The 125,930-nt window shown below is 39.2% G+C and overlaps 3 protein-coding genes across 6 annotated transcripts in view; all 3 read right to left on the bottom strand.

The window, feature by feature from the left end:
• Window positions 1-6,350: 6,350 nt before the first annotated feature.
• Window positions 6,351-18,136, bottom strand: LOC132121475 (ras-related protein Rab-18-B-like). Its single transcript, XM_059530888.1, has 7 exons — window positions 17,939-18,136; window positions 17,649-17,704; window positions 15,183-15,244; window positions 14,765-14,837; window positions 14,416-14,534; window positions 8,294-8,360; window positions 6,351-7,308 (listed from the first exon to the last, which is right to left on the bottom strand). The coding sequence occupies exons 1-7, from the start codon at window positions 18,004-18,006 to the stop codon at window positions 7,136-7,138; spliced, it is 618 nt and encodes a 205-aa protein (XP_059386871.1). The 5' UTR covers window positions 18,007-18,136; the 3' UTR covers window positions 6,351-7,135.
• Window positions 18,137-19,530: 1,394 nt separating this feature from the next.
• On the bottom strand, window positions 19,531-76,911 carry LOC132121474 (actin filament-associated protein 1-like). Of its 4 annotated transcripts, none has more exons than XM_059530886.1 (18): window positions 76,778-76,911; window positions 46,815-46,943; window positions 46,610-46,692; window positions 38,677-38,785; window positions 38,312-38,523; window positions 37,697-37,876; window positions 29,056-29,148; window positions 28,259-28,334; window positions 26,134-26,283; window positions 23,505-23,716; window positions 23,156-23,301; window positions 22,830-22,947; window positions 22,459-22,695; window positions 21,990-22,110; window positions 21,354-21,518; window positions 21,026-21,216; window positions 20,741-20,905; window positions 19,531-20,618 (listed from the first exon to the last, which is right to left on the bottom strand). In XM_059530886.1, the coding sequence occupies exons 1-18, from the start codon at window positions 76,797-76,799 to the stop codon at window positions 20,592-20,594; spliced, it is 2,436 nt and encodes an 811-aa protein (XP_059386869.1). In that variant the 5' UTR covers window positions 76,800-76,911; the 3' UTR covers window positions 19,531-20,591. The 4 variants fall into 4 exon arrangements, with proteins under 4 accessions (XP_059386869.1, XP_059386868.1, XP_059386867.1 ...); XM_059530885.1 differs by lacking the exon at window positions 76,778-76,911 and adding an exon at window positions 53,199-53,557 and having other exon boundaries at window positions 28,259-28,331; XM_059530884.1 differs by lacking the exon at window positions 76,778-76,911 and adding an exon at window positions 53,199-53,556.
• A 2,617-nt stretch (window positions 76,912-79,528) lies between these two features.
• LOC132121473 (actin-binding LIM protein 2-like) overlaps window positions 79,529-125,930 on the bottom strand; it is a 72,877-nt gene continuing 26,475 nt past the window's right edge. The window contains exons 4-22 of the mRNA XM_059530883.1: window positions 111,768-111,874; window positions 111,471-111,597; window positions 111,135-111,228; window positions 107,629-107,716; window positions 106,064-106,122; window positions 105,643-105,720; window positions 105,365-105,508; window positions 104,980-105,012; window positions 104,152-104,269; window positions 102,283-102,516; window positions 99,207-99,308; window positions 96,380-96,433; window positions 91,078-91,121; window positions 90,161-90,266; window positions 87,657-87,715; window positions 85,778-85,835; window positions 85,649-85,656; window positions 83,709-83,789; window positions 79,529-81,860 (exon numbers count right to left, since the gene is read on the bottom strand). Coding sequence (XP_059386866.1) covers window positions 81,747-81,860; window positions 83,709-83,789; window positions 85,649-85,656; window positions 85,778-85,835; window positions 87,657-87,715; window positions 90,161-90,266; window positions 91,078-91,121; window positions 96,380-96,433; window positions 99,207-99,308; window positions 102,283-102,516; window positions 104,152-104,269; window positions 104,980-105,012; window positions 105,365-105,508; window positions 105,643-105,720; window positions 106,064-106,122; window positions 107,629-107,716; window positions 111,135-111,228; window positions 111,471-111,597; window positions 111,768-111,874 — 1,708 coding nt within the window. The 3' untranslated portion in view covers window positions 79,529-81,746. The remainder of the gene's footprint in view (window positions 81,861-83,708; window positions 83,790-85,648; window positions 85,657-85,777; window positions 85,836-87,656; window positions 87,716-90,160; window positions 90,267-91,077; window positions 91,122-96,379; window positions 96,434-99,206; window positions 99,309-102,282; window positions 102,517-104,151; window positions 104,270-104,979; window positions 105,013-105,364; window positions 105,509-105,642; window positions 105,721-106,063; window positions 106,123-107,628; window positions 107,717-111,134; window positions 111,229-111,470; window positions 111,598-111,767; window positions 111,875-125,930) is intronic.

Below are 125,930 nucleotides of genomic sequence, written 5' to 3'. Positions count from 1 at the left end.
GCTAGCATTGTCGGCGCCGGCGGCAACGGGTAGCTCCTCCATGCTAGCAGCAGTGCTAACAGTCGTGATGGTGTTAGCGTTGTTGTCATTGTCAGCGGGGCCGGTTATCACAAAAAAGTTTGTTACCTTCGGCAATTTTGCTAAAAACTTTTTGCTTTCCTCCCGTTTCTTCCTTTTTCCAGCACCGCTTGGGTAGCTTCGCTTCAATTTTACTGTCAACACTCTCTCTCTGTACACTCTGTCTATCACTGTCAATCACTTTTTCTTCGTCAGTTTTTTGGCGCATTACAGCCTTGTCACTTTCGCAGATGCGCAGTAAGTGAAATAATGGAATAGTCCAATGTAGTGAGGTGGGGGGGGGCCTCCTGTCTGCGACACTAATGATTTGATGCCATTTTTCGCAAATTGAGTTTTAAAAATATATATTTTGCACGAAGTAAAAAAAAAAAATCTTTAAGCAAGTTAATGGGGCATTTTGGGGGCCCCTAGGTAGCTCGGGGCCCAAGGCAATTGCCGACCTTTGCCTAATGGTAAAGTCCGCCCCTGCACACACACACACTTTGTACTAAAGGTAAATCCAAAATAGTGATGTCACTGTCTAAGCAGAGGGATTTGTGCAACCCTATGGAATATAGTCCACACATGACAAACGAGGTAATAATCAATATTTCAGAATAATTCAAACTCAGATATTGGTGTGTGATATCTGAGTTTTAATTATTTGACTACAAATCTCACCTCATTTTTCCTCCCAGTAATTATTTCCAGGATAAACTGAGATGCCCCCAAGCTGGCTTCTTAAAACTGACTAAATATTTAAAAAGAGCCGTTCCTTTCCTTTGAAAGGAACGGATCGCGAAGATCCGGATCCCCTCAAAGAGCCATAAATCCCATCACTAGCAGACGTAAACTCATCTTCCCATCCCCCAACAATACGCGATTGGCTAAACAGTACTAATAAGCTTATTGATTGGCTGTTGCAGTAAGGCAATTATATGAAAAGGTTTTCGCTCTACAGTAGTTATTTTTTTATGAAACTTCATGTACGTGTTTAAGTGTTTAGTATGTCACATATGCATGATTTTTTTCGGCTTTCCCACATTTTTTTTTTTTTTTTGTCTGTTCTGATTGGGTGGGCCAGCCGTCAGTTTGAGTGGGCCAGTGCCACCCTGGCCCTTATGTAGCCTCGCCCCTGATTTGCAGCACAAAAAAAATCGCTTTCAGTAGCTCTGCTACTAAATTTATTTCAAAATGGCAATCCATATACAGCTATGATCAGCAGTTCCTTCATCTTAGCTGAGCTTTCAACGTTGTTACAGGAAAGGATGAAGCTGAATGTTTAGTTCTTGTCACATGACCCGCGGTGCGCTTGCGGCATTCTGAAAGTTGAGATGTTTTTAACTCGATGCTGTTCGGACGCGCCTGGAAATAACGGGACCGCGTCGCACCGCGTGCGCATCGCGACCGCGTCGCTTCCATTATGAGCGCGCATACCGCGCACCTACATTGGAAATAACGAACTTGAGCGCGCAAAAGACGCGATATGTGAACGCCCCCTAAAAGAACTGCGGTCTTCTAGTACTTCAAATATGCCGTGGAGAATCACAGAAAGTGATACAAGAACATTGTTGCAGCATCTCTCAAGCAACGAATAAACACCGCTAACTTGGAGAATGCAGTGAAAACTCCTCTTCTCGCGTCTGCCCTAGACCCTCGGCACAAACATCTCAGGTTTCTCGATGAAAACATGAGAGAAGTAAGAAAAAAAAAACTTTTTTGAACATTATCAGAACATTTTCCTTGATGCGAGTGGTGCGGATGCAGTCGCCACGATGAAGAGGATGCAATGCCCACTCGTTGGAAAAGGCTGAGCCAGTTCTTCAGCGATGATTTACAGAGAGTCCAGCCGAGATGAGTGGGAACAGTTCTTGCTTGAGCCATGTATTTCACCAGATGAGGATCCCATTCAGTGGTGAAACTAAAACACGAAGCGCTTCACAAAACTTATTCTCTTAGCACAGCGTTATTTGTGAGTCCCGCCAATGTCTGTGCCGTCAGAGCGCGTTTTCTCCGCGGCCGGCCTTATTGTTAACAGACTAAGGAGCCGACTTTCCTCCGATCATGTTTACATGCCCGTATTTCTTAACAAGAACATGTAAAACAAAAGAAAAAAAGTTTAAAAAGATTTGCTGACAGTTTAAAAGTTAAGTGTAAGCTACATTCTGTACAATAGCCTAATTGCTGCAGGCTGCTTTACGTTTTTTCTTTGTTCACTTTTTTTTTTTTTTTGCTTTTAATCTGTACTTTTGTTTGTTTGCACGCATTGTTAAAGGTTTTCAGCTACAAAACACGATGTGTAATGTTTAAGCTTATTGTAAGCTTGTTCAAAATGACGACAACAAATGTTGCTGAAAAATAACGTCTGACTCATTAAACTTAATTTAAATAAACGAATATTTCGAATATTCGTTTTTTGTGAGCTCAAATATTCGAATGTGATATTTGTGGAAAACGCCCATCCCTAGAGAAAAGAGAAGAAAGCTAAATTGGGGATGGGATGTCAGAGCTCTGTCAAATCTAGAGATTGAAATCTGGATGGATTTGAGAGAGTGGACAGCCAAATCTAAATCATGTGCAACAGAATTTACAGCCAGGACCATCATCTGTCCAGAGCTGAGAACTGGAATTCAAAAGTCAGTTTCGAAGATTGAAGCCAGGGACCAGACAGTGAGCGCAGTTATTTTATCAAATTTCTGCTTAATTCTGTTAACTGTGTGTTAATGAAATTTAGCCTAAAATACCTGGCTTAAACAGCTGGTTGGTCAGCTCTCAGCTGCAGCCACACTGTAGGAAAAATAAATTGCAACAAGTGCACCTTTAACCCCTCACTGGGAAAGTTAGTCTCGCATAGCCAGACCTTCAGACTGATGGCTGAAGGTCTGGAATCTATGGAAGCTTTCATTGGCCAAGGCCCGCCCATAAGGCCGATGAACCAACATGTCAAACAACCAATCACAGTTTGATTTATTCAGAGTCGCGTTTCGGAGCGTTGAAATGTCATCAAAATAACAGAGCGGTGTGTAAAACTCTCGGATGTATTTTAAAGATTCTATGCCACAAACTTTAAATACTTGACATACTTTTGAATATCCAACATTTAGTTGATCCTGAAAAGTGCTTGTAGTCACAGTTGTAAACTCGACAGCTTTTTTCTTTCGTGGGGGGGTTTGGCGCCACAGCATTTTTGTTTTCCAGGCAGAACATTAAAGACTTTGACACTCCTGAAGTGTTTCCACTTTTGTGTCCCATATGCGACATGTGACGTCTGAGGCTGAGACTACTGGGACAGTATCCTCAAAAGGTAAACCTCTGTACTGTATCGACCCTAAATGGTGCCAAGTGTCCTAAATAAACTTTAAGGCAGTGGTTCCACTTTTACTTGACATTGGAAGGATCCCTATACTAAATAAGATAATAATTCCACTTGTATAGATACAAATTGCTTTGACATTTTGTTGGAGACCCCCAACTGAGAACCACTGTCTTAATATGTACTCTTTGGGGTAGAAATGGTGCAAAATTGCCTCTTTGAGGGTACTGCCCCAGTGAAAATGTGTTGTACCACTGAAAGTAAATTAGCTTTTTCCCCCAATATTGTGCAGTTTCAGCATAGTGATAGGAAAGTTATTACATCCAAACAACACTTTTTTTTTATTTTGTGAACAAGTGAGAGCTTCTAAAATGTCATCAAAAGGCCACACAAAGCTTATGAGCTTCCAAGGTACATAGCTTACTAGACGGAACTATTTATCTGGAGAGAATAAACTGTGGTTATTCTGACAGTTTATGTACTTTAAACATTTGGAGGCAAATGATGATGACAGTTGTAGAGGGTTATTGCAAAAAATATTATGCACATTATACAACATTTCTAATCTAAATGAAACTTAACATAATTAGTGTTTTCAGATTCAAATAGTCTTATTCTAGGTTAAGAAGGATTTGGAAATGGATGGCAGTCAAGCAAATTGCTTTTCCGACCAATGTCACGCTTAACTGAGGCTTCAAAACTGCCCAAACATGCCATCAGTAACTAGAGGATATGTGGTACAAAGAAACCCTGCATTTCACCCACCATTAAGATGCATTTACCATAGAACTCTGAAAATGAAAATTTTCCTTTGGGTTATACACAGCACGATGTGCTAAATGTGTCTCTAGAATTAAATACAGATTCCGAAAACACCACTAAACCCTGACCCTTTGTGCTCTTTCCGCAAGCAATTCTCTGAACCACAACTGTTTTGGCTCTGTTCCCCCAGTCAATACGGCAAATCAATCAGACTGATAACGAGAGCAGGGTGTGAGAAGACCAAATGCAGTGATGTTTGAGGAACTCGACACCTCATGAAACCACCATCGAAGTCTTATAATGATCTCATGGAGGACAGTGTGATGAGCCCACAGAGAAGCTACAGATATAAGCACTCGGTTGAGTTTAACAAGCAAACAGAGTCTGGAAAACAGAACCTAAAGATCTTTAACAGTCTATCATCACTGCTCCAAAAATTGCAACACAGATTCAAATTCCAGAAGTGTTCATCTCATCAACTAAATTGCTGATGAAAAAAAAAAACTATGATAAAAACACGACCTCAACGACTCCTTGTAGGGTTATTTTTGTATTATGTATTTAGATCAAATTAAGAGTGCAGTATTTCCAGCTCTTTCATTCTTTCCATGAAATTCCAATGCATTCCAATAAATGAACAAACAAACGCTAAAATTAAATTACCTAAACTGGCTGAACAGAAAGCAATACAGCATTAAAAACTCAATCCAAGGGCCTAAGAAAGTTTAATTATAACCTTAACCTGAAAAGACCAGAATGGCTGGTCACCCACACATGTTGAATTTTGGACAGTGATCGCCAGCTTACTGGTCCAAACCAGGCTTTTAACTATACCCTAACCAGCAGAGTAATCAGCCCTCAGTATTATATCATACAATTATAATATTGTGCTTGGAATATCCCTTCTTGATCCAAGAGAAAGGTGAAACTGGAAGGTGGAAGCATTTAGAGAAGACTTTGGGGGAAATATAATGTACTGAATTACAGGACTAACCAGTCATATAAGAACAATACAGTAGAGACACCACAAATCGCCGAAACACACTTTCTTCAAAACAGTTTGTACTTTATCCAAGAAGATCTTTTGGCTAGGCCTTCATTTGTCTACTTGGAATTACGCACCTCCTGGTCAAACGGCTCTGAAGACATATCTACAGTGGGAAACCTGCAATCACTATGGTTACCGGACTTGCCTCTCAGTCCAGATGCAATCATTTGGAATCACCCACATCGGACGGGTGCAGAAACCATATGAAGATGCCGTCTGAATGCAAACACTTCAGTAACTACAGTATTCACGCAGAAATGTAACGGGAAACGGTGAAATCACAGAGGCCTGGAGATACATTCCTGTGGTGGGTCATATTTGACAAAAACTCATTGCTGGAAAAAGCAGGAGAGAATGTGTGAGAGAGAGAAAAAGGTATTTAAAGTCAAAATATTGTCATTTTAAGTGTAGCATTATAGTGCAGAGACTCAAACATCAACATTACAATGTATTTATGACCATTATCAGCAAATATTTACATAGAGCAATTACTGTGCAATAACAGTGTGCAATATTGCACAAAAACAAATAGCAATAACCTGCATGCAAATATCAATAAAATAGAGAATTGGGATTATTTAGGGAATATTTAGGGAATTTAGGAGTCCTCAGAACAATAGTGATTAACTACCTCATATGGGAGGATTTTGATATGTAGTGAATAGTCAAAACATACACCATTACATATATAATTGCCATAAAAAGCACAGAAGATATCACTGCATGCTACTGGAAACTACATGACACATGTATAATTGTTCAATAATTCACATTTTCAAAACAAGTGAAAAGGAACACATAAATGCTCAAAATAACTGCTGTATCTGAGGTTTTTACCACACAGTTATTAAGCAATGAGAATCATCCCTTGGATGATTCTCTAAAACAAACATAACAGAATAAATAGTCCAGATTAAACCAGAAGAATGGAAATATTCATTTGGCATTGCTGATTAGTGTCTCTGTGTGTGAAAACCAGCCATCTATATAGTCACACCCTATTGACTCACTCTAAGGTTTTTTTTTTTTATTAAAAACATCCTTTCTCTAAGATAGACAGTCATGTCAAGACAGTAAGTTTTACTGTGTCCATGAGTCTGCAGGTGAAAAGTTCCCACCCAAAACCAAGAGATTAACCTTTTCTTGTTAATCTATTCCTTGTTATTACGGTTATTTTTTTACCTTCTTTTATATTTATAACAGAGACGCATTGTGCCAATCTGTTTGATTTATAAACCTTTCAAAACCATGTTTTTATGTGGGCGGCCCATGTCAATAAATATAGTAAAACAGATCCAAAATCTTGGTAAGTCTATTATTCTGTAGAGAGGGACAGAGCTGAATTGAAGACAGATACATGTAGTGAGAGAGAGGAAAGAGAGTTAACAAGTGACTGACAGTAGGAAAAAGTGGGATCCAAAGATGGACAGATAAAGAAAGAACGGAGTTCCGCACGTTGCAGACATCAAGCGAGGGCATGCTGATGGAAATCTGTGTTCTACTGAGGTCTCATTCCAGCAGTTTGAAAGGTCGAGTTAGACTGATGAGTGTTTACCTCTCCCTAAATAAGAAACACAGGCACTGGGACAAAACAAAATAAAACACTAAGAGAAATATACAAACTGAGAAGCGAACTGATCTGAGGTATAATGGAGTAATTCAGCTTTTTTATCCACCTACCAAACACAAATGATGAGCATGACTTCAATAGAGCTCTTTAAATTAATTTCATTTCTAAAAATGTGGAAAAGTTCCCCAACCTAAGGCTTATCTCTTTTTCAGCAATCATCGTAATATTGTATGTACTGGACCAGTTAAATGATTAATGCTTTAAGCATGAGTGTTCTTGAATTTTGCTTGTGTGCTTGCACAGATACATAGGCCAAAAAAAGTATATGTATCCTGGATACATTAGCACTAACTAATCTAACCTGAACTGTGTAAAATATTTTGTGTTAGAGAAGTGAGCAATACGCCCCACAGCCTCCTTGACCAGTCTCAGAGAGTTCAGACAGGGCAACTCCTCTTGTCTTGTGCACGCTCTCCCACAAGCCTGGAGTTTGCAGGATTTTCTCCACCAGCTCCTCAAATGCACACTGAACACCATCCCTTGTCTTTGCACTGGCCTCTGCATGAAAGAGAGAGAGAGACAAGTGTACACACACTACACACTACACACAAAGGAGGTCTGTAACACCTGGAGAAATCCATGGCATGACCAATCACTAGGGAGCTACAGCAATGTGTGTGTGTGTGTGTGTGTGTTTATGTATATATTTGAAAAAAAAAAAGTTCTCAAAACATTTCTTATTACTATCAATGTTGAAAACAGTTGTGTTGCTTACATTTTTTTAATTTTTGAAAGATAAACTTTTTCTTTCAAGATTCTATGCTGAAAAGCATTTATAAAAAATATATATTTTTTAACATTTTATAAGCCTTTACTATCAATTTAATGCATCCTTGCTGAATAATTTCTTTCAGAACAAAAAAAAAAGAAATGCGAGACTGGTGTGCTGCAAAAACATAAGAAACTCTTGACCTTTAATATTAAAAGTCTGGAGAGAGTAGAAGCGATTAGGAAACATTAAGCACATTGGCCTCAAGCACACCGGCCGCAGCCATGGTGTCCATCTGCAGATTTAATTTGGTCTGAGGGCTTCACAGCTAATTCAGACAGATTGCTGCTTACATATCCACTCATGAGGCATGTCACATGACTTATAAACCAAACCCACGGTGGAGAAGAATGCGGCACGTCACCCACAAATACATATACAGAACTGTTACGATTACACAAGCTCAAATAAATGAATGCTCCATTTATACAAATAATCCATCTCTCAATTAAATAATATTATCTTTGTTTTTAGCAAACTGGCCTAAGTGTTTAAAAATAGTAGCCTGTGAGTATTACTGCAGTTGAATAAACTATCTTACGTCAAAAGTCAGATTTTTCCATGTGTGAAGATGATGAATCTTGAAACATAATATTGGAAATGAAACCAAAGTGAAAGGTCACTGTATTCCTATTTTAAACTACTGTATTAGTGAATAAGGAGGGCTCAAGTAATTCATCAAAGGATGAAGGGAACATCTTAGTGACAACTCACCTATGAAAAGCATGGAATGTTTTCTAGCGAACTTCAGACCCTCTTCTCGCTCTAGCACACGGTCTTCCTACGCAAACAGAGAAAAAAAGCTTTGAATTAGACATCGTTTTTCAATAGTTACAAATACAGAACAATTTTTCCATGTCCACGTCAGCATTATGTATTTAACAATCTAGAATAGCTACTATTTTTTATAGATACATATGGAGAGATAAGGCTGAAAAAGCAAACAGAGAGCAGATCTGTCTATGTCAGGCTTTGGAAATTGGGTCCAGGCAGGTGTTTTAAAAGTCAAGGCAAAATATATGACAATGAGTGCAAAGACTCGGCTAGACTTATACAGCTTAAAAAAAAAAACACATTAAAGGGATACTCCACCCCAAAATGAACATTTTGTCACTTCCCCGTATGTCATTCCGAACCCGTAAAAGCTTCATTCGTCCTCGGAACACAATTTAAGATATTTTAGATAAAAATCGGGACCCCTCTGACTGCCCCATTGACTGCCAAGTAAATAACAGTGTCAAGGTCCATTAAAGGTATGAAAGCCATCAGACATGCAATCTGGGTTATATGAAACTTTTTATGTGAAAAAAATAAATAAAAAAATAATCAACTTTGTTCAACTTTTCCTTTGTCAACAGTCTCCTCTGTGTCTCTTCTGTTTCAGTCGTGCCACAAGGATGTGTATTTACCTTAATTTGAAAGAAAACAGCGCATCCTTGTAGCGCAGCTGACACAAAAGAGCATACGCAGCAGACACAGAGGAGACTGTTTACAAAGGAATTGTTGAACAAAGTCGTTATTTTTGTTTTCTTCACTTAAAAAAGTATTCTCGTCACTTCATAATGTTACGGTTGAATCACTGATGGTAGATGGACTATTCTGACAATGTCTTTTATACTTTTCTGGACCTTGACAGTGTAACTTGGCAGTCTATGGAACAGTCACAAGTTGGGCTGTGCGATATGGTGAAAATATCTAATTGCGATTTTTTTTTGACAGATATTGCGATTTGATTTGCGATTTTAAATTTGCAAAGTCAAGCTTCAGCTCAATATTGTCAATAATGTGCAGCACAGTATCATTACCCTGCTGAGAAATAAAAAAAAAACACAGAAATTCTTACAGTTTCCATTAAACCATTACAAAATTCCTTTTTGTTTTTAGCAGTATTGTTCTATTGGTTGCCATCTGCCAGATTACATCCCACCAAAAGAGTCCATCAAATAGACACCATTATAGTTTACATTAAAACCAATACAATTCCCATTATAAATCTGAAATCAATTCAATTTTCAATTGTAGTTTGGGAGGGGTTCTATATACTTTTATTTATTTATTAAATAATTTTTTTCAGCAGACAAGATTATAATGGTATAACTACTTTTACAGAATTAACTTAATTACTGAATTTCACCGGAAAGATTTGATTATTTTTATAAATAAAGAACTGTATTTCTTTAGTCAATTATTAAAGTATTACATATGTTACACTGTATTTGGGATTTTAAGATCAAGTGAAAAATGTGCTCAATGTTTTGTTTCATTTCATCCAAGTGAAATTAGCAAGCAGTTAGACTGAATTTACAATCGTTTTTAAACACGGAACCAGGCGTGAGCTGACGAAGGTTGCGCGCGTGTGTCGAGCCTCATCCATACTGCCAGATGCGCTCCTGGAAATTTGCGATGCAGTGCATGTGGAAATATAACCGAGTGTTACAAAACAGGCTGCGTGAGTGCGACAAGTGTGAACAGCTCGTCCGTGACGCGGGATTCGCCCACCCCACCGCCTGTTCCCCTCAACCCTACCAACGTCACCAGCCAGCATGAGCCCAGGATACCAACGACTGAGAGATATGCGGGTGAGCCAGAGCTGTGTCGAGCTTTCCTGACTAGATGCTAATTTTTTTTCACTTCAACCTGTTACATTTTCCACTGAGAGATCAAGAGTGGCATTGGTTTTAAACCTTCTGTTGGGGCGTGCAGCTCGTTAAGGGACAGCGGTGTGGGAGAATAATGATCCTTGCTGTTCCTCGTTCCAGGCACTCCAGGATGAGATGAGATGGGTGTTTGACCGCGCGGTGGCAGGCCGCAAACTCTCTGATCTCCACAAAAGGAAAGCATTCCGTTTCTACATGATACAATTTCGCACCCTGGCTGCCGAGTGCCACTGGAACGAGGAGGCGCAGTGGGACAGATTCCTGCATGGGCTGGCTGACCGTGTCCAACGTGAAATTTATACGTTGGATCTTCCCAAGAACTTAAACGGACTGATGGAGCTAGCTTTACGGGTTGACTCTAGGTTGGAATAGCGCTCCCGGGCCAGAAGGCAACTCTAGCCATTGGGCTTCCTCGCTGAGGACACGGTCAGCCCACCCAGCGATCCCGAGCCCATGCAGGTGGGTAGAGCTCGGCTTTCCCAGGAGGAGAGAGAGTGTCCACGAACTGAGGGACTGTGTCTTTACTGCGAAACGGCGGAACATTTCCTCAATCGCTGTCCACTAAAAGATAAAGCCCGGCAGTAGGGAGGAGGCTCCTGTCGGGTGGAGCAGCATTGGGGAAATCCTCATCCGCGACTCTCCTTCCGGGAAGATTGCAATGGGCAACCGACTCTTACAATTGCCAGGCCCTATGGGATTCCGGAGCGGAGGTAAACTTCACAGATTTTTCTTTGGCCAGTCACCTCCGCATCCCCATCACTTCCCTCCACTAACCCATTGCAGTTCACGCTCTCAATGGTCAGACATTACCCACCATCACGCACACCAAGGATCCTATCACGTTGACGGTAGCGGGTAACCACACTGAGACACCAGAATTTTTCATCACTGACACTCCCCTCAGCCCCATTGTTCTGGGGCACCCCTGGTTGATCAAGCACAACCCCAGGGTTGACTGGGCACAGGGCCCGTTTCCACCTGGAGTAATCAGTGCCATGCCTCTTGTCTGCTCATTCATCTGTGTCTAGTTCTGTGTTTCAGAAGGAGACTGTGGATTTGTCTAACATGCCCAAGGAATACCTCGACCTGAAGGAAGTGTTCAGTAAGTCCCGGGCTGCTTCTCTTCCTCCCCATCGACCCTATGACTGTTCTATAGACATAATGCCAGGTACGTCTCCACCTAAGGGCAAGTTATATTAACTTTCTAATCCTGAAAGGTAGGCCATGGAGAAATATTTTTCTGATTCGCTGGCTTCCGAGTTCATCCACCCTTCCACTTCTCCAGCGGAGACGGGGTTCTTTTTTGTGGGTAAGAAGGACGGATCTCTGTAACATTGCATTGATTACCAAGGGCTGATCAACATCATGGTGAAGAATACCTATCCTTTGCCGTTGATGTCTCCAGCCTTTGAGAGGTTGCAGGGAGCATCAATATTCACAAAACTGGACTTACGTAATGCTTATCATTTGGTCCGCATAAGGAAGGGGGATGAATAGAAGACAGCATTTAATACCCCCAGGGGCCATTTTGAATATTTGGTCATGCCTTTCGGGCTGTCCAACTCCCCTGCTGTCTTCCAAGCATTAGTCAATGACATGCTGAGAAATAGGGCTGCTCCGATCACGATCGGCCGATCGTTATGCACATCTCGTCAGTAAAGCCGGTTCTCTAATCAGAGGTAAATTCCATCAGGTGCGTGATTTCACATAGAGCAGCTGTTACTACACAGAGCCATTGTTAACTGAGAAGATGAGCAAATCCACGTTCATTTTCAGCGTTTATTTGCGCATCTTCTCAGTTAACAACGAGATGCGCATTAACGATCGGCCGATCGTGATCGGAGCAGCCCTACTGAGAAACATGGTAGATCAGTTCATTTATGTCTACCTGGATGACATACTGATATTTTCTTCTACTCTCCAGGAACATGTTCAGAACATCAGACTAGTGTTCCAGAGGTTGCGAGCGAAAGGGCTTTTTGTCAAGGCGGAGAAAAGCGCTTTTCACGCACAGTCATTTCCATTTTTTGGGTACATTGTGTCATCCGTGGGAGTGTGCATGGACCCCGACAAGGTTAAGGCTGTGGTGGATTGGCCAAGTCCAGATTCCGTAAGGCCCTGCTGAGGTTTCTGGGGTTCACCAATTTTTATAGACGTTTCATTCGTAATTTCAGCGAACTAGCCACGCCTCTGACAGCGTTGACCTCACCCAGAGCGACGTTCAGGTGGTCTGGTGTAGCTACATTTTCCAAACTAAAGAGCCGCTTCGTTTTGGCTCCCATTCTTGTTGCCCCAGATCCATCACGTTCCGAGTGTATTTTTCCCGAGAGACTCATCTCCACACTCATATGGGAGATCGAATCGAAGGTCAAGGCGGCCTTACGAGACGTTGTTTTGACCGTGGTGGACAGGTTCTCGAAAATGGTTCATTTTATTCCCTTGCCCAAATTACCTTCTGCCAAGGAGACAGCGGTGGCTGTCGTAGATCGCATCTTTCGTTTACATGGCCTTCCGATGGACATGGTCTCCGATAGGGGGCCCCAATTTGTATCCAAATTTTGGCAAGAATTTTGTAACTACTGGGGGCTACGGTTAGTCTGTCCCCAGGATTCCATCCCTAGAACAATGGCCATACCGAGCGGGCCAATCAATATCTTGAGAGAGTGTTGCGATATTTGGTCTCAACCCTTACTCCTGGAGTCAGCAAATTTCTTGGGTTGAGTACGCACTTAACTCGTTGCCAGTGTCGGCTACGGATCTCCGTTTAAGTGTAGTCTAGGTTACCAGCCACCAATTTTTCCCAGTCTGGAATCCGAGGTCGCGGTCCCCTCCGCTCACGCCTTTGTCCAGAAGTGTCATCACACATGGAGCAGAGCCCGCGAGACTGCTCCAGGTGGGAAGACGCACCAAAGCCCAAGCCAATTGCCACCAGTCTAAGCCTCCCGTATACGTCGTGGGTCAAAAGGTATGGCTTTCATCCAAGAACATTCCTCTGCGTTCCGTGAGTAATAAACTGGCTCCCAAATTTATTGGTCCGTTCACTGTCACCAAGATCATTAGTCCGGTGACGGTCTACCTCAAACTACCTCCCGCGTACAGGAGGATTCACCCCGCATTCCATATCTCCAAATTGAAATTTGTTTTTCACTCCCAAATTAATCTCATACCTGTCCCGGTCCCCCCCGCCACGTCTCGTAGATGGGGAGCCAACTTATACGGTCAATCGTATTCTGGATTCGAGACGAAGGGGACGCGGATTTCAGTACTTGGTGGTGAACTGGGAGGGTTACGGTCCAGAGGAGAGAAGTCACTGTCTCACCTTCTCTGTGTGTGTGGTTGTGTTGGAGGCGTGGTTACTGATTACCTATCACTCTGATCACTGCCACCTGCTGCACTCATCACCGGGGCTATTTAAACCTGTGTCTCACCCAGCCTTGTTGTCAAATTGTTGCAGTGTGTCTGGTGGTTTCGTCTGTTCTGGTCTTGGCTCTTCGTTCCGGATTCCTGGATCCCGCCGGTTTGGTTCGCCCATTGCATCCCTACATCGCTGTCCTGAGTGGTGGTCTCTTCAGCCTGCCTTGCCTGCTTCAGTCCTGCTTCACTCGCCTGTGCTTTGTTCAGCGAACTGTCTTTCACTACTATTGAGAACTTGAGTATAATAAAAATCAGTTGTTTAACTTGCTATTGGATTCTCTGCCTTTTTCCTGTCACTAGACGTAACAGGGCTATGCTCCGGGCCCGGACCCCTCCCCAAGGACAGCACGCCAAAATATGCTTACTATTCGCTATTGAACTCGTGAATTTGCCTAACTATTGAGCTGACCCCGTATTTTTTTTTTTTTTTTTTTAAATGGTGGGCATTTACAGAGTTGGCTAGAGCAGAGCTGATTGGGGAGAACAGAGGTGCCCTCACTGGTTAGTAAGACTGTTACTCAAGGCTGACATGCATATGCTCTGGAACAGAGTAATATCTTGTCCACATCGCAGGCTTTTTCAATTAGCAAATCGTGACATCTCAAATCGCGATTTCGAGTCAATTAATCACACATCCCTAGTCACAAGCCTCCCGGTTTTCATCCAAAATATCTTAAATTGTGTTCTGAAGACGAACAAAGCTTTTACAAGTTTGGAACGACATGGGGGTAAGTGATTAATGACAAAATTTTGTGTGTAACTTACCTTATCAATTTTGTTTCCCACCAGCATTTTGACCAGATCATTTCTTGTACAGTATGTATCCAGCTCATTCAACCAGTTATCCAGCTTCGCAAAGGTCTCTCGCCTAGTGACGTCATACACTAAAAAGACACAATCCGAGCGGACAATTTAGAAATGACATTTAGAGGCTTAAATCAGACAACTATAATTCACAACATTTTATGGTTCAGACACCATTCCTGTTTATAGTGTATAATTATCAGTATATTCATCACATTTAACTTGGAATTATTCTAACGTGGTACAATGTTTTCATTTTTTTTTTTTTATAGCTTATTAGTGAAAAACAGTTGTGTTTATGGTTGCTTACCCAGAATGACACCTTGAGCTCCTCTGTAGTAACTGGGTGTTAAAGTTCGAAAACGTTCCTGACCTGCTGTGTCCTGTAACCACAAAACAAAATCAAGGCAAACAGTGTTAAATAATAACGTAACAATGAATATTTTGACTTGTAAAGGCATTTTAAAAGAGAAGCCTGCCTTCAGAGAAAAAAAGAAAAGGAAAACACTGCCACCTTGTGTTACATTAGTAAAACACAATCAACAAGCATTATAAGGACTTATTACATCTGTCCCATTCAGTAGTGTCCAAACTAAGACATGATTGCCCTGAAGACTAAATATGTCTAAATAACTAACTAACAAAAAGTGGGCCAAAATAGTTAGCCTTCACAAAACATAAATCTGTGTGACTTTAAATCTCGGGATAAAACACAGTTGACTTCTCACCCAGATTGCAAGCTTTGCTCGGTTTCCATCCACAGCAAGGGTTTTCACCTTGAAATCTACACCTGAATGGAAATAAATGATGTGTTTAGTACACATATCAACTTTCATTGTTTTACATTTAATCATATAGCAGATTCAGAACCTGTAGCAAGTTTTTTTTTATGATAAATAAAAATAATAAGTAGATAGAATAGAAATAGAACAGAGAGTGCTTGTTTTAGAGGATCGAGTGTGGATGGAATATATATATATATATATATATATATATATATATATATATATATATATATATATATTAGTGCTGTCAATCGATTAAAAACTTTAACTAGATTAATCACACATTTTTTCTGTGATTAATCGCAATTAATCGCAATAAAAAAGAGAGGTTTTTGTACGTTTTTAATATATTTTTTAATGTAATAATTTCACAGTTAAATTTAAATACTTGTTTAAATGACATCTTTTTATGAATGAAGGCCAGTATTACTGATATTAATACAGCTACTGATTTTTTTTTTTTTTTTTTTTTTACATTTATTATTAGGCTTCAAAAATATAACAGTTTTTAATTTAAGTAAACTTAAAACAATGCTAACATAAACCCATAATAAATGTCATGTTTACTCCTGCCCTTCCTGTCTTAACAGTTAGGAAATGTACAGAAATTTAATAAAGTTATCAAAGTTATATGCAGTCTGCACTGCATAAACTATAAATTAAATAGTTAATCCTTATTAAAGCTACAAAAGTTATTTAGTCAAGAGCAGCGAGTCATTTTCTCTGTTCCCTTTGTTCTTTAACTTTACTGACGGGAAGCTTTATTGGCTGCTGTCCCTTTAAGAGCAGACAGACACGCGGATCTCACCGTTTATATACTGTCTATGGATCTCGCCTCATTCTCTCAAAACTCTTTTTGTTCATTTTAGACTTTATATAAAACATTTAGGATTGCTCTTATGAGGATAATCGACAAAACTGGCACTTTGGGATGTTTATTGTTAGTTCAAGCGCTTAAGAGAACTGGATTCTGGCGCCCTGTCTATGCATTGTGTGTGTGTGTACGTGTGTATGTGTCACATAAGGGCATTCACAGACAGCGCATTCTCTTTTGTCTTGCCGCGCTTGAAATGTTTAAAAGCATTTAAATGAATAAGAGCGAGATCATATAATGTAAAGCTAGCCAACGGATGGCAGAAAATACGGATGCTGCGTTAATTGCGTTAAATATTTTGACGCGTTAAACCAGACAAAAATTAATCGCATGCGTTAACGCGTTAACGTTGACAGCACTAATATATATATGTGTGTGTGTGTGTGTGTGTGTGTGTGTGTGTGTGTGTGTGTGTAAAAAAGATGCTATAAATATACTGTAACCAAACTCTAATCTTAACAGAAAAGTTTTGTCAGGTTTAACTCAATTCTGGGTACAAATTTATCACCAGAAGATGTTTACAAAATATTTGTCCCCCAAAAATTGGTTAAAACACACAAACACTAGCAAATGTAAACCATCAGGTGGAATAATCAAAAAGATTCACAATCATATATGAAAATACAGTCTAGATGTTTTATGAGGATTACGATAATACCATACATATATAACGAGACAGATTTAATTTTTAATGGCCCCAAATATTTGTCAGGCAACAAGCCCAGAGCAACTAAAGATAGAAAGAGCAGAATTTATAGCTGAAAGGGGAGTTGTGGGTTTATTACATGAAGATAAAAAGAAAATAGGACGACTCAACCACCTGTCTCATCATTCAGCAAAGCCACATCACTTACAAACATAAGTGATTTACATTCATAAAAGAAAAATGAAAGTATGAGTAAAGATGACAGGGGAATAAATCTCTCAGCGCTCGGTGAACGAAAGGTCTGGAGGCATGAAGTACTCCTGAATTTCAGCACAGCACTGACAGATTTACCAGAGGAAGCCAAAGGAGGAGATCTGGACTTGTTTGGTTTGGATTGGGGGGCTTTGAAAAGAAGTCGGCGGTCACATCAAAAAACGTCAACCTAAATGTGTCAAAGTGATGGCCACAGCTTTGAACAACCAATGGATCTCCACAACATATAATGGTAATAATGACCAGTGAATGATTCCTTGATCTCCAGTGTAAAGACAGTAGCTGTTAAACAAGATTTGACGTGGAAAAATATACTTTTCAATATTTAAAAATTATCGTTTAAGTCCAGCAATCAACAAAGCAAGTAAAGCTGTATTTCAAGTCAGACCAGCACTAGTAGTGAAGCTTATGTTATAGATGTCAATGAGAGCTGTGATTTGGTTAGGTTTCTGTTTATTACATTATAAAGACAAACAATTATTATTATTGTTGTTGTTTTACATGTCAGTTATAAGAAAATAAAAACACAATGGGAATGTCTGATTTAGCTACAAAGGATGAGAATACTGTCGTGTTTAGACCTGCTTTTATGGGTGTCGGACTGTTACATACTTACCAATTGTTGCACCAATTTCTGGATCAAATGTATCATCTGTAAATCTCAAAAGAAGACTGAGGAAGAGAAGAGGGGAAAGAAAGGCGAATCAGAGACTGAACATTCCTTCTTACTAGCAAATGATGCACACACATCTGGAATTTGAGAACAACTGAACTGACAAACATTCAGAGGTATCTATCTAAAGAGAGGTAAGGTTGTTTTAATATAACTAGCTCGCGCAATGTGTTGTTGTTGTTCCATCAGATGACATCCGGTAAACTTCAAGTATACGTTAAAGTTAACGTTACCTGGATTTGCCCACTCCACTTTCTCCGATGATCAGTATTTTCAGAGTGGTTAAAATATCCTCAGTCATATTTTCCAGAAGATGCCACTATGAGCAATAATACTGTCGATATAAATACAAATATATCAAATGGAAAAGCAAAACTATTATTTGAGGGCCAAACGTTTCTCTCTTCTTCGGTAAAATGTTTCAATGGAGATAAACAGCTGAAAAACACAGTTCTGCCATCTAGCGGTAGTTTTTAAATCATCGCAGTAGAGTATACGTTAATCTTTTTATTTATTAATTTCAAGACCTTCATAACACACGCACAAATGGAAGTCCTCCTATGTATTTCTATATAATATTTTTTTTAAAATCTATATTCAAAAACACCTTTGGTTAGCCCAGCGACATACCACGTGACAAATCTTAAACTTGAGAAATAAGAATAAAATGATTGTTTTATGTGCGTACACATGAGGTCGCCAGTGTTCTGTATGCTTCATTAATCTAAAAACCAATGCGATTTATAAACCAGACTGAAAGGTACAAAAAACTACCCTTTTTAAGACTGGCTAGATTTATGTGAAGCAAAATCTTTACAATAGTAAAATGGCAGAGTGAAACACATCTCTAAAGAGGGTCATTGTGATTTGAATATCATTAAAGTCTCACAAAATCTAAGAAATGTTGCTAGTTATGGTCTACGGAGGTATTGTAATACACTAATTGGAACACAGTCACACACAAGATTTTTTTTAAAGCGGTTTAATTATTTCTATGTACAGTCCTTTTGTTGCCAAGTTGACAACAGTCATCAGAAAAATAAAACAGATCAATAAGGTGCAAAACCAACAATGGTGTCTTTGCTCCCACCCTTAAAGTTAAAATGACATTTAAAGCAAAGATTTTTCACATTACACATTCCTTTACAAAGTGAGGCTGAAAGTTGACTCAATCTAAAGGTATACTTTTACTTTGTCGAATCAGTAAATCACTTTCAATAAAGAATAAGCAGCTGTGCAGAAAGAGTGAAGCATCTCATTATCTTAATGTTCTCCTTTACATTTATACTGATACCAGGTTTCATACAGTGCTGGCTTGTACAAAATGACTGGACAAAAAACAAACAAAAAAAGCTCTTAAGATTTATGGGCCCAAGCAGAGAAGAAGTATATTTACACAGGACCCTGCATATAATGTAGCTTGAAAATGTGCAGCAAACATCACTGCACATTAAACAAAGTTATAAATGTGCCTTGAACATTAATATAAAAGATGGTCGGAATTAAGCACCAAGACTCCATAATCTGGCTGAACGAGGAGTGAACAGTTTAAGCACTGCTTAAAAGCACCATTTATAGTTCATCAGGTTGGACTTTAAATGATTAAAAAACAAAGCAAGATTACAGCCTGAACTCTAAAGCCAAATATTCTCGTGTTTGACCAAACATTCGCAAACTGATTACTTACAAGCCCTTAAACCTGCACGTGCACAGCTAGAGACTGCAAACTATAATGAAACTTCACATATGCACACACTGTTATTTGTGTTTGAATGTAGTATATGTATAACTCTCAGTGTATGATGCATTGCAGTGTACTGGTGGAGGGGAAGTGTAGCGGTACTTTCAGGCCTAGTATCCAGAGCAGCCAGCCGACAGAGGACCACACCCTGGCCTGAGCTGCCCTGTTCCCCATGGGCTGCTCTTACCATAGCCCAAAGTTTGGCCAGACAAGTGGATTGAAAAAATGGGCCAGACATGCAGGAGGAGGAAGAAGAGGAGGAGGAGGAGCAGAGGCTGGTAAAATACTTTCATACAAATTACACTTTTTCTGCAAAGAACAAGCTTTGAGTGATCACATTCTGTAATTTACCTTAAGACTTATATCCTGAGCCAGCTTTCTACAACTAGTGTGAAGCCCTAGAAAGGCATTACTAAACATTAACATACAAACACAGAGTGGCTTATATTTATTTAAACATTTACAAATAAATACTTGAAGATTTGGTCTTCCATTAATGGCTTCTGAAGAAAGAAACAGACTTTTATAGACTTGACTGAGACCAGTGACCAGTGAGTTTTGAGCACATTATATTTAGATGGTAAGTTATGGACCATACTCTGTGTTCTGTCATGATAAATTATAAAATCATAATACAATTCTCTTTCTTTTAATGTTACACTACCTTTCAAAAGTTTGGGGGTCTCTTAACGCTCACCAAGGCAGCATTTATTTGATTAGAAATAGAGAAAAACCGTAATTGAGAAATATTACTACAATGTAAAATAACTGCTTTCGATTTTCTCTCACATTTCATGCATCTTTGCTGAATAAAATTATCAATAAAAGTATTAAAAAAAGTACTGACCCCAAAATATTGAACGGTAGTAAGTATACATTTGGTATTGTGGCATTACTGTTGGCCTTTATTTGGTGTCTATTTTGAGTTCTTCCTCATTTGTTACTCACTTTATAGTCAGATCATGATCTAAGGATAGTGCTATAGTGAATAATGATAAAACAGCATCAGGCACCAGACTCAGTCAAGGTCTTCCAGAATTTATTCTGGAAAATAGTGTCTATGATTCAGTCAATTCAATTTCAACATCACTCATATATGGACAAAATTAAATAAATAAATTCAATGAAAGTTGGTGGGAAAGAACTTATGTGCCAGACTTCATCTCCCATTCCTAGAAAAAAAAGGAGAACAGAGTTAGCACATAGGGGAAAATACATTATATGCAGCTGGAGGAACCAGAATATCTTACCTGCTATTAATACCTAGTGTGATGTAGAAAATAAGTGTACTGACCTTGGCTTTCTTGAGGACGTGTCCTCGCACAGGTGAGGCTTTCGGTTGTGTCTGACGCCGCAGCAGAGATGCACTGTTGACTGGCAGAGAGCAGGTTTCAGTGTCACTGGTGTCACAGCTGGACATGGGCGAGTTGTCCACCGTTCGCCTCATTAACACTGGAGACTAAGAACAGATGAGACATTTTAATACCTGCTTTTCTATATCACCAAAAACTGAACGTGACATGACCCTACATTTAGCATTACATCATGTCTATGTTCGAGAAATTGCTGTTTTCCAGACCTGTGGGCTGGAGATGCCCGTTTTGGGTTCAATGGTCAGGCCCAGGGTGACGCCTCCATTCAAGGCTTTCTTCAGACTCTCCTTCACCTCTGTCAGCTCCAGTTCCAGATTGACTCGTTCCTCCTCTTTTAGTTTGCATTCATCCTCCACTTTCTTAAGTCTCTCTGTCAAAGATGCCTGAGAACGCTTACCTGTGTGAGAGGTTATAACATCTTTAATGCTAAGTATTTATTACCAAAACCTTTGAAAAGAAGTGTACAGATTTTTGTAATCTCGAGCATTCAGATTCAATCGTAATTGAATGCCATAGTCCCACTGATATCCTCACCGGTGTTGTTCTCTATAGCAGTGCGGAGGTCCTTCCTGTCTTTTTTCAGCTGGGCCAGGCGGGTTCGAATTTCCTGCTTCCTCTTCATCAGCTCCTCCTCTTTAGCTTGGAGTCTCTTGGCATCTGCCTCCACTCTGTTTTTCCCGTACTTATACTGGTCCACACCTGTGAAGGTTAATGATGCATTATAATCAAAGTAAACCATGATCAGAAAATAGTTCAATTTTTTACTTTTGGTTTCGGTCTCTTCATCGCATTAAAGGACTCTGCAGATTAAAAGGCAGACAGAATATACAGTATACCATATCCAAATATTTGCAAGTCAACGTAAATGGCCACTGGGTGGTTGGGATGTCTGTGACTGACCGACTGCCTGCCTGAAATGGAATTTGGGGTGATTGAGTTTACAAAGGAGCATGTCAACAGATCAACTGCTGTCTAACAGCACTGCAATTTCCACATACCAGCATTCTCCACAAATCTGTGTGGCTTCTTTTTCCTCGAAAAAAATTAGTGGTGTAATAGCTAGGATAATGGATGCAGACTTAATGTCTGCTTACTTTAGTTTGAGACTTATTTTAAAACAAATGTTGAGATTATCTATCAGATGTGCTCTTATATGTTAAGATCTCTTACTAGAGTTGCTGAGTTTAACTGGAAGAGTGCTGCTACATCCATTGGCCTTTTTGGGCTGGTTCTTGTCCAACTTCTGCTTCGCAGTGAACCCATTGGTGATCAGGCCTTTCTTACCCTTCAGCTGATTGGATGAAAGAAACACACACAAAAGGTGCAACTGATATGTTGGCCACTAACAAAAATCTGATAGTTAAGAACTTTGATTTCACTGTTAACACCTTTTACATTTTACAAAGGTTATAAAATGTAACCCAGAGTGAAGTAAGGCCTCAGTGAATCCATTCAAGGCCATGGCCACCCAGACATTGATATTATATAGATCAAAAGCAGTCATATTTCTTGAGCTGGGTGGTCCATAATGCATGCACTATGCTCTGTGTTTATTTCCAATTTATATTTGTGCAGAAAACAGCATTAAGATACAGCTATCCATTGTTTGTGATATGCTGTGATAACCTGGGTTAGTCACCTGGTTAGTTTTAGTATTAGAAACTGAGGGAGACGAGGGAGAGGACAGAGATTTGGTGGAGAGCGGTGAGTTGTAATGCCCTGTAGAAGATGAGTGCGAGTGGATGGATTTGGGAGAGTAGCGGGTTGCTAGTTTGGGGGAGGGCATGTTTTCATAAAGATCTGTATTCTCATAATGAGACTCTTCTTTCCACCGACGGTCCCCTGAAGCTGGGGAGGAGTAGTGCGCATCTCGCAGCTTCCGTATCGCAAGCGTGCAAGCAAAAGAAAAGCCATTAGAAAAGAAAAAGTGGATCAGGGAAGGAGAGGAGATAGGCAGGATCAGAAATGAAGGTGAGAATTTAAAGGGTCTAAAGTTTCTCATTTGCTTACTGATCCATTGATGCAGGGCACATCATCATAATGCAGAGCGACCCCTGTGGGACAGGCGTAACCATTGACCGGGTTATCCAGGTATGGGTTTGGAGAAACTGCACGCTTACTGGTGAAACTGTGAACACATACATATATTCATTACACCATGTACACATCACACACAGAACTTATACTGTAACTGTACAGTGTAACAGTAGTGATGGGAAAGATACTTCAAAACAAATGGTGTGCAATACAATCGGGATAATGAATTGAAAAAATAGATTGTTAAAGAAGTTACATCTCATGCTAATGAAATATTGTATGCAGTACTGGGTTCCCACCAAAATGACTGTTTGGCCAGTTGAATGACATTAGCAGTGGTTTCAACGTCAATGTAATCATAGTGCAGTGCAGCAGGATCTGTTGTGGAGCCCGTTTCGGCTAGCAAGACACCCAGCCACCTTCCCATACTCTCAGAGGAGGAGGCCTGACGGGAAATGAGTGAGGAAAGACACTATGAATGAGTGTCAGTGGAATATGAGACAAATCTCTGCAAATCCACTCTAAACATGATACAGCAGTGACATCATAGCGAGAGCCAGCCAACCAAATCATCCATCTAATCCCTGCCCTGAGGTCCTGTCTCAGACACATTAATTGCCCGCAAGAGCGAAGGGACTTGGCACGTACCTCCAGAACAGCCACCTCCTGTCCGTTGCGCAGCAGACGGAAGGCAAAGGGATGTTTGGAGTCCAGCCCTGGAATGACCTCACACCCCCGCAGCGGTAGAGAGGCCATGTGTGTCTTCAGATCTGCCCGGTCCTTGTGCAGCAACAGCTGGTTGTCTTTGAGCTGGCACCAGCGCTCTCTCCAGCGGTTATTGGACAGCACATTCAGATAGCCTGTTAATGATAGCGTTGGGGGAAGAATTATTTAAAAATGTTGCCAGTAATTTATATTTTCAGTTCATTTTTTTTATGTTAAAATTTTTTGGGGAAAAGAAGAATTTTTTTATTTTAATATATTTAAAAATGTAATTTATTCCTGTGATGGAAAAGCAGATTGTTTTTTTTTTACTCCAGACTTGCTGCTGTGGCACATCCTTCAGAAATCATTCTAATATGCTGATTTGCTTCCCAATAAATATTTCTTATTATTATTATTATTGGTTGAAAACATCTTAATATTTTTGTGGAAACTGTGATACATATATTTTCAAGATCATTTGATGAATAGAAGTTTCAAAAGAACAGCATTATTTGAAATATAATTTTTTTTTTACTTTATAGATTTTGTCACTGTACAGGACAATCTAAAATGTATGCCTAATAGTAAATACGGTTATAAATCTGATCAGTTTAATGCATCCTTGCTGATTAAACAGAATTGTATTTGTGCAAAGCACCATTTAAAGGCAGGGTAGGTAAAAAATTTATAAACAACTTTCTTCCAAATTTGTTTAAACTTTCTATATATATCAATGCATAATTAAAATGTAAGTACTCTGATAAAAAGAGTATAAAAATCGAGTGACTCTAGACCGTTTAATCTGTATTAAACACAGCTCATTATTTCCATTCGGGAGGAAACATAGGATTGGCTTAGGCGACTGTCACTCTCTCGCAAACATGGCAACCACCCTTTTGCAACACATGACCCGCTTACTTGCGCGCGCACATTTGATCTGAGGAATTCAAGAGGCACGGATCCTAGGAATACCAAAACAATGGCAGAGAAACAGCAAGCAAAATTCACAGTACCGGCCTATGCAGTTAGTGAAGGGAAAGCAGGCAAAAAAAGGAAGAAAGTAACAGTACAAGAAAAGTCAATGAACAATAAGTCTTTGGATAAACAAGGAAATAAAACGCGAGTTAATATCGGCGTGGCTTTCCAGCGATGGCAAGAACTGAGGGAACTCAAGGGGCTGAAAAGTGACTCCTTGATGGCTTTATTTCTGCTGGACAGGTAAATCTTTCTTTTTGTATTTTGATCATACATATTTTTTTGTTTATTTTTTCATGAAGCATATGTCATTAGCATACGTAGCTGCGTAATATAGCTAACATAACATTACTTAGCGAGCCGTAGTAGAGGCTTTGGAAGGAGCCCAGAAGGGAGGGGGTGGAGTGAATGGAAATAATGAGCTGTCTTTAAAACAGTCGTGAGAGGTCTACAGACACTCGATTTTTATACTTTCTTTTTCAGAGTACTTACATTTTAATTATGTATTGATATATAAATAAAGTTTAAACAAATTTGGAAAAAAAGTTTTTTATACATTTTTTACCTACCCTGCCTTTAAGTGCAGGAAGGGAGCAATGCAAATAACACCGGCTCCTTCTTAGCCAACGGAAATTATTTCTAATTAATTTCTTCCTAGCAGCCAGTAATAATATCAACAACAGATCTACAAACAAGTATTAAAAAAACACTCACGCGCTGCTGTCCATCTCTTCTGTTGACTAATCACTTCAACTAGAATGCTTCTGTATCATACCTCAATGGCTATCAATCACTAATATTAGGACTCTCATGTTATGACAATAGCAAAAATCTAGGTATTGTGTGAATAGAGAGCAAAACAATCCTTTGTTTGGGTAATGTGTTTAAGAGATGGAGAAAGAAAACTTAAGACGCAAAAAACTAGACAGCAACTAGTTTTGGAAGCATATCTGAGAGGATGAAAATAATGGGAGCTGCCCAAAACAGATCAAACTAAATCCTGAAATACACAATGCAAAGTCTTGATATTTACTACCTTTATCTGTCACTATGGATGCTACAGACATCATTTAGTTACTGACTTCAGTTACAGTAGCTGGTCATAAAGGCATTATTCTACCTGTATTTCCAGGCCAATCTAAAATGTATGCCTATTAGTAATTCTGAACACAGACTGCATGAACATAACCACTTCATCAGTGAACATACACTATTCAAACATTTGGGGCCAGTAAGTAAAAAATTATCTTTTTATTCAGCTAGGATTTTTAAATTAAATGCTGTTCTTTGAAACTTAAAAAAAAACATCCAGAAAAAATTACCACAGTTTCCACAAAAATAAGTAGCACAGCTGTTTTCAACATTGATAACAACAAGACATGTTACTGTTACATAGTAGAATAATCTCTAAATTAAGCTTCATAAATTAAGCTTTATGATCACAGGAATAAATGACATTTTAAAATATATTAAAATGAAATCTGTTATTATAAACTGTGATAATATTTCACAAAATTAGAATATAACGTTTAAAAATCTTACCAACCCCAAACTTTTGAATGCTAGTGTATATCAAAATGGTACTGCAACCGCTCACCACATGTTGGGACATCCTCCTCCGCCGATGAGGTCTGTTCATCTGTAGATGGTTTTTTCTTGCCCAGGCTTATGATTTTAGTGATTTTCTTTCCAGTCACACGTCCAACTGTGCCTTTCTGCTCTGATTTAGAGTTCTTCTTGCCTTTGGCTGCACAAAAAAAAGAAGCAAATTAGTGTCACAGTGTGAAATATATGTATGGGATTTTATGAAGTAATATATTGTACAGAAATGCTAGTTATCTAGAAACGGTGATGTTGCAACTATAACAAGGGATGGGTTTGGAAAATATTTTGTTTGTGGGATGGATTTGGTGGGAAAAAGATGATTTTATTATTTTATTTGAAAAGATTATAGAATAATGAAAAATGACAAATCTGTTCACTTCAAAATGTTAGTCATTTAGACCAGAGAGTAAGAGGCTGAACTGACAATGACAGGACATGACACGTCTTCAGACTTAAATCCTTTACAGTGCGTAAAACCAACTCCGTTCTTCTCCAAGTTGTTCAGATACTTTTATCTGAGGAGTGTGGTCTGTGGTCATGGTATTGTAAGAAACAAAAGATCTAGAAAAACAAACTTGAGCACTGAGGGTAAAAGGACATACTGTGGAAAACCGTTCAGGTCACATCTTATTCCAAACCAATGGTGGACAATGTTAGCAAACTTGCATTTTGGGATCTGGACTTGGATAAAATGTGTAAGACGCTGCAGCACAACAAATTACAGACTTTTTTCCTTCTTTAAAAGGCCTACTACAAAGGCAGCTCACAAGGACAAAGAATACATAAAAAGAGGGAAACTCTCGCTTTTCTGAAGGCCTGACTTGGTCCAAGCTCTACTGTAGAAGATTACATCTTAGTTGGCGACTCCTTTAATTAAAGCTAAGCCCATCTGAACCCAAGTCCTCTAAAGTTTCTCTGGCTCTGCACAACATCCTCAGGCATGATGCAAAACCCAAAGACACAGATGCAAAAACCATTGGACCTTTAAGGACCTATACAGACATAGTTCTTCATTTTATCATGAAGGAAAATTCTGCGATCAGGCTAATATGATTTCACAGTGTTTCAGCACTTACGACAACTGAAAAGAATATGACGAATGTTTTATTTTAATTCCATCTTTCATCAAAGAAGTGCAGCAGCTGGCTGCTGGTTTGATATAAGAATATCTCTGGTGCTATCAGACAGAGGTGGTTTGTGTTTCTGCTGCCAAGAAACACTACCCTAAATTCTTTGTTATAAAATAAAAACAAAAACCTTTTTCATTACCTTTCCCTACTCTTACACTTTTACAGAAATTATTATATGATACCAGTCCTTGTTATCCGTCGGTTTATCAGAGATCAGCTGCCAAAACTCATGTTAAAACAGCACAGCAGTCACTGCGGCTTGTGGCCGTGATACTGAGCTATCATTCACACACAATTTGCAGATTCACAAGTTTTGGATTCCACTCAAGTTGGGCAATTCTTCACCGACACATCTAAAACAAAGCAGTGTCAAAGTGAAATAAGAGATAAACATTTCCACAGACCTGAAACAGATGTCCTGCAAAGTTCAATCCTAGATTAAGACCGCGTGGTGTAAATACTTGATAAATAATCCTATTCGATTATTTAAGAGGGTCTCCCTGCTTTGACTTTGGCATTGTTCAAACAATGGAATTTTTCAATTCAAATAAAAATCCACTTTGTGGGATTACATGTTCTTTATTCAAGTACTGTTGCTCTGGTGTTTCACCTTGTTTGTGTTTTTTTTTTTACAGAAAAAAGTGATGATTTAAAATTCACTTCATCAATTAAAACACTAGCGGACAAATTATTATTATTTTTATTTAATACAGCTATTTTATCTAGTAACTGACAGGTTATCCAAGCAGAATTCAGCAGTCAAAAACAACTGACAAATGACTGACAAACTGATGCTGAAAAATATGATTAAATATCACTAAAAAGACTTATCAAATACTAATCAAATATTGAATCACATATTTTAGAGAGACAGACAGCTATAGATAGATTAGCTTCCAGACACAAAATACTCTCCCTTTACATGAACTCTACATCTGTTCTCTCCGATGATATGGATCTAAAAAAGTACTGAACATAAAGACTCACCTGGATCTTTGCCATCTGAGATGCCATTTTCATGACAGGGCTCTCCATCTGAACTGGGTCGATCGCAGGACAGCTTCTGCAAAACAAGAGTAAGGTTACAGGTACAGTATGCTTGCAGTTACAGAAAAAACATACATTTTAGCAGGAGAAAGAACACTGAATGGCACAAATAACATTGAATTCATTGTTACATTTCATTTAAGGACAAATTGTTTATAGATAGACACATTATATACATACACAATAAATCAGAATGCTAAAGCGCATACACAAACACCTCTGCAGTCTACCCAAACAAAATTCGGAGCACATTTGTTTTGCATTAAGTGTGAATAATTAGACTAGGCTCATGCATGCTGTGCCAGTTTAAGAGGTTTGACATTAAACCCCCTTAAGATCTGTCTTAAAAACAGAACACACAAATAAATAAGTGCAACATGCGCATGCTGCAAAAATCGCAGTCACAGCATACTGCATATGAAAGAATGTGTTTTACAAAAATGATAAGATCACATATCCTCCCACACCTACAGCAGCACACATCCACAGCAAGATGGAATTTGGTATGCATATGCAACTTTTATAGCCCTCCATGCCCTGGCAGGAGAGCCACTGTGCAAGAATACTGATAGGAGGCGCCTGTGTAGGGTACTGAGGTGTGCTCAAGCAGGCAAGCATGCAAACTGCCACACAGTCTCACAAACCTGCATGTACAGTAGGTAGACCAACATACTCTGCAGGCATAGTACACCCACACATGCAAAGTATTATACAGAAATAGAATTAAGAATTCGCACCTTTTCCAGCTCTGCTTTGTGAACCGAGGAACCAGAGCCAGCTCCGTCACAGTCCACCACTCCATTTCCATTAGAGCAGACTTCCTTCATCACCTTAAAGAAACCACAGAAGTGCAAAATAACAGGCAGAAATTCTATATTTCTCAATATACCTTTTTAAATGAATGGGATGCTTGTTCTATTATAAATAAAGAAATGCTAATAAAAGAAAATCTATTTTTATGGTGTTTAACAGGGTTCCCACAAATTTTGTTCAATAAATTTCATGACTTTTCTGGAATTAAGATAAAAATATTTTTTTTAGATATTGCACTCACAAAGATCAATTTAGCTGATATATTTTTTTTTTACATTACTACAGCTAGAAAACCATAGAAAACAAATGATATTAACTAGAGACATTTTCTTGTCTCTAGTTTTAAAAAAAAGCAAAAAATTTATGACTTTTTCAAGACTTTATTATTTTATTAGATTATATTCATTTCATGTTTTTTCAGGTCTAGAAATTTTATTCTATTTCACATGGTAACCCTTGAATAGTCCGAAACTTTTTTTGCTCCCAGTCAAACAGATGCCATAAGCACAAACTCTCCACCACCTCCACGTTCTGCCATGCACATGCGCTCAAATGGATTCCGCACGTCACATGCAGTTGGAAGTGCAGCTGGAAGGCTGTTACATGCGTCATTGCTCTCGTGGCTCTGTGTGAATGAGATATCCAGAGATCTCAAGACTGCACAGACTCTTCGCCGCCACATATAGGCGTGACCTCACATTACCTGGGGGTAACAGCCAAAAAAACCCATAACCAGTGGTGTCGAGTGAACAAGATGGATACAGAGATCTATCACAAAGAGAGAAGCTCACCTTTACACACCCTACACAGCCCCTTCCCAAACTGCCCCCATGACAAAGACCCATATATAACCAAATATAATTTTCGTTGAACTCCTCTGAGCGTCGTAACTTGACGCAGCACGTTGGGGTTTGGCAACTGGTTTACATAATTGGGCTCGCGGGAAAATTGCAGGCTGTGGCCTCACTCTTTGGCTTTGACTGCAAAGAAGTGGGTTTCTGGGACACGCTCAGTCAAAAAATATTTTGTGCCGTGCTAATGTGCCCTCATTAGCATTGATATTTTCAAATGAAGAGTTAATATGGAGAACTACTGCATGAAATCCAACAATCAAAGTAATAGTTACAAGTCAAACAAATGTTTGTAGACATTCAAACTTTGACCAAACTGCCACAACCGATACTGAAGCGAAGCAAAGCCAATGACGAGCATTCAGCATGGGCAGTAATTAACAATTCCACACCAGTCAGCACACAAACACAAACCAACACAATCAGTAGCTAATAAAATGCAACGCAACAGAAAGCAGGAAGTGAAAAGAAGAATAAAAGTTTCAACATTATACAGTGGTCATGTTCATTAATACAATAGACAAAGACTAACAGGAGAACAAATGCACTCCATATCTTACCATTCCTGCCAAGGGCAGAGGAGAGTCAAATTACAAAAAAATTGAGAAGAAAGAAGAACGAAGGGATGAAGAAAGACAGGAGGTGGAATTTCCTCAGGCCTGTCCAAAGGATCAGAACAGAGGAGCTACATGGAGAGAACTAATCAAATGAAGACTGGAAGAGAAGGAGAGAGAACAAAGAGGAAAACAATGCAGAGGTGTGATACAACACTAAAATAATTAAAAACAACAAGCCAACATTTTCCATAAATTAATCATTAGCCAACTGGATAAAGCATCTATGAGCCACAGACACCTCTGGGCTTCTATACTGTTCCTCAGTTTATTTTGAAGAAATTAAGTATTCTATTAAAGCTTAAAAAAGTTTCCTTGTTGTCGCCTAATATTCCACTATTTGAATACTAATGTCTCCCATAAAACATTTAGTTCCACTTAAAAAAAACTGATTTTCATTGAAGCAGAGCAAAACACATTCTGAAACAACCACATCTTTTGAGTATTATTTAGTGGAGTAGTGGATTATTTACTATGTTATTAATGATCTAATGTCTAGTGAATAATGATTTAATTTCTAAAAAAAAATGACATCAACAAAAAAACAATTCAAAGACTTATTTTGAAAAACAACAACTTACAAAGTGCAAATTTTTAATTGCTATAATTTATTGGATTTAATTTTAATTGGAGCTTGAATAAAATTTTTAAAATAAATAAACTGGACTCAAAGAATTTTATCACTTTCCCAAGACTTAAGATTTTCATTATTTTCCCAGGCATAGAAAACTATAATTACACGGGAGACATTAGATGCAGAATAAAAAAAGTGGAATATTCAAGTTTCTTTTAATAATAATTTTTTAACAAATTATTTTCCCAGGTTATTATTGAAGTTAGAGAGAACATGCTTCTTCATTTTGGGAATGAGTCCTTATGCACCATTGAGTAGTTGAGAATACAGTGTGTGCATGACTGAAACACAATATAACAAATCCCTTTGAGGAAGGGTGGTTCCTCTTCAGGAACTCGAGCTGCGTCGAGAACGAATGGGGAATGCGTCCAGCATGACGTCTCTGAATAACGTGCATAATCAGTCCAATGGAAGGGCGAGACGTCATAGGCGGGTGACGTCAGAGAACAGGAAGCATAAAAGCATGAGCGGCGAAGCCGGTAATCAGCCTTGTGTCTTCAGCAAGCGCTCTGTGTGTGTGTCAGTCGCTATCTGTTTGTGAGTCTTATTTAGTGTCGTTTGTCCACTGATAAACTCCATTGTCAAAGCTTCAATCAAGATAAGTTTTAGGGCAAGAGCAGGCAGCGTTCAGGCTGTGTGTTTTCCCTGCCAATAAAAAAAAAAAAGGGTAGGGACACACGCAGCTCGTGTGTTGTCTGCTTTAGAGTGAAGCGCGCAGTGTCAGCTCTCGAGGGAGTTGACGGCTGCGATTCGAGCCTTTGCTTCACTCTCAGAAGGCTCTCTTTGAGGAGAGAGCTTTCACTGGTGTTTCTCGCGGTGCCAGTCCCGCTTTCGCCGAGGCGGAGCGGTGGTTGTGTTCGCGGCATTCGCTTTCGGATCTACTGGAAGGAATGTAAGACGGGCAAGTCCCTATCTTATTTCTTAGCCACCAGATCCGGCACCCGCTCTCGGGGGTCGGAAGCCAGCGTTTGAGGTACTTTCTCCCCGATGAGAGGGCGCGACGCGCTGCCTGTCTTTCTCTGAGGAGATTGATGTGGAAAGGCGTCGATGAGCTCGCCAGTTGCACAAGCACCAGTCACACAAGCATATTATGACTAATATTAACATAAGCAGCATTAATGAAGAGTGGAGCTCGCACAGTCAGCTCTCGGGGGGCTGATTGTGCTTTTCTCGCTGTTAAGCACTCCGCTCTCGCCGGGCATGCTCCGAGGAGTGTGCCTGTGCATGCGATCTTGCGATAGCGGGAATCGCACATGATCTGGCGAATGGGTTGGAGACGACTCGTCCTATCTCCACCCGTGTTCACTAGATCTAGAGCTCGTTCTCGAGGCTTGGAAACCTGTGCTGCGGTTTCTTCGCCCTCTGAGACAGCTCGCTGCTGCTGCTGCATGCTCTCTCACCGGGCACGCTCCGAGGAGTGTGTCCGTGCATGCGATCTTGTGGTCGCGGTCTCGCTGGTGCTGAGGCACGTCGCCGACCACGATAGCGGGAATCGCACATGATCAGGTGAACGGGTTGGAGACGGCTCGTCCTATATCCACCCTCGTTCACTAGATCTAGAGCTCGTTCTCGAGGCTTGGAAACCAGTGCTGCGGTTTCCTCGTCCTCGGAGGAAGAGCTCGCTGCAGCATCCATCTTTCTCTGAGGAGATTGATGTTGTTTGTGTGACTGAGTAGCATAAAATAAAATATATATTTTTTCAAGGCAACGCGTGTATTACATTGTTTAATTTTTATGTGAGTTTTTTTTTCTACACCAGAGTGTATTACATTGTTTCATTTTTATGTGAGTTTTTTCTACACCAGACCGTATTGACTAGTCTGGTTGCTGACTACATTTAATTCTAAGGAATAAAAGGACATATTTATCTGACTATGTGAAGTTAGATGTACAGGGGCTCTAGGGATGTAATTTCTTGTGTGAGAACATGTATGTACTGCTCTTACTCTGAGGAGGTTGCACCAGAGGCCAGTCTCGCAAGATTGGTTCCCTTAGGAGGTCATGGCGGTGTGGGAGCCCCTGCCAAGTGTACTTCACGGGGTCCTGCCAGGAGCAGGCTCTGGTCTAGTCTTTCTAGCAGACGATGTGGGTCTGAGGACCGTAGTTTTTAGGAGACTTCAGCTATGAGAGTCCTGATGCTGCGGCTCAGGACCTCGGAGGGCAGGCTCCTCTGGGGAAGAGCAGTGTACACCGCATTACACAGTGCCCGTCTCTCCTCAGTGCCCTCAGGAGATCGATCTGCCAACCCTGCCGGTGTTCCAGGGTGCAGCGGTCTCCAGCGAGCACTTCTCTCAGTTACCGCCCGGAAACGTTGCGGTGCTAAGAGGCTCGCGACCTCCTGGGAGGTTTCCAGAGCAGCTAGTTCGGCCGTCTCCTGCCGGTGCGCCGCTTCAGGGCACCGAGCTAATTGCTCTGATGCCACCAGAGATCAGTCTTGAGAGGCTGATTCCCTTAGTAGACTATTTTGCAGCGTGAAAACTACTGTTAAATGTGTCTCAGTGGGTCCTGCACACTGTAGTGAGAGGCCACAGAATCCAGTTCTGGTGGGCCCCAAGCAGGCTCTGGTAATGGAACAGAAGTAGACTCTCTCTGAGGATGGAGACCATCGAGGTGGTCCCTCCTTGGGTTGCAGAGTCCGGGCCCTACAGCCGGTACTTCACTTTTCCGAGGAAGGATGAGGCTTTGTGTCCTTTTCTAGATCTGTGCTTTTTGAAACGCTCAGTCAGGGGACTGAAGTTTAGCACGCCTGCACATGCCAAGTCCGAGGACTGGTGTGTCACGATCTATCAAAAGATGCACTTCATCTCTCCATCCTTCTTCATCGGAAGTTCCTGAGGTTTGCTTTTGGGGGCAAAAGCCTACCAATACGGATCTTCCACTGGCCTTGCACTCTCACCCCACACTTTAACGACTCAACCACATTGACGATTGGTTGATATCAGCTCAATCTGAGCAGATGACGGTTCGGCACCGAGGTGTCGTTCTCGCTCACATGAAAGAGCTGGGGTTAAGACTTAACGCCAAGAAAAGTGTGATTTCTCCAGTTCAGAGAACCACTAATCTGGGCATGGTGTGGGATTCGACCACAATGCAGGCACATATGTCACCTGCTCGGATTGAGTCGATCCTCACTGCAGTCGCGAGAGTGAGAGAAGGCCGGTCACTCACTGTCAAGCAGTCACGGAGATTGCTGGGTTTGATGGCAGCTGCGTCCAACGTGAATACTATTGGCCTGCTGTACATGAGACCCCTACAGTGGTGGCTCAAGACCAAGGGGTTCTCCCTGAGGGGAAACCCACTTTGCATGCTAAAGGTCACGCAGCGCTGCCTACATGCCTTGGATATGTGGAGGAAGCCTTGGTTCTTGTCTCAGGGCCCGGTGCTGGGAGCTCCTTGTCGCCGCGTGATGCTAGCGACGGACACGTCCCTCACCTGCTGGCCATGCTTCGTGCACTTCGTTATTTTCTCCCAGAGCTAAGAGGTCACCATGTGTTGGTGCGCACCGACAACACATCGGTGGTCTCTTACATCAACCACCAAGGAGGTCTGCACTCACACCATTTATACAACTAGCGTACCAGATCCTTGGTATGGGTCCAGGATGAATTCCTCTCACTCAGAGCAGTTCACATTCCTGGGCATCTTAATATGGGAGCAGACATCCTGTTGAGGCAGGGGCCGAGTCCCGGGGAATGGCGGCTTCACACTGAGGTGATGAAGCAAAGTTGGAGAGGTTGGCCAGACTCGGGTGGATCTGTTGCGACTTGAGAGACATCGCACTGTCCCCTCTGGCTTCCTCTGACTCATCCAGCTCCACTGGGGCTGGACGCCATGGTACAGACATGGCCAAGGCTTCATCTGTACATTTTTCCCCCGATTGCTCTGCTCTCGGGAGTTCTGGAGAAAGTGCGCCGGGACGGAGTCCGGCTGCTGTTAGTAGCCCCGTTCTGGACGGGCCGGGTATGGTTCCTGGGCCTGATTTCTCTTTTTGACGGTACTCCATGGGAGGTTCCCATCAGGAGAGATCTCCTCTCGCAGGCGGAGGGTGCGCCCCCACATGGAGCTTGGAGGCTGTAGGTGTTGTCTCTGAGGAGGCACAACTCTTAGCTTCTGGTCTCTCAACCGAGGTTGTTAGACCGTTCTCCAATCCAGAGCTCCCTCAATGAGGATACTGTATGCCTTGAAGTGGAAGCTTTTCACTTCTTGGTGCAGAGACCGCCAGCTCGACCCAGTTAACTGCCTGGATGGTACAGTGCTGGAGTTCTTGCAGGCTCTCCGCAGGGTTGACCCACTCCACCCTGAAGGTCTACGTGGCGACCATGGTGGCCTACCGCGCCCCTCTCGGTGGCCAGTCAGTGGGCAGAAACCCTCTGGTTACATGTTTCCTCCATCCGGCCAGAAGAAGCTATGCTAAGCGGTGATCAGGTTGCTGCCCTAAGCCTCGAGTCCTCTGATCTCCCCTCTCCTGGGGGTCAAGACTCACTCCTTCTGAAGTTTGGCCATTAGACGGGTTATCCCCGATTTCTGTCAGGCTCCTTCTCCTTCTCTTGCTTTAGCTGTGCTCTTCCACACTAGGCAGAGATTTGAAAGTCTGGCGGCGTGGGCATTCTCGTTCCCCATTCGTTCTCGATGCAGCTCGAGTTCCTGAAGAGGAACGTCTAAGGTTACATATGTAACCCTGGTTCCTCGAAGGAACGAGACGCTGCGTTGCAGTGCCACACTTCCGGCATCTCTGGCCGGCGCTTGCTTCATCCTTTGAGGCTGATTACCGGCTTCGCTGCTCATGCTTTTATGATTCCTGGTCTCTGACGTCACCCGCCTATGACGTCTCGCCCTTCCATTGGACTGATTATACACGTTATTCAGAGACGTCACGCTGGACGTGTTCCCCATTCGTTCTCGACGCAGCGTCTCGTTCCTTCGAGGAACCAGGGTTACATACGTAACCTTAGACGTTTCTGTTTATTCCAAGCAGAAATCAATTACTGACCAAACAGCACAGCACTTTGCCCCCTTCCTAAACCGCAATTACAGCTGTTGTTGCTGTATATCTGCAGTCTGATGTCCACACCCACTTGAAGGTGCTGTACAGCTAACTGCATGTGCCTTCCTGTCTAAACAGAAGCTTGTTACCATATGGACACATAGTGACAGAATAGGAAAATCTCTCTTTTTTTTGTCTTTATAAATGAGATTGTTGCAATGAGTGATGTGTTTAGAAACAGAGCCACCAGAGGAGTGATGGACAGCAATGAGGGAACTGCAATTTCCATCAATCAAGACTGCAGCTGGTTTTAATGATTTATCTGCAGTATAAGTTGCTTTCAGGTTATAAACTCAAAGATCTGTCACATGAGAGCTCAGAGACTTTTACTGGCACTGTTCACAATGTTTGTGAAAACCAGATGTGGAGCAAAACTGCTTTAAACAGATATAGAACAGACTATCAAAAGCCCCTTTCACACTGCCATTCCGGCAAATACACGGGTAAAGTGTTCTGGCAATTGTTCCCGGGTCGCTAGATTTTGCACTTTCACACTGCCAGTGATTACCCGGGATATGTGCGTGCTTTCACACACAACCCGTAAAGATCCCGTAACGACACTTGACATCAGGGCGTGACGTGTAATGTACAAGTCGAAAACGTTAGGCATGTTATACTTTCACTGAAGCAAGCGAACAATCTCAGTGTCAGCGCGGAAAGTGAGGAACTAACTGATCTCTGCTTCAATACAGTTTGCACATATTTTTTCATCGCGAACGTTGATCTTCCTTCTAAACAGCCGGTAAAAGAGCCGCGCGATGACGTGCATCATCACTACGACAAGGCATTAGATCTGGCTTTTGTTCACACAGCACTCGTCCCGGGTTGAACCCGGCATTGTAACTAGGTCCCCGGGAATCAATCCCGGGATGTGTTTGCTTTCACACAGAAAGCGACCTGGCAATGTTCCGGCAATTTGCCGGGTCCGACGTGCAGTGTGAAAGGGGCTAAAGTAACAAGTTTTCAACAAGCACCATCTCTAGAGCCATTAAGATTAAAATCCTTTGAACTTAAACCAAGAAATGCTTTTTAAAGTTTAGGCTCACAAGAGACTTGCACAAGGAGTTGAAATGAACTGGGTGGATATAAACTAAATCTAAATAAACTGATGTGACACCCGAGAACAAAGATGTAATAGTATGTATAATTCTGTATTTAGTATACAGAACATCCTGCTTTTAACCCAACACACCCAACTCAACACAAACACTGAACAGCTGGACCTGAGGACTGTTACTTCTGGTTTGTTTAACTTCTACTGTATACTGAAAAGACGAGCATAGCCGTGTGGTTCACCAGAAAAACTTGCAGGTCGACAGCTGCTTTCTAATAAGCTACTCCAGATTTTCATCGAGCACAATCTTATGGATATGAGCCTAGCACTTTTTTAGCTGTCTTGCCACTTTTAGGATTTCTGGTTACCTTAAGCCACTCTTCGGCCTGTTCTTTGCTCTGTACGGCAAGCACCAGAGCATCAGCTCCCTGATGGACGATCTTTAGTTCATGCTTCTTCTTCTTGCCGTCTTTGGGAATGTGTGTGATGCTGCAGCCAGACAGGAGGAGCTCCATCTGTGGAGTCTGGTCTTTGGACGACTTGTAGCACTGAGAGACAGAGAGAAATACATTAGGGAAGCTGCTTAGCCTATACATATTAGTTCCTCTGAAATAATTTTGTTTACACACTACAACATAAGCTGAGTCGAGCCAAGCAGAGTGGCAATGTGACAGTGGGGTAAGATGTGTCAGTGGGTAAACTGTCTTTATATTTTTTATCAAGTGACCATATATTTAGGCACACCATATACAGCTTCCTGTGATTATGAGATGTACATGAAAAAACAGATAAGCATATAAAAAGTTAGCATTTTTATGCTAAACCTGACATTATGATTACTAATGTAGTAAAACTAAAGATAGGCTATGTTAGTCTAAACATTTACCATTAATTATTAAATGAAGCATTTTTCCTAAAATAGTTTGGTGGGGTAAAGTGTGCCAGATGCTGTACTCTCAATAAGAGTGTGTGTGTGTGCTCACCAACAATTTGTTGTCTTTTATAACACAGAGCAGTTTGGTCCATTGTCCAAAGCGTTTCTTTCGTAACAGAAATGCACAGATACGTGCATCTTTCACCAGGTCCATGGAGGCCTCCTCGGATGGCCACTGGTGATGCATCTTCTGTCCCTTCCCATCCTCCTCTTCCTCATCGTATGACTCATATGAACTACTCATGGCATCTGAGTCATAATCTGAGAAAAGAATAACAACTCTGATTATTGAATTATACTGAAATTAATGCAAAAATGTTCTGGCCTTTCTTAGGTCACAGATGCAGCTACATTACTGGCATAACTCTAAAACATATAACATATTAATAATGTGGTGTTAAAAACTATCCTTACTAGAGGTGATGTACTCTGGTGCTTTCCCAGGGCCCAGCGGAACGGCTTCCTCATAATAACCTTCAGGAAGAGAGGAGCTTGGCAAGGGAGGAGGCCCGTTGTCTGGAGGCTTTGGGACGGAGGGAAAGAGAAAGAGAGAGAAAGTGGTCAGCTCAATCATTCAGCCTCCTGGATGAGAGTGTTCCTTCTTCCCTTTCCTAGAAATGTGAGGACAAAAATATCAGCTTCACTGGCTCCAATGAATGTCTGCAGCTGTGAATCCTCAAAAGCTAACAATATCAAAACAGCTAAGGCATCATCCAACTTATCCCGTATGAAAAAGAAGTTTATTGAAGTATGCTATTTGTATACTTCTTTTAAACTAAAAAAATAGGAAATTATACTTTCATTCTACTTTTAATGTACTTCTCAGAAATGTGGTTTATGTACAGTACTTCTCAGAAATATAGTTAAAATGACATTTAAGTATATCTGACTTAAAAAAAGCCTAAATATATTTGCGCCATAGCTTCTTGTGCTCCAGGAATCAATGTTTTCATTGTTATATGGTAGGTGGCGCTATTACACACCTTCTGTACACAATTTCCAAAACACAAGCGAAGAAGAACCGAAACAACAGATGCTTCAATATGTAATCTAACACGATCAGTCATAAAACAGCATCACATAAAATGTCGACCCATGAAGAGGTAATAACTGTCAAGCCATCTCATTTTGAATATAGTCATAGTCTTTTTTCAGCTTTTTGTTCAAAATTATGTTTATTTATTTCTTTATTATTATAATTTTTTTATTTATGGAAATTACCCACATTTAAGTATTTATAAAAAAGAATGCATGAAGCTGCAATAAAATGTTTTTGTTTACAAGCAGATTCCCTTTTCTTTCTTTTAATGTTTTGTATGTTCAGATATTCATATATCAAAATATATACAAATTAATACCTAAATAGGGACATAGTAATATACTTAAAGTATGATGTAATTTTCACTTATAGAAAATGTACAAATATACTTGCAGTATAAAACTACTAAAATTGTAGTTTACCGAAACTATACTTCAAAGTGTACTAAAATGCTAAAAGTATTTAATTAGTAAACTATCAGTACACATACAGTATAAGTTTACTTTTAGTATAGTTGCAGTACAAAATAAAATATATTTATATATATGTAATATGGTTGTGTACTCAAAGTTTACTACTGTTATACTTAAAATATACTTATATATACTTTTATATACTAGGAAGTTGAAGTTTACTTAAGTATACTTAATAAAATAAATTTATATTAAAAAGTAATAAATAAAGTAATAAAGTACTTTTTGGCATGGGATCTGAAGTCCATCTTAGAGGTCAACTGTTCATACTGAACTAAGATCTCTAACATCAAAGTGAGGCCAATATGAACCAACCAAGGGCGTACATATCAACAACTGTGGCAAGAATCAAAAGGGAATGTTAACAAACAAAACTGTCAACAAAAAAAGAGAGAATTTTATGGTAAAAGAGCAGCTGGTCATGATAAGGAGAAGAAAGCAAAATAAAAAAAAAGTGAAAGTACAATACAAACAAATCAAAAATAGGAAACTAGAGCAGCGTGAGCTACAGAATAGAAAGATGAGAATCATAAGGCTGGCCAGCAAGTTCTGGAAAAAGAGTTCAGGGCTGTTTGCCGTTCTTTATTCCCATCTGGAGGCGCACCATTAGAAGTGTGGGCTTCTTACCTAACGCAAGTCATTTGGCCAGATTGCTCCATCTGTGTTTAAACAAAAACAACTGAAGTAAATAAAGGTAATACCTAACAGAATATCACTCATTTAGTTTGCTGCAATAAAGATTCACTTCCAAAATCTAGTGTCCCCGCAGGCAGCATTTTACATCACTATAGACACTCTCCTAATGCCAAGACTGCACCCAAAGGTAGGCGGCATAATTATATTGCCTTCCAAGACTTTCTTTTGGCTGAATTGCTAGGGCAGGGAAGCATTGCATGTTTAGTGGAGAAGGCAATCCTAGAAAGCACTAGAATGAGAGGTCTAATAGAATAGAATGTCTAATAATTACATTTGAATATAAATATATAATAATAATTAATTAAATGATTGTAAAATTCTGAGGGAAAAAATATGTAGGGAAAAACTGAAAGATTAGAGAAAATCTAAATACCTTCATATGCATTTTTAGGATAAATATTTAGAAAATCTAAATACCTTCACATGCACTTTTAGGATAAAATCTGCACAAAGTTTTGTACACGTGGCCCCTGGTGTCTATAATCAATGTGCCCACTAGAGAACCTCATTAGTGTGCGAGTCAGTTTGTTTGAAAGAGGGAAAAAGAGAAAGAGAGATTGCGTGTATATGAGCGCAAATGAGCATGGATGTGTGAGTTACAATGTGTTTAAGACCGTCTGATTTGGGCCTTGGTTGGTTGGGCCCCACTGGCAGCACATGTGACAACCTGGTGTTGTCATGACAACGCAGGCCCTCCAGATTCTCCCTCATTTCCCAGGCTGCATGCAAGCAATTATGGTTGATGACAAACTCATATAAACACTTCTCGTTTTCTTTTTCCCCCTCTAACCCATGGAAAGTCTGTCTTTATTTCTTTTTCTTTCATTTCAGCTCACAGAAAGCACTTTTATTTTCCAGTGCTTTTCAGGTGGGGGAAATTACAACACATTTCAAGAGACCAAACGACCAGTGATTACAGTTGCCACCTGGCACACTTTACCAACATGGTAACCTCGATGTGGTACAATATTAACACAGAACATGAACGCCTATTTACATTACGAACACTGCAAGAAGACATGGAAATATACTGTAGGGGGAAAAGTTAAAATTGACGGGAAACAACAATACGCTTTCACTGATGCTAAATGCTTTACTGCATTTTCATTTTAGGAAGTAACTGTGATGAGACCTTCTATGTTCAGATATTACCAAGAAATATCACCATTGAATGCTTTTTTGGATTATTGATGGTGCTAGAACAGCATGGCCTTTTTCAGCGTGGCCTAAATTAGCTCATAATATACTGGCAACAAAAACAGTGTCAAATTGATTGTGTGTTGGGCTGAGCTCAGTGTTTATTCTGTACTCCTGAGGGTTTTTGTGTAATCAAAGCTACAATCCTGGCAAATGAGAGAAGGGTGTGTTTGATGTCAGAGGTAGAGGAGGATACTTTATCTCTGCGCTAGTCATTGTAACTTGGCTTTAGATATAATGAAGAACAGAACATGCAAACTTCCCCATTCACTCTTCCTCTTTGTGGGTAGTTAAGAGTGAAGCTAATATAAATGTACATCTAAAACAAGATTTGGCTGCCCCTTTCTTCCTCTCAGTATGATTTTTTTTTTATTAATTCATTATTTTATTCAGCACCGATGCATTACATTTTTCAAGAGTGACAGTAAATACATACATTTTATAAAATATTCCAATTATGTTCTTTTGAAAGAAAAAAAGTATCAAACAACAGTCAAAAAGTTCACTGAATACAGTAGCACTATTTATCAGTTCCTTCTTTCCCATCAAGCCATAAACCGCTCAGCTAAACACAGAAGACAGCTGTGTTACTGCCTGTTATGGTTTCGGTTCATCAGGGCATCTAAGCCCGGAGGGAGGACAGAATTCCAGGCAAAAATTGCAGTGTGAAGAGTCTTGCTGAAGCAGCGTTCCGTACCAGAGCCGCTCAAGTATTTTTAGGCATAGTTCCACCTCTGGTCTGAGCTGGAAATCTGTATGAAGCATATCTGAACCTACAGAAAAAAGTACACTTCCACCTATTCATGCAAGATCTAGTCCATCAATATGTCTGTGCTTATGTATAAGGGAAATACTTGACCTAGATTTCAAAAATGAGCTTCAAACTTCGTTTCACACTTCCTTTCCAGACCATTTCACTTCATAACATAGTGTATAGTGTTATTATGCAGTCCGTGATAAGTGTGAGTGTTAACAGACGTCTGGGCCAGTCTGGGTCTATTGTATTGGGAGTGCAGCACAGCGCAGCCAGGAAAATGCACTCAGCCTGTCAATAATTCAGTCGTTTGACCTTCACATTTCCTTGTTTGGCTGCTTTAATATACAATGTACTCATGCATAAACTTAAACACTATTCATACACAAAAACTCACACACATTCATGCAGTGGAGTTAGTTTTGTGAGGTTCGTTTCTAAACAAATGGTTTTCTATATGTTTTGGAGAATTTTTTCATTCTCGGCTGGTTCTTTCGCAGAAAATTTCCAGCAGTCCCACATTAAAAAACATCCCAAAAAATGAAAGCTCATTTTCCAGAATGAAGTGACTATATAAACTGTCACTTGCTATAACCTATAAAAGATTTTCAGAGGGGTAGAAATCACCATCTGTATTGGTATTTCCATGGAAATCATAATTCATTTTCCTTCTTTTGTCCATGACACAATGAGGGATAGGTCATTGCATTCCACACTGCAGTTCACCCTCCTTAAAAGGTAGCTGGGGATGGGTGGGGTTGGGGGTTAATACAGTAGAGCCTTTTGCTTTAGCACAACTGAATCTTGGGATTTCCATTGTCTGCCACTGTGGGCCTAGAAAGAGGGAACATAGATCCAAAACCTGACTCTCCTGCTATGACTTTTGTCATCATTAGTCACTGGTACAGCATTTTGGGCAAAAAAACAAAAACAAAAAAAACCTGCATTTAACTTTGGGACATTCAGTGAAAATGAAAGATAAAGGGGAAACATGAACAAAGGAAGAGCTAAAAAAAATGGCCTAAAAAGAGGGGAGGGTTTTTCATAAATAGACTCCCTTTTGGGTTACAAAGGGCAGACAGATAATGAGTTTGTCTGTGTCTATGTTCATTAATATGGCATTGTGTGTTGAGGTGCAGTCGGGGTATGCTGGTGGGGAGGAGCAGAAGCCGACATCAACACAGATGAAAGTCATCATCATTGTCACAGCGGAGTCTGCTATGGCTTTCCACTATTCTCTTGCTCTCTCTCTCTCTGCTCAGTTAAGAATGGCAGGATCCAATTCAGTGACTGCAGAAAGTGTAACAGGGTTTTACCCCCTCCAATCATTGACTTGATTAGAGCACCGAAAATAGTGCTTTAGGTTATCGTGTTCTTTTTCTAACTTTCAAGAGCAACAAAGTACTAAATGGGCAATTTAATTTAAAACAGATTAGAAATTGCTGGAAAAATGAATCAAAGACAAATGAATTTTAAAATAAAAAAACATAATAAAATAAAAATGTTGTACCACCTGATCAAATTACACTGGAACTTCACCTTCTGAAACTGTGTACATAAAAAGAGAAACTGTCAGTTCAGAAGCACCTGATTCTCCTGCTATGTTGGGCTCTGGTACAGCAGTATGGGCAATGCAACTTGGGTGTAATAAATGTAAAATTAAACACTTTTGTATCATGTTCACATTTAGTTGGTTTTGATTGGTGTGTTATTTTGGAAAAAAAGTTGGATAAAAGTTACGTTTTCATTACTAAAAATTGCTGTTGCTCTTATAAAGGCTATTGGAGGTACACAGACCAAACTGTGCATGCATGTGCAGTAAGCATAACCTTGCATGCATGTGCAGTAAGCATAACTTGTCTGTAAGTAATACTATTGCTTGAAAGAACTAAATTAGCATTTAGAAAGCTATGCATCAACAGAAAGTCAAAAATTCCTCCCCGGGTTCATTATAGTAAATGAACAGGGAAGATTTGCAGTGAATTTGCTGGCAAATGTTCAGAAACTCAAAGCCACAGAGTACAATTCAATTACAAACACACACACACATGCACAGACAGTCTCCAGACACGATTCTTCCCCTTGCGTACTGTGGTGTCTGCTGTCCGATCCACGGCCCTATCTCACTACCACATGCCCAGCTTCAATCCTTTTTCTTCAATCTCTGCCACTGTGGTTTTGACCACTCATAGGGGCCATAGAAGGCTTTATTCAAACACACACACACACACACACACACACACAGACACTGAATGTGCAGAATTAGGTCTGGCAGGAATATGACAAGGAGTCAGTTTATAAACCTGGCTCACTGACGCAATATTAAACCATCACATAGCTGGGGAGAGAGAAAGGGTGAGATGAAGAGGATGTTGAGGGTGTGGTTGATGGAGAGCAGGAACAAGAGAAACTAAACAGTGCAATGGAAAAGAAATGTTGTGTTCTGCCTTTCCTCAGGCAGGTTTTGCACAGGCACAGGTATGACCTTGGACTGTAGTAAATGGATATTTCTCTCCTCTCATCTCACACAGTCTATCCCACAAATCCCTGGCCCATCACACCTTCCAGAAACAGACACAGCCCCCAATCTCGCACACACTGGGGTTATGCACGGGTGGCTGAGCTAGGAAAGGATGTTTCTAATTATACTGTAAAGTGCTGAGTGTGTAAAGGGTGGACTGTAAAACAAAGTGCTAGGATGCGTGCATTTGAGAGTGATCTACACCTGCCCCCATGCACACTATTTATCACATGCATCTACTCCTGCTCTAAAACAAAGATGACTGTTACTCTAAGTGTCACACACATAAGAGCACATAATGGCATAATTTGTTTCATATGTGACGGATGAGACCACATCAGGGTCATGTGTCGCCAATTATGAGGTCATGTGACAGAAATCAAACTGATGTGAACATTTCCTGCTGCTGTTTTACAGAGATCATATAAAAACACTGAACACTTCACAAAAAGAGACCATCAAACCACCAGCCAGTGGCATTCAGCGTTCAGACGACATCGCTTCCAAATATACGACAACAAGGACTATTTCTGGACTACAAGAAATGCTAAAACAAACAAACAAAACTAAAAACTCACTGTAAGGAAATCAAAGTTTTCCTTCTTGATGTTTAATTTAGTAGGGCTGGACGATATAATGAAGTATAATAAGTAGTTTTATTCAGCACGGATGCAAGCAATTGATTAAAGTGACAATAAAGTCGTTGACATTTTTACAAAAAAAATCTATTTCAAAATGCTATTCTTTTGAACTTTCTATTGATTAAAGTTTTCACAAACATTTTAAGCAGCATAACACTTTAAAAGATAATAATAATAAATGTTTCTTGAGCAACAAATTAATCAAAATAAATCTAAAATATCACAGTGTTTTCTAAAGGATCACGTGACACTGATGAAGGGAATAATGGCTGCTGAAATTCAGCTTTGCCATCACAGGAATAAATTACTTAAAAAAAAAAAAAAAAAAGATAATATTTCAAATATCACTGATCCCAAACTTTTCAATAGTATTATATAACAAAACATTGCTGTTATGTATTATTATATAGGTGATTATAAAAATACAAACATTCTTGGGACATTTTAATTTAATAACTAACAAAAAAAAAAAATCCTGAGTGACTTCACTTCCCAATGCAAACACGCCCAATAAAATGGCCCCACCCCTGTCACTTGATTGACAGGTTTCCGTGTAGACGTTGGAAATTCAAATGCAAAAGGAATTGCGATTCCATTTGAGTTTTGGCAGTTTACATGCACAGTGCAGAGAGAGTGAAAAGGCAAATGTGGTAATTAATATTGCTATTTAAATATGACAGGCTCATAGCTCGTAAGATATGGGAAAACACAATTGCAAACGGACTTTGCATTTCCATTTTAAATTTGGCACTGTGCGTTCGTTTAAACGAAAATGCAAACGGTAATGCGCGATTTGCATTTGCGTTTGGATTATGTCACATTTTATGCGTCCACAAATTGAAAACGCAATTGCAAATACAATTTGCAATTCCTTTTGAATAAAGTCCGGAATATCATTCCATAAAACACATTAATGATATGACAAATTTTTAATATTTGAAGAAGAAAACTACAGTGATATATATTTTTTGTTATATCACCCAGTCCTAATTTATAGTAACTGCTTATTTAATATACATATCTTACCATCCAGGGGTGAGGAATCTCTGGTAGGGGCATCTGAGGAGGGGCCGGGAGAGAGGTGTGTATCTCTGTCTTACATGAGGGCTCTGAGAGAGCAAAACACACATCAAAACACATTCACATTATTGAAAAAAAGAGATATGGTGCACTGTGAATAGTTTAGATGAGGTCAAAGGTGAAATGAGCAGCTAAAGGGGGTTGGGCTTACCTCTAGTGGCTAGAACTCTGTGCAGGATGTTTAATATTTCCTGTTTCTTCTCTCTCACCCGAGCAGTTAAATATTCTCTGTCCAACAACTCCAGAAAGACCCGCAACTCTGCCAACAACTCCTCCATCGCTGAAAAGAACACATACAATCTGATGTTCAATAAGCATAAGAATAGATTCAGAAGAAAAACTAATACGTTTGTGTCATCAAATCTTCTGCTTTGTTGATTTTCTCATATTGCCACTGTAAAGATGGGCCGTGTGTGCTTTGTTCAGCACTGAGATGTTGGCTGGTATCTGGAAAAAGGAGTGAATTATGGGTATCTGTTGGCTCAGCACCTGAGGGATATCAAAGGCTATCAAATGTGAATTGCAGCCCTGGAAAATCAGGAATTTAATTACTGGAGTTCTTCTTGATTTGCTAGATAATTCAGATCACATGTTCTCGTGTCAAACTGAATGAACTGCTCCTCAATTGAGCTGTCCACAGTCAACCAGCACACTTCAATAGTACAGCACACTTTTATACAGGGTTTTGTCCAAATTGTCCATTCTCAAAAACTACTAGCTTGATGCAAAGGTGATATGATTTTATAAATACACATGCATTCTACTGCACACCCCGTTTCATTGGCGATTTTAAAATCTCAAGTTAAAACATGAATAAATAAAGCTATAGCAAAGATTAAAATGAAAAACATAAGCCAAGTACATTTTGCAGGCTTTTGCAAGAGCGGTCTATCAATCAACAAGCAATTAATTAAATTAAATTGTAGAAAGAAATTAAAGAGCACCACGTGCCACCCAAAAATGAGGACCACCTCCAAACTATGCTTGGGGGCAAAGTCAGGGGAGAGAGAAAAAGAGAGAGAGAAAGGAGAAGGGGAAAACTTTAAACAATCACAACCACTCATGATCACAATTTTCTGACTCTAATTCTTCTTTACACACATACTCTCAATTGACTAACCCTAGTGTAAACAAGACTAAATGATGAAAGATAGCAAGAAATGCGTCCAAAGAGCCCTCCTATAAAACAGTGACACCCCTCCAGCTGAGGAATGACAAGTTAGGACATATTAACAGATCCCAGCCAAAAATACAAAGGTCTCAGAGTCAGCAAAATTAGATTTTGCAGAGAACTTTAGGCTTGTTCTACAAATACCTGCCAAAACAACCAGAGAAAATGTTGATGCCACACCAGAGACGGTTTCAACAAGCAAAGCTGATTTTAATTCAGTGTTGACAGAGGGAAATAATTAATTACATTCAGTTTGGTGGTTGTCTAGGACCAGTTTGACAAGTTGACCTAGTGAACTTTCAGAATAAACAACATTCATAGTCTCTCTCCTGAACAAAAAATCACATTATTCTACTATTCCGACCCAAATTCAATAACATAGAGGGATGTGGTTTGCAAAAGCAATTGTGATGCTTCCAGCGTGCAAAAACTAGTATTATTCATTTGCTGATGCAGTATGTGCATACATTTGCGTAGGTGTGTATGTATATGTGTTTACAGTCCACCACCCAGGCTGCTGAGAATCAACAACATCCTTAAAATTCACCAAAGGAAATGTGTGTGTGCATGTAGATTACAGAGTACCTTTCTCTTTACACTGTCATCCTATCCAACTCTTCCATCAGATCTTAAACCAGTTCTCTTTAATGAACTGTTTAAATCCATATGCTCACACATGATCTATGACCTACCATATACTGTATATAATCAGGCACTAACCCATGCCAAGTTTCTGTGGAGTACCCACCATCCCACATCCTTCACTCACGCTTCTGTCTTCTTTTATCTCTCTCACTCACTCTTCTCCATTTCTATTTCCATACTGAGCCAAGAAGCTATTCATTTTTCTTACCTCTTTCTTACTACAGAAGGGGAAATAAATGACAGCTGACAATAAACCCTTTGAAAAAAGGAGATAACACACAACCTCTCGTTTTGCTTAAGAAACCTGCCAAGAACATAAACATGAACCTCTCGCTCATCTGTCCTCCGTTTCTCATCCAGTGCAATGCTTTTCTTTGATGTCAGCTGACAGGAACCAGTCGAATAGCTGCGATGACTGAGATACAACACAAGCTTGGAGGCTGAAAATATGGATGGAAGGAGGGATAGTTAAAAAGAAAAACATGCATTTCTCTCTTATAACACATCAAGAGTCAACTATCTTGGTGACAGGTATATCACAATTATCTAAATAATTGACATACAAAATGCAAATTCTATCTACCTGAAATCTCCAAAACAGTTTTTATGTTTCAAAATAAATATCAAATCAGTAATAAAATGTGACAATACATCAAAAAATAAACATTATCCATCCAAATTAAGAATTTGGGGGGGGGGGGGGGGGGGTTGCAAATGACATTTAACAACCTGATCTAACTACTTTTTTCTTTTTTTTCTTACGAACAGCAAAAACCTTTTGAACATCTGCAACAGCAAAACAGTGCAATTGCAGAAGAAGTGTTCATTATTTCTCATGTTAATGCATTTTTTTATAAGAAAAATATTAGAATAATAGGTCCATACAAAAAATAAAGGAACATAATATAATTGACTCACATCTGTGATTCAGATTAAACAAACTCTATCAGTAAGCTGATTGGTTCTTTTAAGTTAAAGACTGACAGCCACCATATTGACTGTCACAGTTTCTCACATTGTTATTTCTATAAGTGGTCCATCTGTTAATATCTCCATCCCATTGGAACCCAAATAAGCAATTTAAGTTATATACTGTATAGAATTTCTCATAGATCTGAGAGGCACTGGGTGCCCAAAACAAAACATTTTGCAGCTGGGAATAAGGCAGCTACTAGTCTGTGGTTTGTGAAATTAGGCTGCTTTACGGTCTGGCATCATCGTGGTTACTGCTCACTGCCACAGGCCAGAGCACACCAGAGCAGCACTCAGGCTACACATGCCTGGAAAATAGCAGAAAACTACAGGACAGAAGAAAATATTGAACAGATGCTCCACTGTCCCACTAATAATGGGCTTCAATACCAGCATCTGTGTAGTCACATATGTCAAATGCACCGGGATCATCAATAAGAGAATAACTCTAGTGTGATGACATTCATCTCTGTGTTTGATTATGTGTGTGCACTTTCCATTTGTGTTAACATGAACATATGAGGAAAATACTGAGGTGAGAATTATGAAAACAATCATGAAAGGACGGTTTAGAAAGTTTGTCCATAAATGCGTACTTGTGTGTTTATGAGTATGTGTATGTGTGTGTGTGTATAATTACAGAGTGCTAACTCCTAAACCACAGTTGGCAGTGGGGTGGGAGAAAAGGGCCACTAGTAACAGAAACCTTTAAGAATCATCCTTTTAGAGGGTGGAGAAGACTCCATGGTGCCTGGGAAAGTGTTTGCATCCACTTTTTTATGAATGCTTTTAAGAATGCTCAGTCATATTTAGTCATATTTGCCTTCCACCAACAACTTGAATGAATGAATGAATGAATGAATGAATGAATGAATTATGCATTTATACAGCGCTTTATTGTGTATTGTTGTACACCTAAAGCACTTTACAATCATGCGGGAGGCCAGGACACTGGGGTTACACCCCTACTCTTAACGAGAAGTGGCATGGGATTTTTAATGACCACAGAGAGCCAGGACTTGGGCTGAATTAGTATATTTATGAATTTACCATGATGATGCATTATCCAAGACATTATTAGGGGAAAACATATAAATAATTGGACATGTGATTTAGCAGAAAATGAAAAATCATAAAAAGAGGCAACCTAGAGACTACCTAGAATTTGCGAAGGGGAATCTCTGTTTTTTTTTTTTTTTTTTTGCAGTATATGTACACTACCGTTTTAAAGTTTGGAGTCAGTTTTTGTATTGGCTGATTGATTGTCAAAAATCCACTTCACTTAATAGTCACAAAATGGTTGGAATTCCTTTTTCTTAGAATGTTCCAAATTTGTCTTTAATTGTTTTGCCAAAGAGGCAAATACACTAATCTCTCCCCTCAGGGACAAAATGTAGAGACTAGAGAGCTATTAACTCTCTTACATAGTAGGGCAAGGGAGTATATCAAAGACTATAGAATTGCCAAGACGTGTAACTCGTATAGTTCTGAATGGGGCAAAATGCAATGCTCAATATGGCCGCTCAATCACAGGAAGCCACGCCTCCTGAATAAAAGAGCCAATCGCTAATCAGTAAAGTCAGCACATCACTTCAGCTGCCGTTAGAAGTCCCAGATTGCTATAGAAACAGTCAGATCTCTGATACGTGTGCTAAGGACTGTGCATGCCAACTGGCTGATCTATCCTGAAAAATAAGCTTTTTATAACGCTATTTGAGCAAAAGTAACAACATTTACGACACAGTTGTTGTCAGATCGATCAAATGTTTATCAATAAGCATCCCATTATTATTCTCAGTCAGAACACTGTATGTTAAAGGAGATCATTTTTATCTATTGTAAAGTTGCATTAATAAATTTAGCAGACAGATGTTCACATCGATTTTTAGTAAAGGAGGGATCTATAGCAGACAACACCACAAAAACATGATGATAATAATGCAATAACGTGTTCAGTATTATTTTTCTATAAACATATTGTACTAATTTTGACTTAGGCACTTTAGAAAATGTATTGTAAAATATTTATACAAAATACATGTATGTTAATCGTGGGTATTAAAGTGACTGGAAGATAAACAACAACAATAACAGATTATCCTAATGTAATATTTTGAATTTAACTAATATTTTGATTGTGTGCAAACAAATAACAATGAGATGGTTGTTTTGCTACAAGGTGCAGTTCTCATAACAGTAGACCTGCTGGTAAAAAAGTCAGGTTGGCTACAAGAAAAATAGCCAAAAAAAAGTAAACACACACACACAAACAGAAGTGAGAAAACGGAATATCAAGGGAAATGAAGAAACTAAAAGGGAAGTAAATGTGCCATTCAAGAGAGAAGCTTTATAATTATTTTGCACATCCAGAGATTTAGACTTGTTTTTAATGTGATGGCCATACAAATAATAGGGTTGGCTGTGGTTTAAAAACTTGATGTGGGTGTATAGCAGGGGTGTCCAAACTCAGTCCTGAGTTTAGCTCCAACCCCAATTGAACGCACCTGAAGCAGCTATTCAAGCTCTAGCGTCTTCGTCACCGGCACACACAAGCCTTTCTGTCAGAGCATCTGACGGGGTGGAAGCACTGTAAACTATACACAATGAAAGTTATCAAACTATAAACAAGGGCTGGACTGGGAAACAACTTCAGGCTGGGAAATCTCACACTCATCCAGGCCATTGTATACACCAGGGGTCTCCAAACTCTATCCTGGAGGGCCAGTGTCCTGTAGAGTTTAGCTCCAACTTGGCTCAACACATCTGCCTGGAAGTTTCTAGTAAGCTTATAAGGGACATGGTCTTTAACACAAACCCTAAACAGTGTGATTTGGACCCTGAAACAAAGCAAAGGGGTCTGACATTAACCTGACGAAGTCTTTTACTATAATGACAACTGGACAACAATCATTCAGAGTTAAAGTTTGACTGCTGCGACTGACCAATCAGAATCAAGCATTCCAGAGAGCCTAGTAATAATACTCAACAATACTGGCAAAACCACACTTGGCCTTTTACATACAAAAGTCCAAAGCCAATACTAAGCCCTGCACTCAGATAATGTTAAACCACTGTGGACAATAGGGCCCTGTCATATCCAACAGAGTGTAATCTGTGATGCACGTACGGGATACCCGACACCTGACAGCTGCAAGCCAACCAACCAATCACAAATTGCCCTACCGATCTATATCATGTTGTGTTTTTGAAAGTGCAAACTTCTGTGACAGAAAATAACAGGGCACCTGTATCGACCCAGAGTTATTATGAGTGACTGGAATAGCTCTTCCTCATACGTAAATTATTCTAGTGTGCTAATACTTATTTTAAAATATCATTTAAAACAATTAGATTTAATTAAATGCAAATCTGAACATTAATAATAACAAGCACTTTAAAATGTTATATAATAAATAAATAAACAAACAGCAAACAATAAGCAGTCCATGTCTCCCTTGCATCATCAATACAAGTTAATATAAGTAATATAAGTTACTGCCTCTTCACATTTCAAATTGCAACGGCTTTTCTAACTGACCTGACACTGAGAGAAAAGCTGAGAAGAAACGGAGAAAAACTGCCTCACGGGGTGAACTCATCTCTTCCCAGTAGCCTACGAGCCGGTAATGTCGCCTTTATTCTATAAATATTCGTTATATGGAATATAGTATTTTCTTACTTGCTGTGTCTGTAAAACTGACAAACTTGTTCAACATTAAAATCAACATGGAGATACTGGACACTCACCCCTCGAGGCGAAGAGTATGGGGTCGCTCCGCATCTTAAAGTCAAACGCATCTAACTCGGGGCAGGTAGAGATTACAGGCGTGTGTCCGACAGCTGCAGTGTTTCATTAAAATCCGCGCAACAGAGCTGTCTCTGTTTTCCCCGCTTTCTCCCGGTGAGAATCAGCAGCAGACCTCCTCCGCTCGCTACCGCCCGGCAATTTCTCGTTTCCTCTGAAAACTTCCCCTGAATCTCTCCTCGATCCTGACACTGAGCAGCTCTGTTCGCTTTCTGTTTATCGCGACCGCTGCTCCTTCGATGGGGAGCTACTTGGAGACTTAAAGTAAAATCTCTCACTTTCTTTCCATGTCTTGCTCGGCGAAAACCTCTTAGGACCTCCTTCCTCTCCAATTAGTTCCTTTCCCTATTTTCTCCGCCCTGTAGCCCCACTTCTCCAATTCCACAGCTGGATACAGCGCATGTGTGTGAAGTTCAGGATTCAGTCAGCACTCATTTTTCTCAGGCTCCTCATGTGCATGTTTCATTTACATTCACATTCACATTTAGTCATTTCGCAGACGCTTTTATCCAAAGCGACTTACAAATGAGGACAGTGGAAGCAATTAAAAACAACAAAAAGAGCAATGATATATAAGTGCTATAACAAGTCTCAGTTAGCTTAAACACAGTACACGTATCAAGGGCTTTTAATAATAGGCCTATAATAAATAAAAAGAAAACGGATAGAATAGAAAAAGAATAGAGCAAGTTAGTGTTAGAGGTCTTATATATATATATATATATATATATATATATATATATATATATATATATATATATATATATATAATATATATATATATATATATATAATTGTATAATACATGAAAAGAAAATAGAAAGCAAAAAGTTTAGAAAGGTAGTTTTTTTTAACCCTCTGAAGTCGATTAACGCGGATACGCGTTTTGAGTCATTTTCTCCTGATAACCCCGAAAAGAACTTAAATTACACTTTCAGTTTTAATCGTACAGATAAGAGCAATACATCAATCGAATCTGTAAAGGGTCTACTTTTTTGGATACAGACATAACAACAACAAAACTTTGTGCACTTATAAAATAAAGATAACAAACAAGGTGTGCTGTCTGCAGCCTTTGTCTGCGCTGATCTTTATTTACAAACACGTCATTAAAATGAACTGTAACTCCGTGAATACTCAACGAAAATACATGAGAGATATCTATAGAAAGCTTGACATGTCTACTTTTAAACTAAACAAGTGCCGCCGAAAACCGATATTCTGTGATAAAGTAATCCATATGAAAACAACGCCATGTCTGTTTTTCATGTCTCCCTTCATTATATCTAATGTGACCACGCCCCCGCGCTGAACGCGCTATTCAGATTCAAACTGAAGCGCGCGGCTTGAATACGCCCACACAGAAGAAAAAGCAGCGAGACTGTTCTTCAAGTTTTTATTTTACTGTTTGCTTCGCGATGAGAGGAATAAGACATTAATCACCCCAAAAAGATGTGATGTGGTTGAGGATTTGAGAAATGGATTTCCTCAGAAAAAAAGAATGAAGCACTTTATTCAGCAGAGATCATAAACATGAGTAAGTCTCTTTTTATTTATTTATATACTTGTACTAGTTTTCACATAACGTGTAAACATTTTACTAGTTAGACTTTTTCCAAAGACTTTTTCCAAACTAAAATTCCTGACTAAATATATAATCAAGTGAAACATTATGAAGTTTCAATATACTATACTATACCATTCAAAAGCTTGATGTAAATAACATAAATGTAACAAATAAATAACTGTAGGCTAACAAATGTAAAAACAATGCTGTTCTTTAATTTTATTCCCCCTAAAAAACCTATAAAATCTTCTCAGCTCTTTTCAACATTAATAATAATAATAATAATGATGATAATAATAACAACAATAAATGTTTTTTTGTAGAAAATAAGATTGTTAAAAGGATTTCTGAAGGATTGTGTGACTGGAGTATTGATGCCAAAAAATTAGTTTGAAAGTCAGCTTTGATTGTTCCTGATAAACTGTTTAACTGCTCCCCCAAGTGGATATTAAAGTATGTTGTGTGATAATTAAATATATTCTAAATAAACTACAAACATAAAATTATATAGATTTATTTTGTTCTCACATTCTTTCTTGTAACTCCTTCCTTTCAGTGGCACAGATGATTGAATGGCTCATTATGCAGCTCATTATGCAGCTCTTTGTCTTCTCAGGTGTAAATCACAATGATATTCATGATAGTTGACGCCTACTCGCATATGACTTTTACCAACAAAAAGTGTCTTAGAAAATGTTAATCAATATATTGTTTTCTGTAAGTGAGTAAACAAGATGATTTTCACATAATTTAGAAAAAAAAATTCTAGGCTACAAGCTCCAGTTCTCAAAAGTCCCGGGAACCAATGTTCTCTATGTGTTTTTTGCCTTTTTCAAGTGTTTTAACATTTTTAGTTTTTCACTAACCACGCATAATATTTTTTTTCTCAAAAACACAATCATGTACATACATGCATTTTACATATTATTATAGCCCAGTTTGTGCTGTTTACAGTGAGATTCGACTTTACCCATTTAGATATTTATAAGAAACTGAAAAATGCACAAATGTCAGGGCATGACAAAACTTCTCCAGGCCCCAAAAATACCCTTAGACTCCAGAGGGAGAAAATAGAAAAAGTTTAGAAAGGTAGTTCGATTTTTTTAAAGAATAGAATTAGAATAGTGAGTGCTAAAGTTAGAGGGTCAAATAAAGATGGAAGAGATGGGTTTTAAGCCGATTCTTGAAGATGGCTAAGGACTCAGTCTTAGGGCTTCAACAACTGAGAGCAAGGCAGTCAGTTGAATGTCCACTTCTGAAGCCAGATTGGCTGCTGTCAAGGAGGTTGTTCTGTGTGAGAAATGCAGAGACCTGGTTGAACGCATACCTTGGGGGTTCACATACCGACCATAAAGGCACATAACAACATTTGGAATTAGTGATTCTTAATCAAAGTATGAAATATTACTGAAATATGAAATTATTTTATACAAAAGGTTATTAATAATTGTTAAGAATTCAGTTATGCAGGGAGTATGGTCCTAAACATCCAAAATATAACAATAATTACAAGTCAGTATAAAGGTATGTCTGGATTGCAGAACAGTGCACACATTTATGGGTGGCCAAGTGAATTCACGTGTGTGTTAGCAGGATATTGTATCTGGACACTGATCCATGTATTTGGCCTCGGTGCAGAAACAACTATACACTCTGACATCATCCTGGGGAGAGAATCAAATTGATATGCAGACATTAAATCCACCCAAAGCCTGCAGCACAGCGGAAAGCAACAGTGTCGTTGACTAAGAGGTTTCAACACAATTGAACGCCTGCATTCCCCACAGTTTCAGTTTCAACACTATCGATTCAAACAAGTGAGTGTTTTAAGATAACACTTATCTATGTTCTGTTTGTTTAGGTCCTTTCCTGTATAACTTTATCAGTTGGGGTATAAATTGTGTATTTCACTGTCAACTGCTTCTCATATAAAGGTCATGACAAAGCCATGTTTATTATCCACTCACACGTAAAAAAAGGGGCACATGGCACAATTCAGACAATCTAGAGAGAGTTATGTGGAGGAGACAACAGAGAGACAATAAGGTTAGACTGCCACAGAACTGAATCCTTGAGGTCATTATAACAGCGTAATTCAATACAGTGCACACAATTCAATAGAGCTGCAAGCCATTTAAAAGAAAACTGTGAAACACTTAATTTCTGTCAAAAATCTCAAATATCAGCTTATTTTCAGCTAATTTGAAATACACAAACTGTGGGTAGTGACAAAGAAACAGAATGGAAAGAAATGGTATCTGTTGTAAACGACATTAAGCGTAAACTGCATCTAAACTTGATCTCTTTTTCCCAGCTCCAGACATGCCGTCAAAACAAAGCAATTCTGTGATACCCCTCTTATAGCGCTTGGCCCTCACATCACATGCTCAGGATGTTGGAAGCAGGGTGGAGGCCCCGTACTGACAAACTGGTAACTGTCAGGAGGGTAAGCTTTAAACAAACAGAACTCTAATGAAGCATTAAAGAGCCTGGTAGCCAGTGGAATGACTGTTTCTTCTGAGTTCCACTGCAGACCATTCATTACAGCAAAGGCTGTTTTGTCAGGGGCAACACATGACCTTTGAAGTGTATCTCACAGAATGTGCCTGTGTGTCATTCATCATCAGTGCTTATGTGTTTTCATGTCTCCAAGGAATGCAGCAACAATCTGTGTCCTGGTGAAACACCTCATTACTAAAGTGGTTGGCCTCATTGGCAAAATACACAAGCCAAATTCATATGCACAACACCTGCAAGACAACAGGATTTTTGATTACCAGAACTCAAAAGTAAATGGATTGAATTCCAGAGTCAAATTAATTAGAATGCTCTAGACACTGTTGTTTCTGTACTCTATTAATCAGAGTCCTGAATGAACAGTTTGACATTTATTTTTCATCCCAGAAATACTTGCAGGACTTGCTGAACCTTTATAATAGCTGTACAATGTTTTCTAAGTTTCTGGAATGTTGCCGAGTATTTTTGATTATCTGCAACCCTGCTACTCTCAGTATCCAAACAGCAGAGAAGTGACTAAGATTTCAAAAGACATTTGGCTTTGATCTTCTCCAATACACACACACACACACACATTTGTTGTTTTTGTGAAAAGTGGGGACATCCCATAGGCGTAATGGTTTTTATACTGTAGAAACTGTATATTCTATCGCCATTCACCAACCCTACGGCTGACCCTCTAACCCTAACCCTCACAGGAAGCATTTTTACTTTCTCAAAAACAACTCATTCTGTATGATTTATAAGCGTTTTGAAAAATGGGGACATGGGTTATGTCCTCATAAGTCACCCTCTCCTTGTAATACCTGTGTCATACCCATGTCATTATATAGAGTTGTGTCCTGATATTTCAAAAAAACAAGAGCACACACACACACACACACACACAGTCAAATCAAGCCAAAGCCTCCTTATGGAATTAACAAAGAGTAGACAGTCATGATTTAGGACCACAGGAGATTGATAAGACAGTTTGGGTCTTCCATGTTATCTCCTGTAATACTCCAAACTCGTAATATAAGTAAGATAAAACACCTTGTATACCGAAGTTGTTTATTTTGTATACCCTAGTGCCCGAAAGGAAACAGAGAGGTACACTGCAAACTGCAATGAAATATGAATTTGTGCCAGATTGCAGAGACTGTATGTAGCTACAGATCTTGCTGTTGTAAATACCTCAGTTGTGTTAAAACTCAAATAAATGAATTAAATGAACTGCGATGCATCCAATTAAAACAACATAAACAAGCAGTCAACATATATAATGGGAAAAGCAACCATCTCAGTGGCAAAAACCTTGTCTTCATTTTCACTGGTTGGTCTCCAGTTCTCCAGTTTGCAATTGTCCCCTGATAAGATGTTATCTAATGTACACATGTGGAAAATTAAATTAAATATGCACACACACACACACACACACACAGGCAGTAAATGTGAATAATGGAAACTTTCTGAGCTGTTAAACTGCAACCAAAACTGTGTACACAGCTCTGGAGAAATCGTCATCATCTTTATCACAAGCAGTCATTCTTCACAGACTCTCCATATGGCTATGAGGTAAAGGCCACTCTGCTCAGCTGCAGTTGCATAATTTGACATCGGAGTCATTTTATAGTGCAGAAAGCCTGGAAAGCTGTAGCACATATGGATGGGCAGTATGGAACACTGGCTGTGGTCCAGGGGAGGAAAGCCTTGATGAAAGGAAGACAGAGCAATGGTAAGGAGTATTTTAAACTAGGTCAGAATCAGAGTGAGCATGACTGTGTTTTGATGCACTGCTCACTCGTAATATCATGGCTGGGTTTCAGACATACATTAGTGCTGTGTTTGGGTTGGCCAGAGTCAGCTGGATAGTGCACTTCAAGTTAGTCCAGCAAAGAGTCTAAGTGTTACAAAATCTAATATTTTTGAACCGAGCTAAAGAAGACTGACATAAAAAAAAAATTTAAAAAAAAAACAGCTCATCCTACACAATACTCCGGACTACTGCAGATGAGGCCACATTATGTTCTTGCTTTCTATTTCCTTTACAATGATGTATGCTCAGTCAAGAGTAATCAATAAGCACAATTATATGAACATTAAAAGTTCATTTTTTTATCAAAGCAATACGTCAGGTTCTTAAAATGTACTGTACGTAGTTTAGTCTGAAATTGTAGTCAGATTTGTTAATTTATTTTCTCTCCAAGGGCTTCAGAGCAACCACTTCATTCATCATTCAGAACTAAAAGTTAAATTCAGTTCAGATGTATTTGAAATTGTCAAAGCACACTGAGTACCAAGTACAGTGTTGGCAAGGACAAGATGACCAAGAGAGTCCAACCTGGATCCATCCAAGTCCATTTGTTAGAATTTATGGGGTGGACAATGTTAAAGACCCATCTGCAAGTTATCACCTGAAACAAGCAGCTGCATGAAGCTCATTCTGTTTTTCTTTCTGTTGATATATACAGTATCCACTTTGCATTGATCCCTAACTCTGTTTTCCCAGAATAGTCAGATTCATTGTAATTTTTGCCTACTTTTACCCTTAAGTCCTCCTACTTTTTCAGTCCAATTATATTTGTTTCCATCCTCTTGTTTTTCTTGATACCAATTCTTGATAACATACACATGAACCTCCCCCAATCCCAGTCTCAAGTCCCAGCTGCTATAGTCAGGGTGCCTCTTTAACTCCAACTAGGGATGGGACGGTATGAAAATTTAATATCACGATTATAGTGACTAAAATTATCAAGATTATCAATATTATCACGGTTTTGTTGAAACGAGAGGAAAGTGTTCAAAAATAGTTGATGCTCACACTGAAAACATTTCAGCAAGTTTTATATTTAATAATCAACAAACAACTAATAAAACAAGCAACTCTATGCACTTAATTTAAAGAAAGATTAAATTCTGTGGCATTTCCTTCCTTACAATGAAAAGTGTAGAAGCATAGAAAAGCATAGAAAAGTCACTGACTTTCGCCATTCCTTCTCGAAAAAAAACAAAAAAAAACATTGTGCGCTGCGCTTGCTTCAGACTGTTGCTGGCTGGACATGATTTAATAGTGAGTTATTAAAACCGCGATAATCAAACACGGTTTTAATGATAATTCATTTTTAAACGATATTACTAACCTTCAGCACATTTTATCACGGTTATCAATAAAACCGGTTATCGTCCCATCCCTAACTCCAACTGTCCACAGCAAACAGTCAGATGGATGGATAGATAGATGTATGAAGGAGAGGATGGCCCAGCAGGACTACAAGTCACAACCATCTATAAACCCTCAACGCACACACCTCCTTCTGTCAGACTACCCCACCTCTTTGAGGCTCAGTCCACCATCTGGCCAGACTGAAACTGCAGACATGTTGCTTATGGCTGGCTGGCCCAGTGGGGGGAGGAGACCCAATTAAGAAAGTAATCTGTATGTAAAATGTATGATCCCCCAATCCCCAATCTGTTTTTTTTTCCCAATGCGTTTTTATCTGGTTCTCCCTGGATTGCTAAACACAGCAATCTAATACAAATCATCTCAATGTATAGCGGACATCACACAGTCCTTCATTTCCTCAGATCCAGGCACTTTCAATCAGATGATCTTGATAAATGTTTCAGCCAAACTCGGCCAGAACCACAACATTGATTTTCATCAGACCTCAGGGAGGAAGTCCACCCCCAGAGATCCGACAGTATGTATTTGTGCAGAGTACTAATTTAGGATCAGATTTTCACATTGTTTACTGGGGAGGGGTTAAAGCCAAGGAGTGCTAAGGAGCAGCTCTGATCCAGAGATAGCATTCCTGATATGTGATCTTGTTCATATAAGAGAGAAAATTAGAAAATATACAATACTGACATGGCCATTGAGATATGAAAGCTCATTCATTTTATCTGTTAAATTACAGTTGTTAAGATGAGTCACATAAATATAATTTGTGTCCATAATGTTAATTCTGACCCTAAGTCGACACACAGATCAGGACTATAACCATCATAGACATAGCAGGGGACAGTAGCTATGTTTCTCGGGTTCTGTATGCAGTAACTGGGGATTGGGCACTGCACATATGCTGACGTTTTGTTCAGAATAAATGTAATGGACATGTAAATTAATATGTGAATTGCAAAGATTGCAAAGTTTAGGGTTTATATAAACCGACCTTTCAGAATCTGAAATAGGGTTGGATTCATTGGACTGACAAAATAGTGATGTAATGGAAACCTACCAAATGACTGCACAAAAGAAAGGTAGGCTACTGAGAGTATGCAAGGCCAAAGGGAAGGTGAAAGAATGTTTGTGAAAGGGAAGGGAGTAGACAGATTGAAAGCATAAGAATGTGGAAGACTTGCACTTCACCTGGAAGACACAAATTACCAAACCTCGCCCCTAGTCAGGGAGAAGGCCAATGAGCTTTCAACATCCAGCAGTCCCTCAATTATTAACACTGATCTGTGTCATCTATGTTGAACTTCAACACTAATAAAAACATGGATTGATGGAAAAATCATGGTTCTGTTGTGATAGTCTAGTCGTAGATATACTATTTTTCACTCTGTAACACTGATTTAAAAATCAAACATTTCAAATCTCCATGGGCAAAGACCACTGTTGCGTTTTTCTTCTATTATTTTTTTTATATTATGTTTTATGTTTCTTTTTCTGTTCTGTTGTTGTGTTGTTTCATGTAATGTAGCATGTAAATACAGCATATCATTCCAGTGTATCAGTTCTGTATTTTGTAAACTTGGTAAAATTATACTCATCATTCTCTGTGAAGATAGCATAGGAGGTGGAGGCTTTGTGTGCAGCAATGGCAGTACTGGAAAGGACTATTGAGGAGAGACTGGTGATGGAAAGAGCATTCAATAGAAACATCTGCAAAGCTTCAAGTGTAAAAGTGATGAATGACAGCACCAACAAACAATTACCATACACTGAAAGAAAAGAGAGAGGGTGCTGAGCGTTTATAAAATCACACAGACTCACTCACAATAAAATATTCACTCATATAAAAGCCATATATCATAACTCATATATCCACCAAAATGGAAACGAAGGCAGCACAATATGGAGAAAAATGTAACCTTTGGGTCAGACTCTCTAACCATTAAGCCATGACTGCCCCATCTAACATGTATATATCCTTTTCTCCTCATCTCTGAAACCTTTATGTATTAATGTTTTAAAGGGGTCATATGATGTTGCTAAAAAGAATATTATTTGGTGTATTTGGTGTTTATGCAGTTTAAGCTAAAAAAAAAAAACACATTATTTTCCATATAATGTACATTGTTGTTTCTCCTCTATGCCCTGCCTTTCCGAAACACGTAGACTTTTACAAAGCTCATCGTTCTAAAAAGCGAGGTGTGCTGGGATTGGCCAGCTATCCAGTGCGTTGTGATTGGCTGAATACCTCAGGGGTGTGACGGAAATGTTATGTCCCCTTAACACTGTGATGCCATCTCCCAGCAGCATGAGCATCCAGTAGGGACATAATTACTGATTATGTCCCTACTGTCTTTTTACACGTTGTGTTGCATAACATAATGTAAACATAAAACCATATCTGCATTTGTGATCAGAGAAACAACAAGCGCCACTCTACACTGTTCAAAACTCGCATTTGAATCATCATTGGCAAATTATTTAAATATAAAATATATAAATAAATATATATAAAATATCTGTGAGCCAGAAGTGCCAGACTGTCCTTGCAAAGTTTGAACTGCCCTACTTAATAGAAACAGCCTTTGTGCCACAGACGCATTGTAGGCTACTGGTTCAAGAAACAGTCCTCATCCTCCATAAAATGTGCAGCTCATATCTGAATATTTCGGTTGAACTGTTCTGGAAGAGTGTTGTAAATAAGCGTAACCACTGATTTCTAGTTGTGTCCTCTTTTGGAAAAAGTAGTTTTGATTTCACAGTGAAAGACTCAGCGACTCCACAACATGGTGGCGATGGCAACAGCAAGAATAAAAGTTATGCCTTTTTTCTTTGATTGAATATTTGGGCTGCGTTATACAAATATTTCCATATCGTGACGTAGACGTGGGGGCATGTTAGGTTAGTGGTTAACTTTTATAAAGAATATCTTTTTGGATTTGAGACTTTAGTCTTTGCAGCTTTACAGATCTTTATGCACCAAAAGCTTGTAACACTCCAAAGAGAACGGAAAAATTAAAATAACATCATATGACATAAAATGTCATAACCATTTACTCACTTGGCTTTCAAATCCAATCCTGCTGTTAGCTAGACCATGTATATGAGGGTATTTATCATCTAAAGCAGCAAATGCCTGGGTAGTTTAATCCCAAAAAGAATGCCATGATCTTACCACTCACACCTCACATACACTTACACCTACACAAACATACACATTCAAACACTGGCAATGGTCCTCTTCAGAATTTAATCTGGATCTAATAAACCACCTGCACCAACCACCAACACAAGATAAAGCATCAAACACTGAAGACTGCTATCTTTGGAACAGGAGAATTTCATCTACAGAAGTGTCATGTACAGGTGACACTACTACAGTGAAAGCAGCTTGGCTGTACTAGAACACACGGTCTGAGGAACAACTACGGGCCAGATTCATGAAACATTCTTAAAAATACAATTGCTGCTTATTTTATTACTTAAGAAAACCACTTTCTCACGAACCAAAGCAAACCAAACTTTCACACAAACAGACTAAAAGCAGATGAAAAAGCTGTACTGTGAAAGCACGCTAAGCTTGAAGTTTCAGTATGTCTAGCCTCTGGGCTTTGTGTGGGTGTGTCAAGGATGTAATACAGGAAAAGAGAGCAAGTATTCCCATAAATCATAACTTGACATTGACCTTAATGTACAAATTATTTAAAAGGACAGGTCTGGAGGCCTTAGAACACATCTCTGTGTCCTTAAAAAAGTTTGTAATGAGGAGCACTTCACGAGTTTGCCTTACAGATAACAAAGCAAGAGGAATAGTATGCGTATTTAGCATGCTGTCTGAGGAGAGGGCTCCGATCTGCACGTGCTCTTCCCGTCACTTTAAAAATCATACTCAGCTACTAAAAATAAATTGGAATTGGTGGAAAGTGGGTTACAATAACATGAAAAGGTGGGAAAGCATAAAAAGTAAATAGGTGTGTGACTTTGTTTGTGCACGCAAGCATACTGCCTGAACATTGAAATATATTCTCTCAAAGACTGACTCACTTTTACTCCATTTCTGACCCGCCACAGGAAGTGACAATCTATTAGTTACTGTCACTTTCCCCACGGACTACAGAGTGTTTCCTACATCAAGTGGGCCCCTTCTGTTTCCATCACATTGTTGTTGGTATTTTATGCAGTCCAGTAAATGTGTGTGAGTGGTCTTTAATACCTGTCTCTATTTATCTGGCAAATTAAAATGAATGCATGAAATAGGTAAGGACAGGCACAACATAGCAAGCCAAGTGGCAGAGAGAAAAGAAGTTACTGTAAAATGATGAGAGTTGCCTCAAAGCTTAAAATACCACTGCTTATAAATACACCTGTAGGATCAATAACCCAAAAACACAGATGGTGCTTGTTTTCAGAACAGAAAGAATTTGGCCAAAGGCAGAAGGTTTTATGTACATCAGCTGTTTTGTATAAGATAGTAGAGATACAAATTCAACAGGAAATAGAGATTGCCTACATTTACCACAAGATCTGTTTGAACCAGTATTTTTTAGCATTATCCACTTACACTAGAGAGATCTTTGCACACTACTGTTTCAGACATGATTACATATATGCTTGCAGATTTTCTATTTGATTATTGGTGCAATTTTGAGGAGATTGTAAGGTATGGGTCAGTCAAACAGAAAATCTCAGCAATGACACATCACTATAGGTTATTCTTAAAAGCTACAAACAATTATAGCTCACAGTGCATTCATTATTCATGCTAAGAGTTCTAGCATCTGTTTGTTAGCCATAAAACAAGTCTTTGCAAAAAGACCTTACCTTGGCTGCGACAACACACCCTAAACACAAAATGCTTAAGCAGAGTTTCCACCAAGCGAATAACACCAACCATATCAATCTAATCAAATCCCACTCCGCTTGTGACATGGTCACGAGTGTTAAAGGGTACATAACATACACAGTTTCACCTAATCTCATGTTAATCTTGAGTACCTATAGAGTAGTACTGCATCCTTCATATATCCAAAAAGTCTTCAGTTTTATCATATTTATAAAAGAAAAATACAGCTTTCCGATTCTCTCAGGAAAAAGCCGAGCTCCTGGAGGCGTGCGGTGGGCGGAGCTATAATACTGATGTTTCGTGTTGTTTCCATTAACATATATTCCCTTATGTGCTGATTTCCAATAAAAGACATAAATCTGATGCAATTGTACTTACATGAATGGGGTCTTTAATCACTGGGATCGCTCCATGTTTTAATAGCCAACGATGTGCAAATCCAGCGTCGACTTGGGCCTTGTTTATAAAACATTCTTCACTCAAATGACCAGAACACATAAAGGCACTTGATACACTCAGAAATTCTCAGTCATTTTTCTAAATTATTTTTTAAAACTTTGGCCAGGTTTAGCATGAGAATCCATCTCTTTAACACAGTGAACAACTCTGAATACATGAAACACCATTGTACCCCCCCCCCCCCCTTTAAGAACCACAGCAACTTTCATCTTCTGTATCTCTGCCACAATTTCCACACTTTCCTCACTAGTTTCCATTTTTCCCTTTCTCACTGTCGACCTCATGCACAAATAGCAAACCATGTAATAATGAAAGAATATGGAAATGACAGTAAACCACTATTCATTTCAACTGATTTAGAGAATATTCAGTAATGAAAGCAGGAGAAAGAGGAAACTATAGATTACTAAAGCTTTCTAAATAAAATGAGGCATTAGGTTTCTCAGAGAGTGACTCAGAGGTTTTGAGTTCAGCTTGGTTTACAACACAGACACTCTGAGTCTGTACACTATACACTACACACATACAGAAATACATACACACATACACTCAAAGGGGCAATTTGAAGTACAAGCACCTTCTTTGTGAACACAAACACACTTGAGAGTGCTGAGTTCAACAAAAAGAAAAAGAGCCAAGTTACATCTTCCCTCTGGCTATGTCTCGATATGAAACCCTAATGGGAAAACCTCCAAAGCTGAAGAAGAGCCAAAAGGCATGCAACACAACTTTTTCATGTTTTACTTTAAAGATCTGCCACTCCAGTCCGGTCATGTTACAGAGCTGCAGGCAGTATGGGTAACTGACGGCTCTGGAGAGACGTCTCACACAGCTGTTTGTGTAAATATACAGTGTTACTTCTGAACTTGTGCATATTTATTATAATAATTATTAATATATGTTTTCTCATCTACCTTGCACAACCTACAAATTCATGTAGGCTATCATTTTAATCAATAAACTTCATACTGCATTTGAGAATTTGTATGGACAAAGGTTTGAGTAGTGAAAAATGAGTCATCCCAGAAGAGAAATATTTTTAAAGATGCAGTATGTAATAGTGACAGCTAGTGGTTGAAATGGGTACTGCAGTCCAAATTCAAAATACTGGATAGAGTTGTTTGTTCCACCCCCTCCTCTTCAAACTCAATGCTTGCAAATGTTGCCAGATTGAGGACACACAACAAGTCTAACACTCTAAGTTGATTTGTTGATGAAGCCACATTTTTAATATACCTCTGGAGGCTTTTTAGGTCGGGTAGAATCTGCGATCTCTGACCCAGTTTGTTTGCTGGCTTCCATTGCTGCAATACATGTTTTCCACATTCTGGCAACCAGGGATGTTGAAGTACCTTATGGTAAATTGGCAGTGGGAGGAATCACACAGACCAAAACAAAAACAGACATTCCGGCACAGAACGCAGTAGAATAACTGGCTGTAGCATTGTTTTTTTCGGCGAAACAATTATGTCAATTTAGCATTTTTCTGAAATATTTGCAAAAATAATATATTTTTGTGCTTTAGTACAGTCAAAAATTACATATAAGTATTACTATAAGTCGCACCTGAGTATAAGTCGCATCAGTCCAAAATTACGTCATGATGAGAAAAAAAACATATATGGACTATGACAGTCAGGGGATCCGGCAAGATGGCGGCGTGAATAGTTAGAGGTTTCGAGCTCTCAGCAACAAAATCTTTTCTAAGGAGAGCAATTAACGTAGCTATCAGCAAAATTGTGTACATTTTGGTTTGTAAAATATATTTTTCAACTTGAAACATGCCCAAACCTGCACAAAAGATAACCAGTGAGTCAGGAAAAACTGATTCACACGTGCTTGCTAATAACGACCATGGCTACGAAAGTGGTTTGATTCGAGACAAGCATATGGCAGAAGATGAAGACGAATTTCTGCCATTCCCTGTAACTCCGACTAAACCTCCACTTGCGAAAAAGCCAACTTTTACCAACGTGAAAACAGGAAATTCTAATAGAGCCAGAGGCTACCAATAAGAATGTGCGAGAAGAGGCTATCCATGTGTGCCAAAAGTTGCTTCCACATGAAGCCGCGAAACTACCAGATGCTATAGATGTCGCTCACCGACTGGGTACCAACCGCGTTAACGAGACGGGGCCCCGTGCAACAATCATTCTGTGGAGGCGGAGGCATGGTTTAGCGAAGTCTGCAGTGGGAGAGAGAATTGGGAGACGAACAGTGAGTGAGCGGGCTGGACGGAAATAATCAACACCTGTCTTTTGTTTCAGTAATTGGCGTGGAGAGAGTATTTAACGCCAGGAGAAGCAGGTGTAGAGAGAGAGAGACCCACTGCTGACGAGCGTGAACGCCAGAGCTGAGAATCGCCAAAAAAGTTCTTTTTCTGTTTGCTAAACATTTTAGGGCTGATTTTTGTTTTGTACAAGAAGCACACTCTACAACAGAGGATAGCAAATTTTGGACTTCACAATGGGGTAATTCCGTATGGTGTTCTCACGGGTCTGAGCACTCGGCTGGAGTGATTACCTTAAAGAATAGATTTAATGGAGATGTTTTGCAAACACAATGTGATCCTGCAGGGCATTTTATCTGCCATGTAATTAAGTATATTGATAATATATTAATCCTGGGTAATTTATACGGGTATAATAACTATCAAGATAATAATATTCTTTTTGAATCCATAGAAAATATATTTATTGGTTGGTTAAATAAATATCCAAATGCCACTGTATTAGTTGGCGGAGACTTTAATATCGTATTGGATGGAACAATTGATAAATAGCCACCAGGTCGATCTAACATAAATAACAGTAATCTTAGAAATTTCATGGATAAATTCGATCTCATAGATATTTGGCGAGTCAAATTTCCACATAATAAGTCTATTTACCTGGAGCAATAAAACAGGGTCCAGTCAGTCCAGAATTGACTTTTGGTTAGTGTCTGAGAACTTTAATATAGATAATGTAGTAGTTGATATTGCTCCTACCCCATTAACAGACCATAAAGCTATAAGTATTAATATTAAATTATCTAATACAAGTTGTTTCAATAATGGGGCATACTGGAAACTCAACAATTCATTGTTAATGTATGATGAGGTAAAAAGAGAGGTATCTAGATTGATATGCCAATACTGGGATAAAGCTAACAAGGAAAATTATTTTTGCTCAAATTGGTAACTTCTGAAATTTGAGGTCACTAAATATTTAAGGAAATTTGGCAGCCGATTAGCAAAATATAAAAGAGCTGAAGAAACCGCCATTATTGTTGAAATTACTAAATTGACAAATAATTGTCTAGACAGCTTATTAAATGAAGAAAAAATATTGTTATCTGATCTGCAAATCAAACTAGATGAACTTTATAGAAGGAAAGCTGAAGGTGCGTTTGTTCGATCAAGGAGACGTTGGCTTGAGGAAGGCGAGCAAAATTCACAATACTTCTTTAATTTGGAGAGACACCATATTAATAATAACTTAAGTAAATTAAATGTGAATGGGATTGTTACAAAAGACCACAAACTAATTTCTAATTACTGCTGTGAATTTTATAAGAAAATGTATACTTCTAATTACTCTCCATCTATATCTGATGCTTTTTTTAGCTCTATAGAGGTGAAAACTATTGACAAAAATGAAAGAGAATTTTTGTGCCATGCATATCTCTGTTGAGGAAGTGATAAAGACAATTAATAATTTGAAAAATAATAAATCTCCAGGCACGGACGGCTTGACTGGAAAATTTTATAAGCTATTTGCAGATGATTTGGCCCCTTTTTTCCTAAAAATGTTTAATGAAAGTGTTAATAATCACTGTCTTCCTCCCACCTTAACTCAAGGGTTAATCACATTAATTCCCAAACCAAAAAGGGATCTATTTTCTCTTGATAATTGGCGTCCAATTAGTTTACTCAACAATGATTATAAACTATTTGCCCTGATCTTTGCTAAAAGACTGAAATCTGTGCTAGATTCAATTATAGAAGAAACACAATCTGGATTCATGAGAAATAGGCATATTACAAACAATATAAGATTAGTGTTAGATATTTTGGATTATACAGAATTTAATATAATGGTTTTATTTCATGGTTTTAATGGTTTTAATAATGGTTTTTTTCTTTTTCTTGATTTTTGTAAGGCTTTTGACTCCGTAGAGCATCAGTTTCTTTTTAAATCTCTCATAAAATTTGGTTTTGGAAATTTCTTTACTAATGCAATTAAAACCCTTTATAAGAATTGTAACAGTTCAATTAAATTGTTTGGTGGTACTTCTAGTAGATTTAATTTGTCTAGAGGGATCAGACAGGGTTGCCCTGTTTCTCCATATTTATTTTTGATAATTACTCAACTTCTAGCAAATCATATTAAATCCACCACAATTAAAGGTATGTCTTTTATTGATAGAGAACTTATTATAACGCAATTAGCTGATGATACCACCCTTTTTCTCCTAAATGAAAACCAAATCCCAGTCGCAATTAATGTAATAGAGGAGTTTTCTAAAGCATCTGGTGTCTATTTAAATGTAAAGAAGTGTGAGCTTATGGCGTTTAAAGAATGTTCAGTGGCATCTTATTGTAACATTCCAGTCAAAACAGAAGTCAAATACCTAGGAATTATAGTAAATAAGAATCAACAGAACAGAAGTTTATTAAATTTTAATCCTGTTATTCAAAATACTCAAAGGAAATTAAATCAGTGGCTTTCAAGAGATTTATCATTAAAAGGAAGAGTTTTGATTTCCAAAGCAGAAGTTATATCCCAGCTAACTTATACAGCTATGGCTCTTCACGTTGATAATAAAATTTCAAAGGAGATTGATAAGGTGCTCTTTAATTTTGTTTGGAAAAATAGGATACATTATATAAGGAAAACTATTTTAATGAATTCATATGATAATGGTGGCCTCAACTTCCTGGACTTTACTACACTAAACAATACATTTAAAGTCAACTGGATTAGACAATTTGTTAAATATCCAACCTCTATTTGGAATATTATTCCCTTTCATCTTTTATCCAATCTAGGTGGCATAATTTTTCTGCATTTCATCGACAAGATTTTCTGTCGTGGAATTTGATTTTCAAACACAACTTTTCACCACACCATTACATTATTTGGAATAATAAGGACATATTATATGAACAAAAGTCTATTTTCTTAGAAAATTGGTTTCAAAATAATATTGTTTTGGTAGATCAACTATTTAATTCGGAAAGCCTTCTTTTTACATACGAGGAATTCTTAAAAAAAATTAATATACCCATAACACCAAAGGAATTTTTGGTGCTATTTCTTCTAAAATATGTATGTTGTTTACACAGCAAAAAAGAGTTAACTATGAGCAACTTCAATGCCTTTCTGCAAATCACTCCCCGATAGGTAAAATATGTTTCTCCTGTTATAATTATAATAGATCAATAAGAGCCCTTTTCCAGAAGGATGCTGTTTCGAAGCCAAATGTAATTGCATATTGGAGTAAATTTGTGAATGATGTTGACTGGAAAAAAGTCTGGCTTCTGCCCAATCGATATCTTTTAACAAATAAGGTGAAAGAAGTATCCTTTAAACTTCTTCACAGAATATACCCTGCTAAACATTATTTAATTAAATTTAAAAAGGATATTGATGTTGTTAGTAGAGCCCGACCGATATGGATTTTTGGGGGCCGATGCCGATGCCGATATTAACTCGAAAAGAGCCGATTTATAAGCCGATATTTTGATTTTAAAAATAATCTGGATATTAGACCCATTTCCTATAAACTGCATTTACACAACATTCAATAGCAAAATATCTGCCTGTTCTATGTATGTGGGCTGTATAAACCATTTTCCAGAATGGACTATGTTAAAAAAAAAAGCCTTAGATTACAGTCTCAATGACTAAACAATTGCACATCAAAAGTATATATTTTTTAATGATCAAAAAACAGTCTGGTTTTAAACATTTAACACTTTTACTTTCTTCCAGTTGAAGCTGGTTTTAACAGTCTAGTCTGTGTGTGTACTGTAAATAAATTATAATACTAAAGTTAAAGTATTTGCAGAAGTAGTCCCACACTTTGCTGCTACAGCATTCACCTTTTTCAGCCATCTGTAGGCAGAAAGAAAGACGGAGAAAGAATAAGCATGTGTATTAATAATATCACCATGTATCATTACTCATGTCATCATTAGAATTATAATAATAATAAACTGGGATCTCCTACATAGGCAAAAATGAGAAATATATATATATTTTTTTTATTTGTCAAGCAATAGGTATTACCTACTTATATTTAACAATATTATTTCAACATTTTCCTGTTATGTCTGTAAAGCTGCTTTGAAACAATATGTAAAAAAAAGCGCTTGTTCAGCTCACATTTATTTACATGTCCCCTCTGGTTTAATCATTTCTGACGCACCTACTGTAGTTACTGTAACTACACTATATTTGCTCTCACAGACACATTCACAACAGACCCGTATATCTTCTCCTCTTCTCTTTGTGCAGTCTGAATCAAAACATCGTCTTGCCTACTATTACCGGAAGATTACGGAATCAATTCGAAGTTGAATGGTTAACGTTAGTGTCATGAACACACCGCTGTCAATTTTGAGAAGAACCACCTTCAAACAATTTAATAGCAAGCATTTAAGGGGCCTGCTAAAAAGGAAGCTATTAGCGTTAGAGTAACGTAACCAGCCTGAATTCACCAAATTGTTCTCTGGACCTGAGGGTAGCCTCTTCTTCCTTGCTTCTCTCTTAATTTTCATCAGCAGGACTAGCGCTATCGCTCGCTTCTTACAACGGGACAGATACATGTTTGCTGCTGACCGAAAGGAGGAGGAACAGACTATGAAAGAGCTCCCGCTAAACGTTTTTAAAACTCCGCCTATGCCATAGCGCAGCGCAAATCGCGTTGTATCTGAAGGGCAACGCTGAGCCCAGCGGCAAGCGCCGTGCATACCGCGTACTGTGTGAAAGGCCCAATTACGCGGTCATTATGTGGGAAACACACCGCAATAGAATAAGAATAAGTTAAACGCTAACGTTATAGTTTGACCTCCTATTAACGTTCGCGCTCTTCCACTGATAAACATGGTATTAGCTTTGTGGCTAATCTAATATAGCAATGCATTAGTGGCTGTAAGTGATGTTACAGAATATTTAGAAGTAATAATGATAGGACCGTTAGCTAGAACTACCACACAGTTTTTATATACAGGGTATGAACTAAATCTACAATAATTTCACATGACGAACGACAGACTCACCGTCAAAACAGTTGATCGCTTTCTTCTGTAGTGGACTTCTGGCGCTGTTGTTAACTCTGGAGCTGCAGAGCTCCCTCTGGTGGGCACACTATGCAACACTCATAACATGAGTGAAGCATGAGACTCTGTTTCTCATGTTTCATCGGCCGTTATAAATGCCGATGCCGATTTAAATGCAATTAGCTTATATCGGCCGATAATATCGGCCGGCCGATATATCGGTCGGGCTCTAGTTGTTAGCTGTAGCTTTTGCAAGCAGAAGCCAGAGACAGCTGTTCATTTATTTTGGCACTGCCCTTTTGTGTCTTTTTTCTGGAAGAATGTGCTTGATTTTATTGTTAGATATGTTGATGGAGATTTCATTTGAGAATGGAAAGATGTTCTTTTAGGTATTACTTTAAACTCCAAAGATAAACAGACCTGCATTTATTTATTTTATTTTTATTTTATTTTAATGGCAAAATTTCATATACATAAATGTACATTTTCAGGTAAAAAACATGTTTTATAGCATTTAAAAATGAGGTGAAATACTATATTGATTCTATATTACCCTCAAGGAAACAAAAAGCTATTCAAATTTTGCAAGCATGTACACTTCTTAATGTATTCCTATAATTTTGTTTACATCTCCCCCTAGCATTCTTTTCTTGTATTGTTACTGTATGTTTTATATGATTGTGTAATTCTGTGCAATGCACTGGACTATAAGTCGCATTTATTTAGAACCAAGAGAAAACATTACCGTCTACAGACGCGAGAGGGCGCTCTGTGTTTTCAGTGTGGTCTACAGGAGCACTGAGCAGCATAGAGCGCGCACTCGCGGCTGTAGACGGTTATTTTTTCTCTTGGTTCATGTCTCTTAGTTCATTTCTCTTGGTTCATGTCAAATTAATTTTGATAAGTAAGTCGCACCTGACTATAAGTCGCAGGACCAGCCAAACTATGAAAAAAAGTGCGACTTATAATCCAGAAAATAGGGTATAGCACATTCAAATGTGCATATCTGCTAAAAGTGAGAAAAAGTGTATATCTACTAAAAGTAAATGTGAGACTTCAGATTTATAAGCCACTTTAGGTGAATAATGCTAGCCACACACTTGAACCCTCTCCAATCCCAAATCGTAAATTTTAAACATGTTTGATATTTACAACTGAAAGATGTTGCATGCTTTCATGAAAACGGGGTTTCATAACAGACAGCTTTTTGTTCATCTAAAATAACAGCATTTAAGTTAAAAATGACCATGTCCACTCTTAAATAGAAAATAAGAATAAAAAGTAACACAGAAAAGTCAGAAAACATATTTTGATCTCACGGGGTCGTTAAGACAGAGTCACTGGTCTTTATGTGTTTTCAAAGGGCTTTTTCAGCTCACATAAACAAAACTGAAATAAAGTAAAAAAGGTTTAATAAGACCAAGACGAGAGAGCTTAACTGGTTGTGCATAGTGCTTGCAACTTTAAGGTCATGGGTTTGACTCCAGGCATTTGCCATGAAGTGTGCTTATTGCAAAAATGTAACGATGCATATTACATTTCCTTATCTTTTTATTGCATCAGTAGTGACTAAAAGTGTTCTTAATGCATTTCAAGTCTTTTTATAACAAAACACAACTTTCCATTGGAATCAGTGTGAGAGGTCAGAAAATGGTTTGGTATTGAGTGAGACAGACAGAAAGTAACAGCAGCTGTTCATAGCTATATGTGACACACACTCAAACAATTAAACTACAGTACTGTACATACTGCATCCTGAGGCAGACTAATATAAACCCAATGGAGACTTGTCTTTGAAAACTGACTGCTGCACAATCAGCTAGACTATAACCACAAGAAGAGGAAACAGGCAACTATAAAAGAGGAAACTGTACCGTACATTATCTCTACATTTTCCCTATCATTCAAAGCAATGATTAGAAGATAATGAACGTCCAATAAATATCTGTACGACTGCTTTTTTCTCCTGCAAATTAAGCAAGATCAGTCATCCATCTTCATCAATGGCCTTTCTCACACAGATGCTGCAACAATGCAAGTCCAGATGTGCACTAGTAATGATGTCACTGCATCAGCAGTCAGACTTTTGACCACATACAGACCAGTCATCAAGCTATCAGGAAAAATATCAAACTCCCACCATGCAACACTCAGCTATACTGGCATTTAGCCCTTGAATGACCTCACTTTGTGTGGTTACGAAATTGTTTTGAAATAAAGTGTAAATGAACAAGTTCATACACGCTATGCTGCTGTAATAAGGGAGCAACTCACTTGCGTTTTCACTTTAAATGGAATAAAATGAACCTAATTCTGAAAAAAAAGGTGTTAAATGGTCCATGGTTTACAAAGGTGTTCATTCTCTGCCAGATCGATATAAAACTGCCAGTAACATCAGCATTTACTTAAGAATCGAAGGAAATATTATTTTTAAAGGGAGGGACTCAATAAATAAAAGGTAGTTTGTTTCTACTCCGGATAGGAAGCAAAACATCCTGAATTGAACCTCCTGTTTTTATGATACAAACTGTGGTAAAAGTTCAGCCAAAAGCATAAGAAAAGGTCAGGTTAGACTCCATTTTACCAGATGGTCCTTGGCTCAAAGTGCTTGATCACACCCATCTAAACTCTACACTGGCTACTGATCAAAGATGCTGAGCATTGTCCACATGCCAATCTTTGTTTTTCCAAATGATTGTATTTCTAGCCAAGGAGTTCAAGGACTGTGTTTGGCCAAACCCAACCTGTTCCACTCGATTCTTTCTTATTTTCTTCACCTGGTCTGATTGTTTTGAGACAGTCTAGACAATGAGATATGAGACATGGCCACTTTGGTGGCTTTTTACGCTTTGTTCTTTTTTCTCTCATCTCAGAGCCAGAGTCAGTAAAGCAAACAATACCCAGGATGACGGTTCTTGTCCGCTCCATTGTCAGTTATTCCTGGAGGAAAACTAAACAGGAGATGGAAACACCTTCACATGGTCCCAAACTATTTTTATAAATAAACATTCCAAGAACTTGCCAAAAAATTAAGAAAATATCAGTAACAAAGTTGCAACAAAAAATAAATCAATACATAAAAAACGGTAATATAGGGTAAATATAACACTAAAATCTTAGACATAGGGATGGAATTATGATGTTGACAGTGTCAACTATCCTTCATCCTTACATAAACTACAAAAACATAATCAAGCTTCCCTTTCCCGGTGGTTTAAGAGTCACCTCATTGCATTGTATCAAATTAATTCAATTTGTTCTTCATAATTTAGCTTTTCGCCTCTCTCACCCCCTCCTCCCTCTGCATATAGAGACTGGGGGGCTCGAGACGCCAGCTGATCCCACCAGGCTCGTGCTATTCAACAAGAGCCCCCCACGAGCGGTGCACATTCATCAGGATGCCTCGTGCTTCTTTGTGTTCAGCCTCAGCTCCAAAACAAAAAAAGGTTTGATGGCAGCTCCAAAAAATTACAAATATTAAAAATGCAGCGCGACTTCACAGCTGTTTTATATATTAGCATTTTGAAATAATAAACATTGGAAAGCAAGCCCATCACTCTGAATTGTCCTCTGAGCAGCGCGTCCTTATTGAACCTCAATAATGTGTTGAAATCGACAAATTTAGGAAACGTTTCATGGATGGTCAAGACTGCTTCACTACGCATCAATAGAGACAAGTGTCTGATAATTTTAACAGTGACATCTTACCTTGTCTGTTATTTTCCGTCATAACCTTATCGCAAGATGACGGTCCTGCCCTATAACCCGTGTGCTTGATAACGGCCACCTCTCTTGTTTCTCTAGCTGGCCCCGCGTGAGCTTCTTCAGATTCATATCTGCGCTCCTGGGAGCGCTCACGCTGTCAAATCAGCCCGAGATTGACAACCGTGTCAGCCAATCCGGCAGCGCGCTACTAAAAATCTACCCAATAGCAGAACCGGTCATATTTACTGTAGATCGAGGAGTGTTGGAAGACAAAGTTTCAACGTCTGTTTCGTTTGTTTATATGACAAACGTAGGAGACTCTTTTTTTTTTGTCTGATTCAGAATCTTAAAAGAAAGAAGAAAAGCTGAACGGAAAAATGTAAGTAACTTTATTAAGATTGATATACGTAATCATTTACAGGTGCTGGTCATATAATTAGAATATCATCAAAATGTTGATTTATTTCACTAATTCCATTCAAAAAGTGAATCTTGTATATTATATTAATTCATTACACACAAACTGATATATTTCAAATGTTTATTTCTTTTAATTTTGATGATTATAACTGACAACTAAGGAAAATCCCAAATTCAGTATCTCAGAAAATTAGAATATTGTGAAAAGGTTCAATATTGAAGACACCTGGTGCCACACTCTAATCAGCTAATTAACTCAAAACACCTGCAAAGGCCTTTAAATGGTCTCTCAATCTAGTTCTGTAAGCTACACAATCATGGGGAAGACTGTTGACTTGACAGTTGTCCAAAAGACGACCATTGACACCTTCCACAAGGAGGGCAAGACACAAAAGGTCATTGCGAAAGTGGCTGGCTGTTCACAGAGCTCTGTGTCCAAGCACATTAATAGAGAGGCGAAGGGAAGGAAAAGATGTGGTAGAAAAAAAGTGGGGATAACTGCACCCTGGAGAGGATTATGAAACAAAACCCATTCAAAAATGTCCTTTGGAAATCAGGGTCCCAGAGTCTGGATGAAGAGAGGAGAGGCACACAATCTAACGTTGCTTGAGGTCCAGTGTAAAGTTTCCACAGTCAGTGATGGTTTGGGGTGCCATGTCATCTGCTGGTGTTGGTCCACTGTGTTTTCTGAGGTCCAAGGTCAACACAGCCGTATACCAGGAAGTTTTAGAGCACTTCATGCTTCCTGCTGCTGACCAACTTTATGGAGATGCAGATTTCATTTTCCAACAGGACTCGGCACCTGCACACAGTGCCAATGCTACCAGCACCTGGTTTAAGGACCATGGTATCCCTGTTCTTAATTGACCAGCAAACTCACCTGACCTTAACCCCATAGAAAATCTTTGGGGTATTGTGGAGAGGAAGATGCGATATGCCAGACCCAACAATGCAGAAGAGCTGAAGGCCACTATCAGAGCAACCTGGGCTCTCCTAACACCTGAGCAGTGCCACAGACTGATCGACTCCATGCCACGCCGCATTGCTGAAGTATTCAGGCAAAAGGAGCCCCAACTAAGTATTGAGTGCTGTACATGCTCATACTTTTCAGTTGTCCAAGATTACTAAAAATCCTTTATTTGTATTGGTCTTAAGTAATATTCTGATTTTCCTTATTTGTCAGTTACAATCATCAAAATTAAAAGAAATAAACATTTGAAATATATCAGTTTGTGTGGAATGAATGAATATAATATACAAGTTTCACTTTTTTAATGGAATTAGTGAAATCAACTTTTTCATTATATTCTAATTATATGACCAGCACCTGTATATATTGTATATTTATAGTCAAAATCTGTCAGTAGATTAGTTGTATATAGGTTTATACTGTTTTACTTCATTTGTTGTATGTCTCTATTTATGTAGCACCATGGTCCTGTGAGGCACGACATTTCGTTCCACTGTATGTCCACACATTGAGCAGATGACAAAGCTCAACATGACTTGACAACTTGACTTGATATCCATCTATCCGTCTTTTTCAGCAACTTTCTGTACAGATAAACACTTGAGTTAAATTAGCTGTAGGCCTATTTACTGAGTAGTAATATTTCTTGCAAAGCAACTCAAAGACATTGAATGAAATGGGTGCATTTACATTTCCCAAACTAAATTACTCATCAATCACAGTTATTCACAATAGTTTGCATACTAGCACAAAACTACGCATACTCACCATGGAAAACCCAATATGTTGTGTTACCTCAGAGACAACTTCATAAGGTCTCTCAACTTTTCTTGGTATAAAATAAAACATTTGTGTGGATGTAGTCATAACCAGGCACAAACTCTCCTCATATCTAATAGTAGCAAATGTAGGAAAGCAGCTCTCAAATGGTTGGGTCAGAGTTCTACATCTGCTTTCATCCATACAAAGACACACACACACACACACACACACACACACACACACAGAGAGGGGGGGGGGACTAATTGAGAAAAGATTTACAAAAGCATACCATGTTTTTAGAAAACACATACTGCACATTGAACCAATGCAGCTGCAGACATGACCTCCTTGTTTAGTCTCCACTTGGGTCTGTTTTTTTAAAGGTTAGTAGAAAAGTGTTTTGTTAAAGAATAAAGATGATCGAACACACCATTCTGAACTCACCTAGTCTGAACTATTGGACTTCTGAACTGGAGGCTAACACCACTCACACCAACACACGTGCATCTACAGCTGTTCAAATAAGATTAACACATTCGTCCTCCGCAGCTCAACATGGTTTTCTGGGAAGAGTTCCACCTACGCACTCAGACCCAAACATGTTCATGTGTTTCAGACAAGTTTTACTATATTGTATTTTCCCCAAAACAACAGATTTTGCCATGTCAGGCGAAGGCTGAAATTTACTGCATGAAAAACGTTACATTACGACCCTTAAGAATGAGATATGCACACATATTTTGTTAGAAACGCCATACTTTCACAATCAACAAAGCAAAACAATCTAAGTTTCCCTGCTGAGCAGTATATGAAAAAAAAATCCATTGTTGCCTTGCTATTGTACAAGATATAGGCACGTTACACATGTTTATCATTAGTCAGACTCAGAACTTAGTTTACTGTATGTGGTGGTGTTTTTAACAGTTCCAGATTTCTGACATATTTATGTAATGTATTCATAAAATTAAAGAACAAAAAATACCTTTCTTATTTTTTTGCAAATTTGAGTCACTGGCATAAGAAAAAGAACCAAGTATCTACCGAAATATCTAGAACAGACATGGTACAACTTAAGAATGTGTCTGAAGAAACAAACTCTCAATAACTTTAAGATCTCAAATCAAACAACATGTCATGATTACTCATAAAAGTCTTGATGTGAAGCCATTACATGATGCTTCTAGTAAATGCAGTGCATTCCTACAGATAGACAAGATAAGTGTAACAGACATTTATATCAATATACTGTACACACATTTATTAACAATCAAAAAAAAAAAAAAAGAAGAAAAACATATTTGGGTTTAAAATGAAGCGCCACTGAACTACTGTACATGCTTTATTAAGTGTTGGGTTGTATTAGTTTTGCTAATTACTACAGAATCTGTTAACTCTGGCATGGCTCCATGCTAAAGTGAATGTTGCAATTATTAGCAAATGGAAAATAAAGTATCTGGCTAACATCTGTATGAAAAAAAAATGAATACAAAAAATAAGTGTCTACTCGTGAGCACTTTCATTTATGTTGATTAAAACAATGAGAATGTCTGGCTGATGCTCTTGATGAAGTAATGTTCTGTGCACAGTATACTGTATATGGCGAGAGTACTGTATATGAAGTCCAGATATCAGTTTAGAACAACTCTAAATGTCTTATTGAATAACTGTAATATCATGACATTGACCTGGAAAAGCAAACCAATGCATAATATAACACAAAAGCTCTGCATTTTTCCAGCTGTCTGCACTCACAGTCATTCAGCAACAGTGAAGATTACTAAACATATCAACTAACACTGTGTCCTAACCAGGCGCGATACAGCAAGTTCGAAAACTGATGCGTGATGTGACAAAATCAAAGCCAATGAGAAGATATATGATGTTTAATGTACAGTTCTGAAGAACCAATGAGATTTCACAGTGGGCGGGGCTACCCAGCATGATGTTGTGGAAATAGAAGCCAAGCGACTGAGAAAGTGTCCTGTCGCTCTTTGCTTCTTACAATAGAGGCTGGTTAGGACTAAATATGACATGGAAGAGGTTTTTTCTTGTTGTTTTATTGCGTCACGTCTGGTTAGGTTGTGTGTAAGGTGCTTTGTTGACTTCTTGCTCCGATTGAGTCTTTGGCCCGGTCATGCTGAAGCCATGGATGGATGAGATTCCATAAAGCTGATATCACAGTCCAAGCAGCAGCTAAGTATCATGTCTAGGAGGTAAGAAGAGGAACAGGCAAGCAAGAGACAAAAAGCGACACTGAAGAGACAAAAAGCGAGAGAAAGACACTGAGCAAACAATACGAGTAGACAAGGACAAGACTTAAACGCTGGACGACATTCATTGCAGTCAAAAATAAAGACAAGGGGGGAAGGGAAGATGGATATTATTACATAACAAAAAGACAAGTAGAGCTGGTTGGCCATGTTTATCAACGGTATAAAATGTAAAGAAAGTGGCTCATATCAATATGAAGTATTTTTTTCACAAAGAGAATACAATGCAGTAATCACAATGACAGCCAAGGGAGCAAGATCAAAGACAATCAGAGAAAAACAAGGAGAATAGTAAAGAATTCAGTTCTGACCATCCATCATCAGAGTAACATTCAGGCCATGTGGTGTGGCTCACAAACGGAGCTAGATGGCAAACAGCACTATGAAAGCACCCTCCCTTTAGCGTGAGATGAGATGACATGACAGTAGCTATGCAGCAGAACAGAGGTGCAAATATATTTCTCTCACACTCATCCCTCCATGCACACAGGAGATGATAAGAAGAGGTTTTCTCTTGATCTTTGCTTTCCTTCAAGTGATTCAGCATATCTTAAAACAAGCGGGCTTTCTTCTTAAGGTCACTTTTCTTCCACAAGGCCAAACGGTCAAACTGTTCAATGGTCATCCCAAACACACTGAAGAAGTCCTCAGGTGACAGGTGCCTCTGAAACGATAAGAATTACGACAAATGTAACTATTTGAATTTTAAAACTTCACAGATTCATTTGGATAAGTGGCAAATTTAGAAGGATTAAAGTTCTGCAGTAATTTATTTACCCTTGTGTCATTCTAAACTTTCATTCTTCAGTGGAACACAAAAGAAGATATTCTGAAGAGAATGTTCAAGCTGCACTTTACCAAAGGACAGCATAAAAAGAGCACAATTTTACAGTTGTACCGTAAAATAAAATAATTTTGAAACACATTTTACAGTGAAATATTACAATAGCAATATATCCTGATTTGATTTATGTATTTATGTAGTAAAAGTAATTCTTAGTTGTTTTATTATTATTATTTATAGATTTTTTTATTATTGATACTCACAACATTTATGACTCAATTGCGCAGCCCTAAAAAACAAGCACATGCAGCAAAGCTGAAGCTTACATATTTTATTAATCAATCACATTTTAAATATCAATTGCATTTTTTTAAATCAAACAAACTACAAGTACATTTCCCCCAAAATCGTACAGCCCTAATTCCAATTCTTCTGGAAGCTTTTTGTGAGGAACAGGCCAAAACTAAAATGGTTATTTGTTAGAAAACCTTCAAAAGCTACTAAAATCTACTTTCAGTGTATGAACAGCATAGACATTCTGATAACTCCTTTCATGTTCCACAGAGCAATGTTATATGGGCTTTAAAAGACATGAGAGAGAAAAATGATGACAGCATTTTCATTTTTGGGTGAACAATATCTTTAAAGCATGCAGAATAGCTCCATGGTATATTCATCTATAAAGACCTAAAATAACACTGTCAAACATCTAATCAAACCTTAATCAGAACAAACTCAAAGGACCTCTGCCAGGAATCTAAGCACTGTTTATTCTGCTAATGATATCTGTATGGCGCAAACGTCATTACAGATTAAAGACAGAGCGACAAATAATACAATATTGACAATAATTACAACCATCTATATGCATGTGTCACCTAAAGCTTTGCAGGACAGTCACTGCCTTTAGCATAATCAGGATTACGAACACCAATGGGGTGCTGTCAAAGTTGCCAGGCTTTTAAGCCTATAACCTCTTTTTTTTTTTTTTTTAAACCATTCCAGAATGGATTTGTGTAAATCTTTATTCTTTCAGGCTCTGTTGTATGTGGTACTGTAACACTTGCAGATGTGTGGGTATCTTGAACATCTCCAAATAGATGCTGAAATCACCGTCTTTGGAAAGTTTTGGGTGTTGCAAGTGACTCAAATCACACTCAATTCAAACAGATGTGACAAGGGCCCCTTGTATCAGGACAACAGGACAAACACACACAGACACATATTTTCAGATTTTACAATTTTAACCACAATGATTCCAAGCTAACAGTTAGGGAGTGGGATCTGTAAATCAACATCTCTCGTAACTCATGCTGAACTTCAAGTGAGCCAAACATTTATCTTCCCTTTTTCATTTAAACCCACTAATAACACTGACACAATGTCCAGGATATATTATGTGGACTGTGGCCCAACAAAGCCATAACCTCACAAACACTGGCACTGGTAGATGTGCAGTCAGGCATACACACAAACATACATAACTCTTTGCCTGGCTGCCTTCTTGCATACTTTGATCCAGACTGATACTGGCAAAATAATAATTAAACAGCAATAAGTCAACCCATGCTCCATATTAAAAAGGCTGACACAACTATCATTTAAATATAAATCATTATAAAATTAAAGCTCAATCATTGCATGGGATGCTCCAAAGTGCAATCAATTAAAAACGTACAGTATTCACGCTAAACAAAACCACTGAGTAAATGTCTAATAAAATATTACCTCCAGTCTGGTGCGGTCGATATCCCGTGGTAGTTTTACTCTGACTCTGTGGGTCACAGCAAGCACGTCATAGGGGTAGACCTGCAAAATACATGGATGTGAAAGACACAATTACACAGATGCACACACAAGACATAATATAAAATAAAGACATTTGCTATAAAATATATTCATTTCAAATGAATGCTGTTCTTTTGAATAGTTACACCCCAGTCAGCATATTTGAAGATATCAATCAAGTGAAACAGTTGTTTTATATTGTAATAATATTAAAATATTGCTGTTTTTCCTGTATTTCAACAACAATATAAAATCTTTCACCCCAAACTCTTGAATCGTAGTTTACTGTATATACATAAATCTCTGTTACAGATCATGTATATGGTTTTGTAGTATATCTGTGTTCATGAATCTGTGAAAACTTTTTTTTAAGGACCTGTTTTTACAGGTGCCAACCCAGTATCAGAATTATTTATTGTAGACAAATGCATCCAAGCATTCAAATTTGATATTAAACTACAGTTGTGGCCAAAAGTTTTGAGAATTACATAAATATTGGAAAAGTTGCTGCTTAAGTTTTTATAATAGCAATTTGCATATACTCCAGAATGTTATGAAGAGTGATCAGACAAATTGCATGAAAATTAACTTAATCCCAAAAAAACCTTTCCAATGCATTTCATTGCTGTCATTAAAGGACCTGCTGAGATCATTTCAGTAATCGTCTTGTTAACTCAGGTGAGAATGTTGACGAGCACAAGGCTGGAGATCATTATGTCAGGCTGATTGGGTTAGAATGGCAGACTTGACATGTTAAAAGGAGGGTGATGCTTGAAATCATTGTTCTTCCATTGTTAACCATGGTGACCTGCAAAGAAACGTGTGCAGCCATCACTTCTCTCCAAAAAAAACATCAGGGACAGATTGATCTACTGCAGAAAGTATAGTGAATGGACTGCTGAGGACTGGGGCAAAGTCATATTCTCCGATGAAGCCCCTTTCCGATTGTTTGGGGCATCTGGAAAAAGGCTTGTCCGGAGAAGAAAAGGTGAGCGCTACCATCAGTCCTGTGTCATGCCAACAGTAAAGCATCCTGACACCATTCATGTGTGGGGTTGCTTTTCATCCAAGGGAGTGGGCTCACTCACAATTCTGCCCAAAAACACAGCCATGAATAAAGAATGGTACCAAAACACCCTCCAACAGCAACTTCTTCCAACAATCCAACAACAGTTTGGTGAAGAACAATGCATTTTCCAGCACGATGGAGCACCGTGCCATAAGGCAAAAGTGATCACTAATTGGCTCGGGGACCAGAATGTTGAAATTTTGGGTCCATGGCCTGGAAACTCCCCAGATCTTATTCCCATTGAGAACTTGTGGTCAATCCTCAAGAGGCGGGTGGACAAACAAAAACCAACTAATTCTGACAAACTCCAAGAAGTGATTATGAAAGAATGGGTTGCTATCAGTCAGGATTTGGCCCAGAAGTTGATTGAGAGCATGCCCAGTCGAATTGCAGAGGTCCTGAAAAAGAAGGGCCAACACTGCAAATACTGACTCTTTGCATAAATGTCATGTAATTGTCGATAAAAGCCTTTGAAACGTATGAAGTGCTTGTAATTATATTTCAGTACATCACAGAAACAACTGAAACAAAGATCTTAAAGCAGTTTAGCAGCAAACTTTTTGAAAACTATTATTTATGTAATTCTCAAAACTTTTGGCCACGACTGTATATGAACCCAACAATTTTCAAAATGATTGAAATGACACACATACAGGATGAATGGAAAATGCACAGTTTTGTATTTTTATTTTTTTCTAAATTAACCACACAATATCCAATACTACAAGTGACCCTGTATTTAATGCTGTATTTAGTTGCACTTTGTTTCATTTCCATTCTACGGCAATCCACTATACACACCAGAACTCACCTTGTACTCTGAGAAACCATGGAAAACCGGAAAGATGTTGAAAAAACGAGAAAGAGAAAAATAAATTACAACCATTAATTTTGTATGGTGAAAATGCGACACATCTGTTATCTATGTAAATACTCTCACCTCTCATTCCACTCCAGGATGAGTCATGATCACCCTCATCCTCACCAAGATCAGCCGCCTAATAAGAAGTAATGCATGACAAGATTTGTCAAATTCTTAATTATATATGGTGCATATTTATTCACAAGCAGAATGCATGATAATATCAAAACAGTGGATGGATGTTTTTTCAACTACAGGCACAATTTATGTCCTGAAGGAACTGATTTCGGTGTCTGGTTTTAAAGGGATAGTTCATCCAAAAATATAAATTTGATGTTTATCTGCTTACCCCCAGGGCATCCCAAGATGTAGGTGACTTTGTTTCTTCAGTAGAACACAAATTATGATTTTTATGATTATGACTGTCATTGCAGTCTCTTAGCCGTACTATAAATGGCAAATGGTAACAGAATCTATGAGAGTAAAAAAAAAGTTAAACAGACACATTCATATTTAACCCTGCGGCTCATGAGAATACATTGATGTGTAAAGACACAAAACGATTGGTCTGTGCAAGAAACTGAAAAGTATTCATATTGTTGACACTCATAATTGAGATTGTAGATAAGAGTGTCAATGGTCCATTTGAGAGATAGGTGGCGGTAATGCACTTATAAGTCTGCGATCCGCCATAAAGCAGAAGAAGAAGAAGGCCTCACACGCTTGCTTCTGTGAAGCGCGTTCACAAGAGTTCTAACAGTTCGGACATTGTGTGAATCAGAGGAAAAAAAGAACTATATAAATACAGGCCAGTTTCTTGCACAGACCAATTGTTTTGTGTCTTAACACATCAATGTATTGTCACGAGCTGCAGGATTAAATATGAATTTGTCTGTGCATGTTTTTTTTTACTCTCATAGATTCTGTTACCATTTGCCATGCATTGTACGACTGAGAGACTGCAACGACTGAAACTAAAAATCATAATTTGAGTTCTACTGAAGAAACAAAGTAACCTACATCTTGGATGCCCTGGGGGTAAGCAGATAAACATCAAACTTTCATTTTTGGGTGAACTATCCCTTTAAGGTTGTCATATTAAGCGTCTACGAAAAGTTTAACCATACCTTCATTATTTATTTTTGCTACAAGCAAATAAGAGTAACAATATCATATTTTGAACAGAGAAGCTGCTGTAACTGTGAAATTTTTTCTTTCATTTCCTGAGGTTAAAGATTAAAGTCTTGCACAGACAGAGCCTTGAATCCGAAGGGCTGGAGCTTGCCAGTGGATTTGATTATAAATATTGATCTATGACCAGCTCTCTGTTTCACATGCCTTTGTGAATGCTTGTTGAAAGTAAAGGGCGAAACATGACACTAAGTCAGACCAGATTAGATATAAAGAATGTGTAATATTTGTTTTCAAGTAGTTTATTGTCCTGAGATAAAAAAGAACTGTTGCAAAATACTGCCACCTAGTGTACAGGAGAAGGTTTCATACCATTCTTAAAAAAAGAAGACATTGGCAACTCAAGTATGTGAGATAAAATGAATTTTTAATGAAGAGCGTGCTTGATTTTTCCGCTGTGTCATTACAGAGGATAGTCCATTAAGGGAGCCAGAACATAGAAAACAGCCAGAACAAGACACACTTCTAACTGCACGCAAACACAGACACACCCTCTGAGCATTATGGCTTCCTCAGCTAAATGTCTACATTAACTGATCTGTGACTGTGTGTCCTGATGTGTGCGATTACAACAGCCCTCTGGTGTCCCAGCAGCTGGGTTTGACAAATCCATCTAGGATCACAACATTCTTCACTGCTGAGAGAGTGAATGACAGCATTTGTGACCACAGCTCACATATATTCCCAAAAATCACACACAGATGGCATGTCAAAAGGTTGTGGGCTGCTGTGTTCATGCACAGATATTAGGTCTTATGAAGTTTACCTTGTAGATGCCATTCCGCCCATATCCTGGCAGTGAAGCAGATTTATTGTTTGGAAAGTCTGTAAAACAAAGAATTTATAAAGATTTATGGTACTTCACTCTAGCATCATGTTCAAGGGGAAAAGAGACAGAGACAGTTTAAGGAGGAGGATATGAAACATTTATAGAAAAATGAACAGAAGAAATTGTACCACTCAATATGGCAGCTGTAAGAAAAGAAAGCCCGTCTTTTAGTTAAAATCATTTTTTCATTTACTCTACAAAGGGCATTCAAATTTACAAACCCGATTCCAAAAAAGTTGGGACACTGTACAAATTGTGAATAAAAACAATGCAATGATGTGGAAGTTTCAAATTTCAATATTTTATTCAAAATACAACATAGATGACATATAAAATGTTTAAACTGAGAAAAGGTATAATTTTAAGGGAAAAATAATAATAATAATAATAAATGATTTTTAATTTCATGGCATCAACACATCTCAAAAAAGTTGGGACAAGTCCATGTTTACCAATGTGTGGCATCCCTCTTCTTTTTATAACAGTCTGCAAACGTCTGGGGACTGAGGAGACAAGTTGCTCAAGTTTAGGAATAGGAATGTTGTTCCATTCTTGTCTAATACAGGCTTCTAGTTGCTCAACTGTCTTAGGTCTTCTTTGTCGCATCTTCCTCTTTATGATGCGCCAAATGTTTTCTATGGGTGAAAGATCTGGACTGCAGGCTGGCCATTTCAGTACCCGGATCCTTCTTTTACGCAGCCATGATGTTGTAATTGATGCAGTATGTGGTCTGGCATTGTCATGTTGGAAAATGCAAGGTCTTCCCTGAAAGAGACAACATCTGGATGGGAGCATATGTTGTTCTAGAACTTGGATATACCTTTCAGCATTGATGGTGCCTTTCCAGATGTGTAAGCTGCCCATGCCACATGGACTTATGCAACCCAATACCATCAGAGATGCAGGCTTCTGAACTGAGCGCTGATAACAACTTGGGTTGTACTTGTCCTCTTTAGTCCAGATGACATGGCGTCCCAGTTTTCCAAAAAGAACTTCAAATTTTGATTCATCTGACAACAGAAAAGTTTTCCACTTTGCCAAAGTCCAATTTTAAATGAGCCTTGGCCGAGAGAAAATGCCTGCGCTTCTGGATCATGTTTAGATATGGCTTCTTTTTTGACCTATAGAGTTTTAGCCGGCAACGAATGGCACGGTGGATTGTGTTCACCAACAATGTTTTCTGGAAGTATTCCTGAGCCCATGTTGTGATTTCCATTACAGTAGCTTTCCTGTATGTGATGCAGTGCCGTCTAAGTTCCCGAAGATCACGGGCATCCAGTATGGTTTTCCGGCCTTGACCCTTACGCACAGAGATTGTTCCAGATTCTCTGAATCTTTGGATGATATTATGTACTGTAGATGATAACTTCAAACTCTTTGCAATTTTTCTCTGAGAAACTCCTTTCTGATATCGCTCCACTATTTTTCGCCGCAGCATTGGGGGAATTGGTGATCCTCTGCCCATCTTGACTTCTAAGAGACACCGCCACTCTGAGAGGCTCTTTTTATAACCAATCATGTTGCCAATTGACCTAATAAGTTGCAAATTTGTACTCCAGCTGTTCCTTATATGTACATTTTTTCCGGTCTCTTATTGCTCTTATTGTCCCAACTTTTTTGGAATGTTTGCTCTCATGAAATCCAAAATGAGCCAATATTTGGCATGACAATGTTATCTATATTCTAATGTTAATAAAATATATGTTTATTAGATTTGTAAATTATTCCATTCCTTTTTTACTCGCAATTTGTACAGTGTCTCAACTTTTTTGGAATCGGGTTTGTACTTGACCAGTCAGAAAAATAATCACAATTGAAGGTTTAAACAAAAATGATACTGTTGTCAGATTTCATTGCCGATTTAAATTGTCATTGAATCTTGAACAGTTTTGCATATTTTAGTGACATAACATCATACTGCTCAGGCCCTGCTCACGATTACTGACAAACTGTCCTGTATTAGCATATCTCCTCCCTCAGCCTGTTGTACTCTGCCCGCCATTCTTTCCACAATTGAGTAGCTGTAGCGACAACAATGTCTCATAAGCAATGCAGATGTTTTCTAATTGGATGTAAAAGTGAACATAAGAGTCTTCATTTTCTCCCAACATTAGATCCAATGAAGAAGCATTGGATAAGTTTTGTTTTTGATGGTAACGTAGCACCAAATACACAAATTAAAAAAAACGGAAAAGAGGGGTGGGGTGAGCAGTAGCTCATTATCATTCAAAGAGACATGAAAAAGGGTTGCTGTGAATAGAGCTGTTGTTGACAAGGTAAAAAGGGTGTTGTTTTATACGACCATTGAGAAAATTTTAACCAAAGAATGTTGCAGGCATTTCATAAAGACCCTAAAGAATTATTCAAAGTTGTGGAAAATGGGCAACCGATGTCCCCTTTAAGGAGGTTTGATTTTATGAAATCATTGATTGGCTACTCACTGGGTTGAGAAATATCAGTGGGTAAGCTGTGGGTGGAGGTCCTGGGGTCCAGATCTGTAGACTGTCTATCCATCTCACTCTTCAGGTTCATCCAACTTGTTCTGGTCTATTGACAAACAAAAACAGTCAGGAACACGTTATACAACCAAATAAAAAATTCAATGGAAAGATAGGATGGAAAACATATATAGGTTTGATTGCAGTGTGTATTTTTAAAGATAAAAAATTAATGTATTTCCAGATAATATATTCATGAAACAAAAAGCCAATTTAGTGTACTTACAAAGAGTACACATTCATGATGTTTCTTAATACACTTTAAAAAGTGCATTTTGTAATTATGTCAAACTACAAATGAAAGTACATTTTACATCATGTTGTAATAATCTTTTTATCATGCTTTAAAAAAGTGCACTTATTTTGATACTGACTAACATACTAAAGCACATGTAAAGTATTTGATTATAATTTTGTTATTTGATATTAAATTTAAAGTTGAAATATTTTAAATGTACTCAATTGCAACTTCATCACTGCAAAGGTGTAACAATACGTGACATACAAGATTTAATAGAAATTACAAAGTATATTTTAGTCTATCATAAGAGGTTTTCAGTACATTTGGTGGTACACTTTAACCACATTTCAAACTAAATAGAATTACAAAATTGTATATAAAGATGTAGTTAAGTCCTACTTAAGTACTTAAGTGGTCAAAAAAGCAGCTAATTAGATTTAACAAAATATTGTTATTAATAAAAACTTTAATACATTTTCATTTAATTGCAATTGACATGCAAATAGGTGTTCAAAAACACTTAAATAAATAATTTTAAAGTATATTATTCCCATGATATGGGTAGATACCAGATGTATACCAGAATGGACATATACACAGAGATGTTTATATGAATCACCTTTTTGTCTACGTCATCACCATCTTGCCAGGAGGTTCTGGAAGCTGCAGCACAGTAACAGTTTTTCAATGTTTGAGAGAGTAACTGGCACAAGTTACATCATGCAAAGGACCACACACACACACACAATAAAAATTAGAATGAAAGTACTGTTATATACTCATAAACCACGTGTCATCTAATTTTTTCAGTGTAGCTTCATTTTAGACAGTGTTCAAACTAACAGTATTCACTATGGGATAAAAAAACAAATTTACCGACAGAATCAACAAGCAAGTGAAAAGTGACAACCAAACACAACGTCAAGGGGCAAGTTCAGGAAAAAAAAGTCCAAAAGAAATCAGTAAGGTGATTGATACCTCTACCACCCAATCACAATGAGCTTTATAGTTGTCTTTAAAGGGTTAGTTCACTGAAAAATTTAAATTATGTCATTAATAACTCACCCTCATGTTGTTCCAAACCTGAAAGACCTCCGTTCATCTTCGGAACACAGTTTAAGATATTTTAGATTTAGTCTCGAATCGGACACAATTTTTTGAAGCTTCGAAAATACATTTTGGTATAAAAATAGCAAAAACTATGACTTTATTCAGCATTGTCTTCTCTTCCGTGTCTGTTGTGAGCGAGTTCAAAACACAACTGTTCAATGATATCCGGTTCGCGAACGAATCACTCGATGTAACCGGATCTTCTTGAACCAGTTCACCAAATCGAACTGAATCGTTTGAAACGGTTCTTGTCTCCAATAAGCATTAATCCAAAAATTACTTAATCTCATGGCTGGACTGGCCATTGGGCATACCGGGCATTTGCCCGGTGGGCCGACGTGCTTTTTGGGCCGATATCTCATACTCATACTTTTTTTTTTTTTTTTTTTTTAAACGGCCCATAAAATTTGTACATCGGCGGCCCATTCGTTTTGTTTTGTTTTGCTTAATTGGCGGCGCTGGGTTTGTGCCGGTGTAATGCATTGGTCAAAGTCAGTGTTGGTTTTTTTTCTGACAGACCAGCCCATGAAACACGTAGATCGGCGGGCCCATTGGCTCTTTTCTTGATTGACACTGGGCTGGCCCAATCACAACTTTAAACGAGTGAGCGAGCGGCAGCAGTGTCAGTGTGTATCTGTAAAAAAAGATGGAGAAGAAACGCAAGGAATGTGCAGATAAATAGCGTGAAAAAATAGAACCAGGCCCTTAAAGCAGACACTGTAAACTGTGTCAAAATATATGTTTTCTGACCTTCATCAGCTCCTGTGGCAGATGATGATAGTGAGGACAGAGGATCAGGAGAGAGATGAGAAAGTGTAGAGCCTGCGGTAAGCATAACTACTTTCAAAACACTGAAGCCATGTCATGAGTGTAGATTATTTCCACATCTGCATAGTTGACGATTACCGCAATTCACTAGAAATTTAATAAGAGGCGTTTGTAAACCATGTTTTCCGCCAAAATAAAAGCTTGATGCAGTTTGCGTCAAAATAAAAGATCATGTGCTTATCTCTTTCAAGTATAGAAATTGGTACAACTAATTAAGAAAGTTTCCTTTATTTTTTGTGCATTTGTTTTACAAAATATGGCTATTACTGTCATTGGATTAATATTATAACTAACCCCCCTAGAAGGACCGAGGACATACCACCATAGTTTTAATAAAAATCCTGTAAGAAACACTGGTATTGCTATGCCAGAGCCGCTTATAGCTTGTTTTAGGATTCACCGCTGTGGAGTATAGTTCAACTGTATTAATAAATATAAAATTTTGACTTATTTCATCTGTTAACTCTCACTCGTTCCTATACTCACTCATTACATGGCATTAGTGGTTTTAATGAATAGGAGTTGGTATGCATATAATTAAGGGCGTGCAAAGATGGGTGGTGTTTATGATCATATAGTGGGCCGGTCTCGGCAAAAATGCCCGGGCCGATTTTTTGTCCCAGTCCAGCCCTGCTTAATCTGTTAACTTTTTTAATGTGGCTGACACTCCCTCTGAGTTAAAACAAACCAATATCCCAGAGTAATTCATTTACTCAAACAGTACACTGACTGAACTGCTGTGAAGAGAGAACTGAAGATTAACACTGAGCCGAGCCAGATAATGAACAAAATATTGAACCAGTTGCATCGGTTTTCGGATAACCAGTAGTGATGGGAAGTTCGGTTCTTTTCCGCGAACCGATTCTTCTGGACATTTTGATTCCAGTTCGGTTCGGTTGAAGAAAACAGTTCACCGGTTCTTTTGCGCTCGACGTGAAGCCTTCGGTTTACCCGCGCTCATAACATTAGCGCAGAATCAGTTCAGAATCAATCACCAAAAGAATCAGGGCCCAGTTCCCCAATAACGCTCACTCTTAGCGCGCTAAGAAGACTCGAAAGATATATCTTACCAAAGTTGTTTATGTTCCTAATTGTGTTCCCCGAATTGTCCCTTAGGATGCTTCCTAACATGCTGCCTCTTACGTCCAACGTTACAAGAGCGCTGTCCCAAGTGAGGGTGCTGAATTAGTTGGCAACGATTGCTCAGGAATCGATTTTCCACTTCACGCGAAGGTGTAATACAGCGTTAAGAAAGACAACACGTTCTATGCAAATGAAACATTCCTCAAATTATTACAGTAAAATTTATTTGAACACAAAGTTATCAGTAAAATATAGACTATAAATTAAATGATCAAATGGTCAGTAATATGTTCACATGATATATTGTGACGGTTAGATGAACCAGGTATCCCTCGCTAATCATCCACCCTCCTTATCCCGTTGTGCCACTTGTGCCGCTTCTTGACATGGGTTTAACGACTTCTAAAAATTATATAATACACTTTTATATTAATGGTAAGGTACTTTACAACCAGGATTGATTGGCAAACAGCTGCTGTTTAATGCGTATTGATTGTCATTGGTTAATGTTTTCAATAAAAAGCAACCTATCTACAATGAACAGAGAGAGAGAGTTAGATACAGAATATGATGGGGAAGCAATGTAAAAAAGGGCACCAAGCTTCTCGTCAGAGGAACTTGAAGTTTTGCTGGACCTTGCCATCAGGTCAGAGATCACACCCCTATGGTCCACTATAACCTGCACGTTTATGGCCGCGTATCCCTTTCGCGATATGTAAGCCTGATCAATCACTGATGGATTGGCGATAGTGATGAGTGTGCCATCCACCAGGATGTAATCCCCGGCATGGCAGAGAAGGGCATTGGTGACAGTGTGGACGCACATCCACACCGAAGTCTTGCTTAGTCCATAGCCCTCTTCCACGACCTCGATGAAGCTCTCTGTAGCAATATAACCTTAGCGCTGCAAGCAGCTAGACTTCAGGGCTTAAAGCTAAATTCCACCACGTTAGCCTGGCAAGCGCAGGTCTGAGAAGGTCCAGCAGCAAGTGATTGCCAATTTAAATACTTTAATTACAAAATAGCCTAGGCTAATTACCACCATATTAGTTCTGATACCAAATAAAGTCAACTTCATAAATAGGCCTGTATCCATTACGAATATATTTTATTATTAGTTTTAAAATGTCCATAACATAAAATCATTGTTGAGCCATAATATTGTGAACATACCATAGTTTGAGTTGTACTGCGCTGCGCTGCACTGATTTCTAAACACTAGCATCTTGAGCTCAAACAACGCTAAGAGAGAGCTTACGAATGGTCCAGACCAACCTTACGAATGTGTGACTTACAGAAGTTATACTTAGCGTACGAACGTGTCGGGAATCGTGCCATAACGTTAAGAGAGAGGTTAAGGAATAGGTTAAGAACTACTTAGCGATAAGAAAGTTTTGGGGAACCGGGACCAGTTCAGTTCAGTTCAGACGCTCTGTGTGTCGGTCTGCTTCATGCTGAATCAAACATGCGCAGTATCATCAGCTCCTCAGTTCTCGAATCAGAAACGTCTGACAGAAACGGTTCTTGACTCGAGAACGAGTCAATCTTTTGTTCATTATCTGGCTCGGCTTGTTGTTCATCTTCAGGTCTCTCTTCACAGCAGTTCAGTCAGTGTACTGTTTGAGTAAATGAACTACTCTGGGATATTGGTTTGTTTTAACTCAGAGTGTCAGCCAAATTAAAAAAGTTAACAGCTTAAGTCATTTGTGGATTAATGCTTATTGGAGACGCGAACTGTTTAAAACAATTTAGTTCGATTTGGTGAACTGGTTCAAGAAGATCCAGTTACATCGAGTGATTCGTTCGCGAACCGGATATGGTCACAGAAAGTGACCAAATTAGGTTTTATTGTGAACCTTTTTTTATCGAATAATTAGAGCAGAACGAATATTCGAATGTTCGGCTATCCGTGCACACCCCTAGTTATTAATGACATAATTTTCATTTTTCGGTGAACTAACCCTTTAAGCCAATCACAATGGATAACACAAATGCCTTTGACATTTCACCAAACCAATGAGTTACACAGACACCATGTTTGTTCAACATCTAAGATACAAGACCACAGACAGATGGGAAACTATGAATACTGCAACTGACAAACAAATATGTATGAATGGACAGAGGCACAGAAATAAGATAAAAAATATATCTGACTGCTGTTTCCATGTCATGATGCATTTTAAAAGACATGTAGGATCTTGTTGATGAATACATATCAATGAATAATCATATCAAAGGCATTATAAGTGTGGGGACAGTGCGATTAAAAAAAACAAAAAAAAAAAAAAACAAATATATATATATATATATATATATATATATATATATATATATACTTTCATTTAGCAAGGATGCATTATGTTGATCAAAAGTGACATGAAGATATTTATAATTAACAAAAATGCATTAAATTGTAACAATAGTATTGCTGCTTTCATTGTATTTTTGTAAATGCAGTAAATGCAGTTTTGATGAGCACAAGATACTTCTTTCAATTTTTTTTTTTTTTTATCATACTGACCCCAAACTTTTGGTGTATGTGTAACTTCATATAACAAACATCAAAACAATTATTATCTCTAAGTTAACAGGAACTGAGCAGCACAAATAATTCAGGGATAACTGCAAAATATCTTCAAAATAAACCCAATAAATATGTATGAAATATGACCCTTGGCATGTGGTCAGGAAACAACAATTAGGTGCTGATTGCCTCATAACAAGTACCTTGTCAAATCCAAACCTTTTTCTAGGATTTGTAAAACCTACAAGAAGCTGAAAATGGAAACCAGCAGACAGAAAAAGGATCAAAGGTTACAGTTCCATGGCAACAGGTACCATGGTAACATGCGTAACAGCAAGCAAAGAAACGTGGTTGTACGGAGACTGGACTGTACCATGCTGTTTGTAGATAGGGGGCTTTCTATAGATATTATCTTTGACTTTAGTCTCTGAGAATAGAAGACAAAGAGAGGAAGAAAAAAGATGAATAAAGAAGCATGAGTTATTAGAGGATGGACTTGTGGCAAAAGAAGGGCCGAAAATGCAGTATATGTTGCTATAAAGGATTGCAGATATTGTAGTTCACCTCCTTATAAATGTTCATGATCAGCATGCATGATCAAGCATTTTGCCTTTGCCAAAATCTTCAGCTTTGAAATATGGATTTTCTGCAGTCAGAATTATGTATAAATAATGTTAAAATAATGAAAACTTTATCTTAATTTTTTTAATTTAGAAGATAGAAGTGTCACCTACAATGAACTAAGCCAAGAGGAAAATAGGGAGATAAATGGTGTAATTGCAATGAAATAATGTCACAGCATGTGTCTCTATGCAGCTTGTTTTGACCACATACTGAAGCACGTATAAAATCTGTCCAATTGAGAAGCGTGTTCCTCTCTGTCCATGCTATATCTTGGGTGGGGATACACACGGTTTGTGTGTCGGCTGTTTGGAAGCCACGCTCCTGCCTGGCTGTTTTCGATGCAGCGTTGGCCACGGAGCAGCACTTGTGGTTGAATCTGTCCGAGTTAAAAAAAATAAGGCAACGTTACAGCAGTCAGGTCAGTCGTTCCCTGCCGGTCATCTGCTTCAGGGCACTGAAGTTGCTCCTCTAGCGACATCAGTGGCCAGTCTCAAGAGACTGATTCCCTTAGTAGACTTTATGACAGCATGGAAATTTCTGCTAAATGTCTCACAATGGGTTCTGCACACTGTTGAGAGAGGTTACAGAATTCAGTTTTATTTCTTTCCACCTCGCTTTAAAGGGGTCATTCCTACATTAATAGGCCCCAAACAGGCTCTGGTATTGGAAAAGGAAGTAGACACTCTTGAAGAAGGAGGCCACAGAACATGTTCTACAGCCATTACTTCATCGTTTCAAAGAATGATTGAGAGTTGTGTCCAATCATAGATCTGCATCTTTTTCAAACGGTTTTGATTCAAGATGCTCACTATCAAACAGATTGTGTCTCAAATCAGATCAGAGGAATGGTTTGTTACGATAGATCTCAAGGATGCTTACTACCATGTATCAGTCCTTCCTCAACACAGGAGGTTCCTAAGGTTTTTTCCAGTATCGGGTTCTTCCATTCGGCCTGTCACTCTTCCCCTGCGCTTTGACCAAGTGTGTGGATGCTGCCCTGGCTCAGTTGCAACTCTAGGGCATACACATACTGAATTACATCAACAATTGGTTGATATTATCTCAGTCAGAGCAGATGGAGGCTCGACATCAAGAAGTCGTCCTCGCCTATATGAAAGAGCTGGGGTTACGGCTCAACACCAAGACAAGTGTGCTTTTTCCACTACAGAGTACCACTTATCTTGGTGTGGAATTCGACAACGATGCAGGCACAGTTGTCTCTTGCATGTATCGAAGTGATTCTTACAGCCGTGAGGGGAGTGAGAGAAGGCCAATCACACACTGTCACCTTTTCAGAGACTGCTGGGTCTGATGGCAGCTTCATCCAACATAATACCTTTTGGCCTGCTGTACATGAGACCATTGCAGTAAAGGCTCAGTACCAAGGCTTCGCAAGATCAAGGTCACGCAGCACTGCTTACATGCCTCAGACATATGGAAGAAAGCTTGGTTCCTGTCTCAAGGCCTGAAATAAGGGGCTCCTTGTCATTGCATAAGGCTAACAACAGATGCCTCCCTCACGGGCTGGGGAGCGGTCATGAGTGGCGACTCTACCCAAGGTTGTTGGAAAGGTCATCATCTCATGTGGCACATAAACTGCTTGGAGATTCTTGCCGTGTTTTGAGCTCTAAAACACTGTCTTCCAGACCTAAGGGGTCATTATGTGCTTGTCTGCACAGACAACACATCGGTGGTCTCCTACACCCACTGACAGGGGGGTCAGGGAAAGCTCCTCTCAATCAGAGCAGTCTACATCTCTGGGCACCTCCATCAGGCAGAAGAGATCATGTTGAGACGGGGGCTGAGGCCTGGGGAATGAAGGCTCAACCTGGAGACAGTGGAGCTCCTATGGAGGGTGTTCGGCCAGGCGGAAGTGGTATATTTGCATCGCAGGAAACAACACACTGTCCGCTCTGGTTCTCCCTCACACATCCACCTCCACTTGGGCTGGATGCCATGGTGCAGACATGGCAAAGAGTACACCGGGATGAGGTCCATCTTCTGTCAGTAGCCCCATTCTGGCTGACCCGAGTATGGTTCTTAGACCTTGTGTCCTTCATTGATGGCTCTCCACTGGAGATTTAGATCACAGCGAGAGGCTGCGTCTTACTGCTATACTCCCTGTGTCCCTGCAGTTGCTCGTTTCTTCTCACTTCTTTATTGGACAGATTTCATACATGCTTCAGTATGTGGTCTCGCTGGGGTGTTCCCCAAAGCTTTTCGACACAGCGTCTTATTCCCTTCGGGGAACCATGGTTACATACATAACCTGTAGACGTTGTACGTACTAAAAATAGGTCTTTGCTCACAATAATAACTTATAAATGTACTAAAATGATGCAAATCATGTAAAGATACACAACAATGACTGTGATCTTAAGAGAAAGATCACAGAACAATATGAAGGCAGAATATGAATATGAATTATTCAGTCTGCCAGATTTTTCAAAAAATATAGGCAAATATGTGTTCAAAAAGAGGATTTGACATTGTACAGAAGTGAGGATTAAAGGGAAGAAGAGAAAAAAACTGCTGATTTACCACGGAGAGTTTAAGAACAAGTTTTTAACACCTACCTGGGATATGGAAATGTCGTGGTGCTGCCACGTATGTTGAGGAAGGAGACTTTCCATCAGAGTAGGTGGAGAGACTGGGGGTACTCCGACCACTTTCACTACCTCGGTGGGGGTGAAGGTCATGGCAGACACAAAAATTAAAAGGGAAGAGAAGAAAAGAAAACTTGACAGGGTTTTCAGAATTATGCTACACTGAGTCTTCATTGAGACTGATTCCTCACAATACAGCCAGCTCTAAAAAGCACAAATTTGTCTTTGTAGTTTGTGAAAGTATGTTGTGTTTATACTGATGGCATCTGATCATTGACATTCAAATTTCATCCCACTATTTTAATTGAGCAGACAAGTCAATACAAATCGGACAGAAATTACTGTCATTGGCAGGCTGAATTGTGACGTTTTAATAATATTCGGGGAACATATTAAGTATTTATAATCACAATTTTTTTTATCAAACTGAGAGTAAAAGAGAGAGAGAAAATCTTATTAAACTACAAACTAAAATGTTTTATTTATAAAAAAAAAAGTTATTTGCCAAATGTTGTAAGCAAAAAATGAATACACAATTATCTCTATCTCCTTAGTCTTTTCTTTCTCTCTTTCACACACACTTGCAACTGTTCTTCAGGAACATGCACACACCATTTAACATACAAGTGCTGTTAGTAAAAATTCACCCTTTATCAGGGGAAAATCTTCCACAAATCTGGAGCTGGGGGAGCAGGAAATTGTCATAAAATACACCAAACATACACAAATCAGCACTGGAGCACACTGTGGAGTATGAAAGTCTCAATGCCCCCATTAGCTACTCATTAAAATATGATTTTATGGATTGCAACACCCTTCTCATATCCACTGGGAGTAATACATCATTTTATCAGTAACACATATTCTGTGAATGATTTCCATCTTTATTTTATATATCATAAGTAGAAACCAAACTCAGAGGGCGATACAACAAGATCAAGGCAACTACAGTCAGTGAGGTTTGGCATTTGTAAAGAAGAGACGATTTTCCTCCTGTGTGACTACTTTACCAATAAGAAGTAAATTAGACAGGTAAAGTGAATCATAAACGGCACACTCCAAACACAACCTCAGTGTACTTTCATGCAACATTAAAGGGCTGGCCTGGAACTGCACAAGGCCTAGATTTAAGCCACTGCACCTGGCAAACTGATCCAAAATAACAGTTCATCAATTTACCCCTTTAATCTTCTCCTGCAAACTTTATTCCTGCTCTCTCTACTTCCCGCAGAGGAACCACAAAACCCAAATCTGTTTCATCATACTTTCATCCTCTTCACAGACATGTTATATTTATGAATAAATTCTTTCCAACAGGGAACTACACTGCGACCTTTTAAAATGACACTGCGACTCTTATTTTTTTGAGGTCGCAAATGTATCACTGATTATTTTTGTACCTACCTCATGTTTTAGGCAATATGCTATGATTTACTATGAGCATTTATTAAAACAGAAATGTATATTTTGCTCTGAGCATTCAACACATCAAGTTGGCTTCAGCCCCGCAATGCAGTTTTGGTTGATTCATTACATATTTTTCTATCAACGTTATCTGACATTATCAAGATGAATTTGTTCTGACACAATTTAACTCTGAGTTCTTCATATTTCTTCATATTTTATTACCATTTTCTAAACAATAACAAATAAAGTGTGATAATGTGAGAAATGTTGAAGGTGTCTGAATAAATTTTGGTTTGACTGTGTATTTTATTTTACAGTGAAGACTATGCAGTGCTATTTTAAATTAGTTTCAGGGCACCTACAAACTTAAAAAAAAGTAAACATTGTGTAAATAGCACAAATAAAGAAATAGAACGAACATACAGCTGTGGCCCTGGGTTAAGGTAAAAAAAAGACAGAGAAATGCACTGTGTGAACTGTAAAAAAAAACCAAAAAACAAGAAGACGTGGTTTAAAAGATGGCAAGTAAAATAAAAATGCAAAAATTCAAAAATTCATTATTATCCAGAGCGGCTTACTATAAAAAATGTGTGCGACCAAATTATGTTTTGCGCCAGTACCTGAAAAAGTTAGTCGCGCAAGTGCCACCAGTGGAAAAAGTTAGTGTAGTTCCCTGCTTTCCAATAAATTTTAGATATACATAAAATGTACAAATTCACAGCAGGCTCCATTTTTCATTTCTTTACATAGTCTCAGACGTTTGCTTCCACTGTAACTCCAATTGCAAATTATTGCCTGAGTATACATGTTCAGTGAAATAAAATGCTAAAAATATAAAAATGACACCCACCAATTAAATGGTAAAATTAACACAAACATACAGACAGTCACTTTGAATATCACATGAATGGGGGGGGGGGGATTTCACCTTAACAGATGAAACACAACATCAACTACAGTACAACAAATAAATGCATACTGATACTCGCCACCAATGTTCACATTTGTCTTTGTGCATTAGGTTACTGTTTCAGGTCAAATATAATGAATGTCCACGTTTACCATGCAAAACAATTGAACATACAAACTCTTATTTAGACACAATACCAGCAAGCTTAAAAAAACAGATTGGTCCAAGGACTGAACCTTGCAGTACACCTACAATTTCACATTACTGTAATACACTGATGACACAGTGAAATAGAGACGGGTTTTTAGGGTTTACCGTAAAAAGGCAAATTGATGTGCAGGGCTGTCCTAGGCCTACTTTCAGACTTTGCTTCCTGTTTGAATCCTGTCTCAATTCCTGTTCAGGAAAGGTGTATGAAGGATAGGGTAGTAATTTCATGTCTGCAATTCACTAGTCCTTCATTTTGAATGCAAACCCTTTTGGAGCACTAAGAGTTTTGGAGCTTGATCCATGGTTCAAGTGTGTTGAATTCCAATTCCAACAGCAGGAATGTCATGCACTTTATAACATTAGTCTTATTTAAGTTATTAAAACAGCAATTTCAATACTGAACTCATTAATTCATATTGTCAAGGGAAAATCAATATTGTATCCATGACCATAAGTTCACACACATGCATCATGTGGTGATTTGTACTGGGCAAAATCCTACAGGCAGAACTGTGGTACCTCTGAAGTAAGGGATGTAGTTGTGCTGTTGGAGCAAAGCCAGAGTAGTGGGGTTGAGGGGCAGGGCCACGCCACCGCTCCCTGCCTGTGGTGTGTTTCTACCACTACCGCTGTACAAAGGTAGTGGGGAGGAGCCTCTGGAACTACCATGGACACTACTCCTCCCCGAAGTTGGAACAGCCAACAAATTGGCATTTTCTGGATGAATGGTGTATTTGGCACTAAGACATTGCTCTGAGCAAGAGACCCAGCCGGTCAGGGAAGAATGGCAGTAATATGAGATCAGCAAATACACTTAAAAACCAAATGATTCTTGAAATTATTTTCTACATTAAATTCTGCATCAAATCAGTTTCTTGTGGTTTAAAATGTCATTTTAGAATGAAATGAATCGTCATGCTGCCTACTGTCTTCACAACCTGCATTGAACCTCTTAAAGGGTTCATGAACTGAGAAATCAAAATTCCCTTGATAATTTGATATAAGGTCATGAGGTCATTGTACTATAAAAACATCCTGTAAGTTTCAGAACCCAAAACTTTCTTGTTACTCTAAAAACAGCTTATATTAAATAACTACAGGTTTTGGAATGTGCCACTTTATGACATAATAGTGTGACTAAGCACCGCCGCAGAAGAAAAAGATCAACGCCTGCTTCTACAGCACTGCTTATTTAGTGCCACCGACCAATCTGCACATGTAGTTTAAATAACGAGAGAGGCAAAAGATAGAAAATCAAACGATAAAGATGGCTCCAAAGACAACAAGACAATGTACATTGCCAAGTTGTGGAAAAACATAGTCTTTGCAGTGCCTTCTTTCTGATCCCAACATTAGGAAAGAGTGATTTAACTTTATTTTTAATGAAGTTACAGATCAGAAAGACTAAAACTAAAAGATGATGCTTTGCCAAATATATTAGGTCTGACAGTAATGTCACACCACACAAGTGTGTAACGTAACGTGTTTTTATAATGTGTTAACTATTGCTTTGTCTGTTATTACAGATCGTTTGATATGTACAAAATATTTAAGTGTTTTTAATCTAAATCACAGCAGCGTTTATCTATGAAGGATGTAGGCTGTCAATGCCAATCATAGCTGTGGGTGTTACTTCCAAGTCTACAGTCCCCCACGCCTATTCAAATAGAGCGTTCTGATGAGGGAGTCAAAACAGGACAGAAAATAGCCTATTACTTCTACATTATGATGTTTTCTGATGTAAAATGTTGTATATCATTATAAGTCGACCTCAGAGAACAGTACAAAATAAACAAAAAAAAGTTAGTTCATGAGCCCTTTAAGTGGGTAATTTGAAATGCTGTACAAAAGCTAATTTTAATATAACAATGTTGGAAACAGTTGTGATGCTTCATACGTTTGTTAATACTTTTTTCTGGTCATTCAGGCATGGTGGTGCTCCTCAATATTTCTTATGATAAATTCTTTGGTAGTGTATAAATATACATAGCATATAATAGATAAATATATATATTGCAGAAATTTGGGCTGAAACCGCTTTTAATTAACTAATTTACCTTTTTATGTTGATTCTTTTTAGCAATAATTAAATAAGTGACATAATGTATCAAATAATAATATATAATAATTATATAAATATAATGTTTAATTAATATAAATAATAATATATATACAAATCTAAAAATAAAAAATGGAGAACATAAACAATTTATCATAAACTAGCCGACAATACTTGCAGTATCTGTATAGATTGTGCAGTACAGAAGCAAGAGCAAAAAAAAGACAAATGCCAAAAAAGTGACAGGAAAGAAGAAAAATAGTTTTAACCATAAGTTGCTTATAGGAAGTGCTTTGTGTCCAGGTGTCATGATGTATGTGGAGGGATACCTGGTCTGCTGTAGGTCTGAGGTGAGCGGGAAGGCGTATAGCGGCCATAACCCCCTACAGAGCTGTTGGAGCTGGGGCTGGAGGGCCTCCTCTGCCGGGGAGACTTTTCCCCATCTCCCTAGAAACAAACAAACAGTATTTCAATATGAAATTGAGAGCGTCAGACAATTAACAATGTTCATGGGTAATCACTACGGCACTCTGACACACAGCAGGAGACTATAAAGCTGAAAATAAAACACAGATGTGACCAGTTTACAATTATCAGTCCTAACTAGTAGTAGGCTGATCATTGAGTGATTATAAAATTCACTCAGAGTTTTCAAAATTAAGATGGTGAAAAACACACAATAACTGTTCTACTTCACAAACAACTGTTCACAATATATGAGGAAACACAAGATCTCATTCACTAATCATGCACATATTTGTGTAAAATATGTGTGAAACATTTTCATTCAGGAATTGTGATTCATTAAGTTCAGTAAATGTATTGTAATGTTTATTAATGCCAAATTATTTATTAATTCTAAAAAATAGTTATTATTAAGTAAGTGACCCTACATTAATTCCCTGTGTATTTCAGAGCATCACGTTATTAATCTGGCACAGATTCTGTATACAAAAATACATAAAAATGTAAGTAAAAATTTAAAAAAAAAAAAAAACATTTTATAAAAACATTCACATAAAAATGGGGCCAAAAAATTACTTTTCAGTAAGAACCTTTTCTATGAATAAAAGTTAACAATTTCTATGCCATGATTAGAGAATGAGACCCACTGAAACAATAACAAGTCCTGTTTCTTCTTGTCAGCTCTACTATACCTCAGTTGGAGTAGGTGTGAGTTGCTGTGGTGACTGTAGACAAAGAAAGCAAATGAGTTAAGATGGACTTGAATGCAATGATAGACATGTTCATGAAATTCATGATTTCCTCCTGAAACTACTGTAACAGATCAATGAATTAATGAAATTATGATTTTTGGCCAAGCTATGTTACAATGATGTTGGGAGATGAGTACAGATGATAACATTTAAAAAATGGCGTTATTGTAACAAATGCTGTAGCTGTCATATGAGTAATTATGCAATCCTTTTGCTTTTAAGTCACCTATAAAGACAAAAAACTGTCAAAAATGAGAAACAGCAAATAGAGGACATGTATTTGTTATTCCCTCATGTAAGCATGTATGAAGGTGTGTGTTTGTACCTCTCCAAAAGTCCTATCCTCCACAGGGTAGCTAACATAGGGAGAGTATGAGAGCATGTCAGGTCTGTCAATGTTGTAGATCGCTTTGATTTTAGGAAGAGCAGCCAAGTCCTTGTAGTCCAGAAGTTCATCACCCAGCTTTGCCTTAAGAAAGAGCGACATTATGGCTTTATATAACTCCCTCTACACAAACAGTTATTCTAAGGCTTGTTAGTTGCTGCCCACTGGTGGTGATCTTGAAGAAATGAAAAGTAAAAATCATTTTCAAATGCACTTACATAGATAACTCTGCTAGGAGAGCCAGATGCACTAGAGGCAGGAGCAGAGGTGATGCTCTCAGAAGAGGTTCTCCTCACCTTCAAACAAAAACAATAATGGTCTGCCATTTTTAAAATCAACAAACAACAAGCAACCATAAAAAAACATTGAGAATCTTATTACAATAACATGAAATATTTATTTGTATTATTATTTATTAGTAATGTATTGACAATGTCTTTACTATAGCACCATGGATCTGCTGATAGCAGTGTTTATTTGCAGATGCTGTCCACATTGTTTTAGTGCCCTATTTACTTAAGAAATTTTGTAAATCCGTTAACAACAATATATTGAAAAAAAAGAATAATGTTTCAGAGCATTTAGTTCCTGGTCATACTGGACTGCAGGTGTCTTCAGTTACAGTTTGCTTAGTTTTACCTTACTCTTCTCCTCATTACGTGCTGCCTGTCTGCAAGGAGGATGCCAAATGGAAGAACCTTTAATAGAGAAAGCCACAAATAACTCAAAGTCCTTGTTAAAAAATACAGTGGCCCTAAGTATTTGACACTTAAGACACTCAAAATGGCTCAAAGTCATTCCGCTAGAATATAATTTTTCTCTTAACCATTTTTGCTATTATTTTTGACTAGCTGGTTTCATTATTAGTAGATTTCATCAATTATGAATACTGTATGTCACAATTGACAAACCTTTTTTAAAAAAGTATGTTTTTTATATCGTCTTTGAAATCAGGTTACACAGGTATCACAAAGACATACACTGCTGTTAAAAAGCTTAGAGTCAGTATGATTCATTTTAAAAGAATTAAATACTTTTATTTTGAAAGGATGCTATATACTGTTTAAATATTATATACCATTATAAATGTCATAACTATTACAGTTGCTGTTATCCTGAACTTTCTATTCATCCAAAAATCCAGAAAAAAAATATTACGCAGCAAAACTGTTTTCAACATTAATAATTAAAAGGAATGTTACCTGAGCACCAAATCAGCAATATAACAATAGTTTAGATTTTTAAGTGAGGCTTGATCTTTATTTTGGGCCCACTGTATCTTTAAACTACTTCAGCTCTTAATTCAATAAATATATTTTGCATAACTTATCTCCTCAGGAGTTAGCATGTTCAGATATACCACTATCAACTGGCATTCATAAACTAAGTAAGACAATCATTCCCCCTTTGAATGAGTCAGCAGTCTTTCATTTTATTTTAGCTAGATTGAAAAAAGGCTTCTAACTTATTCTGCTTTCTAAAAGAACATAAGGCTATAAATCTCCTTCAACAAACTGCAGAGCAGTAAGTTTCTGTGGTAGAGCTAATAAAGATACTGAAGTATTGCAATGTTTGAGGTAGGACACAAATAAATAAAATCACATTTATCTTATGTCAAATATGTATTTTGTTCTGTAGAATTTAAGACACATAATCTATGGAATGTTTTCAGGTTTTAGTGACTGGCCTGAGCTTTTAGCTTCATGTGACTTGTCTATTGCTGTTTAAAATACAAAACAATCTTTTCATTCTTGGTTTTGTGAGTACAGATGTGTTTTCTTAAGCATAAAACTCCACGTATACCAATACATACACAAATGATTACAAATCCTTGTCAGAAGCCCTCAGCTTTGTCTGTGCTTGTCTGTCTGGTTTCAGGGTCTAAATTTAAAGAACTTTGCAGAATGAGGAAAATGTTCTGACACAAATTATCAAATGAAATTCATCTCTTTAACCTAAGCTGTTGCTTACCATAGCCAGCAATAATTTTTTTCTTTTCTCTGATTGGATATTCTAATTCTTTTTTAATAATATAATCCACAAAAGGTTGACACATTAATTGTCACGTTAAAATAATTCACAAATGAAGAAGCAATCTTCAAAGAAACAATAGAAACAATCTTCATGATATTGAAAAAATTGTTTTGATTAAACATCATCAAATTTAACTGAATCAAATCTAAGTTTGATTATATTTAGAATACCTTGAAGGTACATCTCCTCCCCCTCCCCAAACATCTTGTCACAACGTACACATCTGGCACATGTGGGATGATAGTGTTTTTCTCCAGCCTGTAATAAACACAGAGCAGAGCATACATCAGTCTACTTCACTGCAAAAAACTCTCAATGACTATATGGGCCCTATCTTTCACCCGGCGCAATGCGACGCAAGGCGCAGCGTAAGTGTGTTTGCTAGTTTCAGTCCAGCGCCACATCGTTTAATTAGCAAATGCATTTGTGCTCATTTGTGCGCCCATGGGTGTGGTAGTCTAAAAAAAGAGGTGCGTTCAGGTGCATTGCTATTTTAAGGAGCTGAAAATAGACTGCGCCATAGACCAACTCAAACCTGGTCTAAAGTCTGGCGCAATGCTTTTTCTTTGTTATTAGAAGAGCGTGTCAGTATAGGCAGGTCCACAAAGCCCGTAAACACTGCTTATTAAACACAGGGACGCACAGCAGCACACAAACATGCCAAATATTAAAAATTAAAGGATTGCAATTCATAAGAATGTTTTGTAGGCTAATTATATATATAAATAAATGCCTACATGTCATAATGGATAGTCATCACATGTATCAGAATTAGGTTAATCTATTTGCTCGCACACGAGCAGCTCTGTTTCATCTCGGAGACGCGTTCTGTCTTTGCACTTGCCAAATTCCGCCATGTAAATAGCAAATCCGTTATGGCATGAGCTTAGGACTACCCGTTCAGACCATGCACCAACCGTTTTTCCGTCATTAAAATAGCAAAAGTGGATTTGGACACGCCCTGAGTGCACCTGTGCGTGTGTTTTAAACTTTGCGCTTAGATCGTTAAAATAGGGCCCTATTGTGTACATATAGGTGGATTATTAAGATGTTTGTCGTAATCCTCTTGACAATGTAATTTTTTCACATTGTGTAATGCAGTTCAAATGCTAATGTGATAGCAGTAGGCAGGGGGACAACATACAGTAGAGGCACCACAGACTGCCACACTTCACTTCTGATGGCCACATCTGTTTCATTTTAAAACTTCTACCAGACAACTATGCACAAATGGCTTTCTGTATTGCTTGAGTGGATTTGCCTCAGTAGGTTTATGGTACTGTGCTGAAAAGCTCCCAATCAATGCTTCAGAGTAGACAGGGCTTTATTCTCTTTCTGTTACAAACTGTACAACAACAAATTAAAAAAAATCCCCTCAAATACATGATAAAAACCTTTACCTTTAATTACCTCAATACCCTGATGCTGTTTAGGCTTGTAAACTGGCATTACTCCTGAAAGGTGGGCTAATCATTCTGGCTAACATAAGAATACCTGTATCAACTAGTCTTCAGTTCATGTAAAAAATGTTGCCGAGGGCAAAACAATATGCCAATATATTGTTTTGCATAACTTATTTTAATTTACATCTGTTCAAAGCATCTGGCATGGAAATTGTGCAGTTAAAACTACCATCCTAAACCATGATGTCACACTGTGACTTGAAATAATTTTGGGTTACTGAGAGCAAGTGGCAGTGCCAATGGACAGTCACTATTAGCAACAGTGTCCCACTCCTGACACACACAGATACATTTATTTATAGAGCTTCAAACTACACAAAGTTATTTATGTAGTTATTTATGTATATGTGACAGATATGAAATACACACCTAACCTATCTTATTCATATGAGACCACCCAATGGGAAACTTAGCAGATACAAAGAACAACTACATCAATAGGTTGCTTATAAGGGTGTAACACAATAGCTGTTTAAAGAAAAATAAGGTAGAGTTTGCATGTAAGAACAAAAGAGAGTGAACAAAACAGAAAATGTGAGAGAGAGATGGAATATGAGGAGATATATTGTTCTATAATGTAATTAGGCTTCAGATGGGTTGTGAATTGACTGTCTGAGATTGTCTTTGTAAGCACCCACTCAGTTTCTTCCCTATCCAATATGACCACTGGGATTATAGAGTACAAGAATCAAGCATTAACAATCCATTTTACTCATGTGATATATTTCAGAGTGAAACACAATATTTGATAAGAAAAGCATGAATTAATAGTATCAATTGGGAATTAACTGTGGCCAGAATCATCCCTGAATTAGTTTTGTAGCTTTATTTCTATGTTTGTTCACTTTGAGACAAGTTAGGTTTTATGCCAGTGCACTCTTAAAAGTTGACTTTTTTTAGGCATAAATGCAAAAGCAGGGCTCAACACTTTCTTTTCTTTTTAGGAGCACTTGTACTCCTAATTAAAAATTTTTTAGAAACAACCCACATTACGAGGTGATACTGTATCTGACTCCTTAAAGTAATTTACAGGGGCAACATTTTAACCTTTGTAATTACATATTTTCTATCATTATTAAAAGTATGTCATCTTTTATGTCTAATTAAAAAATGTTATAAGCTTTTTCAAAATGTATAATTAAAGCAACAGAATAAGAACATATACAGTCATGGACAAAAATATCGGCACCCTAGGTAAATATGATCAAATAAGGCTATGGAATCTGCATTGTTAATCCTTTTATATTAAATCTAAGAACAAGTCAAACTTTTGTTCGTTATCTGGCTCGGCTCGGTGTTCATCTTCAGTTCTCTCTTCACAGCAGTTCAGTCAGTGTACTGTTTGAGTAAATGAATTACTCTGGGATATTGGTTTGTTTGAACTCAGAGGGAGTGTCAGCCACATTAAAAAAGTTAACAGCTTAAGTCATTTGTGGATTAATGCTTATTGGAGACGTGAACAGTTTAAAACGATTCACTTCGATTTGGTGAACTGGTTCAAAAAGATCCGGTTACATCGAATGATTCGCTCGCGAACCGGATATCACAGACTGCTTTGTTTTGAACTCTCTCACAACAGACCCGGAAGAGAATACAATGCTGAATAAAGTCGTCGTTTTTGCTATTTTTGGACCAAAATGTATTTTCGATGCTTCATAAAATTCTAACTGACCCTCTGATGTCACATGGACTACTTTGATGATGTTTTTCTTACCTTTCTGGACATGGACAGTATACCGTACACACAGTTTCAATGGAGGGACTGAGAGCTCTTAGACTCAATCTAAAATAACTTAAACTGTGTTCCGAAGATAAACGGAGGTCTCACGGGTTTGGAGCGACATGAAGGTGAGTTATTAATGACATAATTTTGATTATTGGGTGAACTAACCCTTTAATTGTGGCCAATGTGTATTAGATAAAAACATTTTTTTTTCATAATGATATTTCCCCCCATTTTAAATTCTTAATATCCAATGAAAGGTTAGATTTTTGTGATTTTTTTAAAATAAAAGATCAAAAGGATTAACAATGCAGAAAAATTTTCACAGCCTTCTTTGATCAAATTTACCATGGGGGCCAATATTTTTGGTCATGACTGTACATATACACCTAGGATGCATCGATGGTGAGTAAAAAACAGGCTAATTTTCATTTTTGGGTGAACTAACCCTTTATAGGATACCCAACAAATAGAAAAGATTTCTTCAAACCTCAAGTACTTTTCCAGTGATGTATTTCTTGCAGGTTTCACACTGGATGCCGAACATGGCATGGTAGTCTGCCTCACAGTAGGGAATTCCATCCCTGCAAAACATCAACACACATGATGTATTTCACTTGAACTCAAGGATGGTGACAGATCTCTGTATGCTCTCTGGTCTTGAGAATCCCGTTCTTTTATATTAGAGCACATCAAAAAACGTTGAGTCATTCTACGGGGTTCAGCAGGCTCGCAGATTCCCATATCACATTACTATGATCAATAAAGCACATACAAGCACCCATCTACACATTTACATGCAGAGCAGAGTAAGAGTGGGACTAACATGCTGATATATTCTGCATTTAGCACTTTATTGCACACTTTGCACTTGAAGCAGCCAAGATGCCAGTGTTTGTCCAATGCCACCAGAGACTGCTCATTTTTAAACTCCTTTCCACAGCCACAGCAATCTGCAGAGAGAGCAAAACAAAGTGTAGTGTATTACTAATTAAATGGCAGGGAGAGCTGTCATTGCATGCATTTAGGAAATGAATAAATGAGTGAGTGAATGTGTGTGTGAGAGAGAAAGAGGCTAACATAGAATGGAACAGACTGCAATGCAGAAACACAGAGAACTTACTGTGCACAGCCTGTGGGGGTGCCATGCTGTTGACTGGCTGAATGCATTTCTCACAAACACACTCCTTTCCATTAAACGTCACGCGGCCCCCAGCTGGAAATGGCTGCCTGCCAGAAATACACACACACATGGTCACCTCATCATTCACTTAAGTTATAAAGTCACTCTCACATTAGGATGAACTTTAAACTAGTTTCTCAAAGGCCTAGTTCACCCCAAATTTTATTTACATGTACTAAAAAAAGGAAGCTTTCTATTTACTAAGGGAGACATTTAGCATAAATTTAAAAGCAATGAGGATGGATGCTGTCATGTATCAAAACCTGCACTGGAAAATCTACTGAGCCTCCTCCTCTTTCTCCATTCTCTTTCAACATAGTTACAGTCTCCAAAAAATGTCAAAAAAAAAAAAATACTAATTTGGATATTTGCATATTCAAACTACCCCATCACAACCAGTTATGACACACGTTTTTAGTGAATAATTACAAAAATTTCAGTCTGTCCTTCACACAGAAAAGCCAATCAAAAGATTCAAGTTGTCACATATAGAATTGCAAACCTACTTTTTTGATGCTTTGTTTTGTCATTTTTAGAGCTTGACAGCCCATTCAGTGTAAAACTGATTGCCATAAAACAATAAAAGTAAAAGTTTTAAATAAAAACAATATTTTTGAGTACTGTAACTTAATTAATTTGAGTTGACAAAAAAAAAAGATTTCCTGACAAAAAAAATAACTATAAACTATTGTGTAGTTTATTGTGTAGCTTAAACTAATCATATTAAATAAAAAATATTATTCCAAAGATCAAATTAACTAACATTGCTTTTCAAATAAAGCAGGATGCAGCATTTATAGTCTTGATATTAGTAAATTTCACTGAAAATACACAGTAAAAATACCTTTTACATTCCACAGAAGTTTCATGTTAATTAATCAAATATTATTAACTTAATTTTCTGGTGCTACAGCACAATGAATAAGACCTCTTAGTTGAAGCAGGCCATCTTAAGACAGGCTTGATGGCACATGTCCAATCATCTCTTTGGCTGATAGTTCATTACAGAGCTGATGATCTCACGGTATGTTGATCATCAGCTCTCATGCTCACATCACCCAATGTAAGAGTGAATGTCTAAGTCCTATTAACACACTATTGCCCGATACTGAATTTTAATCTTATGTGCTACTTACTCTCTGTTATCCAAAACTCTGGATGGATGCTGGTTGTCTGTTTTTCTTGGTATAACAATAAATACTCTGTTGCTTTGGTTGTTAGCCCAGTCAAGTTTGTAAAAATGCCATCATTTTAAAACAAGAGCTGTTCTGTAGACCTCTGTTCACATGTACTAGCCTGCCATTATAGTTGTAATAATTGCAGTAATGCTAGAAATGGCAAAGAAACAATATGTGTTGGAATAGAGTCATCCAGAGTAACTACAAATTAGGTATTTACGAGGTGATTTAAGATTCAGTCGCACCCAAGATACCAACTGGGTACACTGTGTCCACAGAAACATAGGCATCGCTATGGAAATGTAGGAGGGACTCATTCTGAGCAACGTCACATGCACATACACAACATCCATTCAGAGACTGAGGGACACCCTACTCCACTCTGGAAATAAGTGGCCCGGGAGCAGAGCATACACTTAACATTCTTACTGAAAGCTGATGGGTCCCCTTTCCTTACCCTTCCTAAGTAACAAGATTGCCTTGCCATAAAATTCACTCACACAGTCAGTGGAAGAAAATTTCAAAACAAAACACCACAAATGGCAGCTACACTAGATAGCATTAATGTATACACTGAAACTCAATAAGTACACTTACTTTGAATCTCCATGAGATATAAATGGTTTTTGTCAGGAAGTGCTGAGTTTGATAAAGATGCATTTGACGCATGATTGGTCATCTAAAAGCTTTGAAAAGTTTTGTATTTGTAATAATAAAGATAAACTAATTGCAATAATAATATGTATTATTTCACAATAAAATAAAACAAATATTTAATAATAATTATGAATAATAATGAATAATTGGCTGACCAACGTTCTAAGGTGTCCTATTATTTTCAAGGAAATGCACGGCTAAAGTTCCAGGCAAGTCTTAACCGTGCTACACGTGTATATCACTCCACCAAATTACCCCACAGATACACTGACCAAGCGACAATAGTTAACAATCAACAATATAAAAATTACTAAGCCTCCCATGGCCATAGCCAGCGATGAGGTCGCTGCGGTCTGGACCTCAAAAATAACATTTGTTCTCTAAATGAGTAATTTTCTGTTAAAAATATTGAAATATGCTTTTGACCACAGTATCGGACCGAGTCACAAAACACACTCACTGCCAATCAGCAGTAAGGGGAGTGAGGTAGGACCCACATAAATATTTGAGTAGCTTTCCAGTGGTGGAGAGAACTCAAGGAGCAGGAAGGCCTGGCATCGGATGCCAAGGTTGCTTCTTGAACATGAAATACGTTTACTTTTATGTTGATTTACAATAGTAACACACATTGCTTTTTACCTATTGATGACATCATACCCTCGTTCGGCAGGCATGGCAGATTCCGCCATCATCGCTGCCAGAGTGGTGTACATATGCATGGGCGGAGTTATTAAAATAGGGGCAAGGTCCTGCTGGGGTATGGGCGTGTTTGTTTTGGTGCTTTCATATATCAACATCGTTTGGAAAAAAATTGCTTAGTGCACCTTTAATGTTGGTGAACTTGAAAAACAGTGTGTACTGACATCTTTCTGCATTGAAACAAGATAGCCTTTGATGTTCATTGTTTATTTTGTGCTATAACTAGTAAAGAGGAAGAAATGATCGGTTCACGTGCTGCTTGAAATGAGGCGAGAAATAAGATTTTGTTCCATACCTAAAGTAACCTGCTCTGTCTAGTCTGTTGGCGCATTGCTCGTGTCCTCTTTGGACACTAAATTTTTACTGTATTTTTTACTGCTTGAGAACATGTGTGGAATTAGAACGCCATGGCTTTTGGGACATAGCAACAGTAACAAAGAGTGGCTGTTCTTTGTGAAAGGTCAATTTCGGAGGTTGGGATGGTTTTTTTTTTCAGTTTATGTTTTCATAGCAATATGTCAACACTGCATCGCCAGCACTTAAACTGACAGAAATCAAAAAGGCCACAGACATGTTATTGCTGACAAAATACCACATACAGTTACACAAACACAAAAAAACATCATGTTATTATCCGTCAGAAATGTTATTAATGCTATCAAAAACAGTCGCATTTAACACTAGTACACAGATCTGTAGAATACGCAGGTTATGAAGCCTCCGTTGCTAGGACAATGTTTTTAAAACTAACAATGGAGGCGTGGGATGAGATGCATAAGAAATTAGTCCTACAGGTTAAAGTGTTTTCAGAATCAGAATCAGAAAGAGCTTTATTTTTGTTTTAAAGACAAAAACCTGACGACTATCCTGAAAAACAACTGAACAATGTTTAGAGTTATTGTAACCGTAGTCTAAGTGCAGTAATTGACAACGGGGCATTACATTATAAGAAAATAATGCACACCCAAAGTTATTTTCTAATAATTCAATGGGCATTCTAGACATTTCAAGATAGTACTCAGGTTCTCTTACGAGAATTCTCTTGTACTGCGTCTTAGCTAAGACGCTACGGGAAAAGTCTCTTTTCACGATACACTGAAGCAAAAAATTATCCTTAATTTTGAATTATTGTAAAGAGCATTTGCAGCAGCACACAGCCATAGGCAAGACGGCTCGCTCGCTCATTGGCTGCTCTGCGGCAACTGCATAAGCCTATCGAGCGCAGGCTGATGCAACATCAGACCAATGAGGGCACTGCCGTTCCTGCTGCGCGTTCTGTCAGAGCTTTTGTTTTGCAATATGTTATTTTGGCCACTAGAGGTCCCCAATGTGCCCTCATGTCAACATTGTGCCTTTCGTAATCAGTTTTATTGTTTTCACATGTTTCTCATTCTGGGCTGTCTATTTAAGCTGATCACTTCCTTTGCATCTTTGCTTGGTTATTGTTCCTAAGCAAGTTGCTGCTGTAAGTCTGCTCTAGTTCCAAGATCTATTCTTTGAAAGTATTTTTGAATTGTTTTCCTGTGACTAGTTTTGCTGTTTTTCTCTGAGTTTTTGTTTTGGAGATTATTTTACTATTTTTGACCCTTTCTGGTCTGAAGATTTTCCTGTTTTGTAACCTAACTCTATACAAATGACATTTTGTTCCCTTCTGCTTTTTTGTTAAATAAACTCTTCTGAGTTAAGTTAAGAAGGCGTCTGACTATTGGGTTCAACTACCTCCTGTGGCTCAGCGGTAGAAATTAAGACTTTGGCATCAGAGACCCAAGTTCGAGCCCCGGTCCTGACAGAATAACCAAGCCACATTATGAACCCAGAGGCGCCAAATCCTCAAGAACTCCTTGCCACAGTTGCTCAGTATGAGTCCACAGTCCAACGCCATGAGTCAGCTCTAGTTCAGCAGGAGACTTTGATGGCTAGACACTCCCAGTTGCTGTCTGATCTCATGACTTCTGTCCGTCAGATCTTTGACCGGCTGCCCTCTACCTCAGTTGCTGCTTCTACTGCTGCCTCTGTACCCCTTCCAGATTCTTGAGTGCTCTCTCCTCTAAGTGAACCCTGCCTACCTCCACCACAACATTTCTCAGGTGACCCCAGTGCATGTGATGGGTTCCTGACTCAATGCTCTCTCACGTTTGAACTACAACCATCGTCCTTCCCCTCAGATCGGGCCAAGATCGCATATGTTATCACCCTCGTTTCTGGTAAAGCTCTTTCTTGGGCAACCGCGGTCTGGAAGGCACAAGCCCCCTTCTGTACAAGTTATTCTGCATTCGAAAAGGAGTTCAAGCGAGTCTTCAATCACCCCTTCAGTGGCCAACAAGCCTCAAAGAGACTTCTCACCCTCCGTCAAGGAAATGGCAGTGCAGCTGAATATGCCATTCAGTTTCGGACCGTTGCAGCAGGGAGTGGTTGGAACAATGAGGCCCTCATGGTGTGTTTCCTTAATGGTCTGTCAGAGGCAATCAAGGATGATCTGGCTACCAGAGAACCTGCTGTTGATTTGGAAACTCTTATGGATCAAGCAATCCGGCTGGATAATCACCTGAGAGAGAGAAGCCGGAACCGCCCATCTGTTTCCTCATTGTCTGCCAGTCCAGCTCTTGCTCAAATGCCACCAGTGCCCCAAGATTCTTCGGAACCCATGCAATTGGGTAGGGCTAGGCTTTCCCCCTCGGAACGAGACCGTCGTATGAGAGAGCGCTGTTGTCTATATTGTGGATTGTATGGTCATTTTCGCTCCACCTGCCCCGAGCTTTCGGGAAACTCCCAGTACCGTACAGGCAGGGAAGGACTGTGACAGGAGTTACACGCACCACTTCACCTTCCAACTCTGGGCTGTTCCTTCCTATCACACTCACTTGGAGAGAACAAAAACACAAACTCAATGCATTGATTGATTCTGACGCTGCCGGGAACTTCATGGATGTTTCTCTTGCTAAGAGTCTCCAGATCCCTACTTATTCTCTTTCTGCACCCCTAACTGTGACAGCCTTGGATGGAAGACCATTGTCTCCCGGGAAAGTAACCCACCTCACCTCTCTCCTTGGTCTCACCACTTACCAGCACCAGGAGAGAATGTGCTTTCACCTTATACAGTCTCCAGAGTTCCATGTTATCCTCGGTCACCCATGGCTTCTCCAGCATAATCCACACTTTGACTGGTCCACTGGCACTGTTCTCAGTTGGGGTCCCACCTGTCAGACTAAATGCTTGGCCCAGAACCCTCCTGACCCTATTCTCGAGTCCCAAGAAACCCTAGATCTGTCTCAAGTCCCTGCTCAGTACCACCACCTCAAAGCATTGTTCAGTAAAAGGAAGGCCATCATTGAGTTATTCCCAGGTACCTGTCCCCCCAGAGGTCGTATATTCTCTTTGTCTCCCCCTGAACGAACTGCTATGGATAGAAACATTAATGAAGCTCTTGTGGCAGGCATCATCCAACCATCCACTTCCCCTGCTGGAGCTGGATTATTTTTTGTTGGGAAGAAGGATGGCGGACTTCGACCATGTATCGATTACAGGGGCCTTAATAAGATAACCATTCGAAACCGCTATCCCTTGCCACTAATGACAACTGCATTTGAAATTCTGCAAGAAGCCTCCATCTTCACTAAGCTTGACTTGCGCAATGCCTACCATCTTGTGCGCATTAGGCAGGGAGATGAGTGGAAAACTGCCTTCAACACGCCCACTGGGCACTATGAATATTTAGTTATGCCCTTTGGCCTCACTAATGCTCCCGCAGTATTTCAAGCTCTCATCAATGATGTCCTCAGAGACATGTTAAACCAATTTGTGTTTGTCTACTTAGACGATATCCTCATCTTCTCGAGTTCCCTCCAAGAGCATGTAAAACACGTCAGTAAGGTGCTGAGACACCTTCTTGATAACCATCTTTATGTTAAACCTGAGAAATGTGAGTTTCATGTGACCAAAGTTCAGTTCCTGGGGTTCATCATCAAGCCTGGCCAAATACAAATGGATCCTCAAAAGGTTCAAGCTGTTGTGGATTGGCCCTCCCCCTCATCGGTAAAAGAGGTACAGCGTTTCCTTGGCTTTGCCAATTTTTATCGCAAATTCATCCGGAACTTCAGTACTGTGGCGGCTCCTTTATCTGCCCTCACCAAGGGGAACACTACCAACTTTTCTTGGGGACCTGAAGCAGAGTTGGCTTTCAACAAACTAAAGAACTATTTCACCTCTGCACCTATTCTCATTCTCCCTAACCCAGATAGACCATTCATCGTGGAGGTCGATGCTTCAGATGTAGGGGTTGGAGCGGTATTATCCCAGAGAGGAGAGGACAACAAGCTGCATCCATGTGCATTCCTTTCCCACCGCCTTACACCAACTGAGAGGAACTATCATGTAGGGGATCGAGAGTTACTGGCAGTCAAGTTAGCGCTTGAAGAGTGGAGACATTGGCTTGAGGGGGCCAAACACCCATCCAAGTACTCACGGACCACAAAAATCTGGAATATATTCAGCAGGCAAAGCGAATCAACCCCCGCCAGGCACGTTGGTCCTTATTCTTCAATAGATTCCAGTTCATCTTGTCCTACCGCCCCAGCTCTAAGAACCTAAAGCCCGATGCTTTGTCCCGAGCATATGTCAAAACTCCACAGGAAGATTGTGTTGCATCAATTATCCCCAGTTCCAAGATATTAGCTCCTATCAGGTGGAATCTGGAAGATACAGTAAAACAATCCCAAGCCAGAGAACCAGACCCAGGAGGGGGGCCAACCCACTGTCTGTTTGTCCCTAAAGCTGTCTGCTCTCAGATCCTCCAGTGGGGACACTCCTCTCGTCTCACTTGTCATCCTGGTACCTCACGCACTCTTGAGTTCCTCCAAAGATGATTTTGGTGGCCAACTATTAAGGAAGATGTGACCGCATTTGTGAATGCATGTCCCACATGCAACCAAAATAAAATCTCTCACCGTTCTCCTCAAGGGCTATTGCACCTTCTCTCCATACCTCATAGACCTTGGTCCCACCTTTCCATGGATTTTATCACTGGTCTTCCACTATCACAAGGCAACACCACTATCATGGTCATAGTAGATAGATTCTCCAAGGCCGCCAGATTTATTCCTCTGCCTAAACTACCCACCGCAAAAGAAACTGCTGAATTGGTTATAAACCATGTATTCAGAGTCTTTGGAATTCCATAAGACATCGTCTCTGATCGAGGACCCCAGTTTTCCTCCCGATTCTGGCGGGCTTTTTGTCAATCTCTGGGGGCTACAGTGAGCCTGTCTTCTGGGTTTCACCCTGAGTCCAATGGACAAACAGAGCGGCTTAATCAAGATCTTGAGACTAAACTGAGATGTATGGCAGCTAACAATCCTTCCTCTTGGTCTTCATTCATCATGTGGGCAGAATACGCACACAATACCCTTCGCTCCTCTGCTACAGGCATGTCCCCTTTCGAGTGCCAGTTCGGGTACACCCCTCCACTATTCCCTGAACAAGAGGTGGAGGTTGCAGTTCCCTCTGCTCATCAATTTGTTAGACGCTGCTGCCTGACATGGAAAAAAGCTAGACTCAAGCTCCTTAGGGCCTCTCAGCAGTACAAGCGCCAGGCTAATCGCAGACGCAGACCTGCCCCCACTCTGCGCCCTGGTCATGTCTCCCTGTTAAAACCTGTTTTGTCTTCTCCTTTTCTTGCGACAGGTAGACCTCCTCCTCCTCGTATCATTGGGGGCCAGCCAGCTTACACAGTCCACAGAATACTAGATGTCCGTCAAGTACGTGGGTCCCGGCAGTATCTTGTGGACTGGGAAGGCTATGGTCCCGAGGAGCGCTCCTGGGTTCCTGCCAAGGACATCTTAGACCCCAAACTAGTGCAAGAATTTTATGCTCGCAAATATGTTATTTTGGTCACTAGAGGTCCCCAATGTGCCCTCATGTCAACATTGTGCCTTTCGTAATCAGTTTTATTGTTTTCACATGTTTCTCATTCTGGGCTGTCTATTTAAGCTGATCACTTCCTTTGCATCTTTGCTTGGTTATTGTTCCTAAGCAAGTTGCTGCTGTAAGTCTGCTCTAGTTCCAAGATCTATTCTTTGAAAGTATTTTTGAATTGTTTTCCTGTGACTAGTTTTGCTGTTTTTCTCTGAGTTTTTGTTTTGGAGATTATTTTACTATTTTTGACCCTTTCTGGTCTGAAGATTTTCCTGTTTTGTAACCTAACTCTATACAAATGACATTTTGTTCCCTTCTGCTTTTTTGTTAATAAACTCTTCTGAGTTAAGTTAAGAAGGCGTCTGACTATTGGGTTCAACTACCTCCTGTGGCTCAGCGGTAGAAATTAAGACTGTGGCATCAGAGACCCAAGTTCGAGCCCCCTGGTCCTGACTGCGTTCTGGCACCTATATCCTTTTCTGCATCCTCGTGTGTGTGTTCGCCCTGCGACACACACTTGTAAAAGAGCTGCGTCTTTTTAAAGATGCCATCTTGCGGCTCGTGCAGAGCCCCGCTCAGCGAGGGAGACCGTCACGTCATCTGTGTCTCCTGTCTGGGTGAGGATCATGCAGCGCTCGCGCTCGCTGACGGCGGCTGCCCTCACTGCGAGCTGTTGCCAATGGTGACTCTGAGGACTCGCATGGCATTTTTCTCCGAGCCTGCATTCCCCGCTGCTGACATCGAGAAGGAGCTGATGCGAGTGCTCACGCTGGCCGCGAAGAGTCTCGGCCTCGAGTGGTCTGCACCAGCTCCCCCCTCTCGTTCGCGGCTGGATGGTAGCTTTCTTCAGGATGAGCGTACGTCCCCGAACTCAAAGCCCGCCCCATTTCTTCCTGAGCTTCACGAAGAGGTGGCAAAGGCTTGGAACGCTCCATACTCAGCGCGAACTCGTTCGTCTGTTTCACCAGCATTCTCCACATTGGATGATACTAAAAAACAGAGGCTACCAGTCACTTCCGTCGGTGGAACAGGCGATAGCGACGCACCTTTGCCCGCCCTCTGCTGGACGGCGGACGAAAGCGGTGTTGCCATCTAAAGCCTGCCGCATGGCGTCATCTCTGCTCGTGCGGATCTTTTCTGCTGCTGGGCAGGCTGCGTCTGCACTACACACCATGGCCACGCTGCAGATATTTCAAGGTGATCTCCTCCGTAAGCTGGACAAGATGGGACCTGAGGCTATCTGTCTCGCGTATTTGAGGAGTGCTTCGGATCTCTCTTTTCGCGCTACTAAGTCCGCTGCACAGGCCATGGGACGAGTTATGGCTTCCGCTACTGTGGCTGAGAGGCATCTATGGCTGACGCTATCAGACATGGCAGAGTCTGAACGCACTGCGTTCCTCGACGCCCTGCTGACTCCCGCTGGCCTCTTCGGATCTTCTGTCAACGAGTTCGTTGAGAGATTCGTCGAGGACCAGAAAGCGTCAAGCACTTCCTTCCGAAGCGCTCCGGTTCTGCAGCGAGTCGTGCTAGACCGGCCCCGCAAAGCTCTCAGCCACACCCCTCGCCTCCTGCTGCTTCATCGCAACAGCGTCAGCAACGCAGCTCGAGACCCCGCTCTCGCTCTGCTGGCCGTCGCCCCGCGCCGCGGGGACCACGGCAGAGGATTACGGTGAGGCCGGAAGCCCCGAAGTCATCAAATATATTCAAATACAGATAGCGTCACGTCACAGGCGATACTTGAGATTCGCCTTCGAGGGCCAGACATACCAGTATACAGTCCTGCCGTTCGGCTTGTCCATGGCTCCTCGTACGTTTACGAGGTGCATGGAAGCAGCGCTCGCTCCTCTCAGACTCAGAGGCATGCGAGTGCCGAACTATTTGGACGACTGGCTGATTCTGGCTCAATCACGATCAGAGCTCGTGGAACACAGGGCCATTTTACTCGATCACCTCGAGAAACTCTGTCTCAGTGTCAACTGGACGAAGAGTTCGCTGAACCCCAGTCAGACGATACTGTTTCTGGGTATAGCTCTGGACTCATGCTCCATGACGGCGCGGCTGTCGCCACAGCGCGCATTGGGCATTCAGCGCACAGCGAGCTCTCTCCGCTGCGGCGCGACCTTCTCGCTCAGAGAATTTTAGAAGATGCTAGGTCTCATGGCCTCAACATCACCAGTTCTTCAGTTGGGCCTGCTCCGCATGCGCCCCTTGCAGTTCTGGCTGAAAGCGCGAGTACCGCGCAGAGCGTGGATATCCGGTCAGTTGCGTCTCAAGGTCAATCAGAGCTGTGTTACAGCCTTGAAACCCTGGACAGCGAACGACTGGTACCAATCAGGTGTAAGCCTGGGGACTTCCTCGAAAGTGAAAGTGGTGTCGACGGATGCCACCACTTCGGGATGGGGAGCGCTGCTCGAGGGCAGACCATTCTTTGGCCTGTGGTCAGAACGGGAAAAGCTCCAACATATCAACTGTCTGGAAATGCTGGCAGTGGAGAGCGCGCTGACGCGCTTTTGTCCCCGAATCAAGGGCCACCACGTCTTAGTCCGTTCGGACAACATGTCTGTGGTGTCCTACATAAATCGCCAGGGCGGTCTCAGGTCCCGAAACCTGTTCAGGTTGGCGGAGCGCCTCCAACTTGTGCTCGCTGAGAGCAGTTCATGTGCCTGGGCTACAGAATCTGGGTCCAGACAGACTGTCCAGAAACAACATTCCCACGGGCGAATGGTCTCTACACCCACAGACAGTCCAGCTGCTGTGGGAGAGATTTGGCAGGGCGGAAGTGGACCGGAGTTGTGGTCCCTCCATGTGTGGGCGCTCAACGGTTACCCGCTGATCTCTCAGTGGGAGTGCTAAATACTATCACTCAGGCTAGAGCGCTGTCGGCTCGATGGCTATATGCCTCGAAGTGGTCAGTATTCTCCAGCTGGTGCACAGCTCGGGGACGTTCACCCCTTAGTTGTGAGGTGACGGAGGTTCTCTCCTTCCTACAGGAGCTGTTGGATAAGGGCAGAGCCCCCTCCATGCTCAAAGTTTACGTTGCGGCTATCGCAGCGTTTTCCGAGACAACGCTCGGTCAGTCAATAGGAAGGAACAATTTGGTCATCCGCTTCCTTAGAGGAGCTACGAGGCTGAATCCTCCCAGACCTCCGTCAGTCCCTGTATGGGACCTCTTGACGGTTTTGGAGGCCATGAAAGGTTCCCCTTTCGAGCCTATCCGAACGATTAGCCTCAAACATCTGTCATTCAAGACAGTGTTCTTGTTGGCTCTCGCTTCAGTGAAGCGTGTGGGTGACCTGCACGCGCTCTCGGTGAGCCCGACGTGCCTGGAGTTTGGGCCTAATGACTCAAGAGTCATACTCAAACCTAGGCACGGTTATGTGCCGAAATCCCTCAACACACCGTTTCGGGCTCAGGTTATTTCCCTGTCTGCCCTGTCGGTGTCAGAAGAGGATGGAGACTCAAGTCTTCTTTGCCCCGTTAGGGTTTTAAGAGCTTATGTGTCTCGCTCTGCTGTCTTCAGACAGACTGAGCAGCTGTTTGTCTGGTTCAGTGGACGTTCCAAGGGAATGGCGGTTTCGAAACAGAGCCTATCCAGATGGATAGTTGATGCTATAGCGTTAGCTTACACTTCCAGGGGCCTTCAGTGCCCACTGGGTGTCAGAGCACACTCCACAAGAGGCGTCGCCTCATCGTGGGCGTGGTCTAGTGGGATTTTCTTACAGGATATATGTATGGCGGCAGGATGGGCCTCGCCCTCTACATTTATCAGGTTCTATAACCTAGAGGTTCCCGCTCTGCAAGCAAAGCTGTTGTCGGTATAGTTGAATCAGTGTCCTGATTGGAACTCTGAGATCGCAAGCGCGATGCGCTGCCGACTGTTATATGGGCAGTATTGCGTAAGACCCACATTCCCACATTGGTCAGGCCTTGCCTTGAATATGTGATGTCATATTGCCGACCGCTATACGAACGCTGCTAGATATGGGACGGAGGGTTTCCCCCTCCTGTTCTAGGACTCTCTGTGAGTCCCTCTGGTGATTGTGCACTGTAAATCCTGGGCGTCGCTGCAAGGTTTATTGGTGTGTGATCTCTGCACGCACGGTGCTTTACATTGGGTTCCCGTAGCGTCTTAGCTAAGACGCAGTACGAGAGAACTCTCGTAAGAGAACGTACTCGGTTACTAATGTAACCTCGGTTCTCTCTAGAAGAGGGAACGAGTACTGCGTTCTCTGCCATGCGTACGATTCACTCTGGTTCGCTTCGGCGATGAAATAAATCAGGTGAGTCAGCCTTTTCGAGCTCCCTTTAGTGAGTGAGTGAGTGAGTGAAGTGACATTCAGCCAAGTATGGTGACTAGGGCTGCAACTAACGGTTATTTTGATAATCGATTAATCTGTCGATTATTTTTACGATTAATCGATTAATCGGTTTATGTACTTATATTTTAGTTTTCCCCATTTTTTCCCCAAGTAAATTATTAATAAATGGTCTTTATTCTTCAGCATAGATTTTTAAGAGATTTTAACCATTTTGCACTGTCATATCCTAATCAAAAATATACCTGGAGTTGTTTTATTGTGTTAGTAATCCTTTGTCGAACTCTTCTGCAATCAGAACACTGACCCATACTCTAGCAAATTTCACAAGGAGATTTAAAATAATGTTTTCACCATGGCAGTCCTTAGAGCTCCTAAAGTAGTTTAACATCCCGAACGAAGCTTATTAAGGAATCTTTCAGAACATATTTTCACGAAGAATAAGGATAAAACAGAATAAAATTGCAGTGCATTGTATTTTATTATTTACTGGGAAACAGCTTTATAGCTTTTGCTGTGAAATTGTAAACAATCCTTCGAATAAAGTGCTAATGGCATGAAACCTGAATGGAACTCACAATTTAAAGTAAAAACCATCAGAAGGTTGTCCAGAAAAAAAAATTGGACACACACAAAAAACCTGCTGTGTGAAAAAGAGCAGTGAATACTTAGAAAAAAAGTGCATTTCAAATATCTTTAAACATTTACCCCTCTCATTCAGTCATAATTAGGCTGCACGACTGAATTTTGAACTGGTAAACGACAAACTGATCACAGAACATGTTTGTAAAGCTTTAAATGTTAACTGTTAAAAAGCAATGTTATCAGCTTTTACGACTAAACATTTGCAAACAACATTGTACTGGAGAATCTGCACAAATAAAAGTCTTGCGCGCAAAAGACGCGATATGTGAACGTCCCCTTAAACAGTTCAGTAGTGCAGAGTTTACAGGTTACTCTTCTTTTTTGAAGGCTCAAAGTAAAGTACTCCCAGTCTCCCACATCCCGCTAAATGCTGCAGAGACGCTGTTCGGGAAGCACGTGACATAAAACGAGGCCAGCTATTGGCTATTCGCTACTTCTCCTGCTGTACTGGCTGAGTAAAACCTCCGGTGGCTCATTACTGCCACACTTTGGTCACCGCAGATTTGAAATATGCACGAAATTAGCCGCTTACGGCAAATAAAAGTTATTTAGCAACGAATCGATGACTAAATTAGTTGACAACTATTTTAATAATCGATTTTTATCGATTAAATCGATTCGTTGTTTCAGCTCTAATGGTGACCCATACTCAGAATTTGTGCTCTGCATTTAACCCATCCGAAGTGCACACACACAGA

The sequence above is a fragment of the Carassius carassius genome, chromosome 39 (assembly GCF_963082965.1).
Source record: "Carassius carassius chromosome 39, fCarCar2.1, whole genome shotgun sequence".
NCBI lineage: Eukaryota > Metazoa > Chordata > Actinopteri > Cypriniformes > Cyprinidae > Carassius > Carassius carassius.
This window is presented reverse-complemented; position numbering and strand designations above follow the sequence as displayed.

Bases quoted from the DNA above. Each gene is read 5' to 3' on its own strand.
- LOC132121475 (XM_059530888.1), bottom strand. From the start codon at position 18,006: ATGACTGAGGATATTTTAACCACTCTGAAAATACTGATCATCGGAGAA. The intron at 17,705-17,938 runs GTAACGTTAACT...TCTCTTCCTCAG, and splicing joins AGTGGAGTGGGCAAATCCAG to TCTTCTTTTGAGATTTACAG. The intron at 14,838-15,182 runs GTGAGAAGTCAA...TTGTGGTTACAG, and splicing joins GAGCAAAGCTTGCAATCTGG to GACACAGCAGGTCAGGAACG.
- LOC132121474 (XM_059530884.1), bottom strand. From the start codon at position 53,232: ATGCGGAGCGACCCCATACTCTTCGCCTCGAGGG. The intron at 22,111-22,458 runs GTGACTAACCCA...TCATCCAATCAG, and splicing joins CTAATACTAAAACTAACCAG to CTGAAGGGTAAGAAAGGCCT. The intron at 20,906-21,025 runs GTCTGGAAAACA...ATCTGTTCTTAG, and splicing joins CGGGCATCTCCAGCCCACAG to TCTCCAGTGTTAATGAGGCG.